At 38.6% G+C, this 144,179-nt stretch overlaps 1 protein-coding gene across 1 annotated transcript; it reads right to left on the minus strand.

Annotated features, from left to right (window-relative positions):
- Positions 1-8,382: 8,382 nt before the first annotated feature.
- Positions 8,383-87,874, minus strand: SCAF11 (SR-related CTD associated factor 11). Its single transcript, XM_030822679.1, has 15 exons — positions 87,534-87,874; positions 53,815-53,896; positions 51,440-51,597; positions 41,242-41,319; positions 38,060-38,160; positions 34,883-34,947; positions 24,031-24,089; positions 23,758-23,867; positions 22,718-22,819; positions 21,085-21,191; positions 15,695-18,412; positions 13,986-14,332; positions 12,195-12,413; positions 11,722-11,841; positions 8,383-11,452 (listed from the first exon to the last, which is right to left on the minus strand). Exons 2-15 carry the CDS (start codon positions 53,873-53,875, stop codon positions 11,306-11,308), a joined length of 4,392 nt encoding a protein of 1,463 aa, XP_030678539.1. The 5' UTR covers positions 53,876-53,896; positions 87,534-87,874; the 3' UTR covers positions 8,383-11,305.
- Between the last annotated feature and the right edge of the window lie 56,305 nt (positions 87,875-144,179).

Here is a 144,179-nt window from a genome sequence, read left to right on the forward strand (position 1 = left end):
TTGAATTAGGTGATTAATTTAGAAGTCAGCAGGATGATCTGAAAGACTAAATAGGGTGACCACTTAGTTTATTATAGTTATAATATTTGACTGATCATGAGGACTTCACACACTTTGGAGCACAGGATAATGGAAACAGAAATATACAGATGTTATTTCTAGTGCCCAAACTGATAGATAGGTTGGAGGAAGGGTCAGTGTTAGGACCTGGATACTTCACACAGGAAATATCGCTGGGCAGACCACGTAATGAGCTGAGAGGAATATTATAAGATGGTTGGGAGCATTTTTTCCATTCCAAAATGAAGTTAATAATGGAACCTACCTTTCAAGGTTGTTAGGAAAACTGAAGTAGATAATACAAACAAAACTCTTGGCGCAGAGCCAGTAATAAGTGCTCCGTGTTAGCCACTGCTGTTGGTAATTAAGATGGACTGTACTTCACTAGCAGTAAGGAGAACCTGCTATCAGCTTTGAAAGTGTATAAGAAAAAGAATTCTGGAAATTATTTGAAAACGCAATACTACAATGGTAATTTTAGAAGCTGTAACTCCGTTAGGCAAGAGTGTAAATAAAAATCTTGTTAAATTAAGTATACTCATCCTAACTTTTCCAACAGCTGGGTTCCTACAAGAGGTTGATTGCACCGTGAACTACTGTGTGAACATCCTGGAAATGTTTGACATCTTGTCTCTGAAGGTGCTGTTTTGCCATCTTCCTAGTGCTTAGTGGGCTCAAAATTCCAGATAATGTGGTAGATTCGAATTTGAAAACGTTAAAGAGTTACGTGTGTGTACAAACTATCAGGTGCTGTTGATGTTTCTGAGAGCAGGGATAGAATCCAAATGGTTTTCAAACAAGCTGTGATCTGGCCAGGCATAGTGGCTCACACCTGTAATCCCAGCATTTTGGGAGGCTGAGTCAGGTGGATTGCTTGAGCCCAAGAGTTTGAGACCAGCCTGGGCAACATGGTGAAACCTCATTTCTACAAAAAATACAAAAATTAGCATGATAGCACATGCCTGTAGTTCCAGCTATTTGGGAGGCTGAGGTGGGAGGATCACTTGAGCCCACGAGGTTGAGCCTTGAGCCCACGAGGTTGAGCCTACAGTGAGCTGTGATCATGCCGCTGCACTCCAGCCTGAGTGATAGAGCAAGACTCTGTCTCAAAAAGAGAACAAGTTGTAATCTAATTAATTATGTTACTCTAACCGAACAGCTGTGATCTACAGGGGATCTAAAAAAGTTACATGGTTTGCTTCTTGGCTGCACATTAGACTCCACCTGGGAGATTTTAAATACCCCATCCCCAGAGACAGATATAATTGGTCTGGGGTGGGCCTGTGCTTGTGCATGGCCTTTTATAAAACTCTCCATATGACCCTAAGTATGCAGCTAGATTGCAAACCACTGGACAAGTTAAGTTGCATTTCCATCACTGTCCAACAGGGATGAAAGCAGTGAGAAAACAGTCCTGGTTATATAGGCAGGAATTTCCCCAAGTAAATGTGGAGGACATTTCAAGACATTCCCATCTATTATCTCAATCCTCAGTAACCCTGCAAGGTAGATAGGCAGCACCCCTTTTTATAGGCAACTCAGGTTCAGAGATAGCATACTCCCGGTCACAAAACTGGGCCCTCTGTGATACCCCTGCTTATCACCAGAAATGGATTATCTTCTGTGGTACTCACAGGATTGGTGGGGAGTATGCTCAGCTAGTTATGGTTTCGGAAGTCCACTGCCTCATGACTAAAGCATTTCTCACCCCACAAAGCCAGTGCGTGCTGACTACTTACAGACTAGAACTCATCAGTTGCCAGAGAAGTTAAGTTCCTCCCTGAGGAGCTGAGTGTGAGGAGCCACCAGACACTTGCCCATCACAGCCAGATGCTCAAGCATCTGAGAACTCAGACCAGTTCCGGTGTGGGAAACTTTCAGCTCTTCAGCCTAGAGCAAAGCCTTCACCCCATCTCTCACCCTCATACCACAAGCAGTGAGGCCTGCAATTTTGAAGATAGTTTTTCTGATCATGCAATTTTTATTAACTGTGTGAAATTTGGGAGACAAAAGCATACAGGGGAAAAAATCCTCTATTACCCAGAAACAACTTCTATTAATAATATGTATTTTTTTTGCCTTAAAGTTTTTAAAGAAAGTTAGGATAATGGTATATAATTTGTGTCCTATTTTTTCTCCATTTAATATTAAAGGAGTACATTCTTCCATTTCCTGCCCCCCAGAAACATTTAAAATAGCTGTAAAATACTTTCATATGAATGAACCATAGTTTATGTTAACCATCCCCCTCCAGTTTTCCACTAATACTGGAAATATGTGGACTAGGATGTTTATATTATGAAAAGAATATATAATCCCTTTAAGGTTCTTTGTACCTATTTTCAAACTGCCTTTCAGAAAAATTGTACATATTTGCACCCCCCCACAGTAGTGTTTGATCGTGGCACTCTTGCCACAATTGGAAATTATCAATTTGACAAAATTTAAAACACTGTTGTTTAATGTTTTTGGTTGAACACTTCTTTTTTTTATTTTTGTTTTGAGACAGAATTTCACTCTTGTTGCCCAGGCTGGAATGCAATGGCTCGATCTTGGCTCACTGCAACCTCTGCCTCCCAGGTTCCAGTGATTCTCCTGCCTCAGCCTCCCAAGCAGCTGGGATTACAGGCATGCGCCACTACGCCCAGCTAATTTTGTATTTTCAATAGAAACGAAATTTCTCCATGTTGGTCAGGCTGATCTGGAACTCCTGACCTCAGGTGACCTGCCCACCCTGGCATCCCAAAGTGGTGGGATTACAAGCATGAGCCACCGCGCCCGGCCCACTTCTCATGTTCTAACCGCTTGTATTGAGCCATTGAAACATTTTGACCACTCATTTCAAAATGCAAATCTGATCATGTCAAACACCTCCAGTTTAAAAGCTTTTCCTTACAAAATATGCTGCCGAAAAACTCCTCCCAATCTTCATTCCAGCCATTCCAGGTTTAGGGATGCCATGCTATCTCTGGCTAGACCCACTCTGGCCCCATTCCCTCTGCCAGCGCATCCTCTCCCTGCCTAGTTACCATTTGGCTCTTAGCTGAAGTGTCAACCCCCTTCCCACCCCAAGGGTCCTCCCTGACCAATCTTAGATTTTATAAACCCATCAGATTCTTGGAGCATCTGGTTGTCCTATTTGCACCCTCATCAGTTATATATGTACCCGTTTTCCCCACCAAGTAGATGGCTCCATGATGATACTGTTTTGCTCCCTCTTCTCTACTGTGTCACACACACAGGCTGGCACTATCTGTTGAAGAAATGATGTGGGATAATTTGACCAAAACTGTACAATTGGATGATTAGTCTATAGTTTCTGAGATGAAACTGGTTTCTGCAGAATTTAAGTAAAACTACTGAAAAAAGTCAAAGGTAACATGGCTGGAAACTGGAGCTCGAGCTTATTGTAAAGGAGGAATTGATGCATAGGAAACAGCAACTGTTTAAGAAAATGAAAACAGGGTAAGAAAAGCAAAGAATTCACTAAAGATGGCTTCATGGTTAAATGTTTAATATCTCCAAAATAGGAAATATGGGAGTGCTATTAAAAAGTCAAAAATGAGTCCAGGCACCATGGCTCATGCCTATAATCCCAGTGCTTTGGGAGGCCAAGGCAAGACAATTGCTTGAGCTCAGGAGTTTGAGACCAGCCTGGGCACCAGAGCAAGATCCTGTCTCTACAAAATTAAAAAAAATCAGCCGGGCGGAGTGGCCCATACCTGTAATCCCAGCTACTTGGAAGGCTGAGATGTAAAGATCACTTGAGCCCAGGAGGTTGAGGCTGCAGTGAGCCAAGATCATGCCACTGCACTCCAGCCTGGGCAACAAAGCGAGACTGTCGCAAAAAAAAAAAAGTAAAAAAACAGTGGACCTGATTAGACACATGATAAATGTCCCTTCCTCTCACTTTCCCCATGCTGTTTTCACTTCTATCAGCTATCATTCCTGCGTTACTATACAAATGTTGTTTATATATGTGAACTCAACAATGTAGCATCCCGAAGTCTAGCATGGACTTTGATGTGAATCTTGGCTCCATTAAGTAGCTGTGCAACCAGATAACTCGGTTAATCCTTTTTACATCTCAATTTTTTCGTCAAATTACAATTGGTTTTATAAATGAAATGTGGTAATACATATGAAACGCTCGACAGAATGCCTAGCACATACTAAAAGCTTAATATGGTAATATTTACTGTACTATTCCTTTTAGAATACTGTGGCAAGATTAAACCTGACAAGACATGAAGAATCTAAGAATTCCTTAGATTCTGAGTGAACTCCCATTCACAATTGCTTCAAAGAGAATAAAATACCTAGGAATCCAACTTACAAGGGATGTGAAGGACCTCTTCAAGGAGAACTACAAACCACTGCTCAATGAAATAAAAGAGGATACAAACAAATGGAAGAACATTCCATGCTCATGGGTTGGAAGAATCAATATTGTGAAAATGGCCATACTGCCCAAAGTAATTTATAGATTCAATGCCATCCCCATCAAGCTACCAATGACTTTCTTCACAGAATTGGAAAAAATTACTTTAAAGTTCATATGGAACCAAAAAAGAGTCCGCATCGCCAAGTCAATCCTAAGCCAAAAGAACAAAGCTGGAGGCATCACGCTACCTGACTTCAAACTATACTACAAGGCTACAGTAACCAAAACAGCATGGTACTGGTACCACAACAGAGATATAGATCAATGGAACAGAACAGAGCCCTCAGAAATGATGCCACATATCTACAACTATCTGATCTTTAACAAACCTGACAAAAACAAGAAATGGGGAAAGGATTCCCTATTTAATAAATGGTGCTGGGAAAACTGGCTAGCCATATGTAGAAAGCTGAAACTGGATCCCTTCCTTACACCTTATACAAAAATTAATTCAAGATGGATTAAAGACTTACATGTTAGACCTAAAACCATTAAAATCCTACAAGAAAACCTAGGCAATACCATTCAGGACATAGGCGTGGGCAAGGACTTCATGTCTAAAACACCAAAAGCAATGGCAACAAAAGCAAAGATTGACAAATGGGATCTAATTAAACTAAAGAGCTTCTGCACAGCAAAAGAAACTACCATCAGAGTGAACAGGCAACCTACAGAATGGGAGAAAATTTTTGCAACCTACTCATCTGACAAAGGGCTAATATCCAGAATCTACAATGAACTCAAACAAATTTACAAGAAAAAAAACAACCCCATCAAAAGGTGGGCAAAGGACATGAACAGACACTTCTCAAAAGAAGACATTTATGCAGCCAAAAAACACATGAAGAAATGCTCATCATCACTGGCCATCAGAGAAATGCAAATCAAAACCACAGTGAGATATCATCTCACACCAGTTAGAATGGCCATCATTAAAAAAACAGGAAACAACAGGTGCTGGAGAGGATGTGGAGAAATACGAACACTTTTACACTGTTGGTGGGACTGTAAACTAGTTCAACCGTTGTGGAAGTCAGTGTGGCGATTCCTCAGGGATCTAGAACTAGAAATACCATTTGACCCAGCCATCCCATTACTGGGTATATACCCAAAGGACTATAAATCATGCTGCTATAAAGACACATGCACACGTATGTTTATTGCGGCACTATTCACAATAGCAAAGACTTGGAACCAACCCAAATGTCCAACAACGATAGACTGGATTAAGAAAATGTGGCACATATACACCATGGAATACTATGCAGCCATAAAAATGATGAGTTCGTGTCCTTTGTAGGGACATGGATGAAACTGGAAAACATCATTCTCAGTAAACTATCGCAAGGACAAAAAACCAAACACCGCATGTTCTCACTCATAGGTGGGAATTGAACAATGAGAACTCATGGACACAGGAAGGGGAACATCACATTCCAGGGACTGTTGTGGGGTGGGGGGAGGGGGGAGGGACAGCATTAGGAGATATACCTAATGCTAAATGACGAGTTAATGGGTGCAGGAAATCAACATGGCACATGGATACATATGTAACAAACCTGCACATTGTGCACATGTACCCTAAAACCTAAAGTATAATAATAAAAAAAAAAAGAATTCCTTATACACAGTAGGCATGCATTGTTTGATGAACAACCGAATGTTCAATAAGACCTATGAACAGGCCAGGCGCAGTGGCTCGTGCCTGTAATCCCAGCACTTTGGGAGGCTGAGGCAGATGGATTGCTTGAATCCAGGAGTTTGAGACAAGCCTGGGCAACACAGCAAAACCCCATCTCTACAAAAAATAAAAAAATTAGCCGGGCATGGTGGTGCACACCTGTAGTCCCAGCTACTCAAGAGGCTGAGGTGGGAGGACTGCTTGAGCCTGGGAGGTTGAGGCTGCAGTGAGCAGTGATTGTGCCACTGCACTCTTGCCTGGGCAACAAAGTGAGACTCGTCTCAAAAAAAAAAAAAAAAAAAAAATTGTTTAGCGGTTAAGTCACAAAGAAGGGTGTTCATTAAAGCGTTCTAATAGCCAAAACCTGCACATAACTTAAATGGCCACCAATAGAGGAACATGATGTAGCCATCACAAAGAACATGGCACATTTGTTATATATATATATGTACTGACATTAGAATATATCTTCAATTTATTAAGGGAACTAGAGATGCAGAACAATTTACAAAATATAATTCATATGCTGGGAAAAACGATCTGTGCAACCTGCTTTCCCGCAACCGAACAAAACATTTTGTTGTTGAGACAGTATCTTGCTCTGACACCCAGGCTGGAGTGCAGTGGCACAATTTTGGCTCACTGCAACCTCTGTCTCCTGGGCTCAAGCAATTCTCCCACCTCAGCCTCCTAAGTATCTTGAGACCACAGGTATACACCACCACACCTGGCCAACTTTTTTTTGTAGAGACAGGGTCTTGCTATGTTACCCAGACTGGTTTCCAACTCCTGAGCTCAAGCAGTCCTCCTGGCTTGGCCTCCCAAAGTGCTGGGATTACAGGCAGGAACCACCCTGCTGCCAAGTTAAAAAAAAATTTTGTAAATGGATTAAAGAGTTTGGAAATAAATACAAACAAATCCTTGTAGTGGTTCTCTGGATAGAAAAATCAGCTTAAGAAAATGAAGTTTCACAGTATATGTAATTCAATTTTTAGAAAGTATGCAACGTGTGTATATTTAAAAATTTTATGATAAAATGAGATATTCTAGAATCAATCCCAAGAAAATCTGAAATTGGTAGAGATTTATACGTCTTATTTATATTTTACTAATTTATATTCATAAAAGCAACTTAGGCCAGGCACAGTGGCTCATGCCTGTAATCCCAGCACTTTGGGAGGCCAAGGCGGGCGGATCACGAAGTCAGATCGAGACCATCCTAACAAAGTGAAACCCCGTCTCTACTAAAAATACAAAACATTAGCCGGGTGTGGTGGCAGGCGCTTGTAGTCCCAGCTACTCAGAAGGCTGAGGCAGGAGAATGGCGTGAACCCGGGAGGTGGAACTTGCAGTTAGCCGAGATTGCGCCACTCCAGTCCGGCCTGGTCAACAGAGCGAGTCTCAAAAAAAAAAAAAAAAAAAAAAAAGGCAACTTAATATCCAACAGTGGAGGATTGTTTTAACGGTACAGTCACGTTATAGACTACTATACAGCCACTGGGCCAGGTGTGGTGGCTCACACCTGTAATTCAAGCACTTTGGGAGGCTGGGCAGGCAAATCACTTGAGGTCAGGAATTCAAGACCAACATGGTGAAACCCCGTCTCTACTAAAAATACAAAAATTAACCAGGTGTGGTGGCAGGTGCCTGTAATCCCAGCTACTCAAGAGGCCGAGGCAGGAGAATTGCTTGAACCCGGAAGGTGGAGGGTGCAGTGAGCTGAGATGGTGCCACTGCATTCCAGCCTGGGCAACAGAGCGAGACTCCATCTCAAAAAAAGAAAAAAAAAGAATATTATACAGCCAGTACAAATCATGCTGTAATTTTTACTAAAATGGAAAATTCTCAGTACGTCAAGTGAAAATGAAAGGTTACAACATAATTATGTGCAGTTTGTTTGGCATTAGTTGTTACCTTTGGTAGGATTACAAGTGATTTTTCTCCTTTTTCAGTCTCTTCTTTTACACATTTACTAAAGTTTTTCTAATTTCTTACAAAAATTATGTAATTAGGGGAAAATGCCATTAAAATATATGCTTATAGCTAGCTCTAAGCTTGCTTTAGAGCTTGGGTGTTATGTAACCATGATGCGAATGACTTTGGTACAAATCCAAGTAACACTTCAACACGTTTGTAAGGGATTATAATTAAAAAGTCACCATTGCCCTGGAACCTTAATAATAAAATGTTGAAGACATTAGTTTATCAAAAGAATTTATTAGAAAATATTACACACTACATACATATTTATTTAAGAGTATAATTTCAGTAGACAGCACTCCAACTTCATAATACAAACAATATCTCATGGACCCTGGGGCAATCACTGTGCTTCTGAAGCTACATCTTTTGGATGGAACATTCAAGCAGCACACACTGTGGCCATTTAAAGGAAGATAAGAGAAAAAAATGTGGTAACTACCAAAACAAATTTTAAAAAGCACAAAACTTTTGGAATGTTAATGGATAACTACTATTAGTCTCAAAATTCTAGGCATTTCTATAAAACATTGGTCAATGTGACTAGTAAGTTAAAGGGACCAAGGTTTCAAAGATCAGTAATGAACCTTGATAAAAAATAAGAGGAAATGTAACTCCACAAAATGTTTCTGATTAAGTTTGTGCCCATGCAAAATTAACATAAATTTCTTAAAGAACTCAAGAATGAGGAATGTTAAAGCAATGTATTTTTTCAACATAAAGCATGCATTTTCCAATACATTCTTAAACATTTCAAAATTTTAAAAGTTTGAATTCTAATCAAGTAGCTATTAATGCAGTCTAACCAGTGCCCCAATCATATATGGAACACACACTTGTTATTGTCATGAAAATAATTCATGGGAGTGCTACTAAAGATATATGAGACTTCAACTCTTGACCACACCACTTTTTCTCCAAAACTTTAGAACTTGTTTGCAAAAGCTAAATGGTATAAAGCACATTTTAAAATGTCATCCAATTCTCAAATGTCACTGAAAGAAAATGCAGGAAAAGTTATGTATTGTGTGATTAATCAGCTTAGGCTTAACTCAAAATACTTTGAATGTTCACAAAATTGTTTCTAGAGTTCTAACTTAAAACAACTAAGGAGGTGTGCCTTGATATTCTGAAACAGTCTTAATACTTTATTAGAAGAAATATGCTTGAAATTTCTTTATCATAATCTAAACGCAAACTTTAAAAATATATACCAGTAGAATACCATATTACAAATGCCCAGAAATGTAGAATAAAGGTCAAAAACTGCTTGGAAATATTTTTATGATTACACTCATAACTTAACAAAGCTTACGAACTAGCACAATCATTATGGGGCCAACATTTCAAAATATTTTGCCTATCAAAGCTAGCACCAGGAAAAGTATTATGCACATAAAATTGAGAAACAGATAATCTTTACTTTAGAAAAGCACAGTTCTACAGAGTATTGCTCTGGCTAAATAGTTTAGCTAGTAAAAAGGTCAGTTTATCTCACTGAGGCATGTATCTCCTTGGATCTATTAACTTATCTGAAGAACTTTCCAGGTACTTGGTATGTACTGAAAATTCTTACTGGAATCAGTTTATCATGGAGAAAACCCACTGTTCTTTCAAGATGCCAGTTAAAATAATGGCATGATAAACATTTTAAACTTACCTTTTATAAAAACTGAGATATTCTAATACTAAAAAGAGAAAAAAAAAAACAAAACCCAAATCCCTAGTCCCTGAAAGCCTAACGAAGACTCCATTATTTAAATTTCCCCTCCGTTTCTAAAACACAGGTTTTATTGTCTAGAATTTTGCAACATGGCTAATGGCTACCACCTGGTCACCAAATTAACACTTTATTCATTGTAAAGCATTTGGGGATTTTCAAGTGTGAAAATAATTTCTTCAGTGATTAGATAAACAACAACTTTATGCCAGTGCCATGAGTCTTGTAATTCTTAGCCCCAAGGAAGGGAGGATAACAGCCTAACAGCAGTTCTCGAATTGGCACAAATAATTTATCGTCTGCAATGGGTAGAAGAAGATACTATGAAAGAACATAATTTCTACAAAGTCAACACTCTTTTTTTTTTTTTGAGACAGAGATTTGTTCCTGTTGCCCAGGCTGGAGTGCAATGGCATGGTCTCGGCTCACTGCAACCCCCACCTCCCGGGTTCAACTGATTCTCCTGCCTCAGCCTCCCGTAGCTGGGATTACAGGTGCCCACCACGACGCCTGGCTAATTTTTGTATTTTTAGTAGAAACGGGATTTCACCATGTTGGCCAGGCTGGTCTCGAACTCCTGACCTCAGGTGATCCGCCCACCTCGGCCTCCCAAAGTGCTGGGATTACAGGCGTGAGCCATCATGCCCGGCCGAAAGTCAACAATTTTTCCAAATCTTTTTCGTCAAAGTCTTAAACAAAGACTTTGAACTGCCAAAGTTCTAATCTAGTAAGTCAAACTGCTTATCTCAATTAGGGGTAAAAAAAAAAGGCACAAAAGAAAAACAAGCAGCATAACCTTTATTTGGTCATACAATAGGTGAAGAGTGTCTCAATGTTTTGAACACTAAATTTTACTCGTGATAATTTTTTTTTCTATCTAGGCAATTTATTCAGATATGTGCTTTAAAAATACACATTAGGAACTTTGCAACTGATATGTTCTATTTAATATTAGAAACATTTTTCATGGTAATACATTATTTAACTTTCTATAATTAGAGGGAAAAAAATCATAAAGATCATACTTTATATTTTAACCTGACAGAATAAATGCATTATATATATCTCTTTGAAAACCAGTGCACTTAGAAGTTTCTAATTTATGCACTCCATTGCCCTAATCAAAAAGCTATACATTTTCCAGTATCCACACTATAACACAGTCCTAGTAAAGATGCACATTCCTTTAAACCCTTTCCCTTGAATTTTGTGGGGGGGGGGGGGGGTAGAGGGGAAGGAAGGATAAAGTTGCTGTGCAGACCTATATTTATTTAGAACAAAACATCATATCCTATGTTAAAAAAATAATTTTATCAAAACCAAATTTCAATCACAGTTACGTATGATTTTCAGTTAATGGTACGTGTTGAAATTGCACTTTGCAGATATCCTGATAATGTCCTTGATAGCGTTCCCCATTTCAGCCTACGTTTTTTTCAGTAGACACAGGTTCTTCCAGAGTTTTCTTTTGGCTCCCCTTCCGTGAATATTTGTATTTGTCTACATAGGCTTTAACCAGATTTGCCACTTTAGTAGAATTTACTTCTCCACTCTTACTATGACAAACCTAAGAAAAAAGGGGTGGGGGGTAAACTTTTTTCATGCTTAAAGGGATTAAAGCCAAAATAGAAAGCTTTGTGAAAAAACAACCCCAAAGAGATAACCAGACTTATTTTCATGTTTCATTATCTCATACAAACTAATCAAAAGGCAAAAAAGTAGACAGGAATTAGTAGGAGCTAGCTTTTATTATTTTAATTAAACTTCAGCATTCATTTATTAAAACAGAGGTGGTTCAAAACAACGTGCACATACTCCACTAAAGCCATAACTTACTTTATCTACTGCTTTCCGTACAATTTCTTTATATTCTTCCTTGGTGATATCTTTATTTTGGTAAAATGGCTTGATGGCCAATTTTACCTCTTGTGCTGCTTTTTCTTGAATTTGCAATTTCTGATGAGAAGAAAATGTGTAATTTATTATTTACCAGTCATATGCTCTCACAAAATTCCAAACAAGAAATTGAAAATACTTCACATTTACAATAAGAGACTCTCCAACTATTAACGTGACAAATACAAAACAGTTTATTTACTAAAACATATCAAACATTTCTAAAAACAATTATAAAATATTACCAGTAATTTACTGGACATCAACACATCTAGAGAGAATCCTTCAAATAATACTGGCATTTAGACGGCCAATAAGAAATTCCCTTCACCACTCATACAATAAAAAGCTGATATTTTTTTCTCCTTTATCATATACAGAATTATGGAGGTTGCTCTCAACCTTGAACTTGCCTTGTCTGTCTTCGAGCTATCTGCGCTGGCTTCCACTGCAACACTTACTTTGCTTTCTGCCAATTTTACAGCAGCATTAGAGGCTTTGCTGTGACTGGATGACGAAGTATTACCAGAACTTGGTCCCTGAACCGTTCCTGTATTTCCTGGGGCTGCTGTCGGAGCAGGCAAAACTGGTGTACTCATGTTATTACTTACATGAGAAGAACTAGGAATACCCTGTTTTAAAGAGTTATCATCAGTTAATGAATTACTTGTACTCGATAGAAGTCTTTTAGTGATGTATTAGAAATAACATTAAAAAACACAAAGCAAACCAACCTTAGTACTAAATAAAAATGCATATTTCAGGTAATTATATCTAAAGGGCCCTTTAAAGAAAAATGAGTAACATTCTTAAACGGGGCCTTATTTAGATATGTCAAGATGACTTTTACATTATATATATATATATATGTATTGTAACATTCTGACAGCAACACTAAAAACAAGGAGAAGGAGAATAGCATTTAAAGAACTGTATCTTTCCTGCAAGGATCTTTAGGAATATTAACGAAAATAAGTGCCCCCACTTTAAAGATTGGAAAAAATAAGGCAGTAAAGTCAAATGGCTTGTAGTAAGTTGACAGGAGAAAAAAGGCTTGCAGTAAGTTGACAGGAGAAAAAGATTAAGATCCCAAATATTAAAATCCAATTTCCCTATTCCTTCAACTCTATCTTACTATCAGGATTCTATTTATTTTATTTTAATTAATTAATTATTTATTTAGAGACCAAGTCTCACTCTGTCTCCCAGGCTGGAGTGTGGTGGCGCGATCTTGGCTCACTGCAATCTCCCACTACCGGGTTCAAATGATGCTCGAGCCTCAGCCTCTGAGTAGCTGGGATTACCGGCATGCATCACCACGCCTGGCTAATTTTTGTATTTTTTTTTTTTTTTTTCTAGACAGAGTCTTGCTCTGTCACCCAGGCTGGAGTGCAGTGACGCGATCTCGGCTCACTGCAACCTCCGCCTCCTGGGTTCAAGCAATTCTCCTGCCTCAACCTCCCGAGTAGCTGGGATTACAGGCGCTTGCCACCACACCCGGCTAATTTTAGTAGAGGAAGGGTTTCACCATGTTGGCCAGGCTGATCCTGACCTCATGATTCACCCACCTCGGCCTCACAAAGTGCTGGGATAACAGGCATGAGCCACCATGCCCGGCCTAGGATTCTAAAATTTTTAAAAGGCAGTCATAAAATTATAAGCAACACAGTGTTCGCAAATTATTCAAATTTTCTATGTCTCACAGAAGCACTTCTCCTTTCTTTTTAGCATGATAAATTCATGTAAATGAAACACAGATGGTAATGGATAATAAACAGCTTTATCTAGTGTTTGTCTGAAAACAAGACAATAAAAGCTTCATCACAGTACTTAATCACTAGTTCCCACCGTCCCCATACATGCCCTAAACAGTGCAAAACAGGGGAAAAATGCAAAGCACCCACCACTTGATTCTAATTTGGCTTATAATTTGGTTTAACATGAAAAAAAAAAATCCTGTTCAACATAAGTAACAGCATATATGTAGCTTGGATTTGGTAATAAGTATTTAATTAATTTTCTAATTTGGGAGTTGGGGGGTTTTGAGAAGGATAGTGAAAGAGGGACTATGAAGGTTTACCATAACTGAAATCAAATAAACAATTGTTTTTGAATGCCACGATGCCTTTTTTTGAACATCTGTCATAAACAGCTAAATGTTTACAATGGCTACATTGATTAAACTTGAGTTGCTAAAAACATACCTGCAACTGCTTGCCATCTGGTTGTGAAGCAATGTAGTTGACTTGTTGGGATGGTGGGGGAGGTGGTGGTGGTGGTGGTGGTCCCTGAGATACACTGGTAGGAGTGGCTACCTGCATGAGGGGCACTCCTGTGTGGAGATGCAAGGGTAGCTGAGGATGAATGTTAAATGGATTGCGTTGGATGTTCATCAAAGGAGCATGAACACCCACTGGATATGGGAAGATATTCATAGGCTGGTGTTGTGCATTCATTTGTTGCTGCATTACATTCATTTGTGGTTGCATCATATTTATAGGTAGTTGAGAACCATCAACTTGCTGGTTTGTTTGGTCTTTTAGGCTAGAATCTATCAAAAGAAAAAAAGCTTGTGAAAAAAATCATGTTATAAATCTCTTTAGACAGAGAAACAAAGAACCACTGGTTACAGTAAAATTAAATAGCAATTAATAGGCTTAGTATACCAATACCAATCTCCAATTGCTTAATTTAATCCTGTCATTTCTAAATAGCGTGGACTGACTTTTTTTTTTTTTTTGAGACAGAGTCTCGCTCTGTCGCCCAGGCTGGAGTGCAGTTGCGCAATCTCGGCTCACTGCAAGCTCCGCCTCCTGGGTTCACGCCATTCTCCTGCCTCAGCCTCTCCGAGTAGCTGGGACTACAGGCGCCCGCCACCACGCCCGGCTAATTTTTTTGTATTTTTAGTAGAGACGGGGTTTCACCGTGGTCTCGATCTCCTGACCTCGTGATCCGCCCGCCTCGGCCTCCCAAAGTGCTGGGATTACAAGCGTAAGCCACCGCGCCCGGCCTCGTGGACTGATTTTCTAACTGAAAGAAAACATTTGGCCAGGCACGGTGGTTCAAGCCTGTAATCCCAGCACTTTGGGAGGCCAAGGTGGGCGGATCACCTGAGGTCAGGTGTTGGAGAGCAGCCTGGCCAACATGGTGAAACCCCGTCTCTACTAAAAAAATACAAAAATTAGCCAGGCGTGGTGGTGAGTGCCTATAATCCCAGGTATTCGAGAGGCTGGAGAATCACTTGAACCCAGGAGGTGGAGGTTGCAGTGAGCAGAGATCATGCCATTGCACTCCAGCCTGGGCAACAACAGAGAAACTCCATCTCAAAAAACAAAACAAACATTCACCTGAAAATATTTTTAAGAGTAAGTTCATGCAAAACATATATCAACCATCAGTAGCTCAAGAAACTGACTGGTTAAAAAAATTCACATAAAATTTAATTACTAAATTATAAGATTATTCAATTTTTATGTCTTCAACAGCCTTTTTCTTGCAATGGTCTTAACAAGAAAAAAAAACAAGGAAATATAAATCTTTACTATTAAAACAATGGCTTATTTTATTTGTATGAGAACAATTATCAAAAAAATTAAAAGTGTACATATCTGAAATAAACAAGTTAGAGGTTAAATCCTGCATAGGAATATCCCAAACTCTCTTCTACTGTAGCAGTGTTGAAAATATTTAAGTCTCTGGCAAGGTTTGGAGCAGAGGTAGCGTTAAGAATATACTTATATAGATAAACGTATGTGTATATATATTTATATAATGCAAAGTGACTTGTAAACAACTAAGGTTCAGCTTATTATAAAAACTACAAATAAGGATCATTTCAACTCATACAAATAATATATTAAATTTATAATTCTTCAAATAAAACAGTATCAATAAACCAACAAGAATACATTACCCTGTCCAGATGTTTCCTCCTCTTGTTTCATCCATCCAGACTGTGGACCTGAAGAATTTCTGCCTCGTCGCGAGTAGTAGTTTTGTACATCTGCTGGCAAAGTCTTTCTCACAGCCCAGCTGGATGCAGATGTCCATCCAGATCTATCTGCTGGTGTATCAAATGAGAACTCCTGTTCACTTTTCCGCTTATAGGATTGCTGTTCCACAAACTTGAAAGATTCACTCCCTGAACTGTTTGAATTCCCTGAGAGGGGTTTTCGATTTTGCCACCGATTTTCATTCTGATCTTTATAGGTGAAACTACTTCTGTAAGTGCCTCTGCCACGGTTGCCTCTGCCTCTACCACGGTTAGATACCCAACCAGAACCAAAGTTTTTTTTCCAAGAATTTCCTGAATTTTCATTTCTGTTTTCTTCCCAATGAGACTCTTTCAACTTTTCTGGATTTCTGGTTCTTGGATCAGGCCCAGAGTTTATTTTTTCTGTTATCCAATTGGGACAGTCATTTCTATGTTTGTCAGCAGAATTTGGATCATCAGCATCTAGATGGATGTCATTTTTTTCTTTTCTTGTATTTTCATTCTGTTTCTCTGGGTCATTCTTTCTGTACCGATCATTTCCTCGTGGACATCTCCAACCATCATTTGCCCATCTTCCCTTCCACCGGGGAGAGTAACTATCTCTGTCAATTCTACCAAACGATGAACTCTTACTTTTTGTTCTACATCTTGAGGGGGACCTAGAATGAGATCTGGACCTAGACCACTTTCTGGTTCTCCTTTCTCTCTCTCTCCTCTGCCCATCTCTATCACTTTCTCGTTCTCTGCTCTGGGACCTAGATTTTTCTCCTGGGGAGGAATCTTTCACTCTTGGCTGAGATCTTTTGTTCTCTCTAGAAGTTTCTCTTCTTGGTGACAGTGATTCAGATCTTCTGCTTTCCCTAGTAGTATCCCTTTTTGGAGACCGAGACTGAGATTGCCTCCTTTCTCTTGCAATATCTTTTTTTGGGGACTGAGAACGGGATTTTTTCCGGCCTCTGGCTGACTCATTCTTAGGAGATGGTGATTGAGACTTCCTGCTTTCTTTCCCAGTTTCTCTTCTGGGAGATGGAGACTGGGGCCGCTTCTTTTCTTGTGGAGCATCTTTGTTGGGAGACCAAGTTGTAGATGGAGAATGAAATCTAGATCTTCGAGTACGAGGCTTTTTGGCTTTATCTATGGTATCTTTTGGGCTTTCAGATGGTTGAGAAAGAGTTTCAACCTTTTCATCTGCAAGATCAGAAGACGGCATATTATTTTCCGAACAGTGTGTCACAGAATTTTCATTCATTTGTTTAAGATCAGCATTTACAGATGGTTCAACTTCAGATTCATTTTGGTCACTGCAAAATGAATCACACTCCATAGGTATCATTTCATTGTTGTCCTCACTAAAATGCTTCTGAATCTGTTCAATGTGTGTTTGAGGCAACTCTGTAGATCTAGGATGTTCGGTCAGCGATTCATTCTTTTCTTCTAAAGATTTTTCCAATTTGGTGTTCAGAAGATTATTTTTTAATAAGTTATTTTCAGAGTCTTGAATATTATTGAAATCTTCATTCCCAAAAGTATCACATGTTGCAATTATTTCTACATCTTCAGTTTCAACATGCCCAAGCAATTGAACCTCTGGGCTCTTAACAGATTGTCTGTCCACTGTTTGTATAATTTCACCCTCAGAAGATTCTAACTTGGGGCTCTCTATAAGCTTCTCTGTTTTTAGTGTAGAATCTTTATGTTCAGTAATTTCTACTACGGAACTCTCTGTCATTTTTTCTTCATTAACCACTGACTCTACATTCTCAGATAACTCACTTAGGTGACAAGATACAGGTTGGTACACTTTGCTTTCAGATGTTAAACATGTAGGAAAATCATTTGGAAGATGAACTGTACATACATCTGTCTTTACCTCTGATTGTGAAAGTCCAGATATCTGGTCTTGCTTTTCCAATGGATCACCTCCTTTTTCAAAAATATTTTCAGAAACCTCACTTTCCAAACACAAAACATTAGCCTCTATACCTGTATTCTCAAGTTTTTTAACTTCCCCTTCCTCACCAACTAGCACAGGAGGATCTTGAGCACAAGACTCAGAAGATGAAGATTCTACTCTTTCCTCTGTATCATGATTTGCAGTATGCTTCTCACTTTCTTCTATTTGCTCATTGCAACTTTTCAAGCAATTAGCAGACTGGTTTTCTACATTAGTCTGCACAGTACCAATGTTACTACTGTCTACATCTGATTGGTGCTCTTTTTCTAACACAGGTGATGTGTCAGATTCTGCTGTTTCTTCATCTACTGAATCATTGGAAGATGATTTTTCAGGGGCAGCTACAGAGCTCCGAAGTTTCTTTTTCAGTAAAGGTTGTTTTCTTCCTCTCCTTACAGACTTCCGTTTTGGAGCCTGTCTTGTTTGCTTTTCTGACTCAGCTGAAGAGGGAACACTTAAAGATGGATTACTGCTACCTGGGGCATCACACCCAGAATTGTTTGATATTGGGGATCTCTGAGACTGACTGGCTGTTTCAGCTCTTGTGTTACGTGTAGACCTCCTTGTAGGAGTTGTCATTGCAGGTTTTCGTCTTGATCCTCTGGTATTTGATGTACCAGAAGTTTGCTTCTTTTCTTCCCCTTCTTGAGTATGTGCTAATGCATATCCCTTGCAAGAAGTACCTAATAATATTTTAAAAAAAAAAAAAAAAGGTAAAAAATATGTTTTAAGAAATAGTAATTTGGCTTTAGCTAATTTTAGCATAAAATAGTCTGCAACAGAGTGAAACAAAATATTTATAAATAAAACTATTAATAAATGCATAGCTACTAATATCTGAGTAATATGAGGTATTCATCAACTTTCTTAATGACACTGAAATAAGTTATAACTGGATTTGGTCCAAGTGGGCAATTTTATAGAGAAAAAAAAGGAAAATAACTTTTGGTCTTGTAACTGCTACTTGCTTAATTTTTTTTTTTTTTTGGAGACAGGGTCTCACTCTGTCACCCAGGCTGGAGTGCAATGGCGTGATCACTGGAGCTATCATCGCTCACAGAAGCCTCAACCTCCCAGGCTCAAGCGATCCTCCCACCTCAGCCTCCCGGGTAGCTGGGACTACAGGCATGCGCTACCATGCCCAGCTAATTTTTGTATTTTTAATAGAGACAGGGTTTCGCCATGTTGCCCAAGCTGGTCTCAAACTCCTGAGTTCAACTGATCTGCCTGCCTCGGCCTCCCCAATTGCTGGGAATACAGGTGTGAGCTATTGTGCCCGGCCATGATCTGGGATTATCTAGGCAAAAGGAGAGAGAAAATGGTCAAGTTATCCATGAATTAATAAAGATTCAAACTATTTATTAATAGTTAATTAACAGATGTTACTTCTAAAGATCTATGGTTTGGATATGAAAGCCTGAAACAGAAAGGAGACTTCTAATCAGTTCCTCAAAGCCTCCAAGTTGTAATTTCTAAAAACTACAACGGAGTAGACTAGTTGGAATATTTTTTATTTTTAAAACTTACTGACAGATAAAACTGTATGTGTTTACTATGTACAACATGATGTTTTGAAATACATATACATTGTGGAATGACCAAATCTAGCTACTTAATATATGCACTACCTCACATAGTTATAATTTGTTTAGTGAGAACACTTTACATCTACTCTCTAGCAATTTTCACAAATACCATATAGTTGACCCTTTAACAACACAGGGATTAGGAGCACCAACCCCCAACACAGTCAAAAACTGGCATAGTTTTTACTCCCCGAAACTTAACTGTTAATCACCAGACTCCTTACCGATAACAGTGATTTAACATATTTTTTATATGTGTTACATACTGTATTTTTACAATAAAAGAAGTTAAAGGTTATTACAAAAATCATGAGAAAATACATTATAATGCTGTACTGTATTTATTGATACCCTAAGTTTATATCATTTGTTTACAAGATGAATCATCTGTCTAAAATGGCAGGCAACTGCAGCTATAGAGCTCAATCTGTTCCTACCCAGGAATTAAACTTCTTCTTATAAAGCCATAACTTTTGCTTCTTGGGAGCACTTCCTACATCACTAATGGCACTTCATGTGGGTCCCAAAGGTGTTACTCAAGGTTTACAGTATTGCACTAAACGCTATGAAAAATACGCAAGCACTGCAAGAGATCACTTTTTACTGTGATATGCAATCTATTAGAAAGACAAATGCTCACATAGAGATGATTACATTAAACCAAGTTTTGCGTTTTTTTTGGTTTTTTTTTTTTGAGACAGGCTCTTGTTCTGTTGAACAGGCTGGAGTGCAGTGGTGCAGTCACGGCTCATTGTAGCCTCAACCTCCCAGACATTCACAACACTTGAGTACACCAGAATAGCAACAGGTGGTGGCCACAAAAATTGTTACACTGGTAAATATGTACTATATTTAATTTTACGCAGCTATGATTTAATACTGTATCTTTACAGCTGTTTACATTTCTTATGACTGCAAATGGTGGAACCATGTGGTTTGAGTGTGTATATGTTTTGATAAATTTTAACTTTTTATCATAGATTTGTATATATTTTATGGTAGTAAATGATGAAATAGACTAGTACCTACATATATTTTATGCATTAATGACATACCTTTTTCTTAAATTTTTTCACTATTTATAGACTATGCGATTTGTCTGTTTTTTCAAAAGTGTTGCAAATCTCCAAATATTTTCCGATCTATTTATTTTTTAAAATTCATATATAAATGTCGCCACCCAGTTAAAACCTGTATTGTTCAAGGGTCAACTGTATTATTATAGTCATCACGTTTCACAATAGATCTTTAGAACTTATTCTATCCAGCTGAAACTGTATCCTTTGACCAACAACCTCCACCCCACCACCACTACCCCACCCCCTAATCTACAGGCTAGTTCTATGAGATCAACTTTTTTAGATTCCACATATAAGTGAGATCATGTGGTTATCTGTCTTTCTGTGCCTGCCTTATTCACTTAGCCTAATGTCGTCCTCCAGGTTCATCCATGTTGGCACAAACAACAAGATTTCCTTCTTTTTGTGGGCAGAATAATATTCCATTGTGTGTGTATATAGGTATATGGAGAGACTATATATCTATATACAGATATAGAGACTATATATCTATCTATATAGACTATCTATATATATACATACACTCTAGTTGAAGCAATTCTAAAGTCATTGTCCAAATATTTATAGACGTATTTACAAGTTACTATGCCTTACTTTACAGCTTTTCTAAGTCATCAAACACACATTTTTATGAAACTGGAAGAAACTAATAATAATTTTTAAAATAGAAAATGATTTCACAAACTTTACCAAAATGTTCTAAAGATATGGTACTTGTTGGAAAAATAGTTCTTGGCAACATAGAAGAAATGAGAGGAAGGACTTCTGTTTCAACATTCCAGGGTATAAAACCAATTCTGAAAACATAATAAAGACATTTTTGTTTAAATGGTTTAAAAAATTAAACCAGCAATTTAAAAGTATTAATTCTCTAAATCAGGTTAGCAATATTAAAATACAGTGCTTAAATGTTTTTTGCCCAAATAACTAAAAATGTAAATTCAAGGTTACTCCTTGTCTAAAGATAGCTAACAATTGGCTAAAATTCAGGAAAAAAACCTTTAAAAGTATGTTTTTCTCATAAATTCATGGCAAAGAAAAGATGAAAGCAACTTAACACAGACGTTTCTCTTTGAAATAATTTATGTAGTATTTTGTCAAGAATTTTTCCAGTTTTCATCACGTTCTTCACTACTCTAAAAAAATAAAATCAACTTTGAGGCGTAATTCAACATAAAATGCACAGATTTTAAGCGTACATTTGCTAACTTTTGCCCAAAGTGTGTGCATATGTACATATATATGTCTGTGTTCACCACCACCCCAATCACGAAAGAGAACATTTCTGCCCCACCCCAGAAAGTATCCTCATACTCCTTTGTATCCTTCTCCCTCCTTTCTAGGCAACCAAGGAACTGATTTATACCACTGTGTTATATTCTAAAATTCCTCCACCTGGGGATGGCTCTTCAAAGTTCTCAGTGTCCCTAGAGACGTGTTAAGACCCGCCCCCCCACCCCTTGAAATTTTCTCCATTCAAACCCAAACCACTTCTCGACTTTCTTTTTCTTATTCATTTAGGTCTCCTAACAAAAGACTATCTGATTCAGTATAAGGTGAGATTCTGGAGTAGGAGAAGCATGGAAAAAAAAAAATGTAACTTGTACATGTATAAAAATATGTAACTATAAGGAAGGGTTTCATAGTACATACATCTGGACTTCTTCATTTGACTTCTATTATGTTCTGCCATCATTCCTAGAGGGTGAATGCCCTATACAGAACTATATTATAGTGACATATAAAATAAAGTCATAATATGTTACAGGAATTAATATAAAACTCAGGCAGCGACCCTAATCTTTACTTAGGAGCTTGATTTAAGTATATATTATATATCTAGCACCATCTTAGTAGCTTCAGGACTAAACTAAGAAATAAAAAACTAGATTACACAATGTCATGAGTGTCAGGGTAGAGTAGGCACTTGATCAAACTAGGAGACCATTTTTGAGGAGAGGAATATGGTAAAAAGCGTGATTCAGCTGACAGCACGCAGTTAAGACTGGAACAGGAGAAGAGTCGAGGAATGATGACAGATGTATTACTAATAATAAATCTTAATATTCAGGTTCTCTCCCTTTTAAATAAATCTAGCATACACACAACTATACTTGTTAAACAGATAAATTAAGGATTCTTTACTTTCTAAGGGGTCCTTTATATAGCAATCTTTATTGGGCATTTGAAACACCAAAGTTTAATTTGCATAAAACTTCCTTAGGAAAATAACAATTGAATAAGGTACCCCGTACTTAAGTACTAATGCTATCTTGTTCATGTTAGTATGTAAACACTTGAGTTAATAATTTTTTATTTTTACCTTCCAATTCCAGGTAATGTATCAGGAAACCATGACAATTCCAGTTCATGTCTCTTCTGCCTAATCAATGCACTGATTTCACTGGCTTCTATAAATTCTGTACTAAAAGATAAATTTTAGACCTTCATCATAATCTCACAATTTTAGGTTCAAAAAAACAATTAGGTCGTACAAAGAATAGCAGCCGTTTTTGTACCTGGCATTATGAATCACACTTACAAGAATGCGAGCTCTTTTCTATTTAAACACTTTCAAAATAAACTCATTCCTAAAATAAGTATAATTTTTATATTGCAAATCAGAGTTGTATTTATTTGATTGTTAAAAATAACCCTTGAATTTCTATCTTAAGTGACAGAATTTTTTAAATAAAGTCAAGTTAGAGTAATATCCTCATTATTGAAAGGAAGAAATTCTAGGTGCAATAGTTTCCTACTTGAAACTAAGCCTAAGACAAAAGAAGAAAATAAAGGAGGGTAAGATGACTGCAACCAAAAATGGGTATAGTTCAGCTTTTCAAAAGCCTACTTAGATATAATTTTTTTCTTGGTACCTTGCCAAGTTCTAAAATTAAATCACACAATCTTATTCTGTGCCGCTGGCTCAACTAACTGTACGTGATTTTAAAGCCTCAATTTAATCTTCAAATTCCATAAATATCAACTTAGTATCTACATGCCAGTCACTAGGATTCAAAGATGAATGGATCAGCTGTAAAAGGGTTCTTCTTTAGGTAACATCCCCACAAGCTAATAAATAACCTACTACTCTATCATATAAACAGCTTATATAGAACAACTTACTAACGAAAACAAAGCACACTGGCATAGGCAATCATTGCACAATAGAGAAGCTCCCAAAATTAACGGTTTTCTCTTCGCTAGGCTAGTTTACCTTCCCCCCCAAAAAAAAACTAAAGCAAAAAAACCAAGGTGTGCCTTTCAGTTTTTATTGGGCCCAGAGTTTAAATTTCTAGCAAAAGTTAATAATTATTAAACATCAAGTATAAACAGCATAAATTAAAAGTAGAAAATACTAACCAATAAGCTCTATAGGTAAAGGAAGATTCTCCAGAGTGGCTAACAGAAGAAAACATATTGGAGAAAAAATTTCTGAAGCACTGATTTGTACTCCAATTTGATCTCTGAGGCTAGAAAAGTAAAAAGTAGTTAGTGAAACAGCAAATAAAAATATCTCTAAAAGGTAAGTAATAGTTAAATATTTTGATACACCTGAAGCACTGGTTATTTATGGACTAAATAACCCTAAAGTGATATTATCTAAGAAAAAGATTTTTCTTGGTTTCAACAAACCTTATTTATCTTTATTGCTGCATTTTTCTTTCCTCCTGTTTCACTGTATAAAGAGTTTCCTGTACAAAGACATAAAAGGACTTGGTTACCTTGTATTAATTTTTATTAAAAAGGCTATAAACCAGCATTGATACCAGCACATTGGCAAGGGTTGAAATATGTAGAAAAGCTGCATTTCAAATAATACACAATTTTTTACACAATTTTCCCAAATGCTGATTTCATCTTACCTTGTTAAGCTACAAGTAAAATATAAAAGGCCACAATAGAGAAGCTGGGTGAAGTGTCAAACCTGCTATGTTTACAACATGTTGAGTTAAAATTCTAATCAACATTTTCTGCTACCTTATGCGAACTTAAACTATCTTGTAACAAAAGGTATACACAAGAAGTCAAGCTATTTAATATCAATAATACACTTAACATTTCTTTTCCAGCTATCATCTAGAAAACAGCTAGCTATCTCGAGTAGAGGCTGACTAGGGGGCCTGGGGCCATCAGCTTTTGTTAACCATAAATTACCATTTAGCCACTGGCACCCACTTCAGGTATGTTCTTTCCTTCAAATTTTATACTAAGAGGGAAAAGTAGATGTGCCGACTGAAACAGCTTTCTGTTACAACAATGTTGGTGGCTGCATTGCTTATGACTTGTCCACAGTGCATATGACAACTGCCTTTTAATTTTCCGCCTTGCTTGCCTCACAAAGGGCCTATTGACATTGTTCAAAATAAATCACACTAACTAGGAGGCTTGTTTCCTGCACTGCAAGATCGTATGCATTTTGGTTTACTTCTGTTAGTTCAGTTGGTAACAGCCTACTTTCTCCTTAATAGCATACTAATTTCCTTTTTAGTTACTATACAACAGCTGTTTGGTTTTGCACAAGTCCCTCTCAGAACTACTGTAACAAATGTAATTTCAATGTTAGTGGAAGGCGAACAGGCTGAGTTCTGGAACTTACTGCCTTATCCCTTTGAAAATCTATATCTAAAAGATGATATGCTGATTTTTTAAATGGCTTAAGAGCCAAGAAGTAAAAATGTGTGGTAGGTACACAGATAACACTCTTAGAAATAACGACGTTCCTTCAGCTAGACATAGAATTGCTGTGCTATACCTAGTGTCTTTTATGCCCTAAGGATGCTGAGTTGTTTTGTTTCAGGTTGCATTCACTCAACACTTAATGAGTATGTAGTGTTTACATAGCATTCTTTCATTTGGAAACCTATCTCAGAAAGCCATCGTTAGATAAAATGCTCTCTACTGAAAGAATTGTTAGTTTTCTCTGGGCAATGCTACACGTGAAAATCCAGTTCAAAAGCTATTTCACATATTTCTGGGTAATTCTCAGGTAATTACTGAGCAGCTTCAATGACAATCTCTAAAGTATTCAATACTGGTGAATTTGTCTAAATTGTGGTTTCCTGAAGATTGTTTCACAAATCTACCCTACTTATCTGTTTTTGGTGGGCAGTGATATGCCTTTTCATTTACTTTTTATCAAAGTAATGCATGTATCTACTTTAAGATGTCAAACAGTACTTCCAAACTTATGAAGAAAAATTATGGAAATACCCACTCTTGATTTCTGCTTCCCTAAAGCACTCATCAAATCCTTTGGCTGTTTCTTCTAACATTTACTTCTTTATTTCTAAATAACATCCTTATACTACTCTACTTTTTTTTTTTTTTTTTGAGACGGAGTCTCGCTTTGTTGGCCAGGCTGGAGTGCAGTGCCACAATCTCAGCTCACTGCAACCTCTGCCTCCCAGGTTCAAGCAATTCTCCTGTCTCGGCCTCCTGAGTAGCTGGGACTACAGGTGCATGCCACCATGCCTGGCTAATTTTGGTATTTTTAGTAGAGATGGAGTTTCACCATATTGGTCAGGCTGGTCTTGAACTCCTGACCTCGGGTGATCCACCCACTTTGGCCTCCCAAAATGCTGGGATTACGGGTATGAGCCACCATGCCCAGCCAGCTTCAGGTATTTTCCTAGGGTTAATAATGGCTTTGTTTTCTCTTTTCCCTTTCTTCCTTATTATCCACCATTAATCTAGCTAACTACAACAGAAGTATAAATCTGAGTTTAATACACTCAAACACAACAACTCATCCATAAAGTTTGTTCCCCACTTTCCTGGCAAAACTCTTTCTTTGTCCTGGTCCAATATGAACTGGTAACTCTCAAAGCTGCTGTTCAATAGTCATTCTGGGATTGTCCTTTGTCATTATCCCAGTAATCCTCTTTGTTCTTCCATTTACTATCTCGTTTAGTGAAGTATACACATACATCCTCCAGCAGAAGTGGAAAAGGGTGGGAATTCTGAGTTAGTGCACGATGGATAGTTTGATAGGTTACAGAATTGTTTAGGTTAGTAATTATATTCCCTAGAGTTTTCAAGGCATTGCTTCACTACTCCAACTATTGTTGATGACACTCTGTAACCCCAATCCTCTATGTGGTCTGTTTTTACTCTCTCTCTTGTCATCCTCAGACTTCTAGAACTTTATGAAGTATTTGGTATAATTCTTTTTTCATTTACTAGGTATTATATTATTTCTTCATATTTGGACACCTGTGCTCTACTATTACGGAAAAATTTCCTTTGTCTTTTTTAAAAATAAATTTTTGCATTTTCCCTTTCTGAAATTGTATTATTTGATATTGAATCTCTTAAATGAATATCCTATCATCTCTTTGACTTTTAGTCCTACTTTCTGAGACTTACGAACTTATCTTCTACTCCTGTTGAATTTTTGTATTTTTGCTGTAATATTTTTAACTTCTAAAAGCTTTTTCTTAAATATTATTTTTCTTATATCATTGATAAAATATCCCTTCTTTCAGGCTTTGAGGATATTAAGTTTTTTTAAGTTATTCCCTATTTTCCAGCATTGGGTCTGTGCCATCAGGTTGCTTTTGTCTTTGTTTTGATCTCTATTATGTTGATTTCCCTCAAACATCTGGAGATCCTTGATTGTTTGTGGGACACTAAAATATTGATTGAAAATGGTGTAGATGGGTGGTCAGAGCCTTTCAGCTAATGTGTTTCACTGTAGGGTGATCAAGCAGACATGTGGTTACTTCATTAGAAGACTCTCAAATGACATTAAGTCTTTTCTTTTGGGCAAGTCAGTTTTCCGGAAGATGTCCCTTATTTCCTACTTTGGAAAATTATAATAATCAAGACTGCCAGTGCTTTGAAAAATGCTCTTGGGTAGAGGACTAAAAGCCTCATCATTTGACTTAATTTTCCTGTTGTTTCCTGTACCATCATTTATGCTAAAGTTTAAATCTGGTTCAAATACTCATTTTTTTTTTTTTTGAGGCGGAGTCTCGCTCTGTCGCCCAGGCTGGAGTGCAATGGCGCTATCTTGGCTCACTGCAAGTTCCGCCTCCCGGGTTCACGCCATTCTCCTGCCTCAGCCTGAGCCACCGCGCCTGGCCTCAAATACTCATTTTAGAGACTAAATCTCCAGTCTTTCATTGGGTACTCCCCTTCCTCTACCCACAGCCAGGAATCTTCAGGATCTAAAAATTTTTAACCAATTCTGTTTTCTAAAACCACCCCATATCTCTGCCTTCACAGATAATGGAGGCCTCCAAACTCGACTTTCTAAGGTTTGATGGTATGTGAACTGTCTTGAGATTCTTAACTCCATTCTCCCCATGAAATGTCTATGTATCAGCTTTCTGCTAAGACAATTTACCATCCCCCTCATACTATTTTACTTTCTATTTTGTGGACACTTATGTGCTGTCCCCCTCTCTCCAGCTTTTTGTCTTTGTGGCTTAAAACTTTTCTTTCTGGCCAGGCACAGTGGCTCACACCTGTAATCCCAGCACTCTGGGAGGACAAGGTTGGTGGATCACCTGAGGTCAGGAGTTCGAGACCAGCCTGGCCAACATGGTGAAACCCTGCTCTACTAAAAATACCAAAATTAGCCGGGCATGGTGGCGGGCACCTGTAATCCCAGCTACTCAGGAGGCTAAGGCAGTAGAATCGCTTGGACCTGGGAGGCGGAGGCTGCAGTGAGCTGAGATCGTACCACTGTACTCCAGCCTAGGTAACAAGAGCGAGACTCCATCTCAAAAAAAAAAAAAAAAAAAAACAAAAAAACCACACTTTTCTTTCATTCCTTTATTGTCATTTTAGTAGAGATTTGGGATGAGAGGCATCAGAGCATTAAACAAGTACTCAATCTGCTATGCTTAACTAGAAGCTTGTTTTATTTATTTTAATTCAGCATATCCCCAAAGATGTTTCATGAAACACTAATCCCAAAGGATGTTTCATGAAAACATCCTTTTGTACAATACAAACAAGTACAATAAAGGCTCTGAGCTTAGAACCCAGTACTTGGCAGGCATCCAATTAAAGTTTGATGAATTGATTCCAAAGTTTAATAAAGACATAATTAGATGGATCTAGTATGTACTTAAAGAAGTACTACATTAAGAAATGCCTGAAAGGGAGATCTTTCTGTAAACTATATCAATTATAAACTACTATCCCAAACCAAAGATTAATGTTCATTCCAAGAAACAAAGTGAATATAAAGGAGATTAAAAACAAAAATGTATAATTCAGTTATCTAGTATGACAGAAGAAAGAAAGTGATATTTCCTCAACAAATTTGCTAATACGTTTGCTGTCTAACCTTTCACTATACCTCTAGTGTGGCAACATCATCTTCATTATATGAGAAAACTGGACAGTTTATATAATTTTACCAAAGTCACAGGTGTTTTAATGGTAAAAAACTGTCCAAAACTCAAGGGGCTTGATGTTTTGTCAAGTAAAACCATCTATTAGACCTGCTGAAGTTTTAACTAATATTATACTATATTTATAGGCTATAATAATAATTTCTAATCAAGACATAAGAATTCACAACTTCATAAGCTCTATTCATTAGTTTGATTACTGTATAACAAATGACTTCAGATAGAAAGTCACACACCTATGTTTAAAGAACAGTCCCATCCTGCTTCACAAAACTTGAAGAAATTAAAGAAGTTTGGCCAGGTGCAGTGGCTCACGCCTGTAATCCCAGCACTTTGGGAGGCCGAGACAGGCAGATCATCTGAGGTCAGGAGTTTGAGACCAGCCTGACCAACATGGTGAAATTCCCCCGTCTCTACTAAAAATACAAAAGTAGCTGGGCACGGTGGCGCATGCCTGTAATCCCAGCTACTTGGGAGGCTAAGACAGAAGAATTGTTTGAACCCAGGAGGCGGAGGCTGCAGTGAGCCGAGATCGTGCCATTGCACTCTAGCCTGGGCAACAAGACCAAAACTCCATCTGAAATAAATAAATAAATATATAAGAAAAGAAAAAAAGAAGCTAAGCTAAGCAGAGTTGCCTCTAAAATCTAACCAATCAATCCTAGATAAAGAGACAGACAATAGTTTGTCAAGTAGTTCTTTTATAAAAAGAAATGTAAATTATCCTTAGGCTATATCATGGTTTCTGTTCAGTGTAACTGGGTAAATAAAGATGTATTCAATTTGCACAATCCCCCACTAACTCTACCTTCGTGACTTTGTCTCTTGGTTCCTTGCTTAGTCATCAAATGTCAACATTTAAGGATACAAGCTGTCTTTTCTGTTGCATGACAGGCTCATTTCTGCCCCTAAACTTTGCAATAATCCCAAGTTACACTTACAGGTTCTCTTAGTCTTCTAATTAGTCAGTTTGTTAATAAATACTGTCTAAGAAACCTCATAAGAAATGTGAAAATTAAAAGAAAAATTAAAAACAGAAGAAATGTCCAAATTAAAGGCAAAAACTCTTAAAAGTTCTAATCTTACAGCTATGATTTATGACCTTTAGCCTAAAGGAAAAAAAAAAATCACAGTTAACTGATAAGTGGGGAGCAGACATTCTGTTATCAAAATGAAAGAGAGCTAATTTTACATTAAAAATTATTTTTGAGCTCAAAAGTACATCCAAACAAGATCCATCAGAATGGCAATAATTTAAGTTACAAGTTGCAGACAACCATAAAGTGAGAGGCTTAATTAAGGTCAGTAACACTAACAATATCATGCTTTGGTATTATTTTGTAGTAGAAAGTGGCATTGGATATGGAGTCAGAAGACTGGATCAAATTCTGGTGGCTCCAATTATTAGCAATGTGATCTCGGACAAGACATTTAGCCTTTTAAAAAAGACTTTACAAAATGATGTTAATACATAATCTCAGAAGACAGAGTTATCTTATTAACCTCCTCTTTTGACATCTTTAGAAACTTTCTAACAGATTACTTGGCTTCTCATCCTTTTGGAATACTTTAACCAGGTTAGTTTTTCTAAAACAGTTTCACCGCATTGTATCTCAATGAAAAAAACTTTTATTTGTGTCTACTTGCACAGCAATCTTCCTTTTCAGTCTTATTTCCTTTTATTTATTTTTTTGAGAAAGGGTCTTACTCTGGCACCCACGCCGGAGTGCAGTGGCATGATCATGACACACCTGCAGCCTCAACTTCCCCAGGCTCAGGTGATCCTCCCACCTCAGTCTCCAGAGTAGCTGGGACTACAGGTGTGTATCATCACACTTGGCTAATTTTTGTATTTTTTGTAGAGGTGGGTTTCACCATGTTGCCTCAATCTTATTTCTGATCATCATAGTCTTAAACATTCTGCCTGAACTCAAGAGTGAGAAAAGAAATGACAACTGGAAGAAACCATCAATTTAACTGAGGAGTCAAGCATAAATAAACATATATCAACACAAACTGTTCACCATTAAAATAACACGAAGATGAATAGATCTTATTCGTACATGAAATGCAAACATCCAATTTCTTCAGAGCATCTCTATGGTCGTAGACACCTTACTTATTGAAAAACGAATTTGCTCCTCATCTTTATTGAGGTATAATTGACAAAAATTGTATATATTTAAGGTATACTACTTAATGTTCTGATATATGTACACATTGTGAAAATAATCACCACAAACTAAACATATGCATCACCTCACAGTTACCATTCTCCCTTTTTCTTGTAGTGAGAACACAAGATCTACTGGCTTGGCAAATTTCAAGTGTACAATACACCATTATTAATTATATCCACACTGCTGTACATCTATACATTAGGTATCCAGAATTGATTCATCTTGCATAACTGAACCTCTGAATCCCTTGACAAATATCTCCCTATTTTCCCCACTCCCCAAAACCACTACCATTCTACTTCCAAAAGAGAATTCTTCATTATACCCTCCCAGACGTTCTCCCACCAGCCTTCCCCATTTCAGTAACTGGCAACTCCTATTTTACCAGTTCCTTAGGTCAAGACCCTGTAGTCAACCCTGACTTCCTTCTTTCTTGTAGCCTATATCCAATCCATCGGCAAATCCTGTTAGCTTCATCTTTCAAGTACAATGTAGTTGACCCTTGAACAACATGTGTTTGAACTCCATGGGTCTGCTTATTCATGAACGTTTTTCAATAAACACTGAGTGTGCTTGCCTCTCCTGCCTCCCCTTCCACCTTTTCTGCCATTGCCATCCAAGACAGCAAGACCAACCCCTTCTCTTCCTTAGCCCACTCAATGTGAAGACAAGGATAAAGACCTTTATGATGATCCACTTCTGCTCAATGAATAGTAAATGTATTTTCTCATCCTTATGATTTCTTAATAACATTCTTTCTCCAGCTTACTTTATTGTAGGAATACTGTATATAATACATATATAAAATGTGTTTATCAACTGTTTATGTTATCTGTAAGGTTTCCAGTCAACAGCAGGCTATTAGTAGTCAAGTTCTGAGGCAGTCAAAAGTTATACACTGATTTTTGACTGTGCAGGGGTACCCCTAACTCTTGTGTTTTCAAGGATCAATGGTACATACAGAATTGAACCACTTCTCATCATCTCCACTAATATCTCCTTGGCCCAAGCCACTATAATTTGTGGCCTAGAAAAACGCCACCTAAAACAAAAAGAACAAAAAAGAAAAAAGCCACCTAAATAGTCAATTTCCACTTCTACTCTTATTCGTCTATGATTTTCTTCCCTTCACAGCCAGAGTAATCATTTTAAAATGTACCAGATCATGTTACTCCTGAAAACACTCCCTAGCTCACACTGGCCCTAAATGATCTCCCCTTATGTCTTACTCTTTCTCCTCCATCTACCTAATTCAGTCATTCTAGCCACACTAACCCCCTTGCTATTCTTTGGAGACATTCCAAGAATATTCCTGTCTCAGGCTTTTACACTTGCTGTGTTCCCTTGCCCCGAACAATCTTCCCTGAGATATCTTCATGGCTTAATTTCTTACTTCTTGAAGGTCACTGCTCAAATATATCTTTATTCAAGAGGGTTTCCCTAACACTTTAAATAAACTGTCATCTCCACAATGTCATCACCCTTTAACCTTTTACCCAGCTTTATTCTTCTTTAAAGCATTTATTACCGCCTGTCTTTTATATATTTATATTTGTGTTTGTCTACGAGAAGATCCCATTGACAAGCACTTTGTTGTTTTTGTTCACTACTATACCCCTAAGAGTCACTGTGCTCAGTACAGTTATGTATTTGTTGAATGTATGAGTGATCTCAATTCCCTTTTGCTTCTCCGAGTATGAACATCCAATACTGAGTATGAATCTAGAATTTAAACCTGAATAATTTTCATCTAATGTAATACCCAAATATAAGCTACTTCATCCAATAAATAATCTATTTCAATATAGGAAGAAAAACTGACCATGTTAGACTTATCAAATTTCCCTAGTAAAAAGTAACATCATAGCAAAACTATTCATAACTAAATGGATAATCCATGAGTAAAGTGGTCCCCCCTTATTCATGGTGTCTCTTTCTGCAGTTTCAGTTACCTGTGGTCAAACGCAGCCCAAAAATATTAAATGGAAAATTCCAGATACAAACAATTCTTAAGTTTTAAATTGTACACCATTCTGAATAACATGATGAAATCTTGTGTCACTCTACCTTCATCACAAGAAGACTAAGGAAGAAGAGTAAGTACAGTAAGAAATTTTGAGAGAGCCCACACTCACCTAACTTTTATTACAGTATATTGTTATAATGGTTCTATATTATTATTCATTATTATTAATCTTTCCACCACCTAATTTATAAATTAAACTTTATCATGGGTATGTACATATAGGAAAAAACATAATATACACAGAGTTTGGTACTATCTGTAGTTTCAGGCATCTACTTGGAACATATCCCCCATGGACAAGGGGTAACTACTATACCCAGTTCCCTTCAAATCAGTCCAGGTTGGTCAGTGAAGACATTTGCTCATAATTACCTTGGCATCAGCACTCTTGTATTATCCACTCAAAGTATAATGAGTATTTCTGCCTATCCTAAACCAAACCAAACAAATGACTTCAGGCATCTTAAGTAGATACAGCATTGAGTTACAGGCCTTAGGCAATGTTAACCTTCTGGCAGAAATTGTTTTTTTCCTCATTATAATTTTAAAATAGCTATCCAATCTAATATTCCACATTCTAAACAGTAAAACAAAATCTCAAATCAGAATTAATCATAGATGCTTATAAATGAGCTTTACTATACTGAAGCATATGGAATTTAAGATTTTCCTGTATTTCACCTTCTAAAAATGAGCCCAGGCAAGAGATATACACTTTAAGAAAATTACAGTGGTCAGTGGTCTTAAAACTAAGACCAGCATAATTTAATGGGCCAAATTATCTAAAGAAAATCTGTAACATCATTTAATCTTCCTCAGCAGTAAATTTTATATTGGTTCTTAGAATTGGCAAGCAAATGCTATTCATAAAAAAAGAATGCTAATCTACAGCAATGACATAGAAAAGCAAAGACTGTTTTCATATCTAAAGCTGACAAAAGAAAAATGCCTTTTTAACCACAAAAGTCTAGAGATCAAAACAACTTTTGTTTCAATTTCACTTTAACAGTAAAATTTCAAAGGTAGAACATTTGTTAATCTGTAAATCTAACCTACGGGATCATATTAATTCTAATCAAAAACAAAACCAACAAAAAACAAAACTTGGTATTCATAATGCATAAAAAATGAAGTTATTCACTTTTTAAAACAATAAATTAATTCTTTCACAGCTCACTAATTCACTAGTTCTAGCTGTAAGTGAAAATTCACTGTGACTTAGTCTGGAAAATAAATGCCCACCTCCTTGCTTACAAACAGATCATAGTAAGATGTTCTTTGGGACAGAATAAACAACCTGAACCCCCAAGGAGGAGTCACAAAGAACTATGGATGTTGTCATTTTTATTCAGGGTCTGCTGCAAAGCCTTCCTGTGTATTAGAAAATCATGTACCAGACAAAAACAGAAGACAGGAATATTTAACTGCTCATGTAGATAAATATGTTAGAGGTGCTTTATTTCTAAAGTTTCAAATTAGAAGTAAGGCTAGAGGACAAACTACAATTTCCTTCAGGAACTGTGAATTACTTTCTTGCTGTCACAGTCTTCCTTTGCTACTGCTCACAGTAACTGGCCCACAAGGCATTTAATCTCATCTCCCCTAAGGACTTCTGCACTAATGGGTGGAATAAGGCCACAGTATGAGCTGGTCAACACCAAGAAACTGTGAAACACTCTTTTCTCCCAACACATGTACACACACACTCCTTTTAAGGGGAGCAAGAAGGAAAAAAGGGCAGAAAACAGTATAAACTGCTCCATGAAAACAAAATTTATGTAGGATTTAACACAATGTACAGGGCTCTGAGGACTATTTTCCAGCCTGAAGTGTTACTGATGAGAACTCTGACACAACCGTTAAATTAAAAAACAACAAAAAAAGGTAGAATACACAAGCAAAAAGTCACTTACTATGTATCAACTTCATGTCACAAACTTTTGCACTTAATAGATCTTCTCTTATGATGGCTTTTCTTCTGTAAACATCAATAAAGACAGGAAAGAATTAAGAAAAAAACTGTCGTTTTGCTCACTTATTTTCAACTCATTCTCCTCCATCAAAATGAAATCTATCATGCACTGATTTTGGTAACTATGCTGAAATCTGGTAAATGGTTTGAAGGATATTCTCACAGACTTCTATGAGATATCAGAATGTCAAGTTAGGTTTTAATATCTATTGAGTTGTATAATCTCAGTCTTTTTTTTTTTTTTTGAGACAGGATTTTGCTGACACCCAGGCTGGACTGGTGTGGTACAATCACGGCTCACTGCAGTCTTGACCTCCTGGGTGGAAGCAATCCTCCCAGCTCAGCCTCCTTGAGTAGCTGGGACTACAGGCATGCACCACCTTGTCAGGTTAATTTTTTCTATTTTTGCAGAGAGTTTCCCTTTGTTCCTGAGGTTGTTCTTGAACTCCTGGGCTCAAGTGATCCTCCCGCCTTGGCCTCCCTAAGTACTGGGATTACAGGTGTAAGCTACCATGCCTGGCTAATATATTTTTTATTCTTATTCTTATTATTTTTTTTACTACACATGAGGTCTCACTATGTTGCCCAGGCTGGTCTCAAATCCCAGATCTCAAGTGATTCTCCCACCTCAGCCTCCCAAAGTGCTGAGATTACAGGCATGAGCCACCACGTCTGGCCTCATCTCAGTCTTTAAACAATAATCTTATTGGCTGATCATGACTGACTGGCTATTGAGCCATGCAGAGTAGAGGTAAGCAGGTATCTTTTTTAAAAGGACCATTAGGAAATTCTAGCAAAGAAAGCATGATTAGTTCCACTCCTCACTCAGTTACCATTCTCTACAATGACTTAAAATGGAGGTTCACTACCAAGAAACAAAATACCACTGCAATGCCTTCTTTGGAACTGGTAAAAAGTATCAGAAAGAGAGAGGTCCCAGGGTTTTATTGCTTTGGAAGGGAGAGGCAAAACTAATGGAGTTTGTCTGTGTGTTGGCAGACCAAGCATCCAGTAAACAGAAGACTGAATGACAGGACTACTAAAAACATCCAAGACTCCAAAAAAGAGTATAATGTAGATATCCAACAGCTGACAGATTTTCCACCTTGGGAAAAATAGTTAAGCTATGCCTTGGTAGGCAAAGGCAAATTATTAATTTTGCAGCTGTTATTTCCTTATGACAAATCTCAGAAAAAGCAGTTAAATATGGGGACGATTTTTGCTATGTTAGACTCAAATAGAGCTGTGAGCCTTATAGGTCATTCTGTGATGACCACTACACCCTTGGCAAGAGCCAAGAGAATTGGGTAATTTTGAGGGAGCAAAAAAAAAAAAGCACATCTATGATACTGTCACAGCCAGTGATATGAGTTGTATCAAGAATTAAAGTATTTCTACTAAAAGGTATTTCTTCACTATGCCTGGGAAAAGTGTACTACTATCTACTACGTAAATACAAATGCAAGAACCAAAGCTGATAAGCATTTTTCAGAAATAATTATAAAATTTGGTCTAATGCAGTTACTAACTTTGGGGCTCATGGGTAGGCTCTTGGAGTGGGTATTCCATGAATACCTTGAAATCATATACAAAGTTTTATGTCTGTAAACGTGTATTTTTCTAGCAGAAGGGATCTGAATCATTCTTCACATTCTTAAAGAATGCCATAACTACCCAAAAGTTAACATCTAAGGAGCTACAGTGTTATAAATTAGTGATAGCTTGAATAAACCTCAGTGACTACTGCCAACTGTTTTAGGAACTAAATAAACTTACTTTTAAGAAATTAGTATTCTGATGAAAAGTACTAATGAATCATAGATTTAATTATGAATCGGACAACATATTGACTTAAAAATTCAACTCTTGGACAGCTCTAAATACAGTTCAGATCAAAATGAGCTTAAGTTTCAAATGTATTAGAACAAGTTATTTAAGCATTACTTAATTTCCAGTGTACTACTCATATTCAATTTACTTCAAAAATGTGTTAAACACCTACTAAACTCAAGTATTAAACACTGCATTTCTAGGCATTTATGTTAAAATAGGCAATGGTTTTAATAGCAACTAAAAAAAAAGAAACCTATATATTTTTAAAAATGTTTTAACATAAACACTTGTTATAGTAGATAGCAAGTGCCTGCTTCAACACAGGAAAGCAGTATGTGAAGGTTAATAAACAGTTTAAATAATAACTGATGAAGAATGTTGTGCTATACCATTAAGTATTTCCTACTTTTTGTCCATAAATAACTTGATCAGTGCTATTCACAGTGTGGTATGAGCACCAATGCTTATCTATTAGGTGTTTAATATTGGTATGTGATTAAGTACAAAAATAAGGGTAAGCATTCAGAATTTTGGTTTGTTTCTGAGACAGAGTCTTGCTCTGTTGCTCAGGCTGGAATGCACTGGTGTGATCATAGCTCACTGTGGCCTCAGATTCCTGGGTTCAAGATATCTCCCTGCCTCAACTTCCTGAGTAGCTGGAACTGCAGCCATGTGTCACCATGCCTGGCTAATCTGTAAATTTTTAGTAGAGACAGTGTCTCATTATGTTGCCTAGGCTGGTCTTGAACTCCTGAGCTCAAGTGATCCTCCCACCTCAGCCTCCCAAAGTGCTAGCCTTACAGGTGTGAGCCACCACACCTGGCCAGCATTCAGAAATTTTACATTGCTGAACATTTTATTTTACAAAAGGTTTGGTCTAAAACAGATTCAGAAATAAACTGAAAAGAATGAATTCTTTTAATTCTTTTTATTTTGTGTTATTTTTTAGTAGAGACAGAGGAGGGGAGGACGGTCCTCACTATGTTCCCCAGGCTGGTACCAAACTTGTGGTCTCACGTGATCCTCTCACTTAGCCTCCCAAAGCACTGGGATTATAGGAGTGAGCCACCATGCCCAGCCAGAACCAATTCTTCACCAAAAACAGAGTAGAGCTCAAATTAGATTCTCAGATTTCAGCTAGTCCCTTCTTAAATTATCAAGTGTGTGCTTCTGAGTAAGTGATTAAATACATTTAAACCCCACTTCATTTTTTTAAATACTCTTTTTGTACTAGTTAACTTCTGTTCCGTTCATTTGCATTCCACTTCTAAAGTTAATCACTAACCTTATACAGCTTTTAGAATTTTCATGACAGGAGACCTGTTTCTCAAATGAGTTTTCATTTTTCTTGTCTTTTGTTTCTCTCAGCTGTTTTTTTACTTGAACCTATGAGAAAAGTAAAATCAATTTAGAGCAACAATTTAGCATTACAAATAACTTTTTAAATTCTTCCTTGAAATGATTAAAATTACAGAAACAAAATTGTCCAATTAAAAAGTGTAGTCCAAATACATATGCTTATTCATTCAAGCATGCTAAACCATAAGCTTAGTAAGTGTGCTTAGCTCTGGGCAAACAAAATAGTGAGAGCTAAGCATAAACAGATTAAGTGCTCATAACAGAGATATGAACACAGATTTGTATATACATATAGGACTCAGAAATTAACTGAGGATGTCACAGAAGACTTTAATGAGTAGATGATTTATGAGTTGGTCTTAAAGGATAGTTAGGAATTGGTCTAAGAAAAAAATATTCTAGATGGAGGAAAGAACAGAGTTGTAAGGAACAGTGAGAAGCCAATGTAGACAGGGAAAAACAGAGTAGCTAGATGTGAAGTTGGTGAAATGTGTTAGGACTTGACTGTAAAGGTTCTTGAATAAGAAAATCTACAGGCATCAGAGAGTAAGTGGACTTCTTAAAGCAAGTGAATGCGATGATCAAATTTGTTTTTAGGAAGATAACTCTGGTGTGATATGGAGAATCAACCAGTTAAGAAGAGACTATAAAAACCAGGAAATCAAAGCTCTTAAGATAGACTAGATCTATGCTGTCCAAGACAACAGTCACTAGCCACATATGGCTACTCAGTGCCTGGAATGTGGCTCGTCTAAATTGGAATGTGCTGCAAGTATAAAATAGACACAAGATTTCAAAGACTTAGTATAATTTTTTAAAAGAATGTAAAATCTCTCAATAATAATTTTAAAATATTACATGTTGAGCTAATACATTAGATATATTGGATTAAAAATAAAATATATCATTCAATTTATTTCATTTTTTTATTATTTTAGGATGCCTACTTAAAATTTTAGTTATTTAGTGGCTTATAGTAGACTTCCATCAGACAGCACTAATTAGATGAAAGAATAGGGGTCTACAAAGAGGGAACAATGGAGGGATAAAGCAGAAACATATTTAAGACATTGAGCAGAAAAAAACAGATGAGGGAGAGAAAACTGGAAAAGTCCCAGATATTTCTGATCTTGGTGACTGGGGCTGTGATTCCATTAACTACTGGGGCTGGGGAAAGGGGTAGGGAATGTGATTAATTTGGAGTTTGTTAATGTTAGATTTTGTTGGTATTCCAGATAGAGATGCACAAGTGGTTGCAAATACAGGTCTGGCTCTCAGTAAAGAAGTCTAGGATAGTGACAATTTTAGAAGCATCCAAATATAGGTAGTACTTAAAGCTACTGAAGTATAATAGCTGAGAAGACTTAGAAAGTATACTGAGAGAATTTAAATGAAGATCGTATGAGCCCTAATGACTAAGAAAAGGAACAGGAGGGTAGGGATATGACAAAGAAGATTTTCAAAGGACCGAGAAGTAAAACAATCATTCATACATACATACATACATACATACATACATACATACCCACAAGAGAAGGATGTTTTAGAAGCCGAAGGAAGTAGAGGGTAGTCAGCAGCACTACACGCAGAAAACAAACCCATGGAATGTGGAAGTCTGAGCCTGGACCTTGGTGAGGGTAGTGTTTGTAAAATAAGATAATAGAGGTAAATGTTCTATGGGAACTGAAACGTGAGTAAGAATTGAGAAGAGGTAGTTGTAGAATTCAAGAAGTTCAGTTGCAAAGGGAAAAAGATAATGAAGTGAAGATTCGAAAGAAGTAAAGGTCTAGGGAAGGCACTTAAGAGAATGTGGAAGATATCTCATGTGCCAAGAAATACCTTTTAAGTTAAACAAAATTAAACTAGCACTGTACCAAACTTTTAAGTAAAATACAAAGTCTATCAAATAAACAAAATTTTATTCTAAGCAAGAAAACATAATTTCACAGAAAAATATATTTGGAATCTATTTTACACTAATGAATCTTTTGCAACGTAATTATACACACAAACAGGGTTTGGAAAAATGGAGAATATGTCTTCAGGAAATCCACCCTTATTATATTACACTTCTATAATGTTTTATCTTTTTTCTGAGATATAAACTAATTTGCATTGATGGCAAAGTTATACAATTACAACAAGCCAACCGTTTATTTGAATTGCAGTCCTGTTTGTACCTTGCATCAAGATTCATCTGGTAAAAATATATCAGAACAAATTATAAAAACCTACACTGAGAAAGACAAATAATTAAATAGTTGTACATTGCTTCCATCCCCTTTTCTACTTACATAGACAGTAACCAAGTGGACAAAGACTAACAGTGCTACCTAAAAACAGTTTGTTTCTCCTATTAATGGCATCACTTATGTTTATATTGAGTACTCTCATTTTTAGCTATTTTTCATTCATGACTTGGTAGTGATACATCAAGAAATCTTTCTCATATACTTAACTACTACTCTTCTCCTTTTTTCTTCTTACTGAACTCAGACATATTTTTTGTTTTTTCAGGTAAGCAAAAAATTAACATAAATACAAATCATAATCATGGCTCACAACAGTAAGTAACATTAATGAGGTAAGCAGAATTTAATTTTACTGGCTAATTTTGAAATTATTATGTTTTTCAGGAAAACAGTTTTCAGTTATTTTGGACTTAAGGTTTTGTGGGAGTTGGTCTTTGAATCTAATACTTCATTTCAAACATTTTTTCAATGGAAAATATGTATTCAAAGTGCTATCCAATTAAATTGTTTGAAATATGGGAAGAAGTCCTCACATTCAAGATATTCTAAAATGTTAAGTATTTTATAATTAAACCTTAGTAGGAAACGTCCTTCAGATTATCAGAGATCTAATACATTTTGTGGTATATTACAAGGTGATCATTATGGATACGCCCTCTTTAGGGGGCAAATGAATAAAAGGTTCAGAATTTAAGTATATTAGTTGAAAGGTATAAATTTATCATGCTAAGGAGGATTAAAATAACATATTAAACCTTAAGTTGAACAATTTTCAAATATACACAAACTGGAAATCAAAGTCAAACAGCTTCAATTAATTCTTACATAATTCATGTTGCAGAATAAAAAGACTTACCTTAACATAACCTTCCAATGCACTGAATTTAAACACTGCCTGAAAAGGTTTACGGTCAATAGGACATGAAGCCAGTGTCTGAAAAGTGATTAACAAATTAATCTTTACAAATGTTTCTTTAGATCAAAATTATAAACTTCCATAATAAAGGAAAATTATTTTCATCTCTATCTTCGAAAGAAAAAAAATATTTTTATACCTTAAATTTGTTTCATTCAAGCATTTACTGAATACCTCCTGTATGCTAGATAATTGGAATACAATGATGAATGAGACAGAATCTGTTATTAAAACGCCATTAAAATATGCTGCCCAGTTGAGAACTACTAGTATAGTGAAATATGAGTTGGGCTGACAGCAGCAGTTCTGTGATGTAAAGCTGGCTGTTATGCTAAACTTGGGTCACTCCAAATGGCTCCAAAAGGACCCTCACAAATTTTAATATTCTATGACTTAATATTTTCCCCCCAAATTAGTTACATTAAATAGGCAGTTGTGCCAGCAATAAAAATATTTGAAAGATACGAAGAAAATGAAGTACTCCTCCACCCCTCCCCTCAGCCACCTAGATGACCACTCCAGAGGCAGCTTCTTACATAACCTTTTGTGGATATCCATTGCATATGCATGTATGTGTATCTTTTTAATATATAAACTTAAGATTGATTCATATTAGTAATTCAGAGCTGCCTTATCCTTAACAGCATAATAAGAGTTTTTTAGTTTACATTTCCTTTTATAGGAGTAAGGTTGAGCATATTTTCCTATTTTTAAGGACTATTCAAAGTTCCTTTTCTTCAAGCTGTCTATTGAAGTTCTTTGCTTAGGTTTTTATTAAGTTGCTACTCTTTTTCAAATTGAGTTGTAGGTGCTCTTTATTTATTAAGGAAATTGGTCCTTAAGTGATTCTATGAATATGTCAACATTATCTTGCTTTATTTCCTGTCCTTTTAAAATTCCTGTGCATCAACTATAAGAGTTTCTCTGATAAAACTATTAAATATTTGTGTAAGAATGGGTTTACATTATTTAAAGAATTTAAGATGAAGTGTAATTTCTATTAGGGTAGGAGGGAACACTCTGCAAAGAGCGTACCAAAAGGTGATATTACTAATACCTATGGTTACAAAAATAAAACGGAATTTTAACAATCTAATAGCAATAGTCTCAAAGAGCAAAGATAGTAATGGAAACCAGATATATTATTCCTATGTAAAAAATGTGATCTTTGCCTTTCTGGGTTTTACCACGTATCAAGACATGCTTACACAAGTAAAAGTAGAGCAGATTGTGTATGGTCCTTGATCATTTAACACATTTTCACAAAGCTCATAAGTCACTTTGGGAGCACCCAAAATATGGGCTGAGTTATTATTTTCTTTCTAAGCGGGTTTCAATGGGAAAAAAGCTTTACCACATCTGAATTAGGAAATGTGACCTTACTCTATTAAATTGGTTCAGACTGGAAGAAGCCAGTTCAGCCTACTTTTAAGTACCATGGATTGAGGAGGCTATTACTTTCCCTATGGAAAACCTGACCTTAAGAAGCTTTGCTTCAGCAACAAAGAAGTTCATATATTTTTTAATAATACATTGTCTAGTTCGAAGAACTTAACATAATAACTATTGTTGTTTATCCCGCTGGCATACCCTGTATGAAATTTCTTAGAGATTATATTAATGCTACATTTACGGTTTTCAAAAATATTTAAAAGTTGAAATCTGGCTGAGCATGGTGGTGCATGCCTGTAATGCCAACACTCTGAGCGGCCAAGGCAGGAGGATCCCTTGAGCCTAGGAGTTCGAGGCTGCAGTAAGCCATGATCACACCACTGTACTGCAGCCTAGGCAACAGAGTGAGATCCCATCTCTGAAACATAGATAAATAAAATTAAAAGTGAAATATTCCTAGTGCTTCCTATTTTTACGAAAGCTTCAAAATATATTTCTTATTCCTATTTTAAAGGTAAATTTAGAGAAACGTTAATAAAAAGGTTATACGGTAATAAATGAAAATTTGTTCTTTTTTTGTAAAAACTAAGATGCGTAGAGGCTGTGAATTTACTGTACTACTTTCATATCTTGTCTTTTGAGTAAACTTGAGCAAGTTACAGTCTCTCTGTGCCTCAGTAACCTTATTTGTGAAAATGAGAAAAAATAACTTACCTCTAAGGTTTTTATGGGAATAAATAATTCCTAGAAGTGTGGCATATACTAAATATTATGTAAGGTCTTGTAATCAACTAGTTTTAGTAACAAAAAAACTTGATTAATTAACAAAAGACAACCATAATATGATACATATACAAGTGAGAGACATGAGTTCTTAACAATTTTTATTGGAATTTGCAAAGTTTATGACGTAGATGGAAATCCAAGTACTTCGTTATTTTAGCTATTTTGATTTGTGACACTAAGATCCAAAGAAAGTCACGTGTTCAAGAAATTTATATCAGATGCATCAAATCTTTCAAAGACTCTCAAATCATACAATCTCATTTTTTCTTTATTAAATTTCCTCTATTGACATTAGCTAAATTGCCTTCTTTCCTTTACAACTTTTTCTTTCATTTTTTTATTTTTTATTTTTTGAGACAGGGTCTTGCTCTGTCATCCAGGCTGGAGTGCAGTGGTGCTATCATGGGTCACTGCAGCCTTTGCCTCCCAGACTGAGATCAGATGATCCTCCCATGTCAGCCTCCTGGGTAGCTGGGACTACAGGTGCATGCCACCATACCCAGCTAATTTTTGTATTTTTCGTACAGATGGGGTTTTACCATGTTGCCCAGGGTGGTCTTGGACTCCTGGGCTTAAGCGATCAACCTGCCTTGGAGGGGTTAATGGCGTGAGCCACTGTGCCCAGCCTTCCTTTACAATTTTGAATTATGACAGTTTTAATCTAAGCTGTTATTTTTTTTTTTTTTAAGATAGGGTTTCACTCTGTTGCCCACGCTGGAGTGCAGTCACCTGATCACAGCTTACTGCAGGCTTGAACTCCTGGGGCTCAAGCAATTCTTCCACTTTACCCTCCCAAGTAGCTGGGACTACATGCATGTATCACCGGGCCTAGCTTTCTTTTCTCTTCTTTTTTTTTTTTTTTTTTAACTTTTTTCATAGAGACAGGGTCTCACTGTATTGCCCAGGCTCATCTTGAACTCCTGTGCTCAAACGATCCTCCTACCTCAGCCTCCCAAAGTGTTGGGATTACAGGAGGAGCCATCACACCTGCTCTGACCCATTCCATTTGATCTTTCAAAAAACAGAGTTCTGAGTAAGATTTCCCCCTTTTTTTTTCCTTAAGCATAATTGTCTTAGATTTGTCTAAAGTTTCATTTTAAGAAAAGGTTCCACTGGTATTACAAAAACACAAAGGAAAAACAAGAAAAAAAAAGTAGTAGTAATAGGAAAACTACTGCCATGTATCATCACAATCTATATAAAATGTGATTTCCTAAGGATAATCTAGTTAACACCAAAAATACGTTAATTTTCTTTGACACAGACTCAGCCATCATAATTTTTCTTTTAAACAGGGTCTCACCCTCTCGCCCAGGCTGTAGTGCAGCGGCATCACGGCTCACTGCAACCTCAACCTCCTAGGTTCAAGTGATGGCCTCACCTCAGTTTCCCAAGTAGTTGGGACTACAGGCACGCACCACCATGCCCAGCTAATTTTTTGTATTTTTTGTAGAGATCGGGTTTTGCCATGTTGCCCACGCTGGTCTCAAACTCCTGAGCTCAAAAGCGCTCCCAAAGTGCTGGGATTAAAAGCGTGAGCCACCACACCCAGCCCTGACTGGCCTAATTTGAAGGAACTCGCAAGGATGCCTCACTCTTATATCCAGCAGATATCTATCCAGAAAGGTCTCAAAGATGTATTTAGTTTTCAGAGTAAAATTTACAATTAAATTTCCAAGTTGTGAGGTTTTAAAAGTTCACATTTTAAACTAATGTAGAGAAATTTTAACTAATACTCTATTTTTTAAGTTATTTCAATTTTGAAGAAAATTATCTCAAATTTTGTTTCCTTAAATACAATAAAAATATCCTTCAATTATTTACCATTTTGATTCCTTATATACAATAAAATATCCTTCAATGATTCATTTGTTTGAATTACTGACTTTCATTTCAATAACTTTTAAAGTATCTAATTCAGTTTCATAACCAAGTAGTCTAATAACATCATTGGCTTTATGATACAGCTACAAAATTAATGGAATTTGCTCACTGCTTTACAGTGTAATGTGTATTAAACAGAGCATATGTTTTACTGTGAATGCTCTATACTAAGGCTGTATCAGTTAAGGAGGCAATTTTGATAGAAAAAAATAATCTTTCTAATGATTTCAGTAAAACACACCCTACTATTCTGAAGCATTGTAAATTCTCAGCTCAGACAAACCCACATTTAAATGTAAGAACAAGAAACCTTCCTTATTTGGGAATTCAGGATCCTTGATTTCTAATTTCTCGCTTCCTCCTGCTGCTCTATCCTCAATCACATAGGCTGCTTATAGATAGCTCCTCTTAGAGAGAGAGAAACAAGTGTTAAGACAAATACTTAAAGACTAAATCTCAGTATCTATGCTTATAGGTAGGTTTGCCTGTTTGTGGGAATCTCGAACATCTATCTACTAACAAAATAGAGCATGTTATACAAAATTCTAGTTCAAAATCAATGAAGATGACTTAGGAATGCATACCACTAGTGGCTAACGCTTATTTTAAAGCTATTTTCCAGGACCTATCTTTTTTCATTTATGGTTCCAAGACACCTCACCTGTACTTCCAAATTAATTGTTCACCTGCAGTCAGCCTACATGTTCCCTATCACATTTAACCAGTTCTTTCAAGACAGTCTTTGTCAATCCGTATTAGTGAAACTGTGGTTCTTTATACCAGCATTCAGGAGTGTATCCCTAAAGGACAAATGGCTGTCAGTGATAAAATTAACCCCCAGTAAGAATGCATTTCATCAAACTACTTAAAATCCTTTCATGTTTTCCAAGATAACAGTTGGGGAGAATTACATGTAATCTTAATTTATTCTGACAATTAATAGGTAACACTTTACCTAGTGTAAAAACAAAAAAACTCAGTAAACTACCCATATAGATCATTTTAAATATTCTGACATTTAAAACTAGGCACAAAGAAATGCATGTTAATTTACCTTACCGGTAAACAGAGTACTTAAATTCTTTTAGATATATGCTCTAGGTAATGGGTGTTCACAATGCAAAAATCCTCTTTGCTCTACTAAAAAATTTCCCAAAGGATTAATTCACAGGGTGAAAACAGTGGTGGATCTGAAAAAATTAGCTACAAGTTCTTGTGGAGCTAGCAATCACTCCAACCCACAATAAGGATGAAGATGGAGAGAGCTCTGATCATCTACTGCATATGTGTAATAAATTTAAAAAATGTATTTGACAATACTTTATAAATTATAAAGGACTAATGTTAGTGGTACCACAAAGGTACATTTACATTACTGTTCACAAGAGAGCTACATAACAGAGGGGTCTGGGTTAGTTCTGGTTAATTTTTTTAAAATTAGAATTTGAGGAAAAATTGATTGAAAATTCCAGATAATAAAGCTTTACTGAATTATATTACTTAAAAGTAGTCTAACAACCAGAATGGACAAATTTCCACCTACTGCATAAAGAAACACCTGTATATAAAACACATTTGCAGTCCAGACATAAGAACTCACATCTTGATTTTTTGGTATTTATTATTAATTCAAAAATATAACCCTCATCTATGTTGAACACTGTTGTTTGACTTCTTCAAGAACTGCATGTCACCTTAATAAGACACCTCATTTCTAGTTTATGAGAGAAACCATGCCTTTGCCAACTGCCCAATTTTGATTTCATTAACCTTTACTCTCTCATACTGAAGCTGTCGGCATTTTATTCAAAATGGATGATTTTGTATAAAATGGAGGGAGAAAAATAATCTGCTTATAATGGGAAACTAATCACATTTTTAAAAATAATACTTAAAATATAAGGGAAATATTTCATATTATGTAAAAGGGAAAAGAATGCCAGCAGATATCAAGAACATCCTCATCACATATACTGCAGGTTCCATTAAACAGTGTTAAGAACTTTTAAATGCTTTAAACATGTGTTTTCAAACCATGATCTTATTTTAAGGGCCAAATTTTTAATCACTTCTCAGCAACTGTGGGGAATAATGAATCCGACTTTCTCTCTTTTTTTTGGGACAGGGTCTTATTTTGTCACCCAGGCTGAAGTGCAGTGGCATAATCACAGATAACTGTAGGCTTGACCTCCCAGGCTCAAGTGATCCTCCACCCTTCCCCCCTCAGCTTCCCAAGTAGCTGGGACTACAGGCATACTCCACCATGCCTAATTTTTTTTTTTTTTTCCAGTAGAGATGAGGTCTCACCATGTTGCCCAAGCTGGTCTTGAACTCCTGGGCTCAAGTGATCCACCCTCCTTGGCCTCCCAAAGTGCTGGGATTAGAGGCGTGAGCCATCATGCCTGGCCAATAAATCCCATTTACTTAACCTGTGTGTGTTCGTATGTGTTGGAGATTATCTTGTCTGTAGGAAATCATAATCAACTGTCACTACTGCAATGTGTGTCAAGACTTCTCTGTCCTTTACCTTCCTAAAGTATGCAAACTCAGATACATTTATTAAAAGCTATCAATAAGTATATATTGTTTTTGCCCACAATATGAGTAAAATAACTTCCTAACTGAATAGCTGATAAGCTTTAGCATACTGGCTCTATACACATTTCATCAGTTCAAATGTCTTTTGTTTAATTTCAGATTGTTGGATCTAACAGTGATGGTTTAAATTAACAAAAATTTCAGCCTTCCTTAACGTCAATTATTGTGTCATTGTACAATATTCTATTTCTATATAATCATCATTATTTTATAATCGACAGGCTTACCATCTATGAATTCCTTGAAACTAAAGATAATCATAGTGGACATGATTAATTTCAATTTGTTCTAGTGTCCCTAAGGGCAGGCAATTAGGCTATGGGTCATGAAGGCTACCACAGGTTCACCCTGAAACATTTTGCCCTAAGTAAAGAGGATTCTGACATACCTAAAGACTTTTACTTAATCACTTTAAAGTTCCTACATAGCTTTTGTTTAAATAACCACAGAACCAAAATTTTAGAGCTTGAAAAGACTGAAACTAACTTTGATCTATGTGTCCAAAATAAATATACTAGACTACAACACACTTTAATTTTTCAAAACACCAGTTTCTTACAGACCAGTGTTTGTAAGAATGTGTTCAATGCCTAAAATATTAAGGTTAAAGTAAATAAATGAGTCCTTTTTTGGTGCTTGATATCCATTCTGAACCATATTTCAGTGAACCTTGGGTACAAGTCTCAGAAAGCACAGAAATTTTGAAAGACACAGAAATCTAGAAAGATGATCCTAAACGCAAATTGTACTGTTCTCTTATGCAGATTTCCAACTACTACTACTACTAGAAGTGAACATTCATTCCAGCATGTTGGGAGGCTGAGGCGAGTGGGCCACTTGAGGTCAGGAGTTTAAGACCAGCTTGGCCAACATGGCAAAACTCTGTGTCTACAAAAAATGAGCCTGACGTGGTGGCGCGCGCCTGTAATCCCAGCTACTCAGGAGCTGTGGCACAAGAATCGCTTGGCCTGGGAGGCAGAAGTTGCAGTGAGCTGAGATGGTGCCACTGCACTCCAGCCTAGGTGACAGAGTGAGACTCTGTCTCAAAAAAAAAAAAAAAAAAGAAGTGAACATGCATAAAACTGTACACCACAGACCAATTTTTAAAAAAGATTTTAACTTCAGGCTATCCCTTGACATACTCAAAAATCATAAGTTTAGAATCCTTGCCTTGTATAGCAAATAAATATTAACATAGTGAATTAAATGAAATTAAATGTTAGAATGTGTATGAAAGCCTAGGCATAAGGCATGGCCTGTTAGAAGACTGAAGAGACTTATTCCTGATCCTGAAATCCAAAGTAAACTATAAATTTGCTTTTAGATGGAAGGAGATTGAGGGAAATGAGAAGATGGAGTTTAATTTATAATGATGAAAAAAAGAAACATACTCCTGAATTTGAAATCTGATTCTATTTGTGAAAGCACTTACATGCTTCGAAATATGTCTATTTTTATCACAGCAATAAAAGATTCAAACTGAAAACTTAGTCTACGTGATTTTTTTAGCCAGCATTCACTTATAATTTATAATAAGCAATTTATTAGGAGATTGCTCTCCTGTTACTGCTTAACTGAAATATTTAACTAATGATTGCTATCCCCACCAGGGACAATGAAATAATTCAGAATGTTCTGTTTATTCTCCCCTTTAAAGGTTAATTACCTTTGTTTAAACACTATCACAACTCCTCCCTGCCTACCCAGCATCACAGCTTATAACAGCAGTATAAAGATAAGTACTTTCTTTTGAAAAGCGATTTGAAAAATATTACATGTGGGAAAGGTGTTGGCTGCCATACCATGTATGTTATCCAGTATTTTCAACTTAAAAATATTCAACAAGAGTTAAAAATATAGACAAGTTTGCCACTATCTATTAGAGTTGAGTATGTGCATCATCTACAACCCATAATTCCACCTCTAGATACATACCCTAGAGAAACCTGGAACATGTACATCAGGGTAAATGTTGTGTGAAAGATGCACTTGAAGTTGAAAGAAAGGATGGAGAACCATTATCTACTTATCACATACACGTTATAATTTTCTTAGAGAAAAACATATACTCAGATTAAGTTGTTGAAGTTCACAATTATGTGGTCACCAAATACAATCTTATAAAAAGCATTGTATTGAAACCTTCCACCCATCCAACAATATTATTTCTTTACCCAAAGCAAAATCTCTAAAAAAATTTAACCACAAAGCAACCATGTGCACTAAATTCAACACAGATAAAAATCTTTATTTGGGTGGCAGAAAAAAATATGCATTATTTCATTAAACAGTGATCCTACACAGAGAGAGATTTACCAACCATATTAATTCAGCAAAACTCAAAATACTTTTCTCCAAAATACATTTTCACCTATCCTTAGTGTCACTTCTTGTTAAAGACCAGTTTAGGCTTTACTAAATTAAAATAGTTCATATGTATACTATTATTAATTCAATTTGTATAACAAATCTTCTCTTCCCTCTTCTGAGAACTCAGCCAGAGTCACTATACAGTTATATTCTCCTTTCCACACTATCAATGAAAATTTAAGCAAAACATAGCGCTTTGAAAACCCCAATTATGTAATATGCAATTAATTCCAATGTATTTAAGAACATTAACAATTTGAATGCAGTTAATGTTAAAATATTTTTAAGATATTATCTTTACTAATTTTTACAGACTGACAAATATTAACTTAGAAAATATAGCATGATTAATATGAACAATAATTTTTTACTTAACATTTCATAACAATAAGGCTTATATTAAATTAATATTTACTTCAAAGTATTTGGCCCAAATTGAGTTAACATAATACATTAAAAGTCACGAATGTCTTGTTTCTTATTTGCTGTCTATGACGGTAATATCTCTAATTCAGACTCTGAAATTAGTCCACACTAAATTAAAAACAGGAATTAGAAAATCAGTTCTAAATTCACTTCTGCCTCTTAAACTATGAGATCTTGACCAAGTCATAGAACATAAAATCCAAGTTTCCTCATCTGTAAAATGGAAGGACACTATCGTATCTGCTCTGGTTATTCCACAAGGGTGATATAAAGAAGAAATCAAATAACCTATGTGAAAAGTCCCTGAAAAATATAAAACAAAAAGCAGACAGAAGGTGTTATTAGTGGTAAACAGTTATTATCCTATTAAGTACAGAGTCAACTACACTGAAAAATGAATTACTGCATTTCTACCAGAAAAAAAATGTTTGATCTGTTCTTCCTGTAAGGTTATTAACTTTTTTAAAAAGAGTATGCATTTAAAATGTTATTTGCAAAATCAAAAGCCGATAAAAGAAAATTAGAAGAGAATGACTGACAGAATTTGAATAATACAAGGAAATTTGTCCAAAGTAGGAAGAAAATACATTACTGTGAAATAATTTATGAAAGGCAGTATCAACTCTTTAGGTGAAATGAAATCATGCTAGGAAATTAAAATACATTAATGTGTCAGACTTACCTCTGCCCATTTAAGAATACAAGTCATACAGAAGACATGATTACAGCTTTCTGGAAAACCAACTTCCTTTTCTAATAGACAATTAAGACATATTGGGCATCTGTCAGCCTCACTGTACAACAGACCAGTGGGAATAGTATTATCTCCGTTTTCTTCACCTGTTAAAGTAAAACAGCCATATGTGCTTTCAAGTTCTCCAGACCAAAAATCTTGTGTTTCTAGGAGCACAGTGGATTAGATACTCTAAAGGACCCTGCTACTATAAAGCAAATAGATCTTAGATAAATTATAACAAACATACTGCTTGAGCCCAACATGCCCAACATTTACTTTCTTATATTTTTTTAACAGGGGAGTGAAACAAACTTTTCATTAATTAAATTTAAAGTGAGTAATATTCAAATTTCTCCCCATCCAGTTCCAACCAATCCAATAAGTAACAACTGTTAAATTTCTTTTGTGTTCTTCCTAAGAATTTTTAATGTACAGAAAAACAAATGCTAATACAAACTCTTCCACATTCCTTCCTTTACACAAATGCAAGAATACTATACACACTAGTCTGCTTTTTTCTTTATTCATATCTATTGATGGACATTCACTTGTTTTCAACTTTTGGCTATGACAAACAATGTTGCAATAAAAATTTAGTTATTTCACATTTTTAAAAGTATATCTGTAGTGTAAGTTCCTAAAAATGGAACTGCTAGAGTAATATGTGTATACATTTGTATTATGAATAGGTATTGCCAAATTATTCTCCTTAGGATTTGTACTAGTTTAAACTCCCACCAGTAATGTAACCAACTCATACAAAAGTATGCATCGCTGGCTCATAAGAAAATAAAAGATACTCTGAAATTCAACATAAAAATAAAACAGAAATAAAGAATTGGTCAGCTGAAATGTGAACAGTAAATATCAAGCAAAGTTGGAATTGTCCTGGGCACAACTGTCCAAACCAGTGTTTAGATCTGGAGACTAAGCCTTAGAACCACTTCAGGAAGGAGAACTAATCCTGATAGACTCCAGTATCAAGCCAAGACTCTTAAATGGGGCTAAAGAGGACCCAGCATGGGCCTGGGAAGAAACAAATACAAATCCTCTGGAGGAAAGAACACCTAAATTAGGCCCTCATAGATTTGATTTATCAAAAGTAAGCTCATAATCAAACATTACCAAACCTAAGAAAATAAGCTGTCTTGAGTGAGAAGCAGCAGGAAACACATTTAGAAATCCACTAACTTCAAATACCAGAAGTTTCAAATACCACATAAAATGGACAATCAGCAGATTAGATCCAAGAAAAATACTTGTGAATTGGAAGACAAATCTGAGGAAACCAGCTAGACTCTAGGAGACAGAAAAGGAAATATAAGACATAGCCTGTGAAACAGAGGTTAAGAAATGAGGTTACAGAAAGGTCTAACATACTAATTGAAATCCAAAAGAGAATAAAGGAAAGGCAACGAAGAGGTAATGGTCAGGAAATGATTAAAAACATGAACCAACAAAGGAAACACAATGCATACTGTTAAGAGAAATAAAAATAATCCATGCCTAAAAACAATGGAGTAAAACTGTAAAACATCAAAGATGAAACCAAGACCTTAAAAGCAGAAAATGGGAAAAGACAGATCACCTACAAAAGAGAATGATAATCAGACTGGGAAGAAATTACCAGACAGCAAGGAAAAAAATAATTAATATCTTCAAAGTGCTAAGAGAAAAAAAACTATCATTCCAGAATTATATACCCAGTAAAACTATCTTTGAATAGTTTTAAAGTGGATAAAATAGATAAAAAAAATTCAGTTTACCACCAATAGACCTTCACTAAAGAAACTTCTCAGATTTATTTTCAGAAAGAAAAGAAATAAAGAGGAAATAAACTCAAGCAAACATTGCATAAAACATCATCTAACTGGTGGTGTCTGAAATAAAAGAACTCAAATAATGGAACTATAACCTATAAATTGAGATTAGGATGATCAGAGTTAAAGCATTCTTGGGTTCTTCTTCTGTTGGTAGTGAAGATTAAATTAGCTTTAGAAACAGAGGATAGTACCAACACTAACTTTTTTTCTTTTTTAAAAAGACAAGGACAAAAACAGAAACAGTAATTCCTAAACCAGTAGAGAGTAAACCTTTAAGAAAAAAGGGAGAAGTAAACAACTTAACAAATCAAAAAACTTGATCAGTCGAAAATAAGATATGAGAAGAAAAAAAATGTGTATATACTTAGGCAGCTTATTTTGGAATTTAAGAACAACAATAACAAAAAACTCCTGTGTATTCTGAAATGTAAACAAGTGACAGTTTGGAAACAACTGTTTTGCTTTCAACAAACAAACTTTATAAAAATGAAAAGTTACCTTCCATGTCTTCATACTTCTTATCTCCCATATTTAGGGTACATACAGTTTTCTTCTTCATTTCTTTTTGGAAAAGGGTTTCCTATAAGATAAATTATAATAGAGAATTTTTATGTTTGCCTTCTCCCAATAATATCAATTTAAAAAAAAAATCCTAAACTTTAAGAAATTATTTTACACATAAAAGAACACAGTACGAGCCAAGCCAGTTTGTGGATAATCCAGTACTCTTTTATACTCCTTGCTATCAAAATGCACAGTCTTATTGAAAGGAAAAGCCTTGGCCGTGCACGGTGGCTCATGCCTGTAATCCCAGCACTTTGGGAGGCTGAGGCGGGCGGACCACGAGGTCAGCAGATCAAGACCATCCTGGCTAACACGGAGAAACCCTGTCTCTACTAAAAACACAAAAAATTAGCCAGGCGTGGTGGCAGGTGCCTGTAGTCCCAGCTGCTCGGGAGTTTGAGGCAGGAGAATGGCGTGAACCCGGGAGGCAAAGCTTGCAGTGAGCCAAGATCGTGCCACTGCACTCCAGCCTGGGCAACAGAGTGAGACTCTGTCTCCAAAAAAAAAAAAAAAAAAAAAAAAAAAGGAAAGGAAAAGCCTTTTATAACTATTAAGCAACAAAGCCTAAATGATATATTTTGTGGCACAGACATAAATGCAATTGAAGCTTAAGGAACAGAGATCAATTTGGAATAGAGTTTTCAGAGAATGTGATAGGTTTTTGTGTTGAGCAACTTCAGGCATTCAAGGAGCAACATAGTATGGCGAAATACAATAGCATTTAGCTAGGCCAATCTCACAATTGAGTGGGTGAGAGTAAAGAGTGGGTGAAAGTGTGTGTGTGTGTGTGTGCGTGTGTGTGTGTGTCTACTAAGGAGACAGTTGTGTGTGTGTATGTGTCTCTATTGAGGAGGGGGTTGGCATGTAAGCCATGAATTTTATCTGAAAAATCACAGTGAGGGGTAATAAGAAATAAGCAGAGCAATGTAAATCAAGTATGGCTAGATTATAGATGGATCACTAATGATTGTCTGAGAACCTTAGATTCAATCTTATAGATTCTCTGAAGAAGAGTGACAAGATAAAAGTGATGTAAGTGAATTTTTTTTAAAAAAGATTGATATGCCAGCTAAGTATGGATTGGATTACAATGGAAAGAGATTATAAGCAGAGATATTTGCATAGCTAAAGTACTGGCTGTGAAGTATATTTGAAAAGCACAAAATTAAAGGGCTTAAGAATTTCTGAGATTTGGTGAGCAACTACAGTGAAGGAGACAATATCCTGGCCTAAAAGACTAGGAAAATGGTGCTTATAAAAACGTAAAAATGAGAAAAGTGGGAAAGGATGTTAATGTGGCAAAGGCAAGAAATTCATACAGTAACTTTTTTTTTTTTAATCAACTCTTTTTCCTAAGAGATGGGGTCTTGCTGTGTTTCCCAGGCTGGTCTCCAACTCCTGGGCTCAAGCGATCTTCCTGCCTCCACCTCCCAAAATGCTGGATTACAGGCATAAGCCACTGCACCTGGCCTTAAATCAACTCTTAATATTCCTTCCTGAACTGATGCAAGACATAATTGCAACGAAATGTCCAAATATGCATTTATATCTAGGCAAAAGAAATCCCTGATTTTATCAGTTGTGATTCTCCTATATGTATCTGAATGGGTTTTTCCATTAAATTTCTAAAATAATTTACACATGGTAGTTTCTACATTAAAGGTATGAACTGCCCAGGAAAATTCTCTACTTGGTTAAATAAGGAGAAATACAAAGTCCCACACTTATAGTTCAAAAACCAACCATAAAAGCAGAAGAAACTTAGTAGCATATGTAAGAATGATTTAAAGGTTGTAGCAGATTAAATACAACCTCAAAATGAGTCAGCATTAGAATCTAAAAAATTTTTTTAATCCAATCAATCTGATGATAAAAGTTGGATGAGGAATATTTCCCACTCTTAGCCTATCTGTGCAACATTTGTTTTAGTTCTGGTGCAAACTAACTTGTTTTAATTCTGGTATTTAAGGACAAACAACATAATGATAAATGTCCAGGGAAGATGACTAAAATTGTGACAGCCCTGGAAACCCTATCATATGCAGAAAGGAAAACTAGTAAGAATATTTAGCTTGGAAGAACAGAAAGCTTAAGAACATTAGCAATTATCTTCAAATAAAATGAACTGTTCTGAAGGGAGGTAGAATAATCTATCAATGAAAGTATTCAAGCAAAGGCCCAGTGATCTTTTGTGGGTTTTTTTTTTTTTAGCTCCAAGATTTATAGAATACTATAGGTATACTAGGCAATTCTCTTAGTACTGAACAAGGCAGAAATCTCTACCTTTATGTTCTAGTGGAGAAGACAAAATAAACAAAATAGTAAGTAAAATATCTAGTATGTTAGACGTTGAGAAGTGCTATGGAGAAAAATTAAAAACAGTGTGGCTATTAAGGAACAAAAAAAGAGGAAGCTGTTGTTTCATACAGAATACTCAGGGAAGGCTTCTGTGACAAAGGGACATTTGAACTGGCAATCACAAAGCAGCAAGTGAGACAGTTATGTGAATATCATCCAGTGCTTCCAGGCTGAGCATTCTTGGCAGAGAGAATAGCCAATATGAAAGTCCTAAGGCATGTCTGGTATGTTCAAGGAACAACAAAGAGATGAATGACTAGAATACAGTGAAAGAAGAAAAGCAGATGAGGACAGAGAGGTAATATAAGATCATGTAGCACCTTCTAGGCTAAGGTAAGACTGGCTTCTCCGAGTGACATGAGCGACTAGGGGTTTCTGAACAGAGGAAGCAAGGGAAAAAGTAGAGGCCAGCAAGGAGACTACCGTAATAATCTAGGGAAGAGATAGATAGTGGCTTATACCATAGTGGTAGCAAAGGTGATGAAATGTACTCAGATTTCAGATGTTTTGAAAATACGGCCATCAGGATTTCCTGGTAAATTCAAAGTGGAGTATTTGTTAGAGGGCAAGGATCCAGGATAACTCCAAAGTATTTTGATTAAGCAGCTCAAATGATAGAGTTGATTGAACAGAAGATTATTATTTTAAAAATTCAGATATGAAATTAGTATGGCTATTACGGAAGGGCACATAAAGTCTCCTCAAAAAAACTAAAAATAAGCCAGGTGCTGTAGTGTGCACATATAATCCCAGTTACCCAGGAAGCTGAAGTGGGAGGACAATTTGAGCCAAGTTGCTCAAGACCGGTCCAGGAAACAGAACAAGACCCCACCTCAAAAACAAAAACAACCTAAAATAGAACTACCACATAATCCAGCAATTCCACTACTGGGCATATATCCAAAAGAAAGGAAATCAATATAATGAAGCGTTATCTGCAATCCCATATTTACTGCAGCACTATTCACAACAGTCAAAATATGAACTCAATCCAAATGTCTATCAATGGATGAATAAAGAAAATGTGGTATATATACACAAGGGAACATTATTTGGCCACAAAAAGGAATAAATCCTATCATTTGCAGCAACATGCATGAAACTGGAGGTCATTATGTAAAGTGAAATAAGGCAGGCACAGACAGACAAATATTGCATGGTCTTACTCATATGTGGGAGCTAAAAAAGTGGATCTCATGAGAACAGAGAGTAGACTGGTGGTTACAAGAGGCGGGGGTTAGGGGATAAAATGAGGTTGATTAATGGATACAAAACTACAGTTAAGATAGAAGAAATGAGACCCAGAGTACGGTCAGTTGGGTGACTATAATCTACTGTATACTTCAAAACCAGCTAGAAAGGAGAATTTGAATATTCCCAGCATAAAGAAAAATGTTTAAGGTGATGGACATCCCAACTACCTTGGTTTGATCCTATCTTACATGAATGTTATCAAAGTATTATATGTACCCCTAAAATACATACATGTATTTTGATACACCTATTATGTATCAAGGAAAACTTTTTTAAAAATTCAGTTACAGGTTAATCTCCTTGCTATTCATGCAGAAAGGCAGCATTAGTACCACCTAGGAACTTGTTACAAATGCAGGATATCTCAGGTACCATCCATATCTGGTGAATCAAAATCTGCATTTTGTCAAGATCTCTACATAATTCATATGTGCATTAAAGTCTGAGAAGCACCACGCTAGACAACTTCCCAATTTATTTACTTTTAGAGTTATATTGCACTGCTATATATTATTTTTTATTTGGGGAAATTCATACCATACTATCTCCTTCATTATCCTAAATATCTGAGAATAAAAAAATATTAAGGTTGGAGTTAATTCAATGTGATAAAATGTCATTTGAAAGTTAACACAATATTTTACTTCCAACTATGTGGTTAATTTTGGAATAGGTGTGGTGTGGTGCTGAAAAAAATGTATATTCTGTTGATTTGGGGTGGAGAGTTCTGTAGATGTCTATTAGGTCCACTTTGTGCAGAGCTGAGTTCAATTCCTGGATATCCTTGTTAACTTTCTGTCTCGTTGATCTGTCTAATGTTGACAGTGGGGTGTTAAAATCTCCCATTATTATTGTGTGGGAGTTTAAGTCCCTTCGTAGGTCACTCAGGACTTGCTTTATGAATCTGGGTGCTCCTGTGTTGGGTGCATATATATTTAGGATAGTTAGCTCTTCTTGTTGAATTGATCCCTTTACCATTATGTAATGGCCTTCTTTGTCTCTTTTGATCTTTGTTGGTTTAAAGTCTATTTTATCAGAGACTAGGATTGCAACCCCTGCCTTTTTTTGTTTCCCATTTGCTTGATAGATCTTCCTCCATCCCTTTATTTTGAGTCTATGTGTGTCTCTGCACGTGAGATGGGTTTCCTGAATACAGCACACTAATGGGTCTTGACTCCTTATCCAGTTTGCCAGTGTGTGTCTTTTAATTGGAGCATTTAGCCCATTTACATTTAAAGTTAATATTGTTATGTGTGAATCTGATCCTGTCATTATGATGTTAGTTGGTTATTTTGCTCGTTAGTTGATGCAGTTTCTTCCTAGCCTTGATGGTCTTTACAATTTGGCATGTTTTTGCAGGGGCTGGTACTGGTTGTTCCTTTCCATGTTTAGTGCTTCCTTCAGGAACTCTTTTAGGGCAGGCCTGGTGGTGACAAAATCACTCAGCATTTGCTTGTCTGTAAAGTATTTTATTTCTCCTTCACTTATGAAGCTTAGTTTGGCTGGATATGAAATTCTGGGTTGAAAATTCTTTTCTTTGAGAATGTTGAATATTGGCCCCCACTCTCTTCTGGCTTGTAGAGTTTCTGCTGAGAGATCAGCTGCTAGTCTGATGGGGTTCCCTTTGTGGGTAACCTGACCTTTCTCTCTGGCTGCCCTTAACATTTTTTCCTTCATTTCAACTTTGGTGAATCTGACAATTATGTGTCTTGGAGTTGCTCTTCTCGAGGAGTATCTTTGTGGCGTTTTCTGTATTTCCTGAATCTGAATGCTGGCCTGCCTTGCTAGATTGGGGAAGTTCTCCTGCATAATATCTTGCAGAGTGTTTTCCAACTTGGTTCCATTCTCCCCGTCATTTTCAGGTACACCAATCAGACGTAGGTTTGGTCTTTTCACATAGTCCCAAATTTCTTGGAGGCTTTGTTCGTTCCTTTTTATTCTTTTTTCTCTAAACTTCCCTTCTCGCTTCATTTCATTTATTTCATCTTCCATCGCTGATACCCTTTCTTCCAGTTGATCGCATCAGCTACCGAGGCTTCTGCAATCTTCGCGTAGTTCTCGATACTTGGCTTTCAGCTCCATCAGCTCCTTTAAGCCCTTCTCTCCATTGGTTATTCTAGTTATCCATTCGTCTAATTTTTTTTCAAAGTTTTTAATTTCTTTGCTATTGTTTTGAATTTCCTCCCATAGCTCGGAGTAGTTTGATCGTCTGAAGCCTTCTTCTCTCAACTCGTCAAAGTCATTCTCCGTCCAGCTTTGTTCCGTTGCTGGTGAGGAGCTGCGTTCCTTTGGAGGAGGAGAGGTGCTCTGCTTTTTAGAGTTTCCAGTTTTTCTGCTCTGTTTTTTCCCCATCTTTGTGGTTTTATCTACTTTTGGTCTTTGATGACGGTGATGTACAGATGGGTTTTTGGTGTAGATGTCCTTTCTGTTTGTTAGTTTTCCTTCTACCAGACAGGACCCTCAGCTGCAGGTCTCTTAGAGGTCCACTCCAGACCCTGTTTGGCTGGGTGTCAGCAGCAGTGGCTGCAGAACAGCGGATTTTCATGAGACCACAAATTCAGCTGTCTGATAGTTCCTCTGGAAGTTTTGTCTCAGAGGAGTACCCGGCCGAGTGAGGTGTCAGTCTTTCCCTACTGGGGGAGTGCCTCCTAGTTAGGTTGCTCGGGGGTCAGGGACCCACTTTAGGAGGCAGTCTGTCCATTCTCAGATGTCCAGCTGCGTGCTGGGAGAACCACTACTCTCTTCAAAGTTGTCAGTCAGACAGGGACATTTAAGTCTGCAGAGGTTCCTGCTGAATTTTTGTTTGTCTGTGCCCTGCCCCCAGAGGTGGAGCCTACAGAGGCAGGCAGGCCTCCTTGAGCTGTGGTGGGCTCCACCCAGTTTGAGCTTCCTGGCTGCTTTGTTTACCTAAGCAAGCCCGGGCAATGGCGGGCACCCCTCCCCCAGCCTTGCTGCCGCCTTGCAGTTTGATTTCAGACTGCTGTGCTAGCAATCAGCGAGACTCCGTGGGCATAGGACCCTCCAAGCCAGGTGTGGGACACAATCTCCTGGTGTGCCGTTTTCCAGGCCCATTGGAAAATCGCAGTATTATGGTGGGACTGACCCGATTTTCCAGGTGCCGCCTGTTACCCCTTTCTTTGACTAGGAAAGGGAACTCCCTGACCCCTTGCGCTTCCCGAGTGAGGCAATGCCTCGCCCTGCTTCGGCTTGCGCACAGTGTCCTGCACAGGCTGTCCTGCACCCACTGTTTGGCACTCCCTAGTGAGATAAACCCGGTACCTTAAACAGAGATGCAGAAATCACCCGTCTTCTGTGTCCCTCAGGCTGGGAGCTGCAGACCGGAGCTGTTCTTATTCAGCCATCTTGGCTCCTTTAAAAACCTAAGAGATGCTCATATGTAATATACTATCCCTTTATGTAATGCAATGATTTATTTGTCCTATTTAATAGTCTAACCTATGCTATTTTCACATTTCCTCCTTTAAGCATACTAACCTGATATATAATTTATATTTTAAAGTGGGGTGCGTTGGTGTATGCCTGTAATCCTAGCTACTTAAAAGGCCGAGGTGGGAGGATCACTTGAGCCCAAGAAGTTCAAGACCAGCCTGGGCAACATAGCAAGACCCTGTTAAAAAGAAAAACCTACAATTAATATTTTATAGTAAGCACGGTCTTCTCTAAGACCCATATAGTGAAATATACATGAGAAACTGAGAAACTTCAATCAAGTTACAGACTGCCTTTGTTAGAAATCTGCTTTAATGGCCGGGTGCGGTGGCTCACCCAAGTAATCCCAGCACTTTGGGAGGCCGAGGCGGGAGAAGCATCTAAAATCAGGAGTTCGAGACCAGCCTGGCCAACATGGCGAAACCTTGTCTCTACTAAAAATACAAAAATTAGCTGGGTGTGGTGGCAGACACCTATAATCCCAGCTACACGGGAGGCTGAGGCAGGAGAATTGCTTGAACACAGGAGGCGGAGGTTGCAGTGAATCGAGATCGTGCCACTGCACTCCAGCCTGGGCAACAGAGTGAGACTCCATCTCAAAAAGAAAGAAATCTGCTTTACAAACTGTTTAAAGCATTCCAAAGTTGCATGCTTTATTCCTTAACATGTCCTGTATTAACTGTTTTTATACCTGAAAATGATTATGCCATGTTACTAATTTAGTCATTTAAAATGACAGGAACTTAGCATTTTGCTAGATGAAAGTCGTAAGTCTCAGTTCAACAACTTATAAACTTGTAACTTGTCCTGTTTATCTGTTCTATCTGCCTGGACTCCAGTTTTCAATCCAAGGATCCACAAGTATTTCTGAATAAAAGCTTTGCTTTGAATATCCAGTAACAGGAACACAGTAATACCACACAGAGTCATGGTCCTAGCCAGTAATTTGTGGTCAATAGACCTAAGAGGTAAGATGTGGGTAGGTAGGACTATCCTTCCTTGTAGTTACCTGAAAAGTTAGATATATCTCAATTTTGTGTTATTAACTATTTATGGCTTTATAATCATAAGTTATATTCTACCGAATCTACTTATTAGTTCTACTAAGTTCTGTAAGTTAATTATCTATAAGTCAAATTGTATTTTCTTTTATTGGTTCTACATGTACTAAATGGATGTTAATTCTAGATTTTCAGTAAACTTTGCTTTTCTGATTATTTTAATTTACAAATGTCAATCTTTAATGTTTCTTCCTCGGCTTTATCTTTCTAAGCTAAAGTATCTTTTTAGTTTGTTACCCCTAATATAATGATCTAACATACTTCTATCTTCCAGTTGCTCTTTTCCATTTCATAACATATTGTTTCTGCTAGATACTGAAAGTGATACTCCAAATATGTTCATATAATAATTGGGGTAGAATGGTCTAAGTTTTAAATTTTATTTATCATATAAGAAGGTATTAAAGTTTGGAATTTAAAATTTAAAAAAAAAGCACTGATACAGATCAGTTTTTAGGAACTGAAAACTCATTTTCCCACAGTAGAATACATGGAAATGAGTATCCTGGGCCAGCCACTACACTGCATTCAAATAATGGTAGTGACGCAGGGCCCAGTGGCTCACACCTGTAATCCCAGCACTTTGGGAGGCTGAGGCAGGCGGATCGCTTTAAGTCAGGAGGTCGAGACTAGCCTGACTAACATGGTGAAACCCCATCTCTACTAAAAATACAAAAAATTAGCCGGGCGTGGTGTAATCCCAGCTACAGGCTGAGGCAGGAGAATTGCCTGAACCCAGGAGGTGGAGGCTGCAGAGAGCCGAGATCACGCCACTGTACTCCAGCCAGGGCGACAGAGCGAGACTCCATCTCAAAGAAAACCCAAAAAAGCAAAAAACAAAAATGGTCTGTATTAAGGCATTTCAGTTCTCTAGAATAGTGCTGCCCAACAGAGAATTCTTCCATCAAGCACTTCAAGTGTGGACAGTGCATGTGAGAAACTAAATTTTAAATTTTTGTGAAGTTTTAGTTAAATAGCCCAATGTGCTACTGTAGAGCTATTTAAAAATATATTTAATAGCTGCACTGCTACTGTGGAGCACAGCTGTTAAAAACCTGTTTCAAGTTATATTTGGGATGCTAAGAATGTACACTCCCTTTTAACAGTTGCTGGGTACCTCAAGCCTCAGGGAATCAGAAGTAGCCAGGGTTCCTAATAATGTAAACTATTCTTTAGCCTAGTCTGGTGTGGTTTCAAATTACTACCCTTCTTTCTTTGTATTTTTTTTCTTCCAAAGTCTGTTTGTTTCTGCTATTACAAAACAGAGCTCCTTTCCCTTCCGGTTCACTTCAAAACTCCCTCTCCCTGCTTGCTCTTGCTGTTCTTCAAGTAAGCCCATGGTATCTAAAGACATCTACATCCTGGTTAATACTACAAACTTTAGAATCCAGCAGGTCTAGATTCAAATCCTAACTCTACCATCATTCAATAAATGGCTGTTATCAAGATCATTATTATTCTTATAGTCAGAAACAACAGAGAAATAGGAAACAGTAATAAAACTGTTGCTTGCCACTTTCTTTGTTTTCCCTAAAGCAAATGCAAGGACTGAAAAAAGATAAATTAACATTACTAAATAACAACTAAATTGATCAAGTCTCCTATTTGAGAGAGAGAGAGAGAGAGAGAGATAGTGTGTGTGTGTGTTTGTGTTTTAAGAGAAACAGTCTTGCTCTGTCGTCCAGGCTGCAGTGTGGTGGCACAATTACAGCTCACTGCAGCCTTGAATTCCTGGGCTCAAGCAATCCTCCTGCCTCAGCATCTCAAGTAGCTAGGACTGCAGCTGCACACCACCACATTCAACCATTTTTTTTTTTTTAAGATGGAGTCTCACTCTGTCGCCCAGGCTGGAGTGCAGTGGCGCATCTCAACTCACTGCAACCTATGCTTCCCAAGTTCAAGCAATTCTCTGCCTCAGCCTCCTCAGTAGCTGGGATTACAGGTGCCCGCCACCACACCCAGCTAATTTTTGTATTTTTAGTAGAGATGGGGTTTCACCATCTTGGCCAGGCTGGTCTTGAACTCTTGACCTCGTGATCCACCCGCCTTGGCCTCCCAAAGTGCTGGGATTACAGGCATGAGCCACTGTGCCCGGCCTCAACTAATTTTTTTATTTGTAGAGATGGAGTCTCACTGTGTTGCCCAGGCTGGTCTCAAACTCCAGACCTCAAGCAATCTTCCCACCTTGGTCTCCTAAAATGCCGGGATTACAAGCATGTACCACTGTGCCCAGCCTTCTAGTGATATTTTGTCAAAAAGGTAGAATCAGATTTTCTGGTTACACAGAAAGAAGAGGGATATAAATGGCCATGAGGAAACATCACACTATTACCAACCCTACTCCCAAGCCCAATCCTGCCATGACAGACCCTACTATGGAAGAGCACTGATATGATAAATGAGAGACAGAGTTGAATAAAAGGGAAAGTAGAAGCAGTATCTATGTTGGGCACACTTATGCCAAGGGCATACCAGTCCCCGGAATTAGTTTCTAGTTCAGTTTCTAATAAGATTATCAGTGACCTGACTGCTTGTTAGCAGTTGATCAACAAAAGCAATTTCTAGGAAATCTTTCATATTCACTTCCTCCATTGTGGACCTATATTAAGAAAAGGACCAAGCACCATTTACTGATGAACAAATTATCCTATTATCTTATGCTTACCAGATAAACGGAAAATTAAGAAGCTGAAGTCACCCACATTTACAGGTCTTTTAATAAAATCAGTTTCCTATATCAATCCAGGAAGTAAGAATATGTTTCAGAACGTCTCTAAAATTCTCGTGCAGTGTGGAAGCGAGTGCCAAAATAATCCATAATGATGCATGTCACCTCACACTATGCTCTACAATGATCAAAAACCTAATTATTGAAACAAATCATTTTCTAAAGAGTAAAATGAATAAAGAATAAAATATTTCAAAGTGAAAGGCAAGCCAGAAATCCTCAGCCAGACAGTGAAGACTGAACTGAAAATAGGACAAGTTTTTCAAAGCTAATACATTTATTTAGAAAGTTCATCAAAAGTGTTCTAAAAAAAGAATTAATTTTCCTGCTTCCTTCTTCATTTAATGTAGCATCATCTCCTTAATAGAAATTGTACTATTGCATGCAGCAGGGTCACATATATGTTGAAAAAAATTATAAAATATAATTCTCAAACTGTATCTAACATGAATATGAGGTGATTAAAGTTGGCATTACATTCTAAAATAGATCAAAAGTGAGATCAAGGAGTCCCAGTTCCAGGTTAAGATGGAATAAACACATCCCACCTTGTTAATCTCACTGAATGAAACTACAAAATACTGACAGAATGAATGGAGCAGCTATCTGAAGACTCAGGAGTAAATAATAGCAATATGGACTAGAGAAGACACCAGAATCTGATGCATCATCAAACTGTCAGTAAGTTTACCACCTTTTCTCCATCCAGAATCCCCTGGCCTCGGATTAATAAAGCCTGAAATCTAGAAAGTAGGCATTAGTAACAACAGAGAGCAAGCTCTAAGAGAATCCCTCTAAATATAAAGTGAGGTGGGTAACAGGGAGGGGAGCTGGAGGGAAGGAGTGTCTCCTTCCTAATGTTCAGAAAGAGAGGGGGAAACTGCTCCTTTTTTTGTTGTTGTTTTCCCCCTTTCTCTGTTCCTCATTCCGCATGTCCCAATTCCCACATGATCTGGTGGTGGTAGTGGGTGCAACAGTGGCAGCAGCAGGAACCTAAAACTCTTAAGAAAAGAGAGAGATGAACCATCCTCACCAAATAAAAAAATTCTGGGCCAATCTTGTTTACTTCTGTCTTCCTGTTACTTGGATCCAGACACAGTTATAGGAAATGGAGTAAATGAAAACCAATTTTCTGGCCAAAAGACAGAAAAGAGTGTCTCAGGGATCTAGAAAATCCCATGGATATAACAGAGAGAAAAGAACTCAAGAAAGTAACAGCTGTTTTTGAACTCCTAACTCATCCAAGCTGAACATATGTGGATTTAAACCCAAGCAACATACCACAGACTCTGAAAACTGAAATATAAGATAAACCTCCACACATGTCACAGACTGGCTACTGGGTAGCGCATATTGAAAAAGTATAAACAGTAATGTAAAGTTTTGAAAACAGAACTGAAGTTAAAAAACTACAACCTACAGAAAGCTCATTGGAACTTGTGACCAACCTGAACCCAACTGGATCAACTGCCTGTAAAAATAAAAATATTGGCTGGGCACACTGACTCAAGCATGTCATCCCAGCACTTTAAGAGGTCAAGATGGGAGGACTGCTTAAAGCTAGTAGTTAGAGACCAGTCTGGGCAACAAAGGGAGATCCTCTCGCTACAAAAAATAGAAAATAAAGTAGCCAAGCATAGTGGTGTGTCATTGTAGTCCCAGCTAATCAGGCGACTGAGGCAGGAGGATCCCTTGAGCCCAAGAGTTGAAGGATGAAGGAAGGTACAATCATGCCATGCACTTCAGCCTGGATGCGACAGCAAAACCCTGTCTCTTAAAAAAAAAAAAAAAAATCCAAAAAACAAAAACAAAAACATCAACATTTTCCACAGCGTTTAAACAAAAGACAAAGTTTTGTAACATAATATTCAAAATGTACAGAACACAATCCAAAATTACTTGGCATAGAGAGAGCTGGGAAAAATAACACTCTCATGGAAAAGACAATTAGAAGAAAACACCACCAAGATGACACAGTTGGGTGAATTATCTAAAATGAATTACCTAACAAGCAGACAAAGATTTAAAGCCAGTATATATATATTCCAACAAGTATAAGTAAATACTTTTGAAACAAATGGAAAGCCAAAAGATCACAGCAAACAAATAGAAGACATAAAGAACAACCAAATGGAAACCAAAAAAAAGTGAAAACAGAAATAAAAATACATTGAATAGACTCAACAACAGAATGGAAATAAAAGAGTAAAGAGTCAGTGAACTTGAAGATAAACCAATAGAAATTACCCAACCTAAAAAACAAAGAGAAAAATATCGAAAAAAAAAATATTAAAGGCTCAGGGACCTGTGAGGCAGTACCAAAAACCCAACATTCACATCAAGAATGCAAGGAAAGGAAAATCACTGCAGAAAAGAAGAAAAAAGAAAGTAGAAAAGAAGAAAAAGAAGAAAGAAGAAGAAGAAATAATGGGTGGAAACTTCCTAAAATTTGGTGAAAGGCATAAACTGCTACATTTAAGAAGTTCTCAAAACCTCAGACAGAATAATCCCAATGAAATCCATGCCTGGACACACATCAGAGTCAAGCTGCTGAAAATTACAAAGGAAAACCTTGAAAGCACCCAGAAAAAAAAATGATGCATTACTTATGAGGGGGAGGGAGTTTAATGATTTGAATCACTGGTGATTTCTCATCAGAAACCATACAAGTCAGAAGGGGAACAACATCCTTCAAATGCTAAAATGGAAAAGAATTGTAAACCTAAAATCCTCTATCTAGTGAAAATATCCTTCAGGAATGAATGTGAAACAAAAGGTATTCAAAGTAGAAGAAAAATGATGAGAATTCTTTTCCAGCTCTAAAAAAATTCTTAAATGAAGTTGCATCAGAAGAAAAACAATGTTAGGAATGATGGAACATCAACAGAAACAGTAAATGCCTGAGCAAACATAGTTAACTATTCTCATCTTGAATTCTTTAAAATATGTTTGGCATTAAAGCAATTATTTATAACACTTTCTGATAAGATTTCCAATACAGGCATACCTCAAAGACATCACGGGTCTAGGTCCAGACCAGAGTAATAAAACAATATTGCAATAAAGCAAGTCACAAAAAATTTTTGGTTTCCTAGTATATATGTTTATATTATACTGTAGTCTACAAAGTGTGCAACAGCATTATGTCTAAAAACTGTACATACTTGATTTAAAAATACCTTATTGCTAAAAATGCTAACAATCATCTCAGCAAGCCTTCAGCAAGCCATAATCTTTTTGCTGGTGGAGGGTCTTGCTTTGATGTTGATGGTTGCTGACTAATCACAGGACAGTAGTTGCTGAAGGGCAGGGTTGGCTGTGGCAATTTCTTAAAATAAGGTAACATTCAAGTATGCCACACTGAAAGACTCCTTTCACAAAAAATTTCTCTGTGTACGAGATGCTATTTGACAGCATTTTATCCACAGCAGAATGTCTTTCAAAATTGGAGTTAATCCTCTCAAACTCTGCCACTGTGTTATCAACTAAGTTTATATACTATTTTAACAATGTTCACATCTTCAGCAAGAGCACATTCTATCTCAAGAAACCACTTTCTTTGTTCATCCCTAAGAAACAACTCTTCATTCAAGATTTATCCTAAAATTGCAGCAATTCAGTCATGTCTTCAGGCTCCACTTCTAATTCTATAATAGTTCTCCTGCTGTTTATACCACACCTGTAATAGTTACTTCCTCCACACAAGTTTTGAATCCCTAAAAGTCATCCATGAGAGTTGGAATCAACTTCTTCACAATCCTGTTCATATTTTAACCTCCTTCTATGAATTACGAATGTTCTTCATGGCATCTAGAATGGTGAATCCTTTCTATTACTTTGCCCATATCCATCCAAGAAATCACTGTCTAAAGCAGCTGTAGCCTTATGAAATGTATTTCTAACAGAATAAGACTTAACAGTCAAAATTACTTCTTGATCATTGGGTTGAAGAATGGATGTTGTGTTAGCAGGCATGACAACATTTATCTCTGTGTATTTCCATCAGGGTTCTTGGATGGCTACATGCACTGTCAATAAGTAAGTACTATGTTGAAAGGAATCTTTTTATCTGAGCATTTGGTCTCAACAGTGAACTCAAAATATACAGTAAACCATGCTGTAAACGGATGTGCTGTCATCCAAGCTTTGTTGTTCCATTTATAGAGCACAGAGTAGATTCAGCATAATTCTTAAGAGTCCTGGAATTTTCAGAACAGTCAATGAGCACTGGCTTATAAATTTATAGTCACCAGCTGCATTAGCCCCTAACAAGACAGCCTGTCCTTGGAAGCTTTGAAGCCAGGCATTGACTTCTCCTCTCTACCTATGAAAGTCCTGGATGGCATCTTCTTTCAATAGAAGGCTGGTTCATCTGCATTAAAAATCTTTTGTTTAGTATAGCCACTTTCATCAATGATGTTAGCTAGTCTTCTGGATAACCTGATGCAGCTTCCGCATCAGCACTTGCTGCTTCGCCTTGCACTTTCAGGTTATGGAGATGGCTTCTTTCCTTAAACTTCATGAACTAACCTCTGCTAGCTTCAAACTTTTCTCCTGCAGCTTCCTTATCCCTCTCAGACTTCACTGGCTTGAAGAGCATTAGAGACTTGCTCTGGATTAGGCTTTGAGTTAAGAGAATGTTACGACTGGTTTGACCTTCTACCCAGATCAGTCAAGCTTTCTTCATATCAGCAACAAGGCTGTTTGGTCTAATTTCAATATTGTTGAGAAACAGGGAGGTCCAAGGAGAAGGGGAGAGATGAGGGAACAGCTGGTCAGTAGAGCAGTCAGCACACAGGCAAACATAAGTTATCTGTCTTATATGGGCACTCTTCATGGTGCCCCAAAATAATTACAATAGTAACACTGAAGATCACTGATCACAGATCACAACAGATATAATAATAACAAAGATATTTGAAATACTGTGAGAATAACCAAAACGTGAAAGAAATATGAAGTAAACACAAGTTGTTGGAAAAACAGCGGCAAACCTGCTTGATGCAGAATTGCCACAATCTTCAATTTGTAAAATATGCAGTATCTACAAAACACAATAAACTGAACTGCAATAAAAAGAGGTATGCCTATATGTGTACATTTAACAAAAGACAACTGCAACATAAAGGGGGAAAGGTAAAGCGACATACATGGTGGTAAGACCTCTATTTCACTTCAAGTGGTAAAATACCAATTCTAAGTAGACTAAAATTTTAAGTATGTATAATTCTTAGAGCTACCACTAAAAACATTAGTCAATGTCTTGTGTTGCTCCACCTTCATCTGAAGAAGGGTGAGTAAAGTACAGTAAGAGATTTTGAGACAGCTCACATTCACATAACTTTTATTACAGTATATTGTTATAATTGTTCTATTATTTGTTATTGTTAATCTTTCCTGCACCTAATTTATAAGTTAAAGTTTATCATGAGTATGTACATATAGGAAAAAACATGATATACGTAGAGTTTGGTACTATCTGTAGTTTCGGGCATCTACTTGGAATATATCCCACATGGAAAAGGGGTAACTACTATACCCAGTTCCCTTCAAATCAGTCCAAGTTGGCCGGTTAAAATGGAATACTAAAAAAATGTTCAAATAACCCAAAGAAGGAAGTTACAGAAGAACAAAAACAGAGGGAACAAACAGAAAATAGACCTGAACCCAAACATATCCATATTTAAAATACATAAGATGTAGCAAAAGCACTATAGTATTAAATTTCTTCTATCAGAAAAGGTCTCAAATCAGTAATTTAAACTTGCACCTTAAACTAAAAAAGGAGCAAAGTATATACAAAACTGGCAGAAGGAAGAAAATGAACAGAAATCAATGAAATTGAAAACAGAAAAACAGATAAAAAAAATCAATGAAACCAAAAGCTCATTCTTTGAAAAGATCAATAAAATTTAAACCTCTTGCCAGACTGATGATGTAGATAACCTGAATAGTCTTAGGACTATTTGAAGAAATTGAATTTGTAGTTAAAAGCCTTCCAAAAAAGAAACCTCTAGGCCCACATAATTTCCCTGGTGAATTCTAAGAAATATTTAAAGAAGAAATAACACCAAATCAACACAATCTCTTCCAGAAAATGGAAGATGAGCATCTCCCAAATCATTTTATGAATCCAGCATTATCCTCATACAAAAAAAAATAGTACATGAAAAGAACAAATGTATATTCTGCTCATCAAAACAAAAACTATGGTACATTCAATCATATAATGAAATACTGCTCAGCAATAAAAAGGAATGAACTAGCATTTCATTCAACAAATTGGATGCATCTTAAAGGCATTCTATTTTGTGAAAGAAGCCAGTCTCAAAAGGCAACATATTCTAGAATTGCATTTACATGCAAAACTATAGTGATGAAGAACTTGTTAGCAGTTACCTGGGTTAGGGGAACGTATGACTACAGAGATAGAACAACACAGTTTTTGGCGGGGGTGTGATGATAGAACCATAGTAAATCTTGACTGTAATGGTAATACAGATCTATACATGTATTAAAACTCACAGAACTATACACCTCAAAAAGCTCAATTTTACTGTATATAATAAAAGTTAAATTTTCTTAAAAAGATTAACATGAGAGCAATTTTTTGAAAATATTATGAACTAAAATATAAATTGTTAACATTTTCAAGAAAGGCACTTTTTCACTGTCAACTTCATAGTTTCAGTTGTTCCAATTCTTATAACTACTGCCAACACAGAAGGCACCCAAATTATACTGCCCCAAGATGAGCTTGGGAGGGGGTGTTTGAATGTTTTATCTCTGCTTTCTCCATTTCTACAGCACTGACAGGTCTGAGAGACAACAGGTATCTATAACCTGTAGAGATACAGAGATTAAAAACAACAGGCTCAATTTAACAACTGCACTAAATTCTAAGGCAGAGTTGCAGAAACAGATCAGTTCCAAAACCCTAATGATAGCATGGGTGATCACCAAAGGAAGACATCTATTATGACTCCCAGTTAGGTTACACTCTTATGTGACAGTCGTCCACTCTATGGGAAGAATATATTTACAACGCAGTACTTTATTTAAGAAAATAAAAATGAGTGCCTTTTATGTGCCTGGATAGTTTACCATGAGAGTCTGAAAAATCATCAAATATGTATGACAGGCTTCCATTATTTCTCCAAATAAGGCCGGGCGCGGTGGCTCACGCTTGTAATCCCAGCACTTTGGGAGGCCGAGGCGGGCGGATCACGAGGTCAGGAGATCAAGACCACAGTGAAACCCCGTCTCTACTAAAAAATACAAAAAATTAGCCGGGCGTGGTGGCGGGCGCCTGTAGTCCCAGCTACTCGGAGAGGCTGAGGCAGGAGAATGGCGTGAACCCGGGAGGCGGAGCTTGCAGTGAGCCGAGATTGCGCCACTGCACTCCAGCCTGGGCGACAGAGCAAGACTCCGACTCCAAAAAAAAAAAAAAAAAAAAAGAAAGAAACAATTGTAAACAGTAGCATATGTCCTTTGATAACTTCAATATATTTATGCAATTGTTGTCTAATAACCCCACCCCTGCTTAAGGTATGGAGGACAGAATACAAAGAGTTGGTTACACAATCTTCATTTATCCTCAACATTCTCATCCCCATTTACTGAAGTACAATGACATAACTAATTTATATGCTAAGGGCAAACCTAAAGCTCTCTTATATTCATTTCCGCCAGGCAATTTCTGAATGCCTGTTACAGGTACTTAAAAGGGAAGAGTTACACGTTTGGAAAAGTAGAGTTTACATGTAGAAAACTAAACTTTATGCCTATTAGTGACAAAAAGCAAAAGAGCAGTGAGATGTTACAGATTCATTTTACAACCAAACCTCCCAAGAAGACTACAGGAGCACTTGGATCAACAGCACTGTATTTCCACATCTGGGAGGCAGAATAACAAAGAGAAGAAAGGCATCCTGGATGGAAGTATGGAAGTAGAGGAAGAACTGGTGAATTTTATCCTTTTAAGAAAAACAGGAAAACTGTCAACTATATTTTTACTTTAACACTTGGTGTACCTTGGAAAGACTTCTGAGCAGAAATGACAATGCCTGTCCATCTACTTACCTCCCAAACAAGGGAGATGGGAAAATTGTGTAGGGCATAGAAAATACTTGCAAATAACAAACAAAGCTCTCTTAGTTCATTTGTGCTGCTGTACAAAAAAAAAAAAAAAACAAAAAAAAAAACAACAAAAACACTTGAGACAGGTAATTTATAAAAAACAGAAATTTCTCGCAGTTGTAGAGGCTAAGAAGTCTAAGATCAAGGCATCAGCAGGTTCGTTGCCTGGTGAGGATCCAGTCCCTGCTTCCAAGATGGCACCTGTTACTGCATCTTCAAGTATTAGGTGGTGGGGCTTTTAGGAGGTGATTAGGCTGTGAGGGCTATGCCCTCATGGATGGAATTAGTGCCTTATAAAAGGGCCCTGTTAGTTCTCTCCAGCCCTTACAGAAGGCACTAATTCCATCCATGAGGGCAGAGCCCTCGCAGCCTAATCACCTCCTAAAAGCCCCACCACTTAATACTGTTGCATTCAGGATTAAGTTTCAACATGAATTTCGGAGAGGGCATAAACATTGAAACCACAGAAAAATCCTAAGAGTTAAAGTGGGAGAATTAATGAAAATAAATGACCACATAAAAATGCTTGTCACAGAAAAATGAGAATGGATTTAATAGGAAAAAAGGGATGATGTTCAAAACACTGCTTCTGAAATTTTACCCCTTCTGTTTAAACAAGATTTTTAAAACTTTACAGAGTTTCAATTCCAGAAATTAGTTTATTTTGCACAAATGGTGAAAGTTACTCTTTCGTTGGTTTCTTGAGAACTGATCACTTTCTTCATACTAATCCCTTACAAATTGGTACAAGTAGTTATTATAAAACCAAAACAGAAAAAAGCAATTATCTTGCACAGTGTAAACAGGACATCTACTCTTTCCTCTAGCTATGCCTATTATCTGAATTTCTTAAACACAAACTCATCCTTCTAGGTATCTCAGAGATAAGTACAATTATGTTACATAAATGTATATGTATCAATGTGCCCTCATATGAATATTTTACACATAATTTAAAGAAGCATTTCACAATCCTACTCCTATGAAATACAACTCTAACCCAGATACTGACTGTATTACATACTATGCAAACCTAAAATTAAAAAAAAAAATTCTGCCACATTAGCATAAGGCATGAATAGATATTGGGATTCTTTCCTAAATGTAATCATATTACAAATGCTACAAATGCCCATAACCTAGATTTTTGTGTAAGTGTTTCATATTATTTTTAGCTACTACTTTCTAACAGGTCATGAATTATCTCATTTAACTTTTATAGAACCTGGTGAAAGAGGTATCTCAATTTTACATACAATGAAAATAAGTAACATGCCCAAGATCAAAAAGCCAGCATTAAGTAGTAGGACTGGAACCCATTAGCAATTTACCAACAAATAACACAAATATTAATCCAAGTCACTAGAAATTACGAGTATTCAAACAAGAAGTGGTAACATTCTTAATGATTCAAATGACTGCAAAAATGTTAAGCTTTTAACCTGCCTTCTTTATCACTATATTACTAGGATCCAACAGCATGCCTTCAAAGGAGTGCCCAATTATTTATGGATATGTTTAGCAACCACAGCACATGTTATTTGTCAGGCATGACTCTAAACACATTTAGCCCCTCTCTCTACATATATTAACAAACCACCATGATCCTGAGAGATTAACTTCATTTTACAGTGATACTGTCACTACCCCCATTTTATTGTGGAAACACCTAGCAAGTGGTGGAGCTGGGACTGAAATTCAGGTAATCAGGCTCCCCTATGCTCTTAACCATTGACACTAAACAGCCTAATACACGAAAAGATCTCTACAAGGGTCATAAGTTACCCAACAACTCACCTGAACACCATATCCTTACAGAATTTAAGTAACTGACTAAGTAACATTTATCTGAGTCCAATGGTAATAAATAGCAGCTAACTCTATGTTTCATTCTCTTAAATTAGCTCTATTTAGTGAGTGACTCTCATGCCCTTTTAGTGCAAAGAACCTGAGAGTAGAATAACTGGATTAAGACTGTCCTGCTCCACCAGGTTCCAAAATACCATTAGTGTTCCTCCTCCCAAAATACACTAATAGGAAAAACTAAACTGATATTAGTAAGATACTAGTTGTCAATGTCTTAGGACATAACCTAATATATCACATCATTTAGAATCGTTTGTTTTAGGGAAACAGGGCAGGTGATTTATAAATTAACAAAATAAAGAAACATTGTCAAAGAGTATATATAGTTGGTTTTTGGAAGAGACAACTCAGACCAAAATAATACTGTTAGAGATTGAGTGATATTCAGATTATCTCCTAAATGTAATCTTATTATAAATGCTACAAACTGCCAACTACCTTTCCAAGTGAAATTTCTAACTGGTCAGTCTTCTGCTATGTTCGCCATGACTAACACAGGATATGATTTGTTCGACACCATAAAAGTATATCAGTAAGACATGTTAATGAGAAAGGAAACAGGGATGAAGAGTCAAAAACGATGAATGAACTCATCCCTAAAACAAACTATTCTAAATGATGTGATAATGCAGAGAACAGTCTTACAAATCAATGCCAAAGAAATAACCCTGATATTAATCCAAGTCCCTTAAAGTTGTTCAAAATAATCTCTAAACAAATAGCCCCTTAGAGCTCTGAGATTCCTGTCTCCCAAAAAGATCCAAAAACCGAAACACCATTCTCCCATTTTCTGAGGAATAAATATAATCTGTCATCCTTGAATAAATACGTTTTTGTTTTTTATCTCATTTCCCCCAGTTATTCTAGTTACAGATTAACTCTAGGCTGTTCACGGGGCTATTCAGTCTGAAAATTTGGAGTATTCTCCCTAGTCCACTGGTTTTCAAATTTCTTAAGTTTTAGGAATATTTGATTCAAATTTTATTTTCAGACATATTTTAGAATATGTTTTGGCTAACACAAAGTAGGCCCCATTATAGCCCATCTCAAAAAATCTGGGCAGAATACTAAAGGAATTCATCTGAGTACTATACTCTGAAAAGTAAATTAAAGCGGGTAGAATGTGGAGGGGAGTAAAAATCTGGAAAAGTGAACTGCACTGAGTCTTCCTGTTTTATTTTTCATCTTTTCTCTCATAGCTTTGTCCTAAGGGTGGCTACATGGTGGCAGTGGCACAGGTGGCTAAAAGTCTGAGAGAAGCCCCATTTTTCTGGGCGTTTCTAGCCAAAGGACCCAGGAAAAGGGGATACTGTAGGGTGGAGAAAAAATCCTGGAGAGAGTCTGATCAAGGGGATTCCTTAATTCTCTGCATGAATCTACACAAGTCCTAGCTGAACTATGCAAGCATTCAGTTAGCACAGGACAGACCCAGGGCAATACAGCAAAGACTTTGAAAACTAAAGGTGAACTATCACCCCCAAAAGGTAAGACAAAGTTTGCAGTCTGAGGCCAGGCATGGTGGCCCATGCCTGTAATCCTAGCACTTTGGGAGGTAAAGTGGCAAGCAAGTTTGAGCTCAGGAGTTCAAGACCAGCTGGGCAACACAGTGAGACCTCATTGCTACCAAAAAAAAAAAATTAGCCAGATGTGGTAGTGCACACAGGCAGTCCCAGCTACTCGGGAGGCTGAGGCAGTAGAATTGCTTGAGCTATGGTCGTGCTGCTGTACTCCAGCCTACGCAACAGAGTGAGACCCTGTCTCAAAAACAAAGCAACAACAACAAAAACCTCACCAAAATGTACGGTCTGAATCTAATGGGCTGTTTGCTAAAACAAAACAGAAACAAAACATCTCTAGAAGACTATTTACAGGACCTAGAATCTATATAACACAATATTGTCCAGGATATAGTTCCAACTTACTTGACATACAAAGCACCAGAAAATGTGACCAATTCTCAAGGGAACAGAAAATCAGTAACTGCCAACCCCAACATAACTCAAATATTGGAATTATTGAGGACTTTAGCTATCATAACTATTCTCCATGGAGAAAAAAAATAAACTTTCAAAAAAATGAAAAGACAGAATTCTCAGCAGTGAAATAGTATAAAAAATTAAAATTTTAGAGGTAAGAAATATGATGTCTAAAAAGAGGGTATAATAACAGAATAGAAATGCAAAGGAATGAGTCAGTGAACACGAAGCCAAATCAACAGAAATGATCTAATCTGAAGAACAGAGAAATAAAAGAAAGAAGAAAAAAATAAAGAGTCTCAGGGTCCTGTGGACAACATCAAAAGTTTTATTTGTCACTTGAGTACCAGAAAGAGGAAGAAATTGGTACAGAAAAAAATACTTGAAGAAATAATGTTCATAAGCCTCCCAAACTTGAAGAAGGGCACAAATTTAGAAATTCACCAAGCTCAGAGAACACCAAGTAAGATAAAGGCAACAGAAAAACATGCTTATAAATCATAATCAAAGACCGGGCACAGTGGCTCAAGCCTGTAATACTAGCACTTTGGGGGGCCGAGGTGGGTGGGTTGCCTGAGGTCAGGAGTTCAAGACCAGCCTGGCCAACATGGTGAAACCCCATCTCTACTAAAAATACAAAAAATAACTGGGCATGTTGGCAGGCACCTATAATCCCAGCCATTCAGGAGGCTGAGGCAGGAAATCACTTGAACCCGTGGGGGCGGAGGTTGCAGTGGGCTGAGATCGTGCCACTGCACTCCAGCCAGGGCAAAAAGAGCGAAACTCTGTCTCAAAAATCAATCAATCAATCAATCAATCAATCAATTATAATCAACTGCAACAAAGCAAACATGAAGAAAAAAATCTTTTTTTACATTTATTTTTATGTCAATAGTTTTTGAGGTACAAGTGGTTCCCGGTTACATGGATGAGTTCTTTAGTGGTGATTTCTAGGATTCTTGTGCAGTTGTCACCTGAGCAGCGTTACCCTGTACCCACTATGTAGTGTTTTATCCCTCACTCCCTGCCAACCTTCACCTTGAGTCCCCAAAGCCCATTGTATCTTTCCACTTACTTATTTTTGAGACACAGTTTTGCCCTGTCGTCCAGGCTGGAGTGCAGTGGTGCGATCTCGGCTCACTGCAACCTCCACCTCCCAGGCTCAAGCAATTCTCACGCCTCAGCCTCTGGAGTAGCTGGGATTACACGCACGCACCACCACACCTGGCTAATTTTTGTATTTTTAGTAGAGATAGGGTTTCACCATGTTGGCCAGGCTGGTCTCAAACCCCTGGCCTCAAGTGATCTGCCCACCTCGGCCTCCCAAAGTGCTGGTATTACAGTCATGAGCCACAGCACCTAGCCCAAAGCCCATTATATCATTCTTATGCCTTTGCATCTTCATAGCTTAGCTCTCACTTATAAGTGAGAACATACAATATCTGGTTTTCCATTCCTCAGATACTTCACCTAGAATAATGGCCTCCAGCTCCATCTAAGTTGCTGCAAAAGACATCATGCATGAGTAGTATTCCATGGTGTATATATACTACATTCTCTTTATCCACTTGTTGGTTGATGGGCACTTAAGGTTGGTTCCATATCCTTGCAATTGCGAATTGTGCTACTATAAACGAGTGTGCATGTGTCTTTTTCATACAATGACTTCTTTTCCTTTGGGTACTCAGTAATGGGACTGCTGGATCGAATGGTAGATCCCAATATGTCCAAAATATTATCATTTCAACATGTAATAAATTTAAAAATTATTAAAGATGTAATCGATTTAATAATTGTTTAATGAGCTATTTTACATTCTTTTTTGTAAAATCCAGTGTGTATTTTATACTTATAGTACATCTTAATTCAAATTAACCACATTTCAAGTGCTCAAGAGTCACATATTTAGTTACTGGCTACTCAACTGGACCACGAAGCCCTAAAGCAATCACTAAAAAATAATACAAAGACATAAGAGTTAAAAAACCAACGGATACATTGAAAATAAAATATCAAAATATATTCATATAATCTAAAAAGGACAAACACTTTGGGAAGCTGAGGCAGGAGGATTGCTTGAGGATGAGTTCAAGACCAGCCTGGGTAACACAGTGAGACACCTATCTCTACCAAAAATTTAAAACATTAGCTGAGTGTGGTGGCATGCCTGTAATACTAGGTACTCTGGAGGCTGACGCAGGATTACTTGAGCCCAGGAGGTTAAGGTTGCAGGGAACTATGGCCATCCCATAGCATTCCAGCCAGGGGACAGAGTGAGACCTTGTCTCTCCCCATACCTCCCCAAAACGGAAGAAAATAGAGGAACAAACATTAATAATTATATTAAATGTAAATAATCATGCACACCAATTAAAAGAGACTATCAAACTGGATTTTAAAGAAAGACTGAATTATATGCCTGTCTACAAGAAACTCCCTTTAAAAATAAAGATATGTTAAACATATAGAACAAGATATGCCAAATAATGCAAACAATAATAAAAGATGGTTGGAATGGCTATATTAATATGAACTATATTTTACTCCTTTTTAAAGAGTCTAAGTGGATTTGTTTACCCTCCATTCAGTTTTAATTATATCTAGTTCTGTGGCAGTTTTGAAACAATGAAGCTATTTCGCTTCATGCATCTCCCTCACATTACTCATGTTGATGCATTAAGTAACTGGACACGCACAACAGTTCCTAAAGAAATATGACCTATTACATTAAAACTGTCCTATCTGAAGGGTTTTCTATGATGAAGTTTTCAGGTGAATGATAGCTTATAAATTTTTTGAGTCATTAATATTTATTCCCCATTATAACAGTTTACAGAAACATTCTTCTTGACAAGCCATCTAGGCATACAAAATAGTGCTATAAGCATATTTACATTAAAAAAATCACCCATCGGGGCTGGGTACGGTGACTCATGACTGTAATCCCAGCAATTCAGGAGGCCGAGGCAGGCAGATCACTTGAGGTCAGGAGTTCTTGATCAGCCTGACCAACATGGCGAAACCCTGTCTCTACTAAAAATACAAAAATTAGCTGGGTGTAATGGTACACGCCTGTAATCCTAGCTACTCAGGAGGCTGAGGCAGGAGAATTGCTTGAACTTGGGAAGCAAAGGTTACAGTGAACCGAGATTGTGCCACTGCACTCCAGCCTGGGTCACATAATGAGACTGTGTCTCAAAACAAAACAAACAAAACCTATCATTTGTAGACTGTTTCACTGATCCCAGAGAATTTTTAAAACAGTGTTGTTTTGGCCGCTCTCTTTCATGTTTGTATTTCTGTTTTGGTTTACTTTAAGCTGCTAAATAACTATCGTGGTCAGGGTACTGAGCCTGGTATTGGAATATAAAGACAGATTAAGATACTGTATCCCTTCCTGGTACAAAGAGTAGACTTGGAGACATAGGATACAGAAGGTGAACAAGATAGCATATGCCAAGTGCCAAATGTAAGAAATAGGCAAAGAGTTCCTAAGTCATTTTTTAAATGTACCAGTGGGGGAGTAACTAACGACTGAGGCAAGTAAAGAAAAATAATGATTAATAAAGTGCAAAAAGTTAATGTTCTTAAGTCCAAATTAGGACTTACATTGCGTTTCCTTAGGTGGACTTCAAGTCTACCTCTCTTCCATTTATCTGTTTTGAAAGTGGTTTATAAGATGTTTAAATTGGGGATTTTGAGCTTAATGTAGTAGCAGAAAGGTGGCGGCGGTGGGGAGATGGAAAGTACGAGAAACTAGTTAGGAGAAAATGGAAAGAAGACTAGATATCAATAAAGGCCTGATTAGGACTAAGCTCCCCTAGGGCACAGACCTAATAGACACATAGAGTGAATGCCTACAATATACTAGGTAACGAACTACACATTCTGGCATGCCTTTCCACATTTAATCCTCAAAATACCAGAACACGATACATTTAAATAATTAAAACACCGTCAATACTGAACAACAGAACACTGCATTAAAAAGGCTTAAAAATCACCCACTAAACAGAGCTAACTTAAGAGTATCAACACAGACAGAGTTAGCTGCTATTACCACCAGAGTTAGATAAATGTTATTGAAAAATTAGGTGAGGAAATTGAGATGCTGATTAGATCACCTATAAAAGTGACCATCAGTTATCTAGGACAACCAGAGTTCAAAACCAGGTCTGACTGACTCCTAAACCTAAACACACACACACACACACACACACACACACACACACACACACACAAGACTGAACTTATTTTTACCTTACTGTCAAAATTACAATAAAAAGACAACCCTAAAAGTACATCTGAGAAGTCTGGCGTAAAGGAAAGGATAAAAAAGGAAGTTTAGTCTTACCCCTAATAGAGATGTGAGAGTCTCAAGAGGGTTTAAATTTACTCAAGATGGTTTAAATTTAAAGATTGAGAACACTTTAATTTTCACTAGAAGTGTTGGTATAATAATCTTTTACAAAAACGAGTAAGTATAAACTTTAAAAGAACACGTCTGTATGCTGCTATTCTGGCTGGAGGCATTGGAGCCCAAGTTAGTGAGCAAAATGCCCATGTTAGGAACAGTGAGGGAACCCAGATTAAGGTTCTTTTCACCTTAATAAAAAGAAAAAGGGATTACTTCTTTTTAGACTCCTTCAACTTGGAACAGTCCCCCAGTCTTGACTTTCATGACCTTGTTTGTACTCCTTAAAGCTTATAGATTAGTTCTGTTGCAGAATGTCTTCCAATTTGGGTTTGCCTGATACTTTTTTTTTTTTTTTTAGATGTAGTTTTCTTTCCGTAGGATGCCAGATATTTCCTTATGGTTAGATTCAGATTGTACACTATTTGACAGTAATTATGATGTGCTTTTCTCATTGTATCCTGTCAAATGGCATACAATTTCTGTTTGTCTCATTACTGATGATGTGCACTTTGATAACTTGATTGAGGTAATATCATCCAAGCATCTTCACTGTAAAGTTACTTTTGTCCCATTGGTAATTAACATGCATTTTTGTGGAAAAGTATTTTGAGACTGTAAAAATAGCCCACACCTTATTAAACTTGCTATTTATTTATTCCGAGATTGTCTCAGCCTTGGCTAGTGAAAGCCCTTCAAGATAGTTTCTGTTTTCTTTTGACTTGCTCTTCGCACTTCCTTTTTTTTTTTTTTTTTTTTGAGGTGGAGGCTCACTTTGTCGCCCAGGCTGAAATGCAGTGTGGTGATCTTGGCCCACTACAAACTCTGCCTCCCGGGTTCAAGCGATTCTTGTGCCTCACCCTCCCATGTAGCTGGGATTACAGGCATGGGCCACTACACCTGGCTAAATTTTGTATTTTTAGTAGAGGCAGGATTTTGCCATGTTGACCAGGCTGGCCTTGAACTCCTGACCTCAAGTGATCCGCCTGCCTTGGCCTCCCAAAGTGCTGGGATTACAGGTGTGAGCCACCACACCCAGCCACTTCCTTACTTTTGGACATAAGAAAATGGAGCTCACCTTGTACTTTCCCTGCCCCAGCACTGGAATCAACCATTCCTCCAAAGAATGGTTGCTTTTAGTGGAGAAAGGTATTTAGAAAACAAGATTTGGATGCTCTAATTATTTCAATGTCTATGTGTAGAAAACCATGAATTGGTACCAATTTCTCCAATTTCAGTCCACAAGATTTGTTCTCATTTTCTCCATTATCAAATTTATAACTCCCTTCTCACCAGGAGAACTCTAACTCATTATCATTACTTACTAAATTTGATCAATCCCCTGCATGTGGCCAGTTTCCCATTGCCTTTGCTGTTCCCTACCTTCTTTGCATAACTTTTTTCTCTACTTAGGCTCTGACATCCTGTCCTGGGATGCACCCCTTACCCCATACTTCTTAGATACCCCATACTGAAGATTTTACCATTCTGTTTGAGCTCTAGTACCTTAATCTGATCTAGAGGTTGAGAGGCCTCTAGATGAGTGAAACAACTGAAGGCCGAAAGTCAGATGGACCCAGGTATAGATACTTAGCAACTTCTCTGACACTTAACAAGTCATTTAACTTCTCCAGAGCCCCAGACTCATTTCTGTAAAATGGACTAATACAGTCAACATTGCAAGGCTACTGAAAAGATCAAATGAAAATGTATGTAAAATGTCTACAACAGAGAGGCTGACACATAGTAAATATCTGATAAACATTAGCTGTCTTCTGTAATACGGGTGATAATTTCTTAGACTTTGATCTCAATACTTTTAGATCTAGTTAAGCAATTAGAGAAGCATCAATCTGAAAATAAGAACCTTACTGTCCTGCTTGTTCAAAAGGCCAATGAGCTTCACATTGTTACAGTCAACAAAATTTTTTTTAGTTCTTACCTTACTAAGCTCTTATCAACACTTGACCCAACTCTCTTTTCTTGACTTCTCTCTCCTTGTAACATTCTCTTTCTTTGGTTTCTGTAACAACCCACTCACCCTCTACTTCTCTGATCTTCACGGTATTCTCTGGGAGCTCACATTCTTCCAGCAAAGTTTTTTAAATGTTAAAGGTCATTGTGGTTCCATCCTAGGCTTTTTTTCCCCCAAGTTATATTCCCTCACCTAGGCAATTTCATCCATACCTATAGTTCCAATTACCTGCATAGGCGACTCCAGTTTTCCATTTACAGCCCATACTCCTCCTCTGAATTTTAGAACCATATATCTAATTGCTTACAGGAACTTCTACCTGAAAGCTCCAAAGGTACTTTAAGCCTGATATGTTAAAACCAAAAGAGCTCTGGTCCTTATCTGGCACAACCCAGGAATGTAATCCAGAAGTTGTCTTTCAAATTTTTCTCCCTCGCTTTCAATCTATTAACTGAGGCCTGCTGGTCTCAAATCCCATCCACTGAGCCCATCTCCACAATTACCATCCTAATTCAAGCTATCCTCGTCTCTTCCAGACTACTAAAAAAGCCTGCTAACTAATTCTTCCAGATCTCTTGCTGCCTCTCTCTTCCCTTTCAATACATATCACCACAATCCTAGTTTTGCCTTCTGGAACTATAAGAAATTAATATGGCTTCTAAATGACAACATTTTTAACAATAAGATACTTAGACTGCTTGAAATGGTTTGGCTGTGTCCCCACCCAAATCTCATCTTGAATTGTATTCCCATAATTCCCATGTGTTGTGGGAGCAACCTGTTGGGAGATAATTTGATTCATGGGGGCAGTTTCCCCCATACTGTTCTCATGGTAGTGAACAAGTCTCACAAGATCTGATGGTTTTAACAGATGTTTCCATTTTTGCATCTTCCTCATTTTCTCTTGCCACCACTATGTAAGAAGTACCCTTCTCCTCCCACCACGATTCTGAGGCCTCCCTAGCCATGTGAAACTGTAAGTCCAATTAAACCTCTTTTTCTTCCCAGTCTCAGGTATATCAGCAGCATGAAAACAGGCTAATACACTGCTCTACTCTTAGCTGAGGCATTCTTAGCTCCTTCTATATTAAGACAAACGATAGTTTCAAGGTCACATACTGTTATACTCCTCTAAAAACACAGACCCCTTAGGCTGGGTGTGGTGGTTCATTCCTGTAATCCCAGCACTTTGGGAGGCCAAGGCGGGATGATTACTTAGCCCAGGAATTTGAGACCAGCCTGGGCACCATAGTGAGAGCTGTGATCACACCACTGAGCTCCAGCCTGGGAGACAGAGCGAGATGCTATCTGAAAGCAAAAACAAAACAAACAACAACAAAAAACAAGGACCCCTGAAATGAAAATGGCCCACGTGCATGGATATAAGTAACTTGGCAGTTTATGCCACAGACTGAGACTTGCTTAGTCTAAAGTTTCAAACCACAATCACTATTTGTAACATTTACAGCTGAAAATATGTTAATTCATTAACTTACATTAAAGGCATTGTTCAGGTGTTTAGGGACAAAACAGTGACAAATACTGACAAATGCTGATCTCACAGAAGAATAATTAGAGTGAAGAAAATAAACAATAAACCTAAGTTAGATTACACAGTATGTTGCAAAACGATAAATGCTATGGAGAAAAATCTGGCACAAAAACAGATATGAAATATCGGGGGGAGGGCTGTTGTTTTATACACAGTAGTTAGAGAAGACCACAACAGCATAGAGGAAAGGAGACTGGAGAAAGGGTGAGGAGATGAAGTCAGAGAGGAAGAAGAGACTTAAATCATAGAGCCTTGTAGACCATAGGAGTATGGAATTTACTATGACTGAGAAGTGAGGCCATTTGAGAAAAGAAGTTACATGACCTGACATTTTATCAGGATCACTCTGGCTATGGAGTGTTAAAGACTGTAGATCAGCAAAGGTCACAGTGACTTTTTAGGAAGATATTTTTGAAAGCAAAATAGTGGCTGTGTTTTTACGTTTTGTATTGAATTTTTATGTGTCTAATGTACTAGGAATTCATACATTAAGTTCATAGACACAACTTAAAAAAATACAATGCAAAGATGAGTTTTGGGAATAGCAAGAGAATGATACTGGATATTTTAACTCTGGGCTCTACTCAATACTACTAACAGTTACTGCTCAGAAGCAAGACGAGGTGAAAGGTTATTAACCTATTTTGGTGAACAGACTAATTAAAAATCTGGATTTTAAGTTTATTTCACTGGGCGAGGTAAGTCAAGGTACAATTTACATCTTAAGACAAAAGCAGGTGATAGCAGGGCTTGCTAAAGGGAAGTTACAATGAAAATTATTCTACAGCTGACTTTCTTTTTATTACTTTTATGCCTGCTACTCTTTAATTAAGGTGCTACAACTATCTCCGATATACCTTAAAAGTTCAGTATTAAGTTGATGGGTAGTATAATACTGTATTTTCTGATTACTAAAAGATGTTACTGATGATGAATCAACAGTATCATGTAACTGCACTGATTCATCCTATCTCTGCTGAATAAAAGCACAGGTTTTCAAGAAAACTGTCTAAGCTCTAGCTGGTGCCAAAGGACGATAGAGAGCTAAGTAACTCCTGAAAGGTTTCGATCTTAACACACTAGCCCTATTACCACATGAAGGTATTAACAGAAAAAATTAAAAAATTCTCCGTAAAATTTTCTCCATGACATGTTTTCTGAGAACATATTTAGAAACTTTAAATTTTCTTCTACAGTTTTCTTCCCCTTTATACTGAAGAATGTCTTTAAAGCATGAGTATACTTACAGTAAGCAAACATTCAAATTTTACCCCAGTGAAATCTTAAAATGTACTCAAACTCTCAGGCAAAAAGTTCACTATCTGAATGTGAAAAACTGAATGACTGTTAAAATATCTGCAAGCACCAAAAAACATTATAGCTAAAATGCAGCTATCCTAAGAACTACTATTTTTAAAAAACTCACATTGCATAAAAAATATAAATTCAGATTATCCGATAGGATAATATAAAACAAAACAAATCCAAAGACAGTTTCAAGATTTCATTTCTCTTGCTCAGTTAAAACAACAAAAACAAAAGGCTCATAAACTTTTTCTTGCATCTTTTAACCAAAATAGTGACATGATCAAGCCAACTGCCAAAGAAACAGGAAAGAGAAAGCAATTGTTTAGAAACAGACTTGATTACATGTCAAAATTTTAATACAATTACTAATAAAATACAAAAACCAACCGTTATTTTCAAATGTACTGCCCTGATATTCTGCTGCTGAGGTAGGTAGTGATATGTAGAAATTAATTTTTCTTTTAAAACGAAAAAATAATGCATTTATTAATATGCTTTTCCCAAAATTCGGGGAAAATTCCCAAATCGGAGAAAATGTAACATCAGCATCTACTACACAAAGCATTAAAAACATTTTTTCAGCAGTTTTGCTTAAGTATCTTAGGTCAGTGGTAGCACGTTAGCCAAAATGTAATTCAAAATGAATGAACAACAGTCAGCTGGTAGACACTGTATGTAATATAATACGGAAATATATTGGAGGTATTTCAAAATTCAACATTTGAATCCGTGAATGTCTACATCAAGTACTCTAAATCAGGCGTCTACTTTTGAAATACTTCAAAATACGTGCTGGTGGCAAGACCGCCAGCCATCTGTAAGAAATCTTTTTAATGGTTCAAAATTCCTAGGTCTGAGGAGGGGGGCGACTGATTAGGCTAAATTTATATCTCCTGGCCCCGTAGTTGTCAGCCCAGGTAGCGAATTTAAAACACTGGTGGTGGGTGAGTAGTTTGAAGTTCAGATCATGGAGTGAAAAAGGCTGATGCTTAGAAGCGCCGGCTCTTCCCCATTCGCGCACTCGAGAGGTCACGGCGTAGTAAAGTTTGGTTTCACTAGCGGGCTTGGACGCTCGCGACCAAAGTCTCCCAAGAAAAGCCGACACCGCGGTCGGGAACGCCCGGAAGCTCAGCAGGACACGTTTCCACTGCAGGGAAGAGGGTGTCTGCGGCGGTTCTGGCGTGGAGCCCCTTCTCCCCCCGTAGGACCCTGCACCCGGGCGGGGACAGGCTTCGCCGGCTAAGGCGGCGGGAGGCGCGTAGGCCACAAGGAGGAAATGGGACGGAGTGCGACAGAGAGGCGGCGGCGGCCCAGGGCCGGGCCAGGCCGAGCCTCCTTCGCGGGGCAGCGAGAGGGAAAGGGGCCCTCCCGGCCGCAGCCTCCCCCACCTCGAGAGGCAGCTCCAACTTTCCTCCCAGCGCACGACGTCGCACGGGCCGCGCGAGATTCCGAAACTTTGTCAGTCCTCGCGTCGCCCTAGGCCCGCTCCAGCGTTCTGCGCTGGCCGCTAACCCTCGTCTCGCCCAGACAGCTGCCCAAGGCCATCCACCCCGCGGATCGACCAGTGTTTACCTCAGGCCGAGGTCGAGGCGCTCGGTCCCGCCGCGGCCCCACAGCAGGTTCCCAGGTCCCAGTCACTCCGCCGCCAAGTTCCCCAACATGGACTCCTTCGTCCGCTTTGTGGTGTTACAGGGTCTCTGGGACACTGACTCCGCTGGCTCGGTCCGGAGGCGGCGGCGAAGCAGGGAGCGACCTAGGTTGCGCTGCTCCGCGCGGCTTGCGCCACCGCTACTCCCCCTTCCCCCGCCTTGTCTAGCCTCCTCCCTCCCTTCCCCTCCCCTCCCCTCCCCTCCCCGCGCGTCTCCCTCCTCCTCCCTTCCCTCGCTCGCTCGGCTTACTGTCGGCGCGCTAAGGTGACGACGGCGGCAGCCAGACTCGCCGCACTCTGCCTACTCGCTCGCTCTGGCCCTGAGTGCATGTTCGCAGTACCCAGCTGGGCCGCAGGGGGGCGCTGGCAAACTGCTGTTTGAGACTGAGTAGCGTGGTGGGTGGAGTCACGTCACGCGGCCTGTGAGCGGGAGGAAGGGCAGCTGCGATGGAGGGGCCTTCTGGGAAACGTCCTTCCAGCCCCGCCCTTCGCCCACGCTGCGGATTGTGCGCATGCGCAGCGCGTGGACTTTGGCCTCTGCGCTCCTTTGGCAGTTTTACAGGCTGCGTCGCGGAGGACAATGAAAGAGGCTTTGAGGAGACTGGACAGGAAGGATTTTGCGCAGGGTGTGCTCCTCTATCTTTATGGTAATCTGATATTGAAAAGAGTGTCCGTATGTTTGCGGTGGATTCAGTGCTCACCTGGCTGCGCTGTCCACCTGAAATGCAGCCCGTGAAGAGTCGGCAATTTGGAAGCCCACCTTTCCTCCTTTCTGGTGGGCATTTTTTTAGATGCTGGGGGGAGAGCTTTCCCGCCTGACTCCCCGAGCCTAGGGGCTTTCCCATGTCTTAACCCCACATCACAAAATTAAATTTGGACCAGGTGCGCGGTGGCTCACGCCGGTAATCCCAGCACTTTGGGAGGCCGAGGCTGGCGGATCGCTTGAGCTCGGCATTTCGAGATCAGCTTGAGCGACGTATTAAGATCTCGTTTTTACAAAAAATAAAATTAACCGGCCGTGGTGGCGCGCACCTGCGGTCCCAGCTCCTCGGGAAGCTGAGGTGGGAGAATCGCTTGAACCCGGGAGGCGGAGGTTGCAGTGAGCCGAGATCGTTCCACTGCACCCCAGCCTGGGCGACACAACGAGACCCTGTCTCAACAACAAAAACTTTATCATTATTTACTTTAAAGGCCTCCGCGTTGTGGTTAGATAGTGACGTGTGTGCCATCCTCCACTTTTTCCCCCGGGCGGGTTGTTAAATGTTTTGTTTTACCTCGCAAGTATTTTGGCTTTTTCAAAGTCACTGATTATTTAACCTCCTAGTTTCTCTTCTCGTCGACTGCAGCAAGTTTCCGGTTGCTCTGCCTGCCCTCAGTGTCCCCCATCTACCAGCTGACCTTCCAGTCCTTCCACCCACGCCCTTGTCCTGCTTGCGCCTCCCGCAGGACTAAGCTCTGCTCCCCGGGCGCGGCTCACCCAGGTCCCAGTCGCTTTCAGCCGCGCGCTCACACCTTTTCCTGTCGCCTGCCCCCGTTCTGTCCGCGCGCGCTGCGCTCTCCCAGCCACCCTGACGCCTGCCCGGGATGAGTTTCCTCCCCACTTTGCCGCGGCCCCGCCGACCGGCCGCTTCACTGCCGCCTTCCCGCATTCTCGCAGACTACGTTGCCACGTCCCCTGCTCCCGCCCTGAGGACGTCGCTTTTCTGACGCTTTCGTCCTATGCATTCTGTTGAGTCTGCCCACTGTCTCACACTGTGAGGATTGGGACAGTGTCTTATCACTTTCATAACAGCGTCTGGCACTTGCTAAAGGAACACATGAATGGCAGCCTTGTCGCTGTCAAAGTCTCTGGAGTTTTTCAGTGTACTGTTTTCGATATGGGGTTTGGGAATTTAGATGGCTTTACTGTATTTGGGATATTTGAGGGAAAAATGAGCTAGAGGCGTTAAAATGCGTTCTTCTGATGGAACAACAAAATTCTTACGAAGGACCTTTCCCTGTCAAAATCAGAGCAAATAGTAAAGGATATATACTATTTGGATATAAAGAATGATTATAAAGGATGATTGTTAAGAGAAATAGTGAAAATTAGTGTGGAAAGATATAACCAGATCAACATTTATGAGCCATCCAACAGAATAAGGGTGTAGCTTTGTTATGTATACAATCTCTAGGATTCACTCTAGAGAGTGTAACTCCTGATATGGACTCCTGGTGCAACATGCTTCTGTGTATGTTTCATATTTTAAAAAATCTATATATATTTAAAATCTAAATATATTTTTAAAAATCTCAGTTTTGTTTTAGGAAAGTGTTTTTTCTCAAAATTTAATTAAAGCTCAAATGATAAAATCTGCCAAATAGAAAACTATTTTAAATTGATAATAACAGTATGGTTTCATCAAAACTAAAAAATACCAAATATTTTGATGTATTTATTTCCTAGCAGGTAAGTTTTCAAATTCTTACTATTGGCCTCCTAGATATCATGTGAGCATGTCTTAAGGAAAAATGCTCTTAATGCCGCTGTGGTTTCTACCTTCATGTGCAAATAGAAGAGAGTGGTGGTTTGTAATAGGCCATTCTTCCCAGAGAAAAGATCATGTGTATTTCTGTATATGCAGCATCCTCCTTATTATGTTTGGACATAAAGATTTATTATTCTCTCTGATGTTTTCATATTTTTAAAATTTACAATTTAATAAAGAGGTACAGAGTTCTAAATCAATAAAAGATGGGCTATAAAATGGAGGAGTAAAGTTGATATACAAACCATCGTTGTCAACATTTTAGATTTGATTTTAACCGTAAAAAGCACAAATGATATGCATCATAAAACAGCCTTAAACTGAATGTCCACTTGGTGTGTTGCACTTTACCAGGCACTTAAAATATCAGTCCTGTCACATAGCAACAGAAACCCACAGTGGCACGTTTAAAAATGGATAATCAACATATTGATTTTGATGGAGATTTTTCAGAAATAACTGCTATTTTAATTTAACTTATAAATAGAATACAATATAAAATTCAAATTAAGGGAGGAAATCATGGTATAAACATACTGGATTGAAAAACATGGTTCTGGCCAGGCGTGGTGGCTCATGCCTGTAATTCCAGCACTTTGGGAGGCTGAGGTGGTTGTGAGAGGTGATAGCGTGCTGGCAGTCCTCACAGCCCTCGCTCGCTCTCGGCGCCTCCTCTGCCTAGGCTCCCACTTTGGTGGCACTTGAGGAGCCCTTCAGCCCACCGCTGCACTGTCGGAGCCCCTTTCTGGGCTGGCCGGGGCCCACTCCCTCAGCTTGCAGGGCGGTGTGGAGGGATAGGCGCGAGGGGAACCGGGGCTGCGCGCGGCGCTTGCGGGCCAGCTGGAGTTCTGGGTGGGCGTGAGCTTGGCAGGTGCCGCACTCGGAGCAGCCGGCCGGCCCTGCCGGCCCGGGCAATGAGGGACTTAGCACCCTGGCCAGAGGCTGCGGAGGGTGTACTGGGTCCCCCAGCAGTGCCAGCCCACCGGCGCTGCGCTTGATTTCTCCCCGGGCCTTAGCTGCCTTCCAGCGGGGCAGGCCTCGGGACTGCAGCCCGCCATGCCTGAGCCTTCCCCCACCTCCGTGGGCTCCTGTGCATCCCGAGCCTCCCCGACAAGCGCCACCCCCTGCTCCACGGCGCCCAGTCCCATCGACCACCCAAGGGCTGAGGAGTGCGAGCACATGGCGCGGGACTGGCAGACAGCTCCACCTGCAGCATCCACTGGGTGAAACCAGCTGGGCTCCTGAGTCTGGTGGAGACGTGGAGAACCTTTATGTCTAGCTCAGGGATTGTAAATACACCAATGGGCACTCTGTATCTAGCTCAAGTTTTGTAAACACACCAATCAGCACCCTGTGTCTAGCTCGAGGTTTGTGAGTGCACCAATCGACACTCTGTATCTAGCTGCTCTGGTGGGGCCTTGGAGAACCTTTATGTCTAGCTCAGGGATTGTAAATACACCAATGGGCACTCTGTATCTAGCTCAAGTTTTGTAAACACACCAATCAGCACCCTGTGTCTAGCTCGAGGTTTGTGAGTGCACCAATCGACACTCTGTATCTAGCTGCTCTGGTGGGGCCTTGGAGAACCTTTATGTCTAGCTCAGGGATTGTAAATACACCAGTCGGCACTCTGTATCTAGCTCAAGTTTTGTAAACACACCAATCAGCACCCTGTGTCTAGCTCGAGGTTTGTGAGTGCACCAATCGACACTCTGTATCTAGCTGCTCTGGTGGGGCCTTGGAGAACCTTTATGTCTAGCTCAGGGATTGTAAATACACCAGTCGGCACTCTGTATCTAGCTCAAGGTTTGTAAACACACCAGTCAGCACCCTGTGTCTAGCTCAGGGTTTGTGAGTGCACCAATGGACACTCAGTATCTAGCTGCTCTGGTGGGGCCTTGGAGAACCTTTATGTCGATACTCTGTATCTAACTGATCTGATGGGGACGTGGAGAACATTTATGTCTAGCTCAGGGATTGTAAACGCACCAATCAGCACCCTGTCAAAACAGACCACTGGGCTCTACCAATCAGCAGGACGTGGGTGGGGCCAGATAAGAGAATAAAAGCAGGCTGCCCGAGCCAGCAGTGGCAACCCACTCGGGTCCCCTTCCACATTGTGGGAGCTTTGTTCTTTCGCTCTTTGCAATAAATCTTGCTACTGCTCACTCTTTGGGTCCATGCTGCTTTTATGAGCTGTAACACTCACCGTGAAGGTCTGCAGCTTCACTCCTGAAGCCAGCAAGACCATGAGCCCACCAGGAGGAACGAACAATTCCAGACACGCCGCCTTAAGAGCTGTAACACTCACCGCGAAGTTCTGCAGCTTCACTCCTGAAGCCAGCAAGACCATGAGTCCACCGGGAGGAACGAACAATTCCAGACACGCCTCCTTAAGAGCTGTAACACTCACCACGAAGGTCTGCAGCTTCACTCCTGAGCCAGCGAGACCACGAACCCACCAGAAGGAAGAAACTCCAAACACATCCGAACATCAGAAGGAACAAACTCCGGACATGCCGGCTTTAAGAACTGTAACACTCACCGCAAGGGTCCGCGGCTTCATTCCTGAAGTCAGTGAGACCAAGAACCCACCAATTCCGGACACAGTTGGATCCCTTAAGGTCAGGAGTTTGAGACCAGACTGGCCAACATGGTGAAACCCCATCTCTACTGAAAATACAAAAATTAGCCCATCGTGGTGGCACGTGCCTGTAATCCGAGCTACTAGCTACTCAGGAGACTGAGGCAGGAGAATCACTTGAACCTGGGAGGCAGAGGTTGCAGTGAGCTGAGATGGCGCTACTGCACTCCAGCCTGGGTGACAGAGTGAGACTCCATCTCAAAAAAAAGAAAAAGAAAAACATGGTTCTAATACTGTCACTTAACACCTTTTCAGTTTTGAACGAATCACCTAACTTTTTGGTCTTTAGTTTCTATAAGAGAGGACATTTTTATTTTAATGATCTCTGGCATTCTTATGGCAATAAAAATGTGTGAATTCAAAGGATATACTGTCTGGGCAACATAATGAGACCTAATTTCTACTAAAAATAAAAATTAAAAAAATGACCAGCTGTGGTGGCGCGCACTGGAAGGATTGCTTGAGCCTGGGAGGTCAGGGATGCAGTGAGCTGTGATCATGCCACTGCACTCCAGCCTGGGTGACAGAGCAAGACCCTGTCTCAAAAAAAAGGGTTGATGTAAATTTTAAAATTCATATAAGGAAAACATGACCAAATATACAATATCCATGTGAGGAGAAAATAGTTTGCAGGAATTTTTTTAAAAACCAATGGTGGCTGGGCATGGTGGCACACACCTGTAGTCCATCTACTTGGGAGGCTGAGGTGGGAGAATCGTTTGAGCCCGGGAGGTTGAGGCTGCAGTAAACCATGATCATGCCACCTCACTCCAGGCTGGGCAACAGAGTAAGACCCTGTCTCCAATAATAATAAGAATAGTTATTTCATGTCACAACTATGAAGTATTTTAATCAGGATGATACTATCCAATTATTTTCCATGTGGAATTAAATTTATTTCAGCAACAATTAATTGGACATCTATTTTGGAGGTGCTTTGAGCTTGTATATAAATGAATACAGTGTCTTACAGACAGTATAGTGGTTTCAAATATGTACAAAGACAAAATTGCATTCCTTGAAAGAAAATAGAAAACAAAAAACAAACTAAAGAAGAATATAAATATAAAATAATAAAAACAAAGCCTGGGGAGGGAGATGGAATAAAAGGAGAGAATAGAAAGGAAACTGTGATGGTTAATTTTAGATGTCAACTTGACTGGATTAGGAATACCTAGATAATTGGTAAAGCATTATTTTGGGATATGTCAGTGAGGGTGTTTACAGAGGAGATTGGCATGTGAGTCTGAGTGGACTAAAAGGGGAGGATCTGCCCTCAGTGTGGGCAGGCACTATCCAATCAGCTGGGAGCCTGGGTAGAACAAAAACAGTCTCTCTCTTCTGGAACTGGGATACACTCTTCTCCTGGCCTTGGACATCAAAACATCAAGTTCTCTGGCCTTGGACTCCAGTGCTTAACACCAGCACCCCTTGCCATCAGGTCTTCAGACTTGGACTGAGCCACACTCCCAGCATACCAGCATCTCCAGCTTGCAAATAGCCTGTTGTGGGACTTGTTAGCCTCCCTAATCACATGAGCCAATTCCCCTAATAAAGTCCCCCTCATGTATCTATATATCCTATTAGTTCTCTTTGCCTCAGATCTAAAAATAGTTCAAATTCTAAGACTATTTCTTCATTTTAGTTTATATTTACTCTTTTTTAAAGGTAATAAGCATTCATTTTAACAATTTAAACAACACAGAAGTATGTAAAATATACTCAGAAGTATACAAAGAAAAAGATTGTTTTCTTCTCCGTATCCCAGTCCTAGACAAAACCAATATTAAAGATTGAAGTTTCTCTCAATACTTTTTCTAATGTTTTAAAACGCTTGGAAGTTTTCATTTGTATATTTACAAATAATCACGCCATATATATTTTTCTTCAACTCTTTCTAACTCAGCAGTTAATTATAAATAGCTCATTCTTTTAACTAGCTGCATAATATTATGTAGAATTAATGTACCATAATTTTTTTTTTTTGAGACAGGGAGAACTCTCTTCGGAGAACCCTAATACAGGAACCAAAGACAATTTCATTAAAGAAGTGGTAACCCAAACCAAATACAGACAGGTATTATTCCAAATTTGAAGACTCTAGTACACTCTCAGGTTGGTCTTCCATTCCTGACACCACCTCTTCTACATGTTTATCACTCCCCTCAAGTCTCAACCTCACAGCCACTGCTGCTGAGCCCCTTAACCCTGAACCCAGCAAAGGATCTCACGACAGTCATTATAAGAGAGAAACTCCTCAACTTCTTTCCCACTACCGACAAAGTCTATCTAGAACTGTGTACATCCATGCCTACTTGTCTTCCTCTATCACAGAGGAAGAAATATCTAGTCTCTTGTTTAACCCATTCATGCCTGAGATTGCAATTTTTTTTAATTTTTTGAGACAGAGTCTCTGTCTTGCCCAGGCTGGAGTGCAGTGGCGTGATCTCAGCTCACTGCAAGCTCCGCCTCCCGGGTTGACACCATTCTCCTGCCTCAGCCTCCCGAGTAGCTGGGACTACAGGCGCCCACCACCACGCCCGGCTAATTTTTTGTATTTTTAGTAGAGACGGGTTTTTACCATGTTGGCCAGGGTGGTCTCGATCTCCTGACTTCGTGATCTGCCTGCCTCGGCCTCCCAAAGTGCTGGGAATACAGGCATGAACCACCGTGCAAGGCAACAATTTTTTGAATTTTTGCAATCAGACCTCGGCGATGACCTTGAGCAGTAGGATATAAATAACTCCCACATGCTTAGCGTTCCAGTAATGGAACACTAGGCATGGCTTAGCTTTCTACTTGTGCTGTAGATCTTTTTTTTCAGACTTTGATTTATAGGCCATTCACATTTCTAACAATTTGAAAACAGATACAGGGCTGGTAACTTTTTAATCTTGACAAATAACAGTATATATTTGTAAAGTCCTTCCATATTTGTCACCATGATTTCTTAAAAGAAATACATTTTCAAGCCAAAAAAACTAAATTTTATGAAATACTATTCCTATACTTCTTGCTACAGAGGGTAGTTTAGGAAACCCAAGCATTCCTTTGGCCAGTTTGTGTCAGTAACACTTGAAGAGCTGGTGACTGAGAAAGACTTCCTTGTTCTTTAGATAAAGCTACTAAAAGCGTGCTCTCTTCCTGTTTGGATGATGAGAGGTGAGAATTTAAGCCTGGAATTACTGTAGCTACTCTGTTATCATAAACTAGCCTAGCTTTGGAATAATGCTGCCTCTGTGGAAGGCCCAGAAGGGAGGTGGAGCAAAACTAGTTTCTTGTTGAAATTAGTAAGACACTGATCAAATAAATCCTGATACCTGCCTAGTTATGTAAGCCAATAAGTCCCCTTCATTATTTAAGCAATTTTGATTTTTTAAAAATTTACAAGACTAAGGGTCTTCGCGGTTAAGGGATATGTGGGGAAAGGAAACTGTCACAGGTCAAATTCCCTGGGAAACACTTTAAGATAAAGATTAGAGTGCAGAAATGTCATTGGTGGGTGCTCTTAGGATCCACCTGTAGAGAGAGTAAAGAAAGCAGGCTTAGGCAAAGGAAGAAGTTGACCTGCAGTGAAGTCCAGCAGAGGCCTCACCCATTCCTACAGGGAGCTCTGAAGACTTTATGCCATCTCATTGACCAATCATTTTGGCTGTACTCAGAAAGGTGAGGAGGCCCTCTTCAGCAGAGGGTAAGTGATGGTGAAGGATTCAGTTGAGAGTTGTCAGCCTCGAACACTTTCAGCCTCTGGTGGAATGACTGCTTCATTCCTGGATTGGGGGAAATCTACAGTACACCATGCATGATATCCACTACTGTCTACCTCTGTGAATATAAGATCTAGGAGCAGCTCTTCCAAAATTCTATGGGGCTTCCAAGAAACTGGAGAAACTTACTAGAAGAAGGTTGGTGGGATTAATTACAGCTTTGAAAGCTGCTCTTGGGGCCATAATTGGTGCTGATCATTTCCTTCTTCCACTACCCATTCTAGTGTCCCCTCACTCTCTGCTGGTCTAGGTAGCTGCTATGGACTGAATGTTTGGGTATCCCCATAATTTGTATGTTGAAACTAGTCACCAATGTGATAGTATTAGGAGGTGGATGATTTGGAAGTGATTAGGTCATGAAGACAGAGTCCTCATGAATGGAATTAGTGCCTCTATAAAAGAGGTCCCAGACAGCTGCCTTGCCTCTTCCACCATGTGAAGACACAGCAAGAAGTCACCAGGAAGTGGGCCCTCACTAAACATTAAATTTGCCTGTACCTTGATCTTGGATTTTACAGGTTACAGAACTACAAGAAATAATTCTGTTGTTGTAGGCCACATACTTTGTAATATTTATTATACCAGCCCAAACACACAAAGACAGTAGCTTACCTAGTGGAATAACTCAAACCCTCTTCAGTGAGGGGCCCAAGTCCTTCATCACCAAATTCTTCCCAGGTTGTAGCTGCTGCACTTTTCCATGGAACATGTAAATTGGACAAGCAAAAACCAAGAGAAACACAAATGGGTCACTTGGGTATCAAACATATTCTTTCCTATCCCTTTTGTGGAACAGCTGCCCTACTGAAATCAGAATCAATTACCCTTGCCAGAATGGTGACTCCTCTCCTTGTTTCTTGGAATGAGAAGACTAAAATGACCAAGCAGCAGCTAGAGTTTAATGGGACTCTTCCTGTTTCTGCTAGTGGAAACATTTTCTCTCTGGTAGCCAAAATCTCTAACTTACAGAGAAAGAAGGTACGACTTCCCTAAGCAAATCCTTGGGAATCATAATATGTGGAGCTATTCCTATTTCCACTCTTTAGCTCCTGGATTCTTGTATTCTTACTCTTGAGAATATCAATTTAGAGTGTACACTGAGTCCTCGGGTATGATGCCTCCTCACAGGGTATCCTTTGCAAGCTAGCCCCCCAGCTGAACCTTTAGCAGGTTATCCCAACGCTCACTCAGTACCAGTTTCGAGGTGGTGTAGTATATAGTAGGACCAGTGGAGCCCATGGTCCTGTGCCCACTGCTGCACCAAATCCCAGGTCAGTAGATCAAACAGTTTAAGCCCTCAGTGGTACTACCTGAGACCCTTCAGGCAGGAGATCCAACTTGGAATATGTTTAAGTTCCAATAAAGATAAATTGATACTACTTCCAGGATGGAATGAGTCCTGTGTAGACAACTTGCCACCAAGTAGCTGGTAGGTCTGCTGAAGGAATGGTGCTGCATTGGGGGCCAAGCATTGGCTTCTGTTGCTGGCAAATTGGACATTTGACAGTGGTGGTAGCTAGATCAGCCTTGTTAATTGGGAGCCACGCTATTAGGCCCATGTATAACCTCCATCTCTGCACCTATGGCTACCCTTGTCATGTGCCTATTGGGCCAATGGCAGAGACTGGCTGATGTCATCTGGCCAGGACATTGTTCATTATGGTTGTCTAGTGCTTCTTCTGTGATGGATTCTCTCTGTTGGGTATTAACACATGAAGCAAGGATCTTCACATTTCATATCCATTTTATAGGGTCATCCACATGCCTCTTTCCCAGAACTCTTTATCCCCAATCTTTGTCTTTCCAGCCCCTGACCAAACAGTAAGCCTTTTGCTAGTGCCCATAAATTAATGTATAAGTTTACTTTGAGCCACAAACCAAAGCTCTGCCCACTTAGAGGTATTCCCCCCACTACTGTCTTTCAGGCCACTCCTAAGTGATTGCCTGTGGCACTTGCACATCAGAACTGTCACCTTTGGGTCCCCCCAAAAACTAGGGCAGCAATGGAAAAAGGGCAGGCTGGGCCAAGAGTGAGGAATAAACAGTCTTTATTGGGTTCGGACTAGGAGTCCATGGGTCTTGAGTACCTCTGTGTATTTGTCAATATTCTTCTTCACATTCTTCTCAGCCTGTTTCTGCAGCCTCATAAACTGCTCCTTCTCCCTTTGCCCCTCCCCATTCGTTCTCCTAATGGATCTTGACCTTCTCCTTCCTCTTCTCCAGAATGGCTGTCACTGCTTGGTACTTCCAGGCAAATTTATGAACCAGGTGCCCCAGGTAGGCAAACTTCTGTGTGGGCTTCAGGTGCACAACCTTGAGTAGAGTAGAAATCACCATCCACTTTTGCAAAGGGCAGGGCACAGGGGGTGTGGATCCCATCAAATACCTTGAGGTGGTCCATGATGGCCAGGCCTCACTTGGTTTTATGGGGCAATATACCACTCATGGTTCAGCCAAAAGATGCAGTTAGGTGCCCGAAAGTAGAAGAGACCCAGAAGTGGTAGGGTCTAAAGAGAGAGTTGGTGCTCATGGTCCTGTGGAAGGTTAGATACTGAAACTTGTTCCTGTAGAAGTTGACAAAAATGCTGATGTCCTTGCAGTGCAGGCCCTCCAGCTTCCTGCCCAGCGGTACCTGCTTGGCCGTTATGATCACCAGGCAACTCAGGAGAGGCCTAGGCCATCTGATCACCAGAACCTGCCCTTTCACCATCTTCAACAGCCACTTGGAAAAGGCCAGGAACTATTTTACCAAAGGGATTTAAGTCTGCACTGCAGATGGCACAACCTTGCTTCATAACCATAGAGATCTGTGTTGTGATTCTTCAAATGGGACTTGATGTAAACTTTTTTATTTTTACAAAGGCAAGGAAATTCAAACATTGAAATGCTTAAGAAAAGAAAAATCTTTCCAAATCCTATAACTGGAGACAATTTGTCGATTCATCAATATCCTAGTGAGCATTCTTTTAGACTTTTTACTATATATTTATACAAATGGAACTACATCTGTAATTTATTTTTTATTTATTATTTACCTTGTTTATAGAGACAGGGTCTTGCTCTGTCACCCAGGCAGGAGTGCTGTGGCAGAATCAAACTCACTGCATCCTCCAACTCATGGGATCAAATGACCCTCCCACCTCAGCCTCCCCAGTAGCTGGGACTATAGGCACACCACCACATCTGGTTAATTGTTTTTTGTTTGTTTGTTTGTTTGTTTTTTGTAGAGATGGTATCGCTATGTTTCCCAAGCTGACCTTAAACTCCTGGTGTCAGTCTTCCCTCCTCAGCCTCCCAAGGTGCTTTGGTTATAGGTATGAGCTACTGAACCCATCCAAATTGCTGCTTTTTGATTAAACACTATTTTTATATAACATAAATTAACCAGTTTGCTATAGATAAAGAATTCTTAACTGAGTGGTACTGACCTCTAGAGTATGTTTTGTGTCTAGACTATTTACATGATGAAATACATATTTTGTTATAAATCACTTTTTTTCACATTACAGTTAGGTATATTTTGTTGTATGTACCTATGACTTTCATTTCAGGACTGTAAGGGAGTGTTACAAAGTATTTATTATAAAAAGGGCACGAAGTCAGCTGGGATTGAGAAGCACTGCTTGTAGATGGACACAGAGTATCTTCAATTTTCAATACTAAAAATATTCTGATGAACACCTTGGTATATTCATGTTTTGCAGTGGGTTTGTTAGGCCAAATGGTACACATGTGCAGAAATTTGACACATTGTACCAATTCACCTATATACCAACAGGGCATGAGAGTGCCAGTTTCCTCATATATTCACCAACAATAATGTTGCCATGGTTTGGATGTGATTATTTTGCCAAAACTCATATTGAAATTTGATCCCCAATGTGGCAGCAGTATTCAGAGGTGGGACCTACTTGGGGATGTTTGGGTTACAGGGACACCACTGTCATGAATGCCTTCCGGCTGCAATGAGTTCTTCCTTTCTCAGGAATGGATTATTTTACATCAGAGACAGCAGCTTGCTAAATAGTGCCTGGGTTCCTTGGTTTCTCTCTCTTGCTTCCTCTCTCACCATGTGGCCTCTTTGCATACACCTGCCCCACCTTCTACTCTCTAACATGAGTGTAAGGAAGCAGTATGAGACCCTCTCTAAATATAGCTGCCCAATCTTGAACTTTCCAGCCACCAGGATCATGAACCAAATAAATCTATTTTCTGTATAAATTATCCAGCATCAAGTATTCCATTACAGCAACAGTTAACTGCAGCAGGAACATGCCCTTAAGGCATAAATCTCTCATGCTATTGTTTGTGGCTTAAGAATGCCTTTAAGCAGTTTTCCACCCTGGGCAGGCCAGGTGTTCCTTGCCCTCATTCCCGTAATCCCACAACCTTCCAGCTTGGGCATTAGGGCCATTGTGAACATGTTACAGTGCTGCAGAGATTTTGTTCATGGCCAGTCTTGGGGCAAGTTTATGGCCAGATTTTGAGGGGCTTGCTCCCAACATACAATAAAAGAGCAAGCTAAACCCAAAGCAAGCAGAGGAAGGAAATTATAGAGATTAGGGTGGGGATAAACATAATAATGAATAGAAAAACAATAGAATCAACAAAACCAAAAGTTGAATCTTTAAAAGTCAACAAATTGGCCAGGCGTGGCAGCTCATACCTGTAATCTCAGCACTTTGGGAGGCCGAGGCTGGTGGATCACTTGAGGTCAGGAGTTCAAGACCAGCCTGGCCAAAATGGTGAAACCCCCATCTCTACTAAAAAATACAAAAATTAGCTGGGCGTGGTGGTGGGTGCCTGTAATCTCAGCTGCTCGGGAGGCTGAGGCAGGAGAACTGCTGAAATCCGGGAGGCGGAGGTTGCAGTGCGTGGAGATCGTGCCGTTGCACTCCAGGCCGGGCCGACAACAGCAAGACTCTGTCTCAAAAAAAAAAGAAAGTCAACATATTTGTTAAAGTTCTAGCTGGACTACCTACGAAAAAAAAAAAGGACTCAAATTATTAAAATTAGAAATAAAAGTGGTCACATAAGGGAATATTAGAAACAATTTTAGTTAACAAATTAGATAAACTTGGTGATATGGATAAATTCCTAGATATGCCCAAAGTACCAAAACTGACTGAAAAGAAGTAGCATATCTAAATAGACTTGTAACAAGTATAGATCTTGAATTAGCAATCTAAAAACTTTCTGGAAATAAAAGCCCACGTCCAGATGGTTTTGTTGGTGAATTCTACCAAATGTTTACAGAATAATTAATACCAATTTTCTCAAATTCTTCCAAAAAATAGAAGAGGAGAGAGAATACTCTCTAACTCATTTTATGACACTCATATTACCCTGCTATGAAAGCCCATAAATGACATCATAACAAAACTATTGATCAATATCTCTTATGAATATAGATGCAAAAATCCTCAACAAAATATTAGCATACCAATTCCAGTAGCATATTACAAAAGTTATACACCATGACCAAGTGAAATTTGCCCCCTCCTGCCCCTGCCCTGGAATGTAGAGGTGGCTCAACATACAAAAATCAACTGAGGTAATACTTAACATTAAGAGAATCAAGGAAAAAACCCACATGATTATCTCAGTTGATGAAGTAAAAGTATTTGACAAAATCCAACATCCTTTCATGATAAAAACACTCAATAAACTAGAAATAGAAGGGGGAGACTTCCTTAACATTATATGGGACAACTATGAAAAATCCTCAGATAACATCATAGTAATGGTGAATGACTGAAAGCTTTTCTTCTAAGATCAGGATTATGACAAGGATGCCTGCTTTCACCACATTGTACTTGAAATTCTAGCTGGAGCAACTGGGCAAGAAAAAGAAATAAATGGTGTCCACACTTGGAAAGGGAGTAGTAAACTATCGGTATTTGCAGATAACATGATCACATGAAAATCCAGAATCTTCTAGAGAATACACAAAACCATTGTATGATACAAAATCAACACACCCAAACCAATCTTATTCCTATAACCTAGCAGTGACAAATCTGAATTGAAATTAAGAAAACAGTTCATTTACACTAGCATCAAAAAGAACAAAATACATTAGAATAAATTTAGCCAAGGAGGTGCAACTTGTACACTGAGAACTATAAAGTATTGCTGAAAGACATTAAATAAATTAAACAGAAAGGCCTTCTATGTGTTGGATTAAAAAACTTCATATTGTTAAAATCACCACACTTTCCAAAGTAATCTACACATTGAATACAATACCTCTAGAATCTGCCTTTTATTGCAAAAGCAAGCAAGCTGATCCTAAAATTCATATGGAATTGCAAGGGACCCTGAGTAGCTGAAACAATATTGAAACAGAAGAACAAGTAGAGGACTAAGCATTTCAAACTTAGCGTAAAGCTACAGGTGCTGGCATAAGGATAAACAGAGACCAATGGACTAGAATTATGAATCCAGAAATAAACCCATACAACCATGGCCAATTGATTTTTGACAAGGGTGCCAAGATCATTCAATGAGGGAAAGAATAGTCATTCCAACAAATGATTCTTGGACAACTGTATATCCATATGCAAAAAAGTGGATCCTCACGCCATGTACAAAAATGAACTCAAAACTGATCCAAGACCTGTGTAAAAGTTAAAGCTATGACTTTCAGAAGAAAACCTAGGAGTAAATCTTCATGACCTTGGATTTGGCAATGAATTCTTAGACATGACACCAAATCACAAGCAACAAAACAAAAAAATAGATAAAAATTGAACTTTATCAAAATTAAAAACTTTTGTGCACTATCAATAAAATAAAAAGACAACTCATAGAATGGAAGAAAATATTTGCAAATCATATCTGATAAGGGTCTAGTATATATAATATATAAAGAAATCTTAGAACTCAACAAAAAGGCATCTTTATTAATAAACAGGCAAAGGATCTGAAGAGACATTTCTCCAAATAAGATATAAGAATCACCAGTACTCACATGTAAAGATACTTAATGGCATTGGTTATTGGAAAAATGCAAACCAAAATGATAATGATATACCAATTCATACACTGTAGGATGGCTATATAAAAATGAAAACAGAAAAAATTAAGTGTGGGCAAAGGTCTAGAGAAATTGGAACCCTCATACATTCCTGGTGGGAGTGTACAACAGTACAGTTACTGGGGAAAACAATTTAGCAGTTCTTCAAAAAGTTAAACATAGAATTACCATATTACTCAGCATTTCCACTTCTAGATATATACCCTAAAAATTGAAAACATACATTCATACAAAGACATACACAAATATTCATAGCATCATTATTCATAATAGCCAAAAAAGTAGAAACAACCCAGTAATTCATTGCATTTTGTGGCTGAAATATCACATTGAATGAATATGCTATGATTTTTATCCATTCATCAGTTGATGAATTATTGATCCATGCTGTGACATGGTTGAACCTTGAAAACGTGCTAAGTGAAAAAAGCCAGACACAAAAGACACATATTGTAGGATCCCATTTATAGTAAATATTCAAAATACAGACAGAGCACAGATTAATGGTTGCCAGGGGCTGGGGGGAAAATAGACTAGGGAGTAACTGCTTAATGAGTATGCTATCTTGTTCGTGGGTGATAAAAATGTTCTGCAGTTAGACACTGATGATGACTGTAAAACATTACAAATGCAGTTAAAACCACTAAATTCTACACTTTAAATGGTTAAAACGGTGAATTTTATGTTATGTGAATTTTACCTCAATAGAAAAATTAGCAAAATATCTGAACAGACACCTCACCAAAGGAGATAAATAGATGGCAAATCAATACATATGCCCTAAACTTACAATGGGGTTACCTCTTGATAAATCTGTTGTTGAAAATACTGTGAGTAAAAAAAAATGCACTTAATATACTTAACCTATTGAACATCATAGCTTAGCCCAGCCTACCTTAAATCTGCTGACAACATCTACACTAGCCTACAATTGGGAAAAATTATCTAACACAAAACCTATTTTATAATGAAGTGTTGAATATCTCATGGAATTTGTTGAATACTGTACTGAATGTGAAAAACAGAATGGCTGTATGGAAACTCCAAGTACAGTTTTCAGTGAATGTGTGTAATTTTCCCACCATTTGTAAAGTTGAAAATTATAAGGCAAACCATCCTAAGTTGGGGACCATCTGTATATGGAAAGATGCTCAACATCATTTATCACTGCAAATTAAAAGAAATGAGATACCACTATGCACTTACTAGAATGGCTAAATTTAAAAAAAATTACAATACTAACTGATGGCAAGGATGCAGAGCAAGAGGAATTCTCATTCATTGCTGGTAGGAATGCAAAACAATGCAGCCACTTTGGAAGAAAATTGGACAGTTTCTTACAAAGCTAAGCATAGTCTTTCCATGTGATGCTGCAATCTTGCACCTAGGTATCTACCAAACTGATCTGAAAATTATGTTCACACAAAAACCTGCAAATGTTTATAGCAGGTTTATCCATAATTGTCAAAAACTGGAGGTAATTAATATGTCATTGACTAGGGGAGTGCATAGGCAAACTGTATATCTGTAAAATGAAATACTCTTCAGCTATAAAAAGGAATGAGCTATCAACCCCCACAAAATGGGTGAATTTTAAATGCATGTTGCTAAGAAAAAGAAAAGCTAGCCTGAAAAAGGCAACATACTGTATAATTCAATCTGTATGACATTTTGGAAAGGGGAAACCTATAGAGTTGGTTAACAGATCAGTGGTTGCCAAAAGTTTTCGGAGCGGGGAGGGCTGAACTGGTGAAAGACAGGGGATTTTTTAATGTGGTGATGATTATGTACGGCATTATAATAGTGGATACATGACATTATGTATAGGTTAAAACCCACTCATAGAACTTTACAGCATAAACAGTGAACCTGAGTTTAGCAATTAAAGAAATCATTTGTGTGGTTGGGATCTTAGGATAGAATGCAGGCTGTGAGAAAAAAATAAACTATATTTTAGGGACTGGGGAGGGAGGAGATACTAACCTCACTTTGGAATGAGTGGAGACTAAGACTAACAGCAAAAGAACTGTATCTGAGCATCACACCCTTGTTGGTAAAGTAATTTCTCGTGCTGGTCTGAGTTAACATTTCTGAAGTCACTATAAATGTATACTGGAATTATGTAAATGAATGATGGATGGGAACCAGATTTCTGATTGTTGGAGTGGAAGGTTACAGACAGCAGGGAGACAAAGGCCGAAATGATCCACGTGGTCAAGGATTAATCTGTATAAACTCATATTTAGCTTAACATCCATACAGATTGATACATAAGGAACTATTTATAAATATGTGTATATAAGCGGGCTAGTACACACACATATTTTCTCTTGCTCTGTCAGCTAAGAGGGCTCAGAAGCAATTACACCCCAGTAGCAATTAACACACCCAGCACCCAGATCTTGGCTTCTAATACTTTTCCATGAAGGAACCAGCTCCTTAGTGAAATAGATTATTCTAGAGCTGGATCTGGGACTATATAGGATGATCCTGTAGCATCCTGTAGTGCCAGAAGGCAAGGAAGTGCTTATTGAAATAAAAACCACACAAAGGGGTATATCAAAGGGACACTGGGGCCAACTGAAAGAGCTCCCAGTGGCCAAAACTGGAACAATATGAGTCTTAAAATAACATAGTACTGGATTCTAACCCAACCTATAAAATAAATGTCTATGAGGCCATATTGTTATAAAGAAATGATTGAATAAAATGAGGGAGAATATACAAATTTTTTGTGCAGGTTCATTGCAAATAATTTATGTAAATGCTCTGCTGTCAAGGAGGCAAAGCATAACTTCCCACCTCTGAAGTGTGGGCTGTGCATAGTTACTTCATTTTTTGTTTTTTTGGTTTTTTTTCTGTTTTTGAGACGGAATCTCATTCTGTCGCCCAGCCTGGAGTGCAGTTGCGTTATCTAGGCTCATTGTAACCTCCACCTCCCGGATTCAAGCAATTCTCCTGCCTCAGCCTCCTGAGTAGCTGGGATTAACTATGCCAGCTAAATTTTGTATTTTTCGTACAGACAGAGTTTCAGCATGTTGGCCAAGGTGGTCTCGAACTCATGACCTCAGGTGATCCACCCTCCTCAGCCTCCCAAAGTGCTGGGATTACAGGCGGGAGCCACCATGTCTGGCCTGTGCATAGTTACTTCCTTTACAAAAATACAGTATGAAAAAGGGGAAAAGCAAGTAATCTCACAATGGGGAAACCTGACAAACATTACCTCAGAGAGGTGATCAAGGTCAACACCAACAGTGATAAAAATCATGTTCATAAGTATATACTCTTGATATGGTGTAATGAGAATGGTACTTTACTTTCATGGTCTTTCTCCCCCAAACCCATAAATCCCTGTCCAGTCATGAAAGAAACCCCAAGGGACATTCTACAAAATACCTCACTGGTCCTTCTCAAACTGTGAAGGTTGTTGAAAAGAAGCAAAGTCTGAGAAACTGTCATTGTTTAGAGGAGACTAAGGAAACACGATGACTAAGTGTGGGATGGTGCTGGGCACAGTGGCTCATTCCTGTAATCCCACTGCCTAGGAAGGCTAAGGTGGGAGGATCGCTTGAGGCCAGGAGTTTGAGACTAGCCTGGGCAACATAGTGAGGCCCTGTCTCCAAAATAAATAAATATATTGTATTGTATTTTTTTTTTTTTTGAGACGGAGTCTTGCTTTGTCGCCCAGGCTGGAGTGCAGTGGCATGATCTTGGCTCACTGCAAGCTCCGCCTCCTGAGTAGCTGGGACTACAGGTGCCCACCACCACGCCCGGCTAATTTTTTGTATTTTCTTTTTTTAGTAGAGATGGGGTTTCACTGTGTTAGCCAGGATGGTCTCGATCTCCTGACCTCATGATCTGCTCACCTTGGCCTCCCAAAGTGCTGGGATTACAGGCGTGAGCCACCGCGTCTGGCAAATGAATGTAATATTATATCCTGGAATTATAAAAGGACATTAGGTAAAAATTAAGGGAATCAGGATGAAGTATGGACTTTCATTAATAATAACGTATCAATATTGGTTCATTGGTTGTGACAAATGTATCATACCAATGTAAGATGTTAACAAAAGGGGAAGCTCTGTAGGGGGCATGGGGGAACTGTGCTATTTTTGCAACTATTCTGTAAGTCTGAAACTCTTCTAAAACAAAAAAGTTTTTATTTAAGAAAGCTATTGAGTTTACTTACCACGTAAGGATGCATTCATGGGTGATGCGGGCAGATGAGATCTTCCAGCTATCTCTTTGTGGACCTAGGCATTAGTAGCTCACGTGTGATAGTGCCCAGAAGAGGCTCCACAGTGGTGAGTGCTCTGGTAGCCCTGCTCTCAGCAGCTGTGGTAGGCTTTATTAGCAATAATTTACCAGACACAAACAGGAAGCAAGTGTGACCTTAGACATGTTCACAATGGCATCCATGTGACTTCTGGGTATAGCTGGTCAGTTCTCCTTTGCTTTCTCTCTAGCCATATCTCCTACCACTCTTCCCTTGATCACTCCACTCCAGCCATACTAGATTTCTTTCAGTTCCTCATAGTTGTCATATCATTTCTCACCTTGGGTCTCTTTCTCTGTCTTTTTCTTTTCCTTCCCTCTGATTTCTTTCCTCTCTTCTTTTCCCACTCTCCTCCCTCTCTCTTCTCTCGCTCTCTCTCTTCTGTCTCTCTCTCCCTCTTTCACTTCCTCCTGTGGCCTACCTGCCTTTTTGACAATTACTTATATTTGCAGAATAATATAGATGAGGTAGTAGGAATGCAGTAGGGTAAGAAGGCAAGGGATGAGTGAGAGCAGACCTGCTACCTCTTTTACTTAGGATTGCAGTGTGTAACAAATAAAAATATAAAACCCATAGCCAAATTTGCATTTCAGAGAAACAATGAATCATTTCTTAGTGTAAGTATAACCCAAATATTGCAAATTATACAGGGATACCTCATTTTATTGCATTTCATCTTATTGCACTTTGTAGTTACTACATATATATTTGCAAAGTGAAAGTTTGTGGTAACCCTGCATCGAGCAAGTCTATTGATGCCATTTACCAACAGCATGTGTTCACTTTGTGTCTCTGTGTCACATTGTGGTAATTCTTGCAATATTTTCAACTTTTTCATTATTATTATATCTATTATGGTACTGTGATCAGTCATCTTTGATATTACTATTGTAATTGTTTTGACATGCTACAAACCATGCCAATATAAAAGGGAAATTAAGTGATGAATATTGTGGGGGTTCTGACTGCTCTACTGACCCACTGTTCCCTCATCTCTCTCCTTCTTCTCAGACCTCTCTGTTACCTGAGACACACTATTGAAATTAGGCCAATTAATATCACTATGATGGCATCTCTAAGTGTTCAAGTGAAAGGAAGACTCACATGTCTCTTGCTTTAAATGAAAAACCAGAAATGATGAAGCTTAGTGAGGAAGGCATGTCAAAAACCAAGAGCCAACCTTTTCCATCCACTATTGCCTACCCAAGGACATCGCTCTAGCAACTTTCCTCTCTCCCTCTCCCACACTGATAATTTCTTTCTCTCTCTTCCGTATGTTTCTCATGTTTCTAATATAAGCGTGATATTATTTCTCCAGTCGTAAAAACAAACAACCAAACCAAATCAAACAGAAGTTTCTCTCCTCTCCTTCACTCTTGAACCCTCTCTAGTCAGCCTTTCACCTTCACCATGCCACTAAAGCTGCCCTTATCGGGGTCATAAAAAGCCTTATGGAGGTTTAATTGACTCACGGTTCTGCAGGCTGTACAGGAAGCATGGAAGCATCTGCTTCTGGGGAGGCCTCAGGGAGCTTTTACCCTGGGCGGAAGGCAAAACGGGAGCAGGCACTTCACATGGCAAAAGCAGGAGCCAGCAAATGAGGGGGGAAGATACTAAACACTTTTAAATGACAAGATCTCAAGAGAGGTCACTCACTATCACAACGACAGTACCAAGGGGGAAATCCACCCTTATAACTGAGTCATCTCCCAAGAGGCCCTACCTCTAACATTGCGGATGACATTTCGACATGAGATTTGGGTGGAGACAACATCCAAACTATATTAAACCTCCTAACTGAACTCTCTGCTTTCACATTCTGCCCCCCAACCCCCGCCCAGCCTAGACTCAGCACAGCAGAGTGACCCTATTAACCCAAAAGTTGAATTGTGTTATTTCTGTATTCAAAACCCTGCAATAGCTCCCTATTACCCTCAAAGTAAAAGCCAAAACTCTTATAATGGCCCAAAAGGCTCTACACTAACTCCCACCCCAATTTGCCTTCTGACGTCATCTCACAATACTCTCTCCTTTTCTTCTGAGGGTTCAGCCACATGGCCCTGCTGCTGTTTCTTGAATATGCCAGGCATATTCACTTGCCTGGAATGCTTTCCCCTGGATATTTGCAGGGGAAATAGATATTGCACTCACTCAAACTGAAAAAGCAAAATAAATGCTTATTTTTCCCCTTTATTCACAAGTTTTCGGAATAATGAGCTGGTGCCATAGCAGCTTCCAAAAAATGTGAAGTGAATTTTTTAAAAATAAGAGAATTAAAATAAACCCTTGATTTTTAATACATTTTATGTGTTTAAACTATGGTAGCCATTATTGTTTTTGATGCTGGGATTGTCATTTTTGGCCAGTATGAGCTCTCTCAAATGCTATCCTAAATCCTTTTGACATGACTTTTGATGGATTTTTTTTTTGTGTTCCCAATTTGAAATTTGAATTAAAATCTATCTGCTATCTTTGTCCTATAACATGGACTATGAAGTCAGAGCTATCTGAATTTAATTCCAGTTTTTACAGTATCAACCTGTGAAACTCTGAGAAAGTTATTTAACTTCTTAGAGTTCAGGGTTCTAATTAATACAGTGAGAATGGTAATACTTATTCAGTGGATGATATTGTTTGGCTGTGTCTCCACCCAAAATCTAACCTTGAATTGTAATCCCCATAATCTCCACAATCCCCATAAATCAAGGGCAGGCCCAGGTGGAGGTAATTGGGTCATGGGGGAGGTTCCCCAATGTTGTTCTCATGACAGTGCATGAGTCTCATGAGATCCGATGGATTTATAAGCATCTGGCATTTCCCCTGCTTCCCCTACTCACTTTGTCCTGCCACCCGTGAAAAAGGTCCTTGCTTCTCCTTTTCTTTCCAGCATGACTGTAAGCTTCCTGAGGCCTCCCCAGCAATGTGGAACTGTGAGTCAATTATACCTGTTTACTTTATAAATTACCCAGTCTCAGGTATTTCTTCATAGCAGTGTGAGAACAGACTAACACAGTGGAGTTCTTCGAGAATTAAATGAGATGCAGTATATAGGGCACCAGGTGCAGAACTGATACTTGAAAATTGTAGTGTTTATTATTAAAATTGGAGACAAAACCTTGTTATCATGCAAAAGTAGCCAGTTGCTTCATTGTTACACTTTAGAAGATGATGTCGTTGGAAGCATAAATCTAATAATAATTTATATTTATTGTATGCTTATGTGCAAAATGCCATGTTAAACATTATTGTTGTACTTCAGTCAGTCCTCTAAACAATCCTATAAGGTAGCATTAATGTTAATATATATGTTTACTTACATGTGACATGTGAATACAATTTAATTCATTGTAATATTATTCCTATATTATAAATTATGAGTCTGTGGCTTAGAGAGGTTAACTCATTCATTCAAGTAAACTGGGAAGTGGCAGAATTCAGAATAAAACCCTCTGACCCCAAAGTTTGAACACTTAACACTTCTGCTATTATTTATTTTCTCTGTTTAGGTGTGTTATATTGTTTTGAAATAATAGCCTGGATAAAATGCTCTTCTAAGAACTCTCAAATTCCCATAGATTATCTTGGTGATTATCATTTATTTACTTTATCTGACTGCTTTTTTTCCCAAAGACAATACTGCATTTTAAGCAATAGCCACCAATTGGAGCCATAAACCAAGAACTTCATTGACAGCTTCTTGCAGGGAAGGAGAATTTAGGTGAATAATTTAATGCAGGGAGAGGCAAAGACAGAAAGAACAAGAGTGGCCCAGTCTTCTCTATTTTAAACTTTTATTCATATATCTTTCCTATTTTTAAATTTCTCCCTCTTTACACTTTTCAGTGTATTATTTCTGTTCATACAGTTAAAATGTTTAAGTTTTCATGTTAAGAATTTCCTCGGAAAATAATGATTTTAAAAGCCATTTGCAGCCTTTTACATCTGATGGAGTTTAGGTGTTCTGAAAGTCTTAATCACATCCTGGTCATTGCTCTTAGTATAGCATTGGATATGCTATGGACATTGTTGTTTTCTTATGGCTAAAAATCTCAGAAAGCCTTCGTGTTTTATAGACTTCAATATAACATCATTTAAAAAAATTTTAGGAGAGTAAGTCCTATAGAAGGACGTTGATGAGCTAATTGTTGTGTGAGAAATTTGACGGTGTTAAGAGAAAAACATACAAAAATCTTAGGAACTTATCCCAAATTTACGCTATGCAACTATTTTATAACAATGAATTGTCATTAAAAAATCCCATCTATGTCTGTTACAAAGATCTAAGCTGCTGTTAAACCACCCTTGATCTTGAGCTCGTGACCTCAAGTGGTCCTTCCACCTTGGCCTCCCAAAATGCTGAGATTACAGGTGTGAGCCACCACTGCTGGCCAGACCACTCTTGTAGAAAATCTGTCTGTGCTAAAACAAAAATGTGAAAGATAAAAATCAATTATAGTTTCCACTGAGGTTCACTTCGCTGAAGTCTTAAACTCAAAGTTTAATTTGGACCTCATAATTGCTAAGATGTTTACAAACTGAGAATGAGCTCTGAGTAGTGGAAATACTACCCCATATCAACTTCAAGTAGTATCATGAAGTTATTTTCATTTTGCAATGTACTTTCTTTAAAAAAAATAGCTTCAAGGTTTTCCCCTTTCCTGCAGTAAACATATTTTCTCATAGAAGTTCTTAAAGCTGAAATAATAGAATATCTTCTGACATAATTTTATAGGACCACTTATGGAGGCTTATTGTCTTTGGAAAATTATGATGATTTTCTCCCTTTAATAACTCCAATCATTCAGTAAATGTTAATCCAATGGAAAAGTATGGCAAGGAGCCCAGAGGTGTCTGGGCAGAAGCATTATTACTTCGGGGAGATTAGGAAGAGACTTATTGAATTAGAGAGCTCCCCAGCCATTTCTACCTATGATTTTGCGTAATGATACCCATCAGTCTCAAACTACTTCTCTTTGCTCCCTGTCCATAATCTGTCAGGTGCTAAATTGTATGTTTAAAGATGCTGGTGGAAAGCAAATCTACATGCAAGATCCTCTGGGTTATGAGTGATGCCAGCTGGCAAAGTCTCATTACCCTCGGAAATGTTCTGATGTCTCACAGACACAGGCTCTTTGTGTCTCATGACTACATTCTGTGTATGGCTTCAGCTTCCTTTTCTCTGCTTCTTTGATCACAGCCTGTCTGCTCCCCTCTGCCATTGTCCCAGCATTCCACCACTAACCAGTTCTTCCTCTTCCTGGACACTCTTTAAGCTCTCAACCCTTATGCCTCACCACTGGTATCCCTACCTCAGAATTCTCCTCTCATTCAGTTCCTCCCACCCATTGATACCATTCTCTAGAATGTGCTGCTTTTATCTTGGCACCAACTTTGAAGGCTCCCCAAGGACTAATGGATTAAATCCAAAATCTTCAGTTAGGGCCTTCACAATGTAAACTCATTCTCTATGAGGCTCCAGAACGAATTCTTTACTTCATCCAATCAGGTCCCCTCAAAGTCTGTGATGAATTCAAGGGCACGCTTCTTAGTACAGGGAAAAGGTTAGCAAATTTTTTCTATCAAGGGCCAGAGAGAAAATCTTTTGAGTTTTGTAGATCCTGTGGTCTCCGCTGCAGCTATTCAGTTCTGCTGCTGTGATACTAAAGCGTCTGTAGACAATGTATAAACAAATGAGTGTGGCTGTGTCCCAGTAAAACCTTATTTATGGATTTGGACATTTTAATTTCATATAATTTTCATGCATCATGAAGTTTTATTCTTCTTTTGATTTTCTTCAACGACTTAAAATTGTAAATAGTAGTCTTAGCTCACGGACCATACAAAAACGGGATGCAGGCCGGGTTTGACCCACAGGCCACACTTTGCCACTCTCTGTTCTAGGAGATCGCTCGTCATGAGCTTTTGACTTGCTCTTGACTTGCCCTGACTTGCCACAGTGTGGCAAGAGCAGGCCTTCCTCTCCCCGTGATGGCATCTTTTGTCATGTGAGGTGCAGATCTGCCCAGCATCTGAGTCTCTAATTACCTACTTAGAAGAAGGTCCCCTGACTAACCACACGGCCAGGAGAAGGTGGAATACCATTCCCTGTGGCTGGAGCACTGGGCAAGGAGCAGATGGGGCCTTTTGGAGAAAAGGCAAGTTCAAGCTATTAACAACATGCATGACCTCCTCTCCCACTAAGTCCCACTGGAGTCCTTCTGGGAACTAAAACCTCACAGCTAAATAGTCTCCTTTTAGTATTAGGTGAGGCACCTGACCTGCAGATAAAGGTCACTGACACACACATTCCCTGGCAAGTCTTCAGATAGTGTTGGTAGTCATGTCGTTTGATAGGGACTCTGAACCTGCAGCTTAATGCTTCTATGGAGCCAGAGAGGTTTTCTGTCTGTCCACTGCTAAAGGCAGGCACTATTCACCTTCAGCTTCCAGACCCAGAAGACAGCCCTCTGTGCCTTGCCTGAAAACCAGATACAAGCACTTCTAAATCAGGAAGATCGGCGTGTCTCCAAGTTGCCTGAGAATTTCTTCAGGAGTGCTAGCAGGGGAAGGGACAATGTTGGAGGTGATGGGAAGAGAGTGTGCTGAGTTCGCCTTTTTAATTTTATCTTTTCTTCTGCAGTTGGATTGTTACCAATGAGACCTTTGAGGGAGGAAGCCAGAAGGCAAAGGCCCGGAACTCGGTGCTGAAGTTGCATGGCTATCAATGGCCACTAGAGGGTGCCAGAGCGCGAGACTGGGGAGCTCAAAAAGGCACCATCTCCTCCAACTGCCTGGAGAATTATTAGCAGGCCAAGAAGTGAAAGCAATAGACAGGGTGCTAAATAGACCATAAGGAAGTACTGCTCTGCCTGACCATGTGGAGGGGGACAAGCAGGATCTCAAAGTATCCAGAGCCTTAAGGCACAATGGACCAAGTAACTTCTTACTTTATCTAAGGGCAATGACTGAGGCAGGTAACTCATGGATCCGGGCTAGGAGTGAGAATTGCTTTATGGCTGCAGTGAAACACGCAAATAAACTCCCTACCTTCATGAATCCTACATTAAAATCATTAAATAAATAACAGGAAGTGCTGGGGAGTAAAATAAAGAATAAGAAGTGGGGTAGGGTGTAGGGGCTTGAACAGTAGCCAAGACCATGTTCAGATGACAGCAGGTCAGAAAGCAAAGGAAGGTAAAAAAAAATGCTCCTTCTCAGCCCGCAGTGAAGAGCAGAGAGCTTAGCCACAGAGGTCTTGCCCACTGTGCTCTCTGCTTCTCCCAATGATAACCACTCCAATCTGCTTTTAAGAATTCTTCAAAGTAAAGAAAGTATGTGGAATCCAGAGGAAGATGGTCATTTGTTTAGGAAAACCAAATTATAAAATTGGTCTTGTTCCGGGTGCGGTGGCTCACGCCTGTAATCCCAGAACTTTGGGAGGCTGAGGTGGGTGGATCACGAGGTCAGAAGATCGAGACCATCCTGGCCAATATGGCGAAACCCCAGACCTACTAAAAATACAAAAATTGGCTGAGTGTGGTGGCATGCACCTGTAATCCCAGCTACATGGGAGGCTGAGGCAGGAGAATCGCTTGAACCCAGGAGGCAGAGGCTGCAGTGAGTGGAGCTCACACCACTGCACTCCAGCCTGGTGAAAGAGAGAAACTCCGCCTCAAAAACAGAATTGGTCTTGTACCCTGGAAACTAGCATAAATTGTAAAAGGTTAATTAAAATCAGTAATTAAAATCCAAGAAAATTTAAGTCAACATGGGTGAATTGGTTGAGTGCAGAGGGCAGTAAAATCTTGTTATGATTCTGAAGATTGTTTAGTGGATACAGATTCTGACTCATGCTAGACATTGTTAGAGCTGATCTTAAAAATATGAATGTTAAAATAATAAGGGAAACCACTAACAACAGGAATACACTGTATAATTTTTCAGCTGTTTGAGAAAAACACTAGTCCTAAAGGACTTGTGGGAGGGATGATGGCCCCCACCTCAGTGGTAATCCATTGGAGCCCAGGACTGAAGGAAGGGTCGAAAGCAGCCAACTGATATCAAGGGATCAACAGTGGGACATTTCCACTGTGGGTATCTCTGAGAAACTCACAGCATTGAAGAGTCAGCTTGGAACATCTAGATTGCGATACTACCAGTAGACAATACCAAGTCCCTTTTCTACAGACCTAGCCCTGAAGCAAGAAAGTGAGCAAACAAGGGAGAAGTTGACCACGTCTCTATGACCTATTGCAGACTTTCATGACTAGGGCCGACCCAAGCCTGCAGAAGCAAAAAACTAAGTAAGATGGAGTTTGGAGTTCTCATTATCACACTGGATTGGGTCTCTAAATGTCAAAAACAAAAAGACAATTTATATGTTATCTACAAGTGATCTAAAGAACTGTGAGACTTGTCCAAGATTTCACCCAAGGGCAAGGAATGGTCTGTTTGATGGAGTAAGTTCACTGAGGAGTGGTGACATAGAATAAATGTGTTTTATAATTGTATTCTATGAAGCTAAGCCCATTCAGTATAATTGTTGCATTAAAATTAGATGAATTTTGAAACAAGGTGAAAGTATTAAATAACACTGAGGGATTTTTACATTAATGAACTAATGGCCTTTATAACAATGTTACTGCTTCCTTTGTCTTTCCCTGCTAGCTCCCCTGCAGTCCACTAAGGAGATTTTCCTTTCTCTCGCCTCCTTGAGCTTCCAATTTGCCTCATACTGTACGTATTCTATAAACATAATGTGAACTCCACCTGCTCTTGTCTCTCTTGTGGTCAGAAGCCCTTCTCTCCCTACGTGTCCTTTACCCATAAGAATTAAAGGGTGGCTTCATCAATGTGCTGCTGTGTGGCCTTGAGGAAATTACCTACCCTCACTGGATTTCAACTGATCATCTGTTAGGTGCAGAGAAAATTTTCTCCTTTGAAGATTAGATAAAATAATGCCTGTAAATTGAGTAAAATGGCATATGGCACATAATAATAAATGGTATTAACAGTTATCAGTGAAACAAGATTAGTGGTAACAGAAATCTACCAAAATATTTCATTTTCTTTCAAGAGCAGAAAATGAGCCTTCTCTGTAATATGTGCATTTTTAATCTAGCATATGGAAAAGTTTAGGATACATTGCCTTATGATGATGATTATAATGACAATGAAATGGTAACAGCAGCAGCAATTATTATGACAAAAAGATACCCCACAATTGTAAGAACCAAATGCAAATTTCTCAGGAAAAATACCAGTGTGGATTATGGGACCTAGTAGGTTATTACTAGGAATTGACAGTAACAGGAAGATTATGCTGAGATACTGTAATTGGAGATGTGAGTGGCTCAAGTCCAGCATAAATTCCATGCTGTCTCCAGAGCAAAACCAAACACATAAATAGTGGTGGCCATTAGACAATATATATATTTTATATATATATGTTTTGTTTTTGTTTTTATTTTTATTTTCTTGCTCAGTCCCAGGCTGGAGTGCAATGGTGCAATCTTGGCTCACTACAACCTCCGCCTCCTAGGTTCAAACCATTCTCCTGCCTCAGCCTCCTGAGTAGCTGGGATTACAGGCATGTGCCACCACGCCTGGCTAATTTTTGTATTTTTAGTAGAGATGGGGTTTCACCATGTTGGCCAGACTGGTCTTGAACTCCTGACCTCAAGTGATCCGCCCACCTTGGCCTCCCAAAGTGCTGGGATTACAGGTGTGAGCCACTGTGCCCAGCCCATTAGAGAATATTTGATAAGTATTTGGTGTGTAACATTCAGATAAACACTGCAGACCACTTTCAGTCTTTTCAGCTGTTCTTGTACATAGAGTAGTGTAACATCATATTTAAACATGAAGGACAGCAATAAAACTGTTTAACTTCAGCACCACCACATAATGTCAGAAACATTAAAAGAAGATGCAAATGTCTAAAGCTATAGGAATTGTAATTTGGAGTAAGCAATGGGTTCTATGAAAAAAATGGCTTCTGACAAAACCAATTGCAGTTTTGATAGAATTATAAAATCACTCGTTTGTGGGAAGGCAGTTATATTTGAACATTATCAAATCCTTTGCCAATTCTTCATGCAATTTTAAATAATTCAGATTAGATTTAAACGTGAGCAATCACTAAATGAAACGATTCAATGAAAACTGGCTCAGGGTCTATAGATAAAGAGGTCACAGTAAAAACAATGTGTGAAGCTGGAACTGGGGCTTGAGTGGGATTGCTCTTTCCAGGCTTAATATCTTTATGAACAGAGCAGGTGATGGAGTAGCAGTGTGAAATGTTGCATTAGGTCTTTTCAGGTGAGTCTTTAAATGTAAGAAAAAAGAACAATGGGAATAAAAACCCAGAGAAGTAAAAAATTACAGCAGGAAATTAAAAGCTGCCTTTTAGATTGTAAAATTCAGTCTAAATTATGTGGTGCAAAGTATCCCGAGTTCCTGAATAAATTCATAGAGTTTATTTAGAATATCTGTTGATACCTAAGAGGCAATTGGGTAATAGCAGGCAGGAAATTTGAAATAAATTCATGATAACAGTGTCTCCTTGCATTCTAGACTTCTCACCAAAAAGAGTTCAAGTTGATCTCTGTATACTTTGTAAAATGGTGAAAACTGGGAACTAGAAGTTCAAATGTTAACTGAAAGACAATAGGATTATAATGGCTGTGTATAGGTTAATTGGGAAAAGTAGATTTAACTTTCCAAAAGGCTATGCTATTTTCCTATTTATTTTGATAGGAATTTAAAAAATAGATATGAGAGATACTGAATTAAAATAGAATACTGGAACATTTTGGGGAAAGATAGATAAATAAAGTGCAATAAATGCCAGATCTATATTGCTAAAGAGCCTGCTGAGGTATCTGTTTCTATAAACTTCAGACATAATTCACTATCAACAAAGTTGAGAGAATGTAACTTGGAAATGGAATAAACATGCAAACAGAGAAATATCATTTATTAAAATTGTCATCAATTAGATTAGAGTTTTTGAACTGGAAAAGACCTTAGAGATCTGCGTTTTATAGAGGAGTAAACTGAAACTCAGAGTGATTTAGTAACTTGCTGAGAATGACATAGCCATTCTGAAGCAGAGATTATCTCCTGCTCCTGTGCTCATCCTGCTCATCCATGACTAGTCACTGGGTCAATGATGATATAATTGCTATGGCTAATTTCTCTCTTTGTTGAAAAACTGGCTAAGAGCTTAGATTCTGCAGCCAAGCTATTTGGGTTCAAATCCTGCCTCTATTGTTTTCTAGTATGGTAACCTTAGCCTCTCTCTCTTTCCTAATCATATAATGGGGATAATAATAACACTTGCTTCATAGTATTGATGAAAGGATTAAATTAGTTAATGTGTGTAAAATGTTAGAAGTCTGGATTTTATGCTGCTAAATTTCATATAAAACGTCATAGAGATTTTTGAAATGCTTTCATGGAATTTATGAAACAAGGAAGAATTCATCCCAAATATAATAGAAAGACCTACTCTTAGAGGTTTTCCTCATATTTTGGTTGACAGAGGATCCAAAGTTATTTCTGGAAAACTGTATATTTTCTTTGTAGTTTGTAGTGAAACACCTGTGAAGGTAGTCTGTAATCATCATTGCCCAAGTCAGGTGCATTCTATAGTCAGGCCTTCACATCACATGGTGGATTGGATATATATACATATACATATATGTGTATATGTGTATGAACATACATGCACATGTGTATACATATATGTATATGAATATACATGTATACATATACAAATAAGTTTTAAAAAATATTATTTCAGTTATTCATCCTTGTGACTTAGGAAAAAGCAAGAGCAAGAAAGAATCCTTTACTTAGATGATGATTGAGAACATACTTGAATACAAAACAGCACTTAACTGAGAAAACTCAAACTTCTTATTTCCTTAGGTGTCTAATGTGTTTCAACCATTTTGCATGTTTTCTTAGGAAAGGCAAGCTAATAATTGCATTACAAATATGTTATTATGGAGGATTTGATGCTATAAATAATTGATACTGTGTCAATTGTATTAGTCTATTCTTGCACTGCTATAAAGAAATACCTGAGGCTGGGTAATTTGTAAAGAAAAAAGGTTTAATTGGCTCACATTTCTGCAGGCTGTACCAGAAGCATAGTGATATCTGCTTCTGGGGAGGCCTCAGGGACCTTTTATTAATGGCAAAGGCAAAGTGAGAGAAGGCTTCTTACATGGCAGGAGCAAGACCAAGAGAGAGAGGAGGGAGGTGCTACACACTTTTGAATGACCAGATCTCATGAGAGATCTCACTTTCATGGGAACAGCACCAAGGGGGAAATCTGCCCCAATTCCCCATTTCCCCTTTGCATGCCCTAGTAGAGATTCTCCATGAGGGCTCTGCCCCTGCAGCAGACTTCTTCGTGGACATCCAGACTTTTCCCTACATCCTCTGAAATCTAGGCAGAGGCTCCCAAGCCTCAACTCTTGCACTCTGCACACCCACAGATGTAACAGTGCATGGAAGCTGCGAAGGCTTATGACTTGCACCCTCTGAAGCAGTGACCCTAGCTGTACCTGCACCCCTTGGAGCCAAAGCTGGAGCTGGAGCAGCTGGGATGCAGGGAGCAGTGTCCCAAGGTTGCACAGGGCAGCAGGGCCCTGGATGTGGCCCATGAAATCATTCTTCCCTCGTAGGGCTCTGGGCTTGTAATAGAAGGGGCTGCTATGAAGGTCTCTGAAATGCCTCTGAGGCATTTTCCCTATTGTCTTTGCTATTAGCATTTGGCTCCCTTTTACTTATGCAAATTTCTGTAGCCTGCTTGAATTCCTCCCCTGAAAATGGGTTTTCTTTTCTACCAGATGGCCAGGCTGCAAAGTTTTAAAACTTTTATGCTCTGCTTCTCCTTTAAATATAAGTTTCAGTTTTATGTCATTTCTTTCCTCATGCATATGAGCAAAGGCTGTTAAAAGCAGCCAGGCCACATCTTGAACACTTTGCTGCTTAGAAATTTCTTCCACCAGATACCCTAAATCATCACTCTCAAGTTCAAAATTCCACAGAACCCTAGGGTAGGCGCACAATGCCCTCAGGTTCTTTGCTAATGCTTAACAAAAGTGATCTTTGCTGCAGTTCTCTATAAGTTCTTCATCTCCATCTGAGACCTCATCAGCCTTGACTTTATTGTCCTTATCACTATCAGCATTTTGGTTACAACAATTTAACAAGTCTCTGGGAAGTTCCAAATTTTCCCTCATCTTCCTGTGTTCTTCTGAGACCTCCACATTATTCCAACTTCTGCCAGTTACCCAATTCCAAAACTGCTTCCACATATTTAGGTATTTTTATATAGGAATGCCCCACTCCTTAGTATCAATTTTCTATATTAGTCTGTTGTTGCACTGCTCTAAAGAAATACCTGAGACTGGGTAATTTATACAAAAAAAGAGGTTAAATTGGCTTCCTAGTTCTGCAATCTGTATGGGAAGCATAGTGGCAGCTGCTTCTGAGGAGGCTTCAGGGAACTTTTGTTCATGGTGGAAGGCAAAGCAGGAGCAGGCTTCTTACATGGCAGGAGCAGGGCCAAGAGAGAAGGGGGAGGTGGTACACACTTTTAAATGACCAGATCTCATGATAACTCACTCATTTTCATGGGAACAGCACCAAGGGGGAAATCCACCCTCCAATTCAACGTGAGATTTGGGCGGGACACAGATCCATACCACATTACCACCTAAGGTGAAAAGCTTGTCAATTCATGGCCAACCTTATTTAATCTATACAGCTTCTCCAGTGGTATACTGGAGGTGGCTTGCACCAGTTGGAAAGAATGGATTGTGATTGTCTCTTCCCAGCTCTAAGTTCTAGATTTCATGCTGCTAAATTTAATATAAAACATCATAGAGATTTTTGAAATGCTTTTATGGAATTTATGAAACAAGGAAGAATTTATCTCAAATATAATAGGAAGATCTACTCTTAGAAGTCTTTTTCTGCATTATTTTAGTTGGGAGAGGATCCACAGTTATTTCTGGAAAACTTTGTATATTTTCTTTGTAATGAAACACCTGTGAAGGTAGTCTATGATCATCATTGCCCAACACTGGTAGCTTGAAATTTGTCGTGGTGGGTGTATTTGTACCATGGCAATCAGCAGGTGATACAAATAACACCAATCAGGCCCTCATTCCACTCAAGCTGGTTGTTAAGCATTTATTAGTACACCACTATGTTTCTTGGTTTTCCCTTTCACAATATTTTGAGGCAAATCCCAGAAATGATATTATATTATTTGTAAATATTTTAGTACGTAGCCACCCCCCCAAATTAACAATTATTCTTTATTGTCCAATTACCAATCATAGCTGGGTGTGGTGGCTCACACCTCTAATCCAAGCATTTTGGGAGGCTAAAGTGGAAGGATTGATCACTTGAGCTGGGAGGTTGAGAGAGCAGTGAGTAGTGATCATGCCATTGTACTCCAGCCTGGGTGACAGAGCAAGGCCCTGTCTCAAAAAACAGACAAACTCCATCAAAACCCCAAGAAACAAATTATTTATCGGTAATCATATTTCCAACTTTCTTTCTCTGTTTGAATTAGGATACATGTAAGGCCTCTTCAGGGTAATTGGTTGATATGTTTGTTGACTCTCTTTTAACTTATAGGTTTAATCTCTTCTTTGTTTTTTCACTTGCAATTTATTGAAGAAGCTAGTTTGTTTTGTGGTTGTTCCCTACAGTGGTGATTTTGCTTCCCTACAGTGGTGATTTTACCTGTGAAATACAATCAGCAAATATTACCACGTTGTTAAACTTGTTATTCTGTTCTTTGTCTTTCCTGTAAATTCATTGTTTGATCCAGAGTCTTAATCAGACTCAAGTTCAATTTTTAGAAATTTTATTTATTTATTTATTTATTTATTTATTTATTGCCAAACTGCTCTGTCCTTTAGTTAAGAGGCACGTGATATTCGGTTATCTCTTGTTTTGCGATATTATCAGCTGTCAATAATCATTACTTAGTCTATTTTTTCATTAGGAATTGCAAAATGGTGATGTTCGAATTCAAATTATTATAGAATATTTCTATAAAGAGATAACTTCCTTCATCTTCTACTTCATAATCCAGTGGTACAGTTTATATAAGAAAAGCAGGATAAGTGGTTGAATTCTTTATTTACTGGTTTTAAAAATAATGAGTTGGTTTCACTGGCACGTCTTAAATCAATTCAGCACTTTTTTCCTTCTTTTTCTTTTGAATATTATTATGAACTCATGAATCTAAACATATTTGATGTGTTTCAATACATTGCAGTTGTTATTCTCATTGAGCCTCAAAGTATCTCTTCTTTGGCTAGTGGGAGTCTCTTTTAGTCAGCTTCTGAGCCCTTTTCACATGACTGCAGTTGTCTTTGGAGGTTTCCTCTTGATCTTGTGCATTTCCTGCCTCAGACCTGGGATCAGCCATTTTTTAAAGAGCCTTGTTTCTTTTCAGTGGGGAATGGTATTTAGCGAACACAATCCAGGTGGCCTTTTAAGGGCACAGGGCTAAGAAATGGTTTCTTTTATGCTGTTTTTTTTTTTAAAGATAAAATAAATTATGAGTTTAAACTGATACTTCAAATTCAAGATTACAATGTTTGTATGTAACTCTTCTTTTATCTGTATCTCCTTTTGTCTATGCCAAGGATCTTATCAATTACAGTGAGAATGATAGAGTTAAAAATATTAAAGATATCCAATAATTACTTATTTGTTCTATTATACATGATAGTCTCTGAATAACAATGCCTACATTACTGCTAACAATATGATAACTAAAAAGAGTTTGACATTTTATTTTATTTTACTTTTTGCACATTTTTTGATGAGACATATTCCACTGGGGCTATACAGTCAAGTGTGTTTTAATGCTATTTGGAATTATCTTGCCATCAACTGGACACAAACTTAGGTGTATTTATTTCATATTATTTTAAGAGATTTTATTTAAATTTTATTTCTTTTTATAATTAAGTAAAATACATTCTTCCAAAGTCAAATCTCTAAAACAAGGTATATCTCAAGAAGTCTACCTTATTTCCTCCCTCCTCATATATAGCCATTTCAACAACTGTTATGGTTTATCTTTTTTTTTAAATAAGCACCAAAAGTTTGACAATATTGGACTGTAGTTTATTCCATCACTTATCGCCTGGTGAATATTTATTCATCAATAGGATGTTTCTATTTCCCTAGGCCTTTCTAAAAGATTACTTTGTCAAATTTTTGCAGATTTGCCTATCTAAGAGTGCAAAATGGTATATCAGTAAAGTTTTCATTTGCCTCTTATAGTTGAGAACCACTTGCATTTTTTCTGGGCTGTAGCCCATTTTTCTATAAGGCTAATGGAAATTTTGTTCCCTATTTTTAGAAGCTCTTTATGTATCAGGGACATTAACCTTTTGTGTGATATATGTTGTAAATTTACATTTTCTTCCAATTCATCACTTTATTTTTACTTTGCTTGTGGTGTCTCTTTCCAAGCAAAATATTTTTTATTTCTATTTAATAAATTTTTTCTTAAATCATTTGGTCCCATCTGGGAGTCTTATAGGGAGAGAGATGTTTTTTCCAGGATTAGTCATTGGTGAGAAAGTTTAACAATGGGAACTTTAGGAGAAAATAAATCAACACTGCTGGAGTATGGAATTTAGTGCAATGTACTTAGATGCTCGATAATCTCTGTGACTTCTTCATGATTGTTAACAGGTGTTCAATGGTGTTGGCTGGAAAAAAGTTCAAGCTGGGCCCATTAAATTCTCTCTAGGCTGTGTGATCTTATTCTCTTCTTGGCTTCTGAACAAGTTGGTGCATTAATGCAGTTTTTATAAAGCATTGATGCTTCACATTGTGCTTATTTGTAAAGCAATTCATGTAATAAAAAGAGATAGAGTCCTGACACATTGGAAGCCTCTGGAAATAGGGAGAGTGGATTATACTCACTCCCCTGGAGTGAGCTAATTAAGAGAATTCAATGAAAATTCTGTTACCAATTTAGATTTTCTGCTTTCATCTCCTTATATATATCTACGGGTGCATAGCAGTCATCATGTGACTCATATAGCTCCACTTGTTCTTTAACTCAGCTTCAGTGAGGTGGTTTACAATTTAGATGTTGTAATTTCCTTTTATGGAGATTATGTGCATGAACTCAGAAGAAGTAGAGACTTTATACTGGAAGTCAATTCCTATCTTTTTTTTATTTTAGGGGGAAGTTTCAGAAATATGGATGACTACAAGCCCTGACGTAAACATTAATATCATCTTATTTTTGTTTTTTATGTTTTTCATATTTGTTGGATATTTTCACATAAATAATCTTACAAGAACTGCATGAGGTAGATGGGGCTTTATATCCATGTATCATGCATGAGAGACTTCAGAAATTTTAAATGACTTGCTCAATGACTCACAGCTTATAAATAAAGAAGTAAGGGCTTGTACTAAGGTCTAGCTACAGCTATAGGGTTCTTTGGTAGTTAGGCTCATCCTTTTGTTGAAGTGCAGTAGAGCAGTTTTTTTTAATTTTAAGAAACAGGGCCCTGCTCTGTCTCCCAGGTTGGAATGCAATGGCCCAATCATAGCTCACTGCAGCCTAGAACTCCTGCTTCAGCCTCCCTGGTAGCTAGAACTACAGGTGTGTGCCATCATACCCAGCTAATTTTTAACTTTTTTGTAGAGATGGGGTCTCAGTATGTTTCCAGGCTGGTCTGGAACTCCTTGGCCTCAAGCAATACTCACTCCTTGGCCTCTCAAATTCTGAGATTACAGGTGTGAGCCACTGTGTAGTAGAGCAGTTTTATTAAAAGAAAAAGATACTGTTTGAACGTTATGATTCCTCACACTAGATTAAAGAGGAAAAAAGAGGCATATTCTGTTTTGTAGTAATATAATATATAGGTTGTTTAGGGGCCAAGGGAAAACTTTCCCCCTTCACCCTCTGAAGTTTCACTGAAAAATAAACTTACAAAAGGCAACTGAACTGGAGAAAAGGCATACAAATTTATAAATGTAAATACAGGGAGAACAGAGTGGTTACTCACCCACCAATGGGGATCAGAATCTTATATATTAATACTATCCTAAGGTTACAGAAAGACAGGTAACTGGAATCATGGCCAAACAGGTTATGAGAGGGAGGAGAGGAGTAATTCTGTTGAGGGACAATAAATGATTACTAAGGAGAATAAATGGATCTGGGAACAAAAATTAACGTGTAAATAGTTCTCTTTGGAATTGGAATGAGGCTGGTAGGCAGACATTATTTTGGGAAAAGGTCTGTTCAGGTGTGGTTATCTTCTTGGTCTTACATACAGAGGAAGAAAAAAAAGATTGTCTTTTTTGGTGGGCCAGGACTTGAGGCAGATAAAGGAATTTCAGCCTGGCTTTGGTAGTGTAATGGAGAAGTCAGGGAGATCTTAAGGCTTCTTCTTTAGTTCAGCATGTCAAAGCACCGTGTTTTGGGATGTTGGCTTTTGGGCCTCAATATAGTGTAAAAGAGTTGTATGATTGTAAAATGGAATAACTATGGGTATTGTCTAGTCAACTCTTGCCCTACAGAGAGGAAACACAAGTTCTGTGATGATTAAATGGTCTTGAACTCCTGGCCTCAAGCAATCCTCTCACCTTGGCCTCTCAAAGTGCTGAGATTACAGGTGTGAGACACCACATCTGGCCCTGTGATGGTTAAATGGTTGTCTCAAGTCTTGTCATATGTTGGTGGTGCAGCCTGATCTCTGTTTATTGAGGAGAGAGAAAAGGTGACTGTCATGGGTATCACTGGCTGGAGCCAGCATTGCAAGCAGTAAAATAATTTACCAAGACAGTTGTAGGTAAAACAAAAAAGCAGATTTATTAGAGGGAAAGTACATTGCAAGGAAGCAATGGGCAGCACAGCAGAGAAGGGGCTTTCTGCAAAGAGGCAGGGGCTGGAGGGAAGTTTTATAGGCTATTCGCAGAACAAGGATGTGCTGCTGGGGCTATGTGGAGAGCAAGGTAATTGTGCCAGTGGTTTGTTTGTGATTAGCTGTCTCTTGGAATAATTGTTCTCCCCCACCTGGGACCCCTTCCTTGTTGTTGATTACTTATTAAGACTCCACATCCCCCCCACCCCCAAGTCCCAATAGAAAAACAATGACAAATCTTTGGCATTGGGGTGGAAGTTTCATCTTCCAACTACTTCCTGCTGACTGTGGGTGTAGCGCTGACTCTACCTATAGTTTTTGGTCTGAGGGGGAGCATGTCAAGGCAAAGCTGGTGTCCAGCTGAATCCGGGGGAGATTTGTAAAGGTAGCAGGCATCACTAGGGAGAGACTGATATCATTCACAGCATCACTTGAAAGAAACTGCTGAATTCTAGAAGATACAATTTTCTTTCTTAAGTCAGTTACAAAAAGGCAAAGGAAAACCTCTTGCAATGTGACTGTTTTTCCTTATCGGAAGCCAATTTAGATAACCTGGAAGTTAAACTCAGCGAAAAAAGTGTTTGAATTTAAGCAGACACAGCATAAGGAACCAATTTTAGAGAGATTATTCTGTCTTAATTACATACGACGTTCCTTTTATAAATTTCCTTTCACAGATTTTCTTATAACTTACACAGACCATCAGTGAATGCTTGGACTTTCCAACTTGTCCTAAACATACCTTTTTTTAAACAACCAGTCATTTTACTTTAGGACAAGAATTTCCCATACAAGATCATTTCTCATAGAAAATCTCTTTTTCATAATCTTCCTTACAAAAAATGCCTCTTTACCTTTATAACCCTTGAATTAGACAAAAGTCATTTTTCTTCTGTTAGGAATTTACGGTTTGTATCACATGTTGCTGTGCAAGTCCTGTGAAGGGGGAGCAGATGAGGAGGTTATCTACATACTGTAGAAGCTATCCCTCCCCCAAGAGATTGCTCGGTTAGATTTCTTGCTAGGGTTTGTCTGAATAAGTGTGGGCTATTTTTAAACCTTTGAGGTAGGACTATCTAGGTTGAAGATATTGGCTAAAAATTTAGGTATCTTTTCCAGGAGAAACAGGGCTAGTAGAGGGAAAGATGAATTCAGAGGTTGGGTAGATTTTAAGCAGGCCTCCATCTTGACAATTATATTTTTGCCCCAAAGGGATGTGGGTTATTTAGACATACCAGGGACTGGTGCAAGAATAGTAATTGGTTTCTTAAGTAATATAAAGGGGTATTAATTTTTTTTTCTTTTGGAGGACAGGGGTGCCATTTGCCTCCATTACCCAACAGGATTTGGAGAATAGTTGCTCAGAGAAGATTAGTACAGTGTAGGCAGCTCTTGAACCTAAAAGGGAAATGTAAAATTTTACTTGTTGCCTCCAGGGTTACCCTTGGATTTGTCTTGTTGATGACTATGTCCAATTTGGAAGCCAGATGGAGCAGAGAGCCCCTTCAGCTCAAGGCCACTGGGTGTTGGGACTCTGTCCCATGGTGTCTTTGACAGTCCTGTTTCTAGTGACCAAGATTGTGACAGACTGGGCAAGCCACATGTGGCTTTTTTCCATTTATTCCACTGGGGCAGTTTGCCTTCCAGTGGCCTGATCTTCTTCACTGGTGGCAGTTACCTGGAGGTGTGTCCCTAGGGCAGCCTAGAGGGGGCTGGGGATTTGTAAAGCAACCAAGAATTGAGCCTGCCTCTTGTCCCTGAGTTTTTGTTTCTCCTTAGCCCTGTCCTTCTTATTCTGCTTCTGGTTATAAGAGACTGAGGGGACTAATTTCAGGATTTCTTGCATAGGAACCATGCTGTATTACACAAGAAAATTAGACATTTCTTTTTGAGAGTTTTAGGGTCAAATTTATCCCAATGTTTTAAAATGCAGCCCAAGGTGACTCTGAGAGAATGGAAGGACTTTGTCCCATGATGGGACTTATGGGAAAGAGCATCCACTAGGGATATGAACCACAGCTTCTCTTGGGGGATCCTGCCAAGTGAAAAGGGTTCCACTCACGTCTGCTGAGTGACTCTGAGATGCACTTTCCAAAGAGGCATCCCACCTATTGGAAAGGATCTTCTGGTGCTAGGGCCTTATGGTGGATGAACACTGGGTGAGAGACCCAAGGTCAGTCCAGGTACAAATTATCTTGGGTGGCCAGCCCAGGCACGAGTTACTCTGGGCGTTCAATCCAAGTATGAGGGGAAGAGTTTGAGGGAACACTCACTGTCCCAGTGCTGTTTTGGATCAGCTGGCTTAAGATGTTTGGAGCAGGTGGCTGGCTGGCTGTATTCATGGGAGAATTTAGAGTAAGAAAGAGGGGGTCTTAGTTCCCCCAAAACATGTGTGGGTTTGCCCTGGTCAAGCTTCTTCTGCCTATTGTGCTACACATAGGGATTGGGGACTTTTGACCAGAAAGGATAGGAAAGAGCCTTCTTTCCTTCTGAGCAAGGCTGCCAAAACTGTTCACTGCTTGGCCTTCAGCCTATCCCAGGAAGTGCCCTGAGCAGTGGCCATCAGTTGCCAGAGGGATACTAGAGTTTTTTCATGGGAAGACTGAAAAGGAAAGCTAATGCTGAACTCTCACCTGATTGAGCATCAGCAGTCAGAAGTTTTACCATGTGAACCTTCAGTTTTCTCTGGGCTTGGACACTGTACACCGAAAGGTTGGAGTTGGAGGAGAGGAAAGGGAGAGAGTAGGGGAGCAGTCCCAGAGCACTCACCATATAGGCCACCAAAATATCACAGGTGTGACTGCCTGGGGCTGGTGTCGTGGGAAAAGAATTTACCAAGACAGTTGTAGGTAAAGAAAGGCAGATTTATTAGAGGGAAAGTACATTGCAAGGAAGCAATAGGCAGCACAGCAGAGAAGGGGCTATCTGCAAACAGGCATGGGCTGGAGGAAAGTTTTATAAGATAGTGCTGCTGGGGCTACACGCAGAGTGAGGTAGTTGTGCCAGTGGGCTATTTATGATTAGCTGTCTCTTGGAATGGTTGTTTTCCCCTATCTGGGACCCCTTCCTTGTTGTTGCTTACTGATCAGAACTCCACAGTGACTGCAACTGTAGAGGTAGCAGGTGGAGAAATACATTGTTCAAGCTGCGCTGCAGGCTTGTGGTTCTATATGAGAGGTATCAGGATTCTGAATGCAGAACAAAGTCCAACATAAAAGAATTAGGAAGATATGTAGTAGCTATCTATGAAGTTTTTTCATCGGTGGAAAAGTTTTTGATTTTTTATTCAACATTTGTTGCACATTTACTTTATGCCTTTGGTTGCAGAGGCATCGCAGGCAAATAGAAAGGAAACTGGCCAGAGCTAGGTACGTTAGCAAAACCCCAGGCAGTAGGCTCATCTAAAAGCCAGTGCTCCCACTTCTAGGGCAATAAATTAATGAGAACAGAACAGTAGAGTTGGCTCAAAGTACCATCTCGGTCCTGGGAACTTGGGCTCTTGGGACGAGTTGTGACTCAGGGATCATCATGGAAGCTCAGAGGTCATCAGGAGGACCTTGAATGCCGGGTCTCCTAGGCAACAAAGGAGACTCAGGGACCAGGAAACATAAAAGCCAGAACATAAATTACAGCTTCCCTGTAGCTGGGATGCAGACATATGACCTACTAACCACTAATTAGATGACTCCAAAGAAGACTTCGGTTTGGAAGTGAGCAATCATAGGGAATGAGTTCTGTGTGGCATTTACATTTTGCTGATGAGGTGGCAGCAGCAGATGCAGGGTAGATTTTGATACCAAAGTAGCAGCAGCAGTGGTTTAAGTAAAGGTGACTCCCTGGCTTTTACTGCCTCATGGCAACAGCAACAGTGATGGGGTTTTTTTTTTAATAAAGTACAGCCTCAAATCTATTTCTCCAACACTTCTCATACTTTGCAATTTGAGAGGTGCCAGACTATGCAATCCAAAGCAATTGGTTAATCACATATTGGATTTATCATCATAATTTGTACGGAAAGATTTTTACATGCTTAGCTCTGGAAAGTAAAAATAGTACAAGTTTATTAGCTAATCTTCAAGGTGAGATAAAGTATTTGTGACATACAAAGTGATCCCAGTATTAGCAGTAAATGTAAACATGATTTGTTTATAATATGAGTATTTGTTTGATCTGAGTGCTTCATTCATTCATTTACTGATTCCACAGTTCAGGGCTTTGGGCCTGTGTTACCAAGCACTTGCTGAACATGTCATGAACACTCTGCAAGCAGCACCTCATATCGTCAACTGTCCCACAAGTGAAGTCATCTCCTGGTGTCTCTATTTCTGCCCTTGCATCAGTTTCTCCCAGGCACACAGGCTTGAAATATTGTAATCAAGTACGCTATTTTTAACTTTCTTTCTTTTTCTTTCTTTCTTTCTTTCTTTCTTTCTTTCTTTCTTTCTTTCTTTCTTTCTTTCTTTCTTTCTTTCTTTCTTCTTCTTTCTTTCTTTCTTCTTCTTTCTTTCTTTCTTTCTTTCTTCTTTCTTTCTTTCTTTTCTTTCTTTCTTTCCTTCCTTCCTTCCTTCCTTCCTTCCTTCCTTCTTCCTTTTCTTTCTTTCTCTCTTTCTGTATTTCTTTCTCTTTCTTTCTTCTTTTTCTTCTTTGTTTACTTTGTGTTTAACTTCTTAAAAATGAAGGAATAACCTTTGCTCTTTCTTTCCACCAGACACAATGTTCCCCTTATCTAATTACATGCTTGCTTTATAATTCAGGGACTGAATCTTAAAACAGTACAGGCACCTACAGAATTCTCCCCACCAGGAGATTACCTGCAGGCTGCAGTTAACTTACAACCCAACCGTGCCTTGGATGGCGCCAACCCATTCAGCAGATTGGGCAATAACTCAGGATAAGTCACTGGAGCAAGTTACGCAGACTGGCACATCCTCATTCCTCTTGCATTCCCCTCATACCAAGCTTCCCTTTTGAAGTCCTTGTACTCTGCCCAAAGTTTGGAATGGTTTCTTTAAGGCATGAAGCATTGGCCATTTCCCCACTGCTAGCCCTGAAATAAAATCACTTTCCTTCCACCCACCCCCCCATCTTTGGTGTTTGAATTTGTAAATAACAAGTAACTGAACCTGCATTTGGTTATGAGTTTTGTTGGCCCACATTGGGAGTGCTGTGCGTTCTGAGTAGTCTGAGCCTGCTGGTCTGGTTTCTACTGGATGGGGCAAATTGCCACCTGTGAGCAATAGCTGCTCGTGTCTAGCTGACCCTGTAGCTGAGACTCTAGGAAGTTTCTCTGAAGCTGCTGAGATGCTTTTGTCTTGAGAAACCTCCCTTCTCTTCCTGCTGTGGTGCTGGCTGCCCCTTATTCTTCACTGGTGCCAAGAAAGTGGCAGCTGAGGAAGTTGACAGACTTCAGAATAGGTTAAGTTGGCCAGAGTGCACCTGGCTTTCTTCTGTTTCTTTAAATGCTACTTGGGGTCTGCTCTTATCAGACTTAGCTGCTGGTAGCATCATTTGGGCTTGTATGCTGTTTGTATTTGTGGTGCTACCTGAGCTTTGCTGTGTTTATACTCATCTACTTGTGGAGCCATTTGAAATTGAGATGAAGTTCAATTTGGGGACTCTGTACCCAGCTCCTTGAGTGGGGATATGTTTGAGAGTGCACCACTTGGGATTGTGACTGTGTGAGTGTGTGACATTTATGCTTGGACCCTTAATTATCTTTCTTTATTTTTCTTGCCTGCTCAATCCAGGGATCCAGCCCTGAAGGGGAACAGTTTCTACCATACCCCTGAATGAGTCATCCTTTCTAAAACCCCAAAGTACTCACAACTGAGCCATGTCTAGAAGGAGGAGCCACTGTCCCTCCACAGTATGATGAGGGAATTGGAATGATCACCCCCTTTAAGACCCAACAGGCCACCTGATTTGGACAGGGCAATGCCACAGCTGGAGCAGAGCAATTCCCACTCAGGCTAATTCCTGTGGGTGGTTTGGATGAATATGGGCAGCCTGCTGGACACTATTGGACTTAACGGCCCATTTTCAACATCTGATTTATTGAATTGGAAGAGTTTCAACCCACCTTATAGGGAGGATCCTCTGAAAACGATGGACCTCTTTGAATCTATTTTGCCACCCGTCAGCCCAGTTGAGCAGATGTATGGGTCCTTTTAAACATGCTCTAACTGCAGATAAAAGGAGACTAGTAATGGAAAAGGCAAATGAGGAAGCTTGGTGCCTCTATGAGGGTAATCCAAATAGTACCCCTAATTCCATAGGGGCTATTCCTGGCACAAACCCTAACTGGGATCCCAAGTGAACTAGGAATATGGCCTGTCTGGCACATTGGCAGGCACACATCTTGGTTGGACTCAGAAGAGGACTGCTCAAACAAAAGAGTTTAAGCAAAATCCAGTCATCCAAAAGACAAATGAAGATCCCTCTGACTTCTCAGAATGTACTTACCAAGCCTTCCACAGATATGCTGATATAAACCTGGAAGACTCTGACAATTCAAGACTAGTGAACATAACTTTCATTCAGCAGAACATCCCAGATATAAAGAGAAAGCTAGAAAAATGGGATGCTGCACTGGGAATGACTCATCCCAAGTTGGTGGATGTTACTTTCAAAGTATTCAGTGGCAGGGAAGAAAATAAACAAAAGCCTGGCACCACATGTGGCATAGGCAGGAAAGCCTCCATACCTGAGAAACCAGGGCAAGCCTCTGGGTCACAACCAATGTGCCTACTGTATAGAGGAAGGCATTGGAAAAGATAGCTGCCCAGAAAGGGCCGGGTGGACAAAGAAAAGCAGAATTCACCCAAGAGGTCATAGGCAAATAAATGACAGGACAAAGCTGTGGCCCTGACAAAAAATAGGGATGCCTGGAGGCTCCCTTAAATCTCTTGGAACCAATTAAAATTTCCCCACAGGAGCTCCGTTATAAATGACAGTTGGGAACAAGCTAATCCATTTCCTGGTTGACGCAGGTGCTACTCACTTAGTTCTTAACATCCCAGAAGCAAAAAGCACCAAAATAACAGTACCTATAATGGGAGGTGCAGGAGGGATACAATAAAAAACTTTCTTACGACCTCTAGAGTACAAACTGGGAGACCTGGAACTAAGACACAGCTTTCTCTATATGTCAGACTGCCTAATCCCCCTGCTGGGATGGGACCTGCTAGGTAAATTAAATGCTTAAGTTATTCTTCCCCTAGAGAAGCAGTAATTGTGCTTATGGCTCCTGCTGGAATAGGTGCTGTGACTACAAATGCTGCTCACTTACTCTGAGAAAGGGGAAGAAGAAGCCTTTCCCCCAGAAAACTATAAAAGACTGCCTAATTGCATTTGGGCAGATGGGATACAGGGAAAAGCCAAAAACACACACCCAATGCATATAGAAGTAAAAGAGGGGGATAGGGCGCCTGGAGAAAGCAATATCTATTAAAAAAAAAAGAGAAGACTTAGAAGGAACACAACCTGTTCTACAAAAATGTTTGAAAAAGAAAGTGATTCATTTTTGTAGGTCCCTACATAACCCTCCTATCCTGCTTGTGAAAAAGCTGCACTGTGGTGAATTATCAGTTTGTCCAGAACTTGAGGGCTATTAATAAAATAGTATAAGATATTCATCTGACAGTGCCTAACCTATATACATTATTAACTTTTATACCCAGAAACTATAGGTGGTTTTCAGTGTTGTATCTAAGGCATCTTTTTCTGCATCCTGATTGAGGAGACAGCCCAGCAATTATTTCCCTTTGAATGGCAGAACCCAGAGACCAAAACAACCCTTGAATATTATTGGATGGTGCTGCCTTAAGAATTCAAAAATTCACCCACTATCTTTGGGGGAAATATTGGAAAAAGACTTGAGGTGATTATAACTAGATGAAGGAGTTCTGCTACAATGTATAGATGACTTACTTAGAGCAAGCCATGATTCCAAATAATGCTTGTCCAATACTATTCTAGTCCTAAAGCATCTGACCAATGTGGTTATAAGGTATCCCCACAGAAGGCCCAAACCTGCAAATGAAAAGTAACCTATCTTGGCTTTGTGTTAAGGTGGGACAAATGAAGCCAATGGCCGACTGAAAGCAGGCAATAGTAGCCATCAAAGCTCCAAGAAATAGAAGGCAATTGCAAGGATTCCTAGGAATGGCTGGCTTCTGTCAAATTTGGATTTCTAATTTGGGGCTAATGGCTAGACCATTTTATGAAGCTTTAAAAAGATTGAACTCAGAGTCCCTGCCCTGGACAGATGAATGTCAACAGGCATTTTATGCCAACAAAGAAAAACTGCTATCAGCCCTAGTGTTGGGATTGATGGACCCCTAGAAGTTCAAACTCTATGTCCATGAGAAACAAGGCATAGTCTGGCTGTGCTGATCCAAAGCCCAGGAGATATTCCACAACCCATAGCCTATTTCTCTAGCAATTGGACCATGGAGCAAGACAAAAAGCACATGCAGGACTGGGAGTTTGATAAAAACAGACCCAGGAAAACTGATACTTATGGAACAATTCTACTCCCTAAGGCCATGGTTTATTTAATTTTAAGACATCTACATGAGGAGACACATTATAGGAGAGATGCTCTTGCTTACCTAGTGTGGCCCTACTCTGAAGCCCAGACACTTCCAGAAAACGATTCATAAAATAACACAAGGATGTGTTTTATGTGCTGAGAATATTTCCAAGACTGAATGAAGTCCCCCCAACAGAGGATACAATACAAATAGATATGCTGTTTTGAGGAGTGGCAGGTAGGCTTCATTACAAATAGATATGCTGTTTTGAGGAGTGGCAGGTAGGCTTCATTCAAATGCCCATGGCCAGTGGAAATTGCAGATTTCTTTTGGTATTTGTAGACACCTTTTTTTGGATGTGTCAAGGCATACCCCACAACATCTCAAGGGCTACAGATGTAGTCAAAGCATTGTTGAAGGAAATAATCCCAATTTGGACTCCCATGCACTATACAGAGCTACAAGTTCTTCCATTATTTCAGAAGTTACCCAGAAGATAAGTTAAGCATTATAGATTAAATGGAAATCGCATTCATCATAAAGACCACAATAGATGGGAAAAACAGAGAAGATGAACCACACCTTAAAGAAGACAATAGCCAAACTCTGCCAGAAGACTGGTCCAGGCTAGGATGAAGTTTTGCCTATTGCTTTGCTCTGATCAGGGTAGCATCCCAAAGTGGGCTTGGATGAAATCCTTTTGAAATTATATGTGGGAGACACTTCTAGATCCCCTTGCCAGGGATTCTGCCTTTGGATTTCTTAAGTGAGTCTAGAATTAGGCAATACATGCAGCAATAGTAACAAACATTACTGACTATGCATCAGCTTCCTCTCTCCAGGTCTGCCTACCCCACAGATGAGCCCCTTGCAGGAGAAAAGGTGCCACTAAAGTCCTGAAAAAAAAACAACGTCTGGATCAAAAACTGGCTGAAAAGTGAACTGGACCCCATGATGTGCTACTGACCACTCATTCATCAGTCAAGCTGTCTGGAGTAAGACTATGGGTCCATAACTCTCAAACAAAGGCAGCCCCACCCTGGCCTGACCACACAGAGGAGGCTTCTTGGACATGTAAACCGAAAGAGGAGTTAAAACTACTACTTAAGAAAAATTCTGTAGAGAAGTAACATTTTTTGGGTAATTTCCTATCGAATGAAACCGTTGTTAGTGCCTTCAATCTTAAATTTATTATTTCTGTCTACTGCTGCCACCACTAACCTTTTCCTACAATGGGCACAACAGTATGCAGATGGTTGACAGAAGGACTCCTGCTGAATCTGTGGCCTATTGCCTTTCTCTAGCAGCCTGGGCCTGCCCTGGTAAGTATCACCTATAAAGGGAAGTGACTGGCCACACTTGCAAGCCTTCATAGAAGACCTTAAGGAGTAGGTTAGGGGCACAGATGTCAGGTGTTACCAGAAAAGACATAACCCATGGCCTGTAAATAAGACTCTTAATGAATCTGGACATGGAAAGCCTTTCTCATGGAAATGTAATATAGGAAAGGGGAATAGCATTGCTCACCCTTCTACTGGAGAAAGAAATGATAATCCAAGATATAAAGCCCCAGTACTCTCACTCTAAGAATGAGTTTCTTCAAATCTGGAATGGCTTTTTATGGCTGACAGCATCAATAGTACACTTAAGTCCCCTTTTTCTGGGAGCAGTGGAATCATACCCTAGACTGGAGTCAAGTAGTGCTGGAGGCATGAGTTGGATTCCTTCAGAATAATGTCAACCTACCATAGTTGTATAGAAAAGGGACTTGTTTGCAATAAATTTGTCCCAGTGACCCAGGCTTAACTGATATGTTCCTAATGGAACTCATTGGTTATGTGCTACAAACTTTTTGCCCTGGCTACCATGATGATGGCTAGGATGCTGTACTCTGGGCCTCTTCTGGGCTCAGGGACACTGGGAAGAGATTGTAGAAAAGCCTGCCAACTCATGGGCAAAGATTTCACGCAACTGCAACAAAAGCAAAAATTGGCAAATGGGATCTAATTAAACTAAAGAGCTTCTGCACAGCAAACGAAACTATCATCAGAGTGAACAGACAACCTACAAATGAATGGGTGAAAATTTTTGCTATCTATCTGACAAAGATCTAATAGTCAGCATCTACAAGGAACTTAAACAAATTTACAAGAAAAAAAAACAACGCCATCAAAAAATGGGCAAAGGATATGAACAGACACTTCTCAAAAGAAGACATTCATGTGGCCAAAGAAACATGAAAAAAAGCTCAACATCACTGATCAGTAGAGAAATGCAAATCAAAACCCCAGTGAGATACCATCTCATGCCAGTCAGAATGGTGATTATTAAAAAGTCAAGAAACAACAGATGCCAGCAAGGCTTTGGAGAGATAGGAATGCTTTTACACCGTTGGTGAGAATGTAAATTAATTAGTTCAACCATTGTGAAAGGCAGTGTGGCAATTCCTCAAAGAGTTGGAACCAACCCAAATGTCCAACAACGATAGACTGGATTAAGAAAATGTGGCACATATACACCATGGAATACTATGCAGCCATAAAAAATGATGAGTTCATGTCCTTTGTAGGGACATGGATGAAACTGGAAAACATCATTCTCAGTAAACTATCGCAAGGACAAAAAACCAAACACCGCATGTTCTCACTCATAGGTGGGAATTGAACAATGAGAACTCATGGACACAGGAAGGGGAACATCACACTCCAGGGACTGTTGTGGGGTTGGGGGAGGGGGGAGAGACAGCATTAGGAGATATACCTAATGCTAAATGACGAGTTAATGGGTGCAGGAAATCAACATGGCACATGGATACATATGTAACAAACCTGCACATTGTGCACATGTACCCTAAAACCTAAAGTATAATAAAAAAAAAAGACCTAGAACCAGAAATACCATTTGACCCAGCAATCTCATTACCAGAGGAATATATACCCAGAGGAATATAAAACATTCTATTATAAAGATACATGCAGGTGTATGTTCATTGCAGCACTATTCACAATAGCAAAGACATGGAATCAACCCAAATGCCCATCAATGATAGACTGGATAAAGAAAATGTGGTACATATACACCATGGAATACTATACAGCCATAAAAAGGAATGAGATCATGTCCTTTACAGGGCCATGGATGGAGCTGGAAGCCAATATCCTCAACAAACTAATGCAGGAAGAGAAAACCAAACACTGCATGTTCTCACTTATAAGTGGGAGCTGAACAATGAGAACACATGGACATAGCGAGGGGAACAACACATACTGGGGCCTGTTGGAGGGTCAGGGGGTGGGAGAGCATCAGGATAAATAGCTAATGCATGTGGGGCTTAATACCTAGGTAATGGGTTGATAGGTGCAGAAAACCACTATGACACATATTTACCTATGTAACAAAACTGCATGTCCTGCACATGTATCCTGGAACTTAAAATAAAATAAAATAAAAACATACCTATAAAACAAAAACACAACAAAAAAGTATCTAGGTAACAGGTAACATAATGAGTGAAACAGTACCTCAGATCTTGACATTAACGTTGAATATAAATGGCCTAAATGCTCCATTTAAAAGATACAAAATGGCAGAGTGGATAAAAAAATCACAAACCAAATATCTACTGTCTTCAGGAGACTCTCCTAACATGTAAGGATGCACATAAACTCAAGGTAAAGGGATGGAAAAGAATATTGCACACTAATGGAAACCAAAGGCAAGCAGGAGTAGCTGTTCTTTTATCAGACAAAATGGACTTTAAAGTAACAACAGTAAAAAAAGACAAAGAAGGACATTATATAATGATAAGAGGATTAGTCCAACAGGAAGATATCACAATCCTAAATATATATGCACCTAACATTGGAGCTCTTGAATTTATAAAACAATTACTACTAGGGCTAAGAAATGAGATAGATAGCAACACAATAATAGTGGGGGATTTCAATGCTCCAGTGATGGCACTAGACAGGTCATGAAGACAGAAAGTCAACAAAGAAACAATGGACTTAAACTATACCCTAGAGAAATGAACTTAACAGTTATTTACAGAGCATTCTACACAACAACTGCAGAATATACATTAGTTTCATCAGTACATGGAACATTCTCCAAGATAGACCACATGATAGGTCACAAAACAAGTCTCGATAAATTTAAGAAAACTGAAATTATATCAGGTATCCTCTCAGACCACAGTGGGATAAAATTGGCAATTAACTCCAAAAGGAACCCTCAAAACTATGCAAATACATGGAAATTAAATAATCTGCTCTTGAATGATCTTTGGGTCAACAATGAAATTAAGATGAAAATTAAAAAATTATTTGAGCTGAATAATAGTGACACAACTTACCGAAACCTCTGAAATATAGAAAAAGTGGTGCTAAGAGGAAAGTTTATAGCATTAAATGTCTATGTCAAAAAGTCTGAGAGAGTGCAAATAGACAGTCTAAGATCATACCTCAAGGAACTAGAGAAACAAAGAGAAACCAAACCCAAACCCAGCAGAAGAAAAGAAATAACAAAGATCAGAGAAGAACTAAATGAAATTGAAAGAAACAAACAAAAAATTACAAAATACAAATAAAACAAAAAGCTGGTTCTTTGAAAAGATAAACAAAAATTGACCATTAGCAAGACCATTAGTAATATTAACCAAGAAAAGAAGAGAGAAGGTCTAAAGAAGCTCAGTTGGAAATGAAATAGGAGCTATTATAACATACCACAGAAATATAAAAGATGATTCAAGGCTACTATGAACACCATTACCTGCACAAACTAGAAAATCTAGAGGAGATGGATAAATTCCTGGAAATATACAACCCTGTAGATTAAATAAGGAAGAAACAGAAACTCTGAACAGACCAATAACAAGAGAGACTGAAATAGTAATTTAAAAAATTGCCAACAAAAAAGTCCAGGAGCAGATGGATTCACAGCTGAATTCCATCAGACATTCAAAGAAGAATTGATACCAATCTTACTGAAACTATTCCAAAACATAGAGAAAGAAGAAGTTCTCCCTAAATTATTATATGGAGCCAATATCACCCTAATTCCAAAATCAGGAAAGGACATAAAAAAGAAAACTACAGACTAATATCCCCGATGAACATAGATGCAAAAATCCTCAACAAAAAACTAGCTAACTAAATCCAACAGCACATCAAAAAGAAAGCACATCATGATCAAGTAGTTTCATCCTATGGAGGCAGAGATGATTTCATATATGCAAGTCAATAAATATGATACATAAACAGAATTAAAAACAAAAACTGCATGGTGATCTCAATAGGCATACAAAAAACATTTGAAAAAATTGAGCATCACTTTATGATTAAAACCCTCAGCAGAATTGGCATAGGAAGGACATATCTCAAGGTAATAAAAGCCATTTATCATCCTGGCTTACACGGTGAAACCCTGTCTCTACTAAAAATACAAAAAATTAGCCAGGCGTGGTGGCAGGTGCCTGTAGTCCCAGCTACTCAGGAGGCTGAGGCAGAAGAATGGCATGAACCCAGGAGGCGGAGCTTGCAGTGAGCCGAGATCAAGCCACTGCACTCCAGCCTGGGTGACAGAGTGAGACTCTGTCTCAAAAAATAAAATAAAAATAAAAATAAATAAAAAATAAAAGCCATTTATGACAAACCCACAGCCAACATTATACTGAATGGGGAAAAGTTGAAAGCATTCCCCCCGAGAACTGGAACAAGACAAGGATGCCCACTTTCACCACTTCTATTCAACATAGAACTGGAAGTCCTAGCCAGAGCAATCAGACAAGAGAAAGTAATAAAGGGCATCCAAACTGGTAAAGAGGAAGTCAAACTATTGCTGTTCACCAATGATACGATTTAGATCTTGATATGATTGTATACCTAGAAAACTAAAGATCCATCCAAAAAGTCCTAGATCTGATAAATGAATTCTGTAACATTTCAGGATACAAACAGAAACACATCCCATGCTCATGGATGGGTAGAATCAATATTGTGAACATGGCCATGCTGCCAAAAATAATCTACAGATTTCAATGCAACTCCCATCAAAGTACCATCACCATTCTTCACAGAACTAGAAAAAACAATTCTAAAATTCACTTGAAACCAAAAAAGAGCCTACATAGCCAAAGAAATCTTAAGAAAGAGGAAAAAATCTGGATTTGTTCAAATTACCCAATCTCAAACTAAACTAGAATTCTACAGTTACCAAAACAGCATGGTTCTGGTATAAAAATAGGCACAGAGACCAATGGAATAGAATAGAACACCCCAAAATATAGCCAAATAATTACAGCTAACTGACCTTTGACAAAGCAAACAAAAGCATAAAGTAGGAAAAGGTCTCTGTTCACCAAATGGTGTTGGGTTAATTGGCAAGCCACAGGTAGAAGAATGAAACTGGATCCTCATCTCTCACCTTATACAAAAGCCAACTCAAGATGGATCAAAGACTTAAATCTAATACTTGACACCATAAAAATTCTAAAAGATACCATTGGAAAAACTCTTCTAGACATTGGCTTAGGCAAAAATTTCATGACCAAGAACTCAAAAGCAAATTCAACAAAACAAAAATTGATAAATAGGTCCTAATTAAATTAAACACCTTCTGCACAACAGCAACAACAAAAAATAATCAGCAATCAGTCAACCCACAAAATGGGAGAAAATATTTGAAAACTATGCATACAACAAAGGACTAATATCCAGAATCAACAATGAATTCAAATAAATCAGCAAGAAAAAAACACATAATAGCATCAAAAAGTGACCAAAGTACATGAATACGCAATTCTCAAAAGAAGATATACAAATGGCCAACAAACATATGAAAAATGCTCAGCATCACTAATTATCAGGGAAATGCAAATTAAAACCACAAGGAGATACCACCTTATTCTTGCAAGAATGACCATAATTAAAAAATAAAAAAATAACAGATGTTGGTGTGGATGTAGTGAAAAGGGAACAATTCTACACTGCTGGTGAAAATGTAAACTACTAGAACCACTGTGGAAAAGATTATGGAGATTCCTTAAACAACTAAAAGTAGAACTACCATTAAATCCAGCAATCCCACGACTGGGTATCTACCCAGAGGAAAATAAGTCCTTATATGAAAAAGACACTTGCACACGCATGTTTATAGCAGCACAAATCTCAACTGCCAAAATATGGAACCAGCCTACATCCCCATCAACCAATGAGTGGATAAAGAAAATGCGATATATATATATATATATATATATATATATATATATATGTGTATATATATATATATATGTGTGTATATATATATATGTGTATATATATATATATATATGTGTGTGTATATATATATATATATGTGTATATATATATAACCATGAAATACTACTCAGCCATAAAAAGGAACAAAATAATGGCATTTGCAGAAACCTGGATGGAGTTGGAGACCATTATTCTAAGTGAAGTAACTCAGAAATGGAAAACCAAATATCCTATGTTCTCATTTATAAATGGGAGCTAAGCTATGAGGATGAAAAGGCATAAGAATGATATAATGGACTTTGGGGACTCGGGGGGAAGTGTGGGAGTGGGGTTAGGTATAAAAGACTACACATTGGGTACAGTGTACGCTGCTTGGGTGACAGGTGCTCCAAATCTTAGAAATTACCATTAAAACTTTTCATGTAACTAAAAGCCACCTGTTACCCCAAAACTATTGAAAACCTGAGTAGTGTATATATACATCCCAGACAACTCAGGAAATGTCTCATTAGCCCTGCAAGATATGCATAAACAAATTAAAGCTATGTCTGACCCACATTGTCACCAGATCAATGGTTTGTGCCCTGGTTTGGGTCAGAACCATCCTGGTGGGAAAAGTTACTTGTGACCTTGACCATAATTGTGGGAATAGGCATACTTCTTTCTGCGGATTCTACTGCTGTTGTACATTCTGCATGGGAATGCAAGATAAACTCTCCCAGAGACTTGCAAATCTCCAACAGTTTTCATCTGGGAGCCCAGGCATGTGAGAATATTTCCAATTCCAGTAGATTAGTTCCATTACAATGTCCTTTAACTACCTCCTCATTCAGCAGGAAGTAGGCAGAATGAACACATCGCCCATGTTCCACAGAAATGGAATGGAATTTGGCAGTGGGGAGTTGTAATGAGTAACCTATTTTTAAATGTTTTTTTTTGTTCCTTTCTGTATTAGTTGGGGTTTTCTAGAGGAACAGAATTGATAGGATATATGTATATATAAAAGAAAGTTTATTAGGGAGAATTGGCTCCCATGATCACAAGGCAAAGTCCCACAATAGGCTATCTGCAAGCTGGTGAAAGGCAGAAACAGGTAGTGACTCAGTCCAAGTCCAAAAGCTTCAGCACGAGGAAAACTGACAGTGCAGCCTTCAGTCTGAAGGCCTGGGAGCCCCGCAAGTCTTTTGGTGCAAGTTCCAGAGTTCAAAGACTGAAGAACATGGAGTGTGAAGTCCGAGGGTGGGAGGAGAGGAAGCCAAGTGTCCGGCAGGAGAAGAGAGAGAATGGAAAGACTCAGCAGCAAAGTAGTTATCCCCCTTCATCTGCCTGCTTTGTTCCAGCTGCGCTGGCAGCCAATTGGATGGTGCCCACCCACACTGAGGGTGGGTCTTTCTCTCCCAGTCCCCTGACTCATGTCAGTCTCCCTTGGCAACACCCTCACAGACACACCCATGAACAACACTTGACCAGCCATTTAGGCATCCCTAATCCAGTCAAGTTGACACCTAATATTAACCATCACACTTTTTCTTTTTCCTCCTTGTTTACTTTATGTTTAATTTCTTACAAATGGAATATG

Source organism: Nomascus leucogenys, chromosome 11 (genome assembly GCF_006542625.1).
Source record: "Nomascus leucogenys isolate Asia chromosome 11, Asia_NLE_v1, whole genome shotgun sequence".
NCBI lineage: Eukaryota > Metazoa > Chordata > Mammalia > Primates > Hylobatidae > Nomascus > Nomascus leucogenys.

Bases quoted from the DNA above. Each gene is read 5' to 3' on its own strand.
- SCAF11 (XM_030822679.1), bottom strand. From the start codon at position 53,875: ATGAAGAAGAAAACTGTATGTACCCTAAATATGGGAGATAAGAAGTAT. The intron at 22,820-23,757 runs GTTAGTATTTTC...TTTATCTTTTAG, and splicing joins TTTACCTATAGAGCTTATTG to TACAGAATTTATAGAAGCCA. The intron at 18,413-21,084 runs GTAAAGTTTGTG...AAATATTATTAG, and splicing joins CATATCTTTAGAACATTTTG to GTACTTCTTGCAAGGGATAT.